Genomic DNA, 144,179 nt, shown 5'->3' on the forward strand with positions numbered 1-144,179 from the left:
ATCCATCACAACAGAGAAGGCGTTCTGAAGTGAACTCTCCGCCTCCTTGCAACCATTTTACATCTTACTTCAAAAATGATTTTCTGGATGATGATACCACACTGGGACATGAAAGAAAACCTAGATCTAGAAGGTGTTGAGCTGCTTCACAACAAACAGTTTTTTGTTTATTAGACTAATTTTTGATGGTAGGTTACCTTTAAGTTTAGGCCAAACAGGTCAATTTGAAATCATAAACTATACCGACCTGTAGTTGGTTTAGGGGCCAAAATTGACCTTACAGGTTCTCTTTAAAGCGGTTTTCCCACCAGTGTAAGTTAAGCCCTATCAACGGAATAGGGCCTAACTTGCTGATCAGTGGGGGTCTCATCGCCCATATAACGGTAAGTTAGGCAGTTAACAGGTTAACTGCCGCAATCGGTGCCAGCACCAACCGCGGCAGTGACAGGCGGGTGTTGTCTGTTTTATACAGCCGTTACCCGCTGTGTATGGGGAGAGCTCTGCTCGTGAGCTCTCTCCATACACCCCATATGGCGCGAGGACGATATTGTTCGTCCTCGGTCGGTAAGGTGTTAAAAGATGATGCTTTCAGTCATATTTTGATACTGACTTCGCTACTTGGAACTGTAGGAAGAGGGAGAATGAGTATACAGGGCCAAATTATCTTTAGTGGACCTCCTGCTGGCCCCACGATTATCTGTGTACAGAGGAACACTGGAAAGAAGCTAAAATGATGAAAATTTGCCATCTTTCTACTGTGTTGCTGTCCTCAGGAGGCAAATATGAAGTTGTTGAACAGGGAGTTACTGCTTTAATTTTTGGTTGGCACCTCGCAACAAATAACGGGTGTTTTGGGTTCAGTTTGGGCACTTGGCCGCTAAAAGGTTCGCCATCACTGCTATAGGCCATATTGAATATACCAGAACATCCCCTTTAAGATGCCTGTGATCGGTAACGGGCCGCCGGTGTTTGGCAAAACCCCGAAGCGATCGAGCTGAGGCAAACGCAGACAAAACGGCACGTGTGCCACCACCCTAAAATGGCGTCCGCTTGGTCCAAAATGGCATCTGTAGAGGAACATATCTCTCACAGTAGCAATGAAAACTTCATCTCACCCCCCCCAAAAAAAATACACCCTAAACAGCTCCATACACCGAAGTATAAACTGTTATTTGCCTCAGATTAGCAAAATTAAGATTATATTTGTACAAAAGATTAGAATTTTTTAAATTACCGGTATTACAGAATAAAACCTATATAAACAGGCACAGTGAAAGCCATAAAAACAGAGCCAAAAAGAAAATGATACAAATGTGTTTTTTCAGCAATTTTCCTGCATTTGGAATTTTTTGTCCAGATTCCCAGTATACTGCATGACATATAAAGGAAATCTACCATGGGGAATCTGAGTGTTTCCCCATCTGGGCAGCAGCTGCATCCCGTTTGTTGCTAATTCGGGGTTGCAGCTGCTGCAGAAATAAAGTTTAATTAATCAATATGTTAATTAATATTTAAGACTACCATGGGGCGTGGAGTAGTCTGAGACAGCTCCAAAGGGCGAAGGCTACCCCACGCACCCTGTAGCCACTACTGACGCGCCTTTTTTTGGCATCCAGACCATTTCTGGCATTATTGGAGTTGTGCGCAAGCGCAGCAGCTTGCTGCCGGTGTGGCGTCTGCTGCTGGGGAGCTCTGCGCGTGTGCAGTAGGTCTCATTCGTCTTCCCACAACTGCAGCACGAATGGGGAATTACTCAGAAAGTAGATTCCCTATAAAGCGGTTGCCTCCTTTTACCAAATAATTGATATTTTTTGGGTGATGAAAAGTTAGACTGTTACCCAATATACGTTTTGTAGCAGTTCCCCACGTTTTCTATATCTCTGCTTACTTCCAGTGAATAAAAATCTGTCCTTGGTCACGTGACGGACACACAGCCGCACAAGCCGCTAGTATCACCGAGAGTAATCAGCACCTGCGCGTCCGTCACATCACCATGGACAGGTTTCTATCCACTGGAAGTAAACAATGAAGCTTTCTATAGAGTGACAGCAAGCAGAGATCTAAAAAAGTATATTGGAAAATTGGGTAACTTTTCTATGGTTGGCACATTTATTTTGGGATGCCTTAGAGACCTCAAAGAGGAGCGCATATACTATTGCTTATGGATGAAAGGACAGCTAGACAGACAGATAGTGGACAGAGGTACGCACAGATACGAGATAGATCAGACACAGACAGGCAGACGCTGGACGCCGCTAGACATGAAAGAGTTACATGACGTCATCCACTCCTTCCCTCACTGGTGTGACAGTTCCACTACGGTGCCCGATAGAGGCCATACTGAGTGAATTCGACTATTGTGCGCGTTCGCGCGCGCCCAGTAGTAAGACGCTGTGCGCGCGCAGGAGCGCTGCTTGGTAACGTCAGCGCTGCCAGCGTGGAGACACAGGGAAGGGAAGGCGGAAGTGCTGACAGGGAAAATACTGCTCCGAGGAGGAAGACACAGGCACCGGCCGTGAGGAGAAGCCAGCATGCAGAGCCACGGAGCCTTCCCTCAGGTCGGTGTGTGCAGGGGGCTGGGGTTGTGTACATAGAATACAGGTGTATAGGGCGAAACACGGATCTCAGCAGGTCATAGGTCAGTTTTATAATGTGATGGAAGAGTAGTCGTAGTCGTGTGGTCATGTGATGTATCTGCCGGCTCACATCAGTCTTTGCTTAGTCAGTTGTGTCTCCATCTACTCCCAGTCACTGCCTTAGCCGACTACACTGACTACAGGCTTCCATCAGCAGCAGCCTGGACTCTGTAGATGATCACTTTGTGTAGTTTCCCTCCCTATTTGACAATATTTGGATATATTTTTCATACATTTTACAGCTTGTATTTCCAACCAGCTTTCAGTATTTGCGGTTTATGACCTGAGTCTGCAGATATTACTGTGCATGTTGTGTATTCCCTGCGCCATTCTATAAGGCAGTGCATGCAATGTATAGTGTTCACTGCATGATCGCGCTAAAATCCACGCATAAATCTGTAAGGAGGAGTGAATAGCAAATAAATGGCCACAAATGCACATGTATGTATGTACACATATATAGCCAAAATCTGCAGCTGGGGCAATTCATTCTCCAAATTTGATCGTAGGGTGAAATTGGCTACAAATCTACTGCAAAACACAATTACATCTCTGAGAACGTGACATTTAGGTTTGTATATCACTCAGAGCTTCGGCTCTGTTCACATTGCCGTTGTGCCCTTCCATGCAGTGTATATTTAGTGTGCAGGATAAGGTCAAGGCAAAGCTTCAACTCTACAGTCGGCCTTGATAGTACAGACATTCCAACACCTTAAAAGTAAAATTCTGGGCATACACAGACTCTCTTATCAGAGGGTTTTGTGTGCCAGCAGAAAAGTACAATTAATCGCCAAAATATCCTTAAGGGCAGTATCATGGACTGACCACACTGCCGGGACTCTGTGCAACAAAGTGATATATCGTGCAGTGATATTCCTCATTGTTTTCATAATTATAGCTCGGCGCTGCTGTTCTGCAGGGAAGCAGGGACTCCTTGTATCATATCACAATGATGTAAGGAATCCAGGACACTCTAGTCAGGTGGTGGCGGACCTATGACTCGGGTGCCAGAGATGGGCACCCATTCCATCATCCCATCATGCCAGGACAGTTTGCCAGACAAGGCCTCCTCCTGCAGTCCACGGAAGCCCAGGTTAAGTGCTATTTTAAAGTGATACATTCTTGGCTGCCTGGGACTACAGGAGGAGGGAGAAGGTGTGGACAGGGCTGGATTACTACTGGAGGTCCTGCTACAGGATTTCTGATTCTTCGTATTCAGGAGAACCTAGATGGAAGCTACAATGATAATCTGAATCTTTCCACCATCGTTCTACTGTATTGGTGTCCTCAAGACGCTGATACGATTGCAAGCTGTGACAGGACAGAGCAGGACGGCTTAAATTACCATGTTGGCACTTTACCATAAATAAGAGGGTTTTGGTTGTAGTTTGGGCACTTGGTTTCTAAAAGGTTTTTCAACGCTTTTCTAGTCGATCCGTGACACAGGACGTTACACAGTCTGAACTTGACAGCCTGACCACGACTAGAGTGCAGCTGCCCTCGCGGTTAGTCCACATGTGATTGCCTGAAAGATGCTGCCGCACATAAAGAACAAAATCTGGTGGTTTTTATGTTTATCTGATGGAATCACGTTATGTCTATGCTGCTTCTATGTTTTCTATGTGTCCAGGGGTGCACCCATACTACCCCCACCTTCATTTTTATCAGTGGTCGGATCCCTAGTTTAACGCCATAGTCTAGCGGTGTGGCATCACTTTACAAGATGAGGATTCTCCCTTTAATGCCAGTGAATGTGTTACCCTTCTCTGCTGCAAATTATTGGTTAAACCAGAAGGGCCTGTCTAATTTACCTGCTTCTTGTTGGGTTGGAAACTCCCAAGCTATTGATTGCAATCTTGAAGAATGCTAAACATTTTAGCAATCCCCATTCACCTCTATTGTTAGCATTGTTGGAGAAGGCCGCCTTCTTCTGCACTTTTATAAAGAGCTGTGACGTTATACGTAATAACAGGAACTGCATTATGATCTGATTAATGGAACAGATTCGGATAAGATTGTGATGGACTCAATGAAACAAAACTAGGATTCCCATTGAGAGCTGGGGTAAATAGACGGGATGGATGGCAAACACAGGTGGGTAGAGGCAGGGCAGTAGTGGCTACTGGGGGTAAGGAGTAGCCTCTGCCCTTTGGAGCTGTCTCAGACTACTCCAGGCACCTGGTAGCCTTAGAAATATTGTATGAACTTGACTCCGGGTATTTTTCAGTGCAAAAAACATTTGTTGCGTCCTGCACTAATTGTTGCAGTAAAAAAAAAAAAAAAAAAAAGACAGCCTGACAGAAACCTTATCAGACCCCAAAAATGCACTAAAAGCCTTTCATAGCGATGATGAAGTTACTATGGTGACTAGCAGGACAAAATAGGAAGAAATAAAGATCTGACTGATTTGCTTTAGTTTTATCTTTCTGTGGTGCCCCAACATAGGTGGCCTCAATAGTGACCTGTAAGCAGACCGTGCACCACTGATGAGGCCAGTGAACTGAGCACCAACTGTTGATTGTAATGGTCACACTCAAATTTTATCCCCATCCCAAATGGACTTTTGCAAGCACAAGCAGAATGCACAAAGTGGCTGAATCGCTTTAGAGGAAATCTACTATCAAAATCAAGCATGAAAAACCAAGGGCACTTAACTCATAGATCCAGGAACTGTGACCGTGGTAATCGTCTTATATTTGTTATATGCTAATGATCCAGAAGGGTTCCGGGGGACGTTACCAAAGCCCCTCCGTGTTGCAGATTCACAGGCTGTTGCGCTGTGTAGGAGCTCTTCCTCCTCCCACTGTCTGCTGAAACTTCCCTGTAGTGCGTTTACAGTGGGAGGGGGAATGCTGAGGGAATAGGTGGGAGTGGAAGACACTGGCTCTGGTAACAGCCCAGGAGCCCTTCAGGCTCATTAGCATAATTTTAAAAGTTGAATTTAGAAGGAAGGAAGGCCTTGGATAACAAATATAAGGCGATAACTACAGTCACATTGATCTATGAGGAAGCGTTTCTATTTTTCTTGTTTTTTTTTTATCCCACCTGATCTGATTTGATATCATTTCAAGCAAAAGAAGAGTAGACCCTTTTACAGAGGGTACACACCAGCATGTAAGTGTTTACAATCATTCATCCTGGTGGTAGATTTTTACTTTCATGATGGCATTTTTAAAAAAAAAATTTAGATTAAAGGGGTCGTCTCCTCTAAGAAAGTATGTCCCTGTCCACATGCATGGGCTGCCCCGTTTATCTCAATGGAGCTGACAGAGATAGCCCAGCTCAACCGGCTGCCCCAGTCATCTCAGGGTGCATCGGACTCCTGTTCCCGTGATCCGTGTGAGTCCCATCACTTAGCCCCCCACAGAGCAGCAAGTAAGGCCCTATCCTGTGTAGCCTCGTGGTGGGGGGGAGAGTAAAGGGGAGTGGAAAAAGCATTAAAATGATAAAGCAAAACAGTATTTGCCTGGTTAATCTCCTGATTCGGCAGAATGAGTGGCTGCATGATGGGTCAGTTGCTGCTACAACATGTCATGGTTGGCAACTTGTAAGCAAAGACTGGCAGAGGGTCACTCCTTGTGCTGGATCCGGGTGGATGGAACAAGTATTGTGTTTGTTATTTGTTCCAAGACATGAGACAAACCCTCTATGATGTCTTTCAGCCTGATATCTCCTAGATCCCCTGTGATCTCCTTCAGCTACTTCCTTCATGGTCTTCCTTATGAAATACTTCCTTATTGCATAGGTTGGGACACATCGTGACACAAGGCAGTGCTGAAAGCGAGGTTACTCTTTAATCTTGTAAGATTATTCTGCTGAGATGATATTTTATAGCTTCACTACACACATAGCAAGAACATTCATTACTGGATAATTGCATTTAATGAATAGAAAGTATCAGCAACACAGAAATAGAGAAGGGGTGTGTGTATGTATGTGAATACAGGCTGTCCCTAAAGAGAACCCGTCATGCAAAATAACCCCCCTAAACTAAATATATTTTCATAACCTGCCATTAGAGAGCATTGCATCTATCCCTTTATTGTCCCTCTACATGCCTGTAACCCTAAGCAATGAGGTCCTAAAGCTGTATGCAAATGACCTGTGAAATGTCCAATGAAGCATTGGCATATTCAAGCTGTCCACTCTATTCATGTGTGTGTATATAGGAGAGATACAGCAGCTCCAGGCAGCCATGTTACAGCAGAACATGTCAGGTACTTGTGTAGCTGATGTCTGTGTCTCTCACCTGTATATTAGGAGGATGCAGCATGTCAGCAGATGCAGTACACACACTAGCCATGCTTTACTATACATTACACACAGACATGAGCAGGGGGAGGAGAGGGGAGGGGTAACAGGGGTGACATCACTGCCTCTGACCATGTGACCAGCCTCATTTACATGATAATAAATAGATGATTTTACAATGAATAATGTATGAAATAACTAGATAAAGGCTGTGATGGATCCATGTGAGCTGCTCCAACAGGTAGAGGTGACAGGACTAGTGACACAGACCTGATGACAGGTGTCCTTTAAGAACTCCCGACTTACATACGACCCCTAGTTAAAAACGGATCTCTGGATATTGGTAATTTATTGTACTTTAGTCCTAGGCTACAATAAACAGCTATAACAGTTATCAAATGTGTCTGTAATGAAGCTTTAGTGTTAATCCTGGTTCTTATGACAACCCAACATTTTTAAAATCCAATTGTCACAGAGACCAAAAAAATTTTGGCTGGGATTACAATTATAAAATATACAGTTCCAACTTAAATACAAATTCAACTTAAACATTGGTTTTATGCAGGTTTGGAAATCCTAACACCAAATGAATTCAGTATTTGGTGTGAACACTATTTGCCTTCAAATAATATAAACTATCTCTGCAGGCAGGATGTTCCAAACTTCTTGGAGAACTGATCACAGATCTTCTGTGGATTTAGGCTTGTTCAAATACTTACTCCTTATATGTCTTCCCCGATACACTCCATGATATTTAGGCCATGGCTTTGTGAGGACCATATCCTCAATTACAGGATTTCAGTTTTTTCTGTATGCTGAAATAATGGCGGAATGTATCATGGCTTGTACCTCAGTTTCTGGTCAGTAATTGCAACTTTTCTCAGTGCCAGCGTATGATAAATTTGCCCAATAGCTTTGGGCCAGTTAACATCTCCGTTTTTTAGCATCAGTTATTGTGGGCCAAAAGCAGGTGTGAATAAAGACATAATAGAAAGATTTGTACCTGTGCTGCGTGTATCACCACTTCCAATTTTATCTCAAAATAAGGACCAATTCACACTGGTCCATGAATATGCATGCATGATATATTAAGTTGATTCAAGAAGCTCCATGTGAAATGGCCCTAAGGGTGCTGTAAGACATTGTAGCGCTTTGACTCTTTAGAAACGGAATCAAAGCGCGTGGGGCGTGCCACATGCCGATCATACATGCATTTGTATGGAATCCACATTTGCCACATTTGTGGCTTCAAAAACTGCATCAGAAAAACTGAATGTGGGAATGTAACTTTAGGCCACATTCACACGGCCGTTGGAGGGGCGTATATACAGCCAGCGTATATACGTCCCCCATAGGCTGGCAATTGGCGAAAGGCGTCGGAGTGCTATTTTGAAACGGCTGAAGAGTAGATTTGCCTAATTACATTGTAGTCAACGTTGCGTTAACACTACAACTTGCACCACTGACACCTCACACTGATAATGGATTACAGAATGTTTTCTTATTTTCCTTTAAGCTTTACTCCCCCATTGATCGGCTGGTTCAGGCAAGGTGTGGGTTAAGCCTTACAAAGCGCTACGTGTGGCGCCGGCCTTAGGGTGATGCCACACATGGCGTTTTGAAACCGTTTTTTGTTTGTTTTTAAGCAATCCCTTAAAAAACACATCAGTTTTTTAAAAACGCATGCGTTTTTTCAAAATGCATGTGTTTTTTGAAAACACATCCAATTTTGTCCATTTTTTATTGCGCAAATTTGGAAAACCTGTTAAAAACGGATGCATTTTCAAAAAATACATGCGTTTTTAAAAAACAGCTGCGTTTTTTAACGGATTGCTTAAAAAACTGACCAAAAACGGTTTCAAAACGCCATGTGTGGCATCACCCTTAGCGTTAAACTTGGCGCCAGTCACCTGATATGAAGTCTGTGTCGGTAACTTTTATGAACGTTACAGGATAGCAAATCCACTCAATGTCTTCCTATGTGTGACATATGCCACCGTATGCCCTTGCATACGACAACACAATGTGCATTTGAACTGGCACAACTTTATTACATATACTTCTGTGAAGTTTATTTATACTGCTGTACCATCTTTACTTCTCTATACACAAACCTTGGAGATGCAAATTTATAGGTCCAGCTGTGCCCAGCAATTCATCTCGCGTACCAGTGATGCCATCCCTGACGGACAGAACGCCACATTGTTAGCCATTGTCCATAACGTAAGTAGGGCATACAGGCGTCCCAGTTGACATTACATAGCATCTCTGCCCAGGCGCTCAGTTGTACAGGCTGATATCCAGTCAACGCATTATGTACGTATAGGACCATAAAGAACAGCTAATGCCTTTCTTCTGTCGTCCCTCCCAGACCATTTTTGCTCCGTGTGTCGCGGTTTCCATAATCTGCCTTCCCATGAATTATTCATGTTTTGCCTCATCTGTATGTAGGTCACTGGATTTTTGCTTTATTAAATACCTATGCAGCAGCATAGTGTGGACGTATTAAACGTGGTGTATAAGATGTAGCAGAGCTGAATGTGTATATTGCAATCCCTAGCCATGTGTAGAGTGGCAACAGGTACGGCTCTGCTACATCAGTCTACTTTTCTATTCTACAACATTGTGGGGCACATTTACTAAAAACAGTGCAAACTGCAGTATGTGCAGAGTGCACCAGATTCATGAATTGTGGCGCATGCTCTTCATGAATCTGGTGCTCCCTGCACTGCCCCAACAGAGTGCACCAACTTTTTTTTTTTTGGTGCACCTTTAACATGGGGCGTGTGACACACTACTTTACATGTTAAATCTGGTGCATGGACCGACTGAGCACTGGAACAACTATTTCAGTGACTAAATTTGTGTCGGGTGAAAAATGGTGCCGCCGCTACACAGAACAGTCATGTGTGCCACCTATGTGCTGCTGGCACATAAAAGAATGTGCAAAGTCTGATAGAAAACTAGCGCAGGGGCTTTAGTAAATGTGCCCCAATGGGTGTGCTTGGAATAGTTTTATACCTCTCCCCTCCAGGGATGATCTGAGAGCCATATCGGCTTATGGCACCTTGTTCTTTCATATTTTTCCCCTCTACATCTACAAGTATGTGTCATCAGGTCACAGTTAGGAAATAAACTTCTTTTTCCTTATTGTACGTGATGGATGTTACCAATGTGAGAACCAGAATATTATGTTACTCATTGTGATATAAAACTGAGACAACCGGCGCTCAGGATTTCACTAGTTGAGTCTTTTAAAGGGGACCTGTCACCTGAGTTTACCGCATTAAACTACTAGCCTCCAAAGCCATGTGAAAATAAACAGAGAAGAGTCATATTTTGCATGAGATGACTCGAGTTTAGTCTGCGGGAAGGGGGGGGGGTGTCATTTTAAATGTCCCTTTCTTGGTTCTATAGAACCTGGAAACGTGTTTTTAGAGTCATATGAAAGAAGAGAAACTCCTCTTGACCGCATCAGGCTTGTGGTTCAGTGATCTACAGAACCGGAGATGCAAGTAGTCAAAGACGTAGGGGGAAATTTATCAGAAGTGTAGCTCAGTTTTCACTTTCCCACAGTTGTTCATAAAATGAAAGCTTAGCTCCGACTGGTTTCCATGGGCAGATCCCACCTTTTTTTAACTGCCTCTATCTCCAGTTCCAGTTGATCCGCATTGTTGAGAAAAATTTAGGGCAATTTTTAATATTTTTTCCACTGACAAGGGATTAATGAAAAAAAGCTAGTGTGAAAACAGCCATTGAAAACAACGGCTTAGTATCAGTCACATACTGGGGGACATATTTCTCCGTAAAGTCTTATTCTATTTGTATAACAGTCATATGAAACAATAGGAGTGAGGGCCCTGCTTGCAAGAGCTGCAACAGTCTGAGGGTGAAGGGATGATACAAGAGGTATAAGAGCTTGTATAATGGTCCAGGCAAAGGAATGGAATCTGGATAACAGACAGGGGGAGTACACACAATTAGTTAATAAAGAGTTAGAGTTGCATGCAGTTAGCAAGTGTGATAGGTCTACCTAAATGGGTTTTATGAGGGTGTTTAAAGCTTTAGCGGTTGGTTAGAAGTCTGGTAGACCGGGGTAGGGCATTCCAGAGAATTGTTGCAGCTCTGGAGAATTTCTGGAGATGTGAGTGAGAGGTTCGAATTAAAGAATAGAATAATCTAAAATCACTGGCGGGTTGGAGAGGACGGGTTAGGCTATAGAGTGAGACAAGAGAGGAGAGGTAGGGAGATGCAGCATTATGCAGAGCTTTGTGGATGAGGGTGAATAATTTAAACTGTATTTGGAAGGTGACGGGCATCTGTGTAGTGTTTGGTCTGAAAGGCGAGCCTGGCTGCTGTGTTAAGAATAGATTGGAGAGGAGAGAGTTTAGTGAGTGGAAGATTAGTAGGGAGTTACAGTAGTTTTGATGAGAGTGGATCAGAGTTAGTCTATATTGACACTGCCATACGGCCATACAGCACACGTGTGGCACCGTACTGCTCCGTGCCCCGTGAAAAGATGGGACATGTCCTAACTTTTCTTGGCATACGGTCCTGTGCACCATATTCCTCTATGGAGAGGGGCGGGGGTGAGCAGCGTCTCCTCCTGTCCCCTGGCACTGCAGTGTTACGGTACTGAGGGCAACGGCAGTGTGAATACGCCCTTATTATTAGCGTTTTCGAGGTTTCAATTGTAAGAAATGGTCTGATTTTAGAAATGTTTTTAAGGTGCATCAGGCAAGCGGAGTAAGAGATTAAATATACAATGATGCCTCAGGGTTATAATGACGTCACAGACAGAAATGGAGTGGTCAGGGTTGGGTCGGTTAGTAGATGGTGGAAAGACAAGAAGTTCCATTCTGGAAGGATTACGTTTTGGGAAGAGAGAGCACATGATGTTAGAGACAGCAGAGAGACAGTTGCTGATGTTCCGCAGTAAGGTGGGAGTGAATTTACTGATTTGCTGATAGTCCCAAAACAACCCATTTTAAAGGAAGAACCTGCTCTTGTGTATTGAGGGAGTGTAGGTTTATTAGTTACCGAATTATTGAGCAGACAGAACATGAGAGTAGTGTGTAATTTATGGAATTTTTTTTCCATAAAACAATGTTTTTATCCCAACGTTGTTTGGATTATTTTTGATAGTGAAAAGTTATGTAAAGTTATGGGCAGCATCCAGATTACATTTACTGTGCAGATCCCAATGGCAGCTTTATAAATAAAGCTTTCTAGCGCTAGTCACGCTTCATTCACGGGTTCTGACAGCAGCGCCGAGCAGAGTGTGGGAGCGTCGGCTTATTATGTCAGCCGCTTCCACATCGTGTCAACAGTCTGTGCAATGGAGATGTCTGCCTGTACAAAATATATGGACAGATCTCTCCATCATATTACAGTAGAGGTGTTAGATTTACACTATTGACAGGTTACCTAAAAATGTCTTGATTTTAGGTTTCTGTTCTAATGCTGTCACTATTGGCATACAAGTTCTTGGGGCTACCTGAAGACAAACATGGTTTTGGGCCTTGTGCTATCCATGAGCCAGCACCTATCCCATGTACCTTATTGGGCTCTGACTTCCGAGCCTCAAATTATAGAGCCGGTCCTATTCCTTCCAGTGGTTGCGGCTCACTGGTCCTTTTCTGCCATTGGTGCTTGACCAGAGCTTGCAACCGAATGCGGATCCGATTTGTGGACTGATTTAGCACCCACAATTGGGCCAGGAGTTCCAGCTATAATACAGGGTCAAAAAATGCATTCTTGTAAGGGTGAAATATGCTCAGAAAATCTGCAGCACCCTTACTGCAGATCAATTTCCATTGAAAATTTGCCTCTGAACTGTTCGCCTAAAAGGGGTTTTGTGGTTGGAAATTTCGGGCCACTGTTTTTTCATATATATATATATATGAATTACAGACCCATTTCATTCCATGTGTGACTCCCGCTCCATCTGTTCCTTCTCCACAAGTAATGGTGTCAGCCAATCGTTGACCTGAATGGTCATATGACCTTTCATGTTCTTCCACATGTCCGTGATTGACCACAGTGGTTAAAGAGTTTCTAAAAGAGAGGAAAATAGGGGGAAACTGTTGAAATAGAGCACCTGAGGTCTATTCCAGATTTTTTTTTTTTTTTTTACACCCAAATAATATTTCCAGTTAACCCAGAAAACCCCTTTAAAGAAAATCTACCATCATGATAAACCAGGGAATTTTACTCATAGATCCAGTCTCTGTGACTGTGGTAATCTTCTGATATTTGTTATCCATGGCCTCCTTCCTTCAAAAATCTACTTTTTAAATTATACTTATAAGCATGAAGGGATCCCCCTCCATGCTGCGGATTCACAGGCTGTTACACTGTGCTGGAGCAATTCCCCCTCCCACCGTGTACTGAAACTTCCTGTGCTGCAGTGAGATGACATCACGCAGAGGAAGGGGGAAGGTTAGACAATGTAACAATCTGTGAATCTGCAGCACGGAGGGGCTTGGGTAGATCCCTTCGGGCTCATTAGCATAATTTTGATAAAAGTTGATTGTAGCAGGAAGGAGGCAATGGATAACAGATATAAGAAGATTACCACAGTCGTGTCTGGGTCTATGAGTAATGTCCCTGGTTTATCCTACTGGATTTTGATGGTAGATTTTCCTTTAAGAACAGTAATGTGAATTGACTCCATGTTATTCTGTCTCTCCTCCTCCTTGCTTTACACTACAGCTTTGCTTATTCTCCATTGAGTGCACGGAGAGATTAATATTTTTCAAAGCCAAATGATTCTAATCTGAGAGAACTTTTCTGGCAGTGAAGACACCTTTACTTTTAACCCCAGACCAGTGATTCCGGTTCCTCTGGATGTGCAGGGGGCAGAGTACAACACGATTACAAGGTGAACGTCCCTTCCTTCTGCTCACACCATCAAAGGACAATGATGAAGGTGTCACAATACACCCAGTATATGAATCAGCATAGTAGTCGGTATTCATGTGTGTTTGGACATTACTAGGAAGTATCGTGAAATCCGATGTAGTGCACATATGGAATACATCCTAGATCCTGTGTTTACTGAAGGCGTTTGGCTGTGGTTAGGTGTTACGTGTGACCTCATAAGGATGTTACTTCCTTGTCCAGAGCCATGTGATTGACTTTGTACTGTGCCAAAAGCAAGGCCAAATCTACACAAGCTTATTTGTCTCACTTAAAGGGACTAACGCCGCATATGGGAGAGGCTGGACACCTCTACTACTTTATGTGGAGATGTTTATACTGCTGACGGACTTGAGAGGGGCATCATGACAAGCCCTAGGTTTCATTAACATTTGCCAATGTATAACCTGGCATCTTGGAAATGTTTTATTTCCCTCTTTTGTTACTTGATTTTTAATATTTAGTTTAATTTATTCATTTATTTTTGTTGCTTTTTTTTGCCACATGGAAACCATCACGGCTATAATAGGCTAATGAATAGCATTTTAGGGAAGCAGGGGTAGAGGTCAATGTCAAGGGCAAACGGAACAAGAACAATTACCAACCTGCAACACATTTCTGAAGTCATAGTCGCTTGTGCTCTTGGTAGCCAGTCACTTTCTAATTTTTCACATTCAAAACAGACATGAAGGGAACAAGTGAAACCTATGGACGTTTCTTGAAAGCCAAGAGACTTCTTAATGTGCAGTTAGTCCTGCATCGATAACTCCTCTAGGAAATTTGGGCCCCTTTAAAAAATGATGATGCACATTAAAGGGGTGGGTCTTAATTGGGAAAGGGGTGTGGCATGGACCAACACAATGCTGTATATCTGGCACATTTTAGCAATGTCTAGTGTTAGATGATGCTGTTTATAGGACAGGATTACTATTGTGTGCAGTGTTATTGCCATTCTAGGTCAATTGCAGCAACCAGAGACATCCCAGGTTACTTCATAAACACTACAGACAATTGATTGTGTATATAATATTGATGGTTTGTGCACGGTTATAGACTCGTCCATGTAAAACGAGAGCTCAGGTTTTACACAGAATTGGATTATCGGGAAACCAGTGAGCAGAGCAGAAGAGCCGGCCAGGTGATCGCCTAGTGGATGTGGCTTCTCATCCTGTATATCTAGTCTCTTTGTCCTGTTGTTTTGTAAAAGGAATATTTTTAGATGAACCTTAGTCACTCGTGAGTCATTGTTCCTGTTAAAACAAAATAATGATAATGAGAGAATCTCAAGTATCAACTTATTAATGGACCGAAAAACATCTTCCCTCCCAAGGCTTCTTTCAACTGCTTTATTAAAGAACAACATGTAGTACACAGTTACATAACATATAAGCCAAGAATCATGTAGCGGATAGTCGGCAGTATGTAGCGTATCTGGTATAAAGGTACGTGTGCAGTCCAGACCTTACATATTATAGGTACACTCATAATTATTATAATGTTATACGTGTAGAAGACATAATTTTTGGTTATAGAGAGCCCTCCATACGTATTTTATGGACAGTTGTCTCCTAATCATATTATCCCATTTCACAGCCTCGGAGATCTCATGCATAGTTCCTTTCTTTACAGCCAATCGCAGAGCGGGTCCATATTGGCATTATCCCGCTAGTCGGGCTTCTGATAGTGTTTCTCTGTACCTTTGGGGAGAATAATATGTCATATTTGCACCAGATGCCCCATATTCTGTTAAATTTGTCATGGCACTTGTACATGTGCTTATACATTACTGCTTCATATGGGAGCATCTAATTGGTCTGCGTCCTCCACATTGTCAGTGTGGGCAAGTTAGGGGCATACTACCTTAGTGCTATACGTTTCCTTTCCAGTAATAAAGCTTCCCTCAAAAATATGCGTTGGTAATGGGACCAGTCTTTCTCCGGCATTTTCCCGAGGAGACATACCTCTGGTGCGCATGGGACAGATAATGAAAGAGGCCTGGTGAGGAAATTTGCAATACACCCCTATTGGAGCACATGACCAAATCATGTGCATAAAGCTGGCTTCCAGGGTGGTGCACCTAGGACAGTCGGTGGAACATACGCTACACATTTTCTGCATGCTTACCGGGGTGAGGTATGCTTGATGGGAAATCTACAACTTTGTCACGCGATTTTTGGCGGAACGGGAAGCTGCGATGCGAGAAGACATAAGGCAGATGGTGCTCAGCTTTGGGTAGACCATCTGGCATCACCCAATGATATAAGTATAGTTGGGCAGCTATGTAACATAGAAAGAAATCTGGTAGTGCTATGGGTCTCTGTAGGGTCTGCAAGCTCAGTTTCGATTTAGTGTTTTTCGGTACTGCTGCAGTATGTATAAGCAATTCGGTAAAATGATAATTTTCACCAGGTTTGTATAACCAACAATCTCTATGGCTTCAAGGAGGGAAGAGGTGAGGTTAGAGAGAAATAGAATCATATCATCAGTGTATAGGCCGATTATGTCTCCTTCGCCTTCGTTGGCAATCCCTGTGTATTCAGCATCTGCCCTCATCCTTGTAGCGAGGGCTTCTATAGCAAGTGCTAACAAAATGGGTGATAGGGGGCATCCCAGATCTTCCTCTGTATAAGGGAAATTCTTGGGAAAGTGCGCCATTTATCAGTTTTTTTTTATCTTCGGGGATCTGTATAAAGTAGAAATACATTTGCAAAAGTTGGGACCAAAGTTATACCATTTCAAGCATTCCATTAAAAAGGGCCACGCTACCGAATCGAATGCTTTGGCTGAGTCTCCTAAGGCTTCTTGCACATGAACGATCCCCCAATCACAAAGATGGCCAGGAATAGGACCTACTCTGTCTTTTGTGAGATAGTCGCTGACAACACCCAGCACACAGCCCTAAAACATGTTCATGTGCAGGATTTTGTATGCATATCTGCCCCACACACCTGTGCTGAGCAGGTACCGGAGGGATGAATTGCAGCTTCTTGGCCCATTGCGAAACCTGCATGGCCTAGCTGGTCATACACCATAGATAGCTGTCAGCCAGATGCTCGTCCTACCCCTCTATACTTGTACATGCTCTGCCTTGCAAATTCCATTAAAGCCCCGGTGGACTATTCTACACTGGCTCCTGCCTGGTGCACAGTCACTGGGCAGGAACGCCCTGCAGCAACCTAATCCACCGCCAGTCATGACCCTCCATGCCCGTTTGCCACACAGATGGTATGGAGGGGGAAATATTGTAATTGCTGGTGGTTGGCCAGTAATTGTGATTATTTCAGGACTTGAACACTTGTGTAAATCAGCACCTATGACTTTTATGTTTGTGTCTCATCTTCCACAATGGGAAAGATGGGACTCCATGGATCCATACATCTCTATGAGTCATGACCTCTTCGCTGTGGTCTATTTTTCATGGAGTCAGGAGAATCTTCCTCACAATATATTTAACATTTCCATTGAAAATTGGAGTTCAGCCATCCACAAGAAATATGTGTGCAAGGTTATTATAATTACTCCGTCCCAGTTATCACTGCTCTTCTCATTTAGGGCACGGGGGTCTTTTGAGGGGGGTGAGTTTGCAGGGAAAGAGTGTGACTTACTGAACATATTGGTGCATTTTCTGGTGTAAACTAAGGTGGCATCTTGTATTAATCCTCCTGCATCAGACATTCTGGTAAATATGGAGCATCTTATACTATGTAGTGTAACTTCTGGAAACACTATGTAACTTCTGGAATGGACTTGCAAAAAAAATTATATATATATATGTATATCAAAAATTTTTGCAAGTCCATTTTAGTTTATTATTATAAATGTGATGCGTTATTCTGTGGATTATTTTGGAAGTGTTTGACAATAGTCTCATAAATTACTGGTGACTCCCATATGTAAATAGCCGAATCGCTGTAATATATGCAGATGTGTTTTGGGCCGTTGCATAACTCCAGGTGTCTCATTAAATAATTATCAAGTCAAATCTACCTGGTTACTATGGGCCATATTCAATTTTTGTCTCAAGTTTTTTTTATTGCCTCTGGAAGATCCCAAGAGCCAATAGTATGTGTAACAGGAAGATACTGGCACCAAATCATACTATGTATTGATATCACTAAGGCAAACTGGTTCCCAAAGTCTTTACTCCATCCTGTGGATAAAAGACTTTCCAGACCTTATAGATCAGTGATGGCGAACCTATGGCACACGTGCCAGAGAGGGCACGCAGAGCCCTCTCTGCTGGCACGCGTACCATCTCCCCTGTCTCATCAATGATACCTACCCCTGCCAGGTCCCAGCACTCTGTTGACCGCTCGACCCCGGCTCCAGCTGCCTGCTCGTTCGCGCTTGTCCCCGCCCTGCTGCCTGCAGAGTCGCGGGGTCCCGATGCCTGCTTGTCCCCGCCCTGCTGCCTGCAGAGTCGCGGGGTCCCGATGCCTGCTTGTCCCCGCCCTGCTGCCTGCAGAGTCGCGGGGTCCTGATGCCTGCGGGGTCCCGGTGCCCGCTGCCTGCGGGGTCCCGGTGCCCGCTGCCTGCGGGGTCCCGGTGCCCGCTGCCTGCGGGGTCCCGGTGCCCGCTGCCTGCGGGGTCCCGGTGCCCGCTGCCTGCGGGGTCCCGGTGCCCGCTGCCTGCGGGGTCCCGGTGCCCGATGCCTGCGGGGTCCCGGTGCCCGATGCCTGCGAGGTCCCGGTGCCCCATGCCTCCTGCCTGCTCCTGTGCTCCGACGTCACTCCATCCTCGCCTGCAGAGTCGCGGGGTCCCGATGCCTGCGGGGTCCCGGTGCCCGATGCCTGCGGGGTCCCGGTGCCTGACGTTTCCGCGGCTGCTGCGCTTAGTAAGGCCCTCTATGTGTGTCTGTCTGTCCTGATGCCTGCGGGGTCCCGGTGCCTGACGTTTCCGCGGCTGCTGCACTTAGTAAGGCCCTCTATGTGTGTCTGTCTATGCTGGTGTGAGTGTATTGGAGTGTGTGCTGTGTGAGTGTAGTGGTGTGGAGTGTGTGCTGTGTGAGAGTAGTGGAGTGGAGTGTGTGCTATGTGAGTGTAGTGTAGTGGAGTGTGTGGAGTGTGTGCTGTGTGAGTGTAGTGGAGTGTGTGCTGTGTGAGTGTAGTGGAGTGTGTGCTGTGTGAGTGTAGTGGAGTGTGTGCTGTGTGAGTGTAGTGGAGTGTGTGCTGTGTGAGTGTAGTGGAGTGTGTGCTGTGTGAGTGTAGTGGAGTGTGTGCTGTGTGAGTGTAGTGGAGTGTGTGCTGTGTGAGTGTAGTGGAGTGTGTGCTGTGTGAGTGTAGTGGAGTGTGTGCTGTGTGAGTGTAGTGGAGTGTGTGCTGTGTGAGTGTAGTGGAGTGTGTGCTGTGTGAGTGTAGTGGAGTGTGTGCTGTGTGAGTGTAGTGGAGTGTGTGCTGTGTGAGTGTAGTGGAGTGTGTGCTGTGTGAGTGTAGTGGAGTGTGTGCTGTGTGAGTGTAGTGGAGTGTGTGCTGTGTGAGTGTAGTGGAGTGTGTGCTGTGTGAGTGTGCTGTGTGAGTGTGGGTGGGAGTGTGGGTGGGAGTGTGGGTGGGAGTGTGGGTGGGAGTGTGGGTGGGAGTGTGGGTGGGAGTGTGGGTGGGAGTGTGGGTGGGAGTGTGGGTGGGAGTGTGGGTGGGAGTGTGGGTGGGAGTGTGGGTGGGAGTGTGGGTGGGAGTGTGGGTGGGAGTGTGGGTGGGAGTGTGGGTGGGAGTGTGGGTGGGAGTGTGGGTGGGAGTGTGGGTGGGAGTGTGGGTGGGAGTGTGGGTGGGAGTGTGGGTGCAGCGGAGCGTGCGGGAGGGTGAGCGCAGCGGAGCGTGCGGGAGGGTGAGCGCAGCGGAGCGTGCGGGAGGGTGAGCGCAGCGGAGCGTGCGGGAGGGTGAGCGCAGCGGAGCGTGCGGGAGGGTGAGCGCAGCGGAGCGTGCGGGAGGGTGAGCGCAGCGGAGCGTGCGGGAGGGTGAGCGCAGCGGAGCGTGCGGGAGGGTGAGCGCAGCGGAGCGTGCGGGAGGGTGAGCGCAGCGGAGCGTGCGGGAGGGTGAGCGCAGCGGAGCGTGAGCGGAGCGGAGTGGAGTGTGTGCGCAGTGTGAGCGTAGTGTGCGCGGCGTATTACCAAAATTTTCATACTCCTCCTCGGGTAAAAATACTCCTCAAAAATGGTGAGAGGAGTATTTTTACCCTTCTGGAAAAATGTTAGTACGACCTCTGATAATGGTCTTTATGCTATTTATGTGGTTGTAATGGTGGCCTCATGATGTCAAAGTGTTATTTGTCTCTTGTATAGTGGTATTGTGGCGCTATTGGACTAAACTGCTGTGTTGGCACCTTGTAATAGAAACGTCGCCTTTGGTTTGCAGTTTGGGCACTCGGTCTCTTAAAGGTTCGCCATCACTGTTATAGATAGTCGACCAGGTGCAAAATTGTCCTACTTATCTCTTTTAAAGAAATTGCAGTTTTTATACAAGTGACGTCTTCATTTTTTATGTTGGTGATTGTGTAAACAAATGTACCGGGTAGTGCTGGAGCGGGTACAAAACTGGTGCTCAGCTCCTCTTACTACCTGCAAATAAGATACTATGTACAATTTGCTCGGCTTCTCCTGCTCTATAACATGCTGCCTGCAGATCGGACCCTGTGTACAATCTGCTCAGCTCCTCCTGCTCTATTACATGCTGCCCGCAGATAGGACACTATGTACAATCTGATCAGCTCCTCCTGCTCTATAATATGCTGCCCGCAGATAGGACACTACAGGCGGTCCCCTACTTAAGAACACTCGACTTACATACGACCCCTAGTTACAAACGGACCTCTGGATATTGGTAATTTCTTGTACTTTAGTCCTAGGCTACAATAAACAGCTGTAACAGTTATCACAGGTGTCTGTAATGAAGCTTTAGTGTTAATCCTGGTTCTTATGACAACCCAACATTTTTAAAATCCAATTGTCACAGAGACCAAAAAAGTTCTGGCTTGGATTACAATGATAAAATATACAGTTCCGACTTACATACAAATTCAACTTAAGAACCAACCTACAGACCCTATCTTGTATGTAACCCGGGGACTGCCTGTATGTACAATCTGCTTAACTCCTGCTCTATGGCATTCTGCCCGCAGATAGGACACTATGTACAATCTGCTCAGCATCTACTATACAATAACAATCTTGTCAGCTCCTCCTTTAATGAATCTGATTTTGTTATTTTCAATTCTTACTATATTAATAATTGTATTAATTAATAATTTTTCTTATTTTATCATTGGTGACGGTCTTATTGCAAATCTTACCAATGGTGTCTTATTGCTATTCTCATTGTAGATGGTGGACCCAACCTTGGCAGAAATGGGGAAGAATCTTAATGAAGCAATGAAAATGCTGGAAGATGGACAGAAGTGGGTAAAACTTTTAGTTTTTAGGCCACTTTCAAGGAGCCAATACATTGTAGAACTGATCTGCGATAAATACACGTGGATCCCTGAGAGTGGCTAGAAATTTGCATGTGGCTACCATGACTTGGACACACTTTAAAAATGTCATTGAGCTGAATGATGCTGATTCTTTAGGGTTTCTTTAGAAAATCGGAGATAATTGATCTGTAAGAATCAGTGGCGGGTGGGGACATGCCACCAAATAGTCGTAATGAATTTTCAATGTATCTGTAAGTTCCAGGAGGAATAATTCAAATGACACAAGTCAAGGATGTTAGAAAAGATTTTCCAGCATTGATCAATCCTAGAGAATGCAAGTATTTACTAACACACAAACGTTTTCTAGGTTCTATCAAAGGGTCATCTTTTTTGCAGTGATTTTGAAGATGTATGTTTCTATGCATATTGTATGGGCTTCATGTGCTGATTCTTGTGCCCTGTGTACAGATGGCACTTTGCAAAGCCACACAAGTTCTTCTTAAGACTTCTGGGTCACCAAGGTCAAATGAGGGACCACAAATCTGCAAACACTCTCGACCGTTTTTAGAGACGGAAAAGGAGATGTGCTGTAAGCTCTAAAAATATCACAATCTTTATTAGTAGTTAAAAGCATCTTAGAAACACAAAATATGTGTACATTACAAAACCAACCCCCAGCATGTTGCCTCCAGACTGCCATATTCTCATAATCTTACCATTGGGCAGTCATCTCGCAGTCCAGATTGGTAAAATACTGCTAAACAAATGTATTGTGCCTCTACCAGAATGACATAAATCCCTCTACCTGTTCCACAGGTTTCTCTTACTAACAGGATAATCACATTTCTGGTGCAGTAATTTAGGTCAGCTCTGATATTTGGAAAGCAAAAAGAACAAGCGTTTTTGGGTAAGGCTCAGTTCACACCTCAGTTCGGACCTCTTTTGTTTTATTCCGTCACTAAAACGGACGTCTGGCAGATCTGTTAAAAAGTCCTTTGATTTCAATGGACTTTTAATGGCTTCTGCAAGCTGCCATGTTAATTTTTCCATCTTGGGTAACAGACACCAACAGAAACCATAAAAATGATATTGGGATGGATGGAGCCTTTAACACATCCCTTAGACTTCTGCTTTGGTGACCGATAATAATGGAGATCTGAACAAAGGTGTGAACTGGACCTCCTGAAAACTTGCCCATTTCCAGTTTCCCCGATGTGTCTAATACTTTTATTATGTCACAAACAGGTCAGCAGAAGATGAAAGGGAAACCAAGAAATACACAAGGAAAGACATACCCGGACCACTTCAGGGAAGGTGGGTAGTGATTGCTAGCAGTGATGTCTGTATTACAGATATTGAAATCCTAAAAACTAGTGTTTGTTATGAGTGTTTCCTCTCTGTACCCATAGTCACTCCACTTTCCCTTTCTTTCCTGTTATATCTCACATCTGTTTCCTCCCTTTCCATCTAACATTAACTCCTTGTTGTCTCTTATAGATTTGCTCACATTTGAAAGATTTCTGTGCAGAAAAAATAAAAATGACAATTACAAGTCTGTTCGAGGTCTGTCACAAACCACATTGTGACTTATGGTTAAGACCTACAAATATGATAGTTATATTGATATAAGGTGGTAAAAAGGCATTAAAATAATGTGTTTGCAATTATGCGCAGGCTTGTGATGACGCAGCCGGACACATCAAGAGGCTTTGTGCAGTGTAAAATAAATGCAGACGGCAAATTTTCACATATGAAAATCCGCCAGCTGCAGCAAATGTGCAGGCGCGGAGACTGTAAAGCCCCACTTTCCGATGACCGTGCCCCCCTCTTCACTCCACCCTGGCGTGAAGGTGGCGGATTGGGGAATGCTGCTTCATTGCAGTACTATATAATAGGTACTGTATTTGGTAATCTTTTTCTATTTTTAAAGATATTTATTTCCTACTAGCAGACATTTTATTGGTTTATTGCAGCAGAAGAAAAGTAGGCAAGGACGCTCGTATACAATCATTTACTGTCACTAATCATTTTCCATCATCTAGGCTGCTGCTTTGAATGTGTGCGTAAAAATTGTACCTTGCTGAAATATCTAATGAACAGGTTCAGGTAACCTGTTGCTTTAAGCTGCTGTGTAATCTGTTCTCCTGTGGCCATTCAGACCCAGAGGACATACTTATGAAATGTAAAACCAGCTACTAAATGTTTACTTGCAAAAAGTCATTTAAAAAAAGCTTATTTTAATTGGCAGCTGTAGGCAAGTCTGGTGTTAAACTTGTGACATCCTTTACTATAGGATTTCATAAAATAATGAGCTTGGAGGTTCTTAAATGGAATTTCCAAAAAGACAAAAAAAATCTTAAATAAACTCAGAATGTCAGAATAACACATTTATTCATGGGTATAATTCTATCTTGTCTCTATTAGGCTATATTCACACTGCCGTTGCCCGCCCGTACCGTAGCGGGCAACGGCAGTGTACGGGGAGAGGAGGAGGAGGTGAGCGCAGCTCACCCCCGCCCCTCTCCATAGCAACCTATGGCGCACGGCGCCCTATTACGGGAAAAGATAGGACAGGTCCTATCTTTTTCCCGGGTACGGAACAGTACGGTGCCGCACGTGTGCGGCACCGTACCGCTCCCGTAGGGTGCCGTGCACCCATAGGAGTGTATGGGGGACGTATATCGGCCGTATATACGTCCCCCATACGTTCGTGTGAATATAGCCTTAGTACTACAGATGTACGTTTTGGTTGGCATTGGATACGACCGTAAACTCAGTCCTATGGTCAGGCAGGCCTTCCTGTCAGGTCAGATTCCTCTCAGGTTAAAGGAAACCTACCACTTGTAGTGGCAGGTTTCCGATGGCAATACCGAGCACCAGCTCAGGGTGAGCTGGTGCTGGAGCTTATTTTAGTTAGTGTTTTAAACCGCGGTATCGCAGTTTAAAACACTTTTTAAACTTTATAGCCGGCGCAGGCAGGTACGTGCTCGGCGCTTACCATGCGCGCGGCTCTCATTCACTTCCTATGTAGCCGCGTGCACGGTAAGCGCCGAGCGCGTACCTGCCTGCGCCGGCTATAAAGTTTAAAAAGTGTTTTATACCGCGGTTTAAAACACTAACTAAAATAAGCTCCGGCACCAGCTCACCCTGAGCTGGTGCTCGGTATTGCCATCGGAAACCTGCCACTTCAAGTGGTAGGTTTCCTTTAAGGCAGATCTCCTGAACTGCAGGAGCAGTAAGGAAGGGGAGGAAGCTCTACCTTTCTAGCAGAATGTAGAGTAGACAAGATAAGTGATTTGTCCCCCAATCTATTACTGTAATGGGGGGTCCCCCATCCCCAATGCTGCACTTTAAAGGGGTTGGAATTATGGAAACAGCTGGACTGCATGTACTTCCATAATGGTTAGGCAAGTAAATTACTGATGGGACATCTGGTGCAGCTGTAGTTCCCATAATCCCAGCTACTACTGACTGACAATTATTATTTATGGCTGTGAAGGGAATACCCATCTGTACGTGGCAAAGAAAAACAAATTTCAGACTTTTTTTGATCCGTTCCTCCTGTAGGATTTATACATTGGAAAAATTTAAGGGGCTCTGTCTGCAGTGCTCACTGACAGAGGTGGGTATTGTTCCTGGACATCTGATTGATCACACATTGGTATTTGTAATCAACATTGATATCTGTTGTTAGAGCAGCAGGTCTCTTAAAAGTGAATTTTATATCTGAAGTTCTGTGCAGTCTTTTAGCCTGAAGAGCTTTCTGCTCTGTGCATTGTTCTGCTACACTGTCCTTTTATTTCTGCTATGAGTCAAAGCTTCTGGCTGAATACTACAGCAGTCCCTCATAGCAGAGGGGCGGGGCTATGGAGCAGCACAATGCACAGAAACTGCTCTTCAGACTAAAAGATTTCACAGAGCTGCAGACCTAAATTAAAAATGGACTTTTTACGGTCCTGCTTCTATTAAGACATTCACAAAGCTATGGTCACACAGATCCAGGGCCAATAACGATCTACCAGCTTTATATTGTCAAAACTGCGGACAGATTCCCTTAAACACCACCTTGTCACCTTGTCATGAGGATACGTGAAGTAGATATTAAAGAACTGTGAAAGTTATAAAACACAGCTGCTCTATCTTATTGTGTTCCTGACAACAAAGACCTGGAGGAAACAAAAGCCGGGTCATAGGAGATGGATCACTGGTTCTCCATGGTTTCAGATATTAGAAGTCTGGATCAGAAAGACATGTATTTTCCTATGGGACCTGCCCTGTGTTATGTGTACAGAAAGTGCTGGCGGGTTGTATATCAGGTGAAAGCTGTGACTTAACCAATGCAGGTTCCTCTTGGTGTAATATTGACTTTGATGTGTAGGTGTTTGATGCAGCATAAGGCCAATCATCTGTCCACTGGATGAGGTGCTACTGTACATCTATTACACTGGTTCACAGCTATGAAACCTAAAATACCTAAAAAAAAAAAGTGATATGTTGATTAATTTATTTTTAAAGGAAAACCAAATATGTTAAATGCACAAAAAAATAAACTAAAAAAAAAAATTCCTTTAATTTCCTGTATATTCCGCTCTTATTGAAAGGAAATCTATCATCGGTCGAACCTACATAAACCAGGGAAACGTACTCCTAGATCCAGGCACTGTGGTAATCTTCTTATATTTTTTTATCCATGGCCTCCTAACTTTTAAAATCAACTTTTGAAGTTATGCTAGTGTGGGGTGTTATCAAAGCCCATCTGTGCTCTGTCTTCACAGGCTGTTACACTGTGCAGGAGCACTCCAACCCACCACTGTGTGAGATTACATCAGACCGAGGGAAGGGGCAACAACCTGTGAATCTGCATCACATAGGGACTCTGATAACACCCCCAGAGCCCTTCAGACTCATTAGCATATTTATAAAAATAGAATTTAGAAGGAATTGGGCCACAGATAACAGATATAAGATTACCACAGTCACGTTGCCTGGATCTATCAGTAGTGATGGATTTTGATGGGAAATTTCCATGAAGTTTAGACTTTGTCAAATGATCCCTCCTTTAACGCATCCCTCCCTACATCTCAACTTTACTGTTCCTTGTTTGACTACAAGGCAGCAGAGACCCTCCTGCAGTGCTAAAAAATGTTGACAGGCTCCGCCCTATGCTAAGCCCCACCCCTCAGCCAACCAGCAAGTACAGCTTGAACACTTTCGGAGGAGATTAGTAGTTATTAGGTTGTATTTCTAAAATTTATCTTCTCATGCAGTACAAGATGTGTGCAATCGTATCATTCTGTGTGTTGTTAGAAGTCACAAGACTGTGAATAATGCACTTATATTCCAGGATTGTACCTGGACTTTGTGAACTGAAAGGCACTGCTATCTGAGATCACTTCACTGAACCCAACACAGCGCCCCCTCTCTGCTATGAGCTGTGGTAGGCTTTTTATTAGATATTACGTACAGCAGAGGGGAATTGCTATGCAGCAGTGTAATGCAGAGATCAAAGAGCACAGCAGTGTGAGGACACTTCTCCAGTGCCCCCAGTCAAACTACAAATCTGGAATACAAATTTATTTTCCAAATCCTGCTGCTTCTAACAACACACTCAAAGCTATGGTTACACAGATCTCCAGGGCTAATACCTAACACTGTCTGCAGCTTTATATGGTCTAAACTGCTAGTAGACTGCCTCTTAAATATCTGAAATTGTATGTGGAAAAAATGTTTACACTATGTTTTGTTTCATGAGCTACAAGCATCGGTCTGCTACGTGGCCCCTCATCAGTGTCTTCATTTATAATTGATTTCAGTGGTCAGAACATGGTGAGCATCCTCCAGCTGGTGCAGACCCTTATGAATGAGGATGAAGAGGAGGAGTCTCAGGCTTTTCGGTAAGCGGCATTAGATAAATGGTTTGGATTTAGCGGGGGTCACCCTGATATTGAAATTATTTGGTGGCCATTCAGAAAATGTTTTTGCCCATGTAATACATGGAAGGACTGGATACATCGGAGCAGGAGACGCCTGTGACATGGAATTTCTTTGTGCGTATGTTAGTTCTTACGTAAGTTACTTGATTAAAAAAATAATAATAATAATAATAATAATACCTTATATACTCGAGTATAAGCCTAGTTTTTCAGCACAAAAAATGTGCTGAAAAACCTGAACTCGGCTTATACTCGAGTCAAAAAAATAAATAAATCAAAACTCGCCTTTCTGGCAGCACCCGTAGATCTTCTGTGCGATCCATCCGGTATTGTTGTGCTGCACGACGGGGAAGAGGGGGGGCTATATACACTGGGGCAGGGGCTGGCTGGCTATATACACTGTGGCAAGGGCTGGCTGGCTACATACTGGAGAGGCTGTGACCAATGCATTTCCCACCCTCGGCTTATACTTGAGTCAATAGGTTTTCCCAGTTTTTTTGTGGTAAAATTAGGGGCCTCGGCTTATACTCGGGTCGGCTTATACTCGAGTATATACGGTAATTAAATTTCACATTCCAACTTTTAATAAAATGTTTTAGCAAACTTTCTGATGCCATTTGAAACCACCTTCTAGTTTGAGACTACCCATACATGGCCACATCTTCCCAATTATCAGATGGGAGCTTATATGTTAACAATGTCACTATAATGGGAGGAGCACAAGGGTCTTGGGCTGCGTCCAGAGAATATTTGTATGTTATTGGACTCCATCCTTATGGAGGTGTCTATTTGTGTACGTTTCTCTATTCCAAAATGGAAAATGTAAGGCTTTGGTTTTAATTGCCTTAATAAAAAAGTTCACATTTAAAAAAAAAAAAATACTAATAAAAAGATGTCACTATGCGTTCCTATCGTTTGTGTAATCTTACAGGTTGGACTTGATGGACCTGCATCTTTTTCCAACCATAGGCTATATTCACACTAATGTCAGCGCCGGGAGAAGAGGAGAGGTTGAGAATCTTTCTCTCGGCTACAGAACGGTACCGTACAGCTCCCGTATGGCGCTGTGCGCCCATTGCCGTCTATGGGGGACGTATATACAACGTATATACGTCAGCCATGTATGCGGCCCCCATACGGCAGTGTGAATGTAGCCTTATACAGTATATTATGATGAATGACACATGAGGAAATATCCACTAAGCGAGAGCTCACTGTCTTGTCAGTTCTCCCCAGCAGAGGATAGTTTTCCCTAAGAAGCTAAAGCACCAATCCGAAATTGGGAGGAATAGCTATTGGTTATTTAAAGAGCTTGTGCCACATAGACATTTAGGAGATTAATCAGTGTTTTGGGTAAATAAGGAGGTCTAAAGCCTGTTGATGTAACCGCCCTGACAGGGGAGGGCATGGCTTGTATCATACTCTTCCGCAGAAGCATCGGTGTATGATAAATCCTCCCCTTATACTCTATCCACAGGGCAGGGGGTAAGTGATTGCCTGTAGTCTCGGATGCTAACCCCATACCATATTGAATGCTGGTGAACAGGCTGCTCCTGCGCTATATTCATTTCTGTGTAACTTCTGGGGCATGTGCTCAGTTATGTATGACGCTGCTGAAGGCACTTTTTACCCTCCATCCTCCTGATCAGTTGGGGGCCCAGTGGTTGAGGCCCAAGCAATCGGACACTCAAAGCTATTAAAGATATTTGGAAAGTATGGAGAGAGCTAAGGAGGCAGACATGGCCCAATGTAATATCTCATCCAAGTCTATGAAGCATCAAGACAAGCAGCTACAGGATATGCGGAATAATAGTAGAGCATTTATATTGAGGAGAGTCTAAAGCCACTTGTTACCCCCTTGCATTTTGCACAAGTTTTGAATAATCACCCCAAATACTGACACGTGATCTGCACAGAAGTCCCATATTCCTCATTATAAGATGGATGACCTGTGGAATAGGGCACATCCGTTCCTTCCTGTTGTGTAGACTTGTCGTCTGCTCTTCTGGATCCAGAGGGGGGTGAGGATCTGTCATAAGAGCCGCTGTGCCATGCTGCCACCTCCTTCATTCGGCATGGGAATGCTTTGTAATCCTATCCATTATTAGATTTATGTGTCAGATGTACAGAGCTTATACGCCACTCCAGCCCTCACGGGATTGTAATAGGTCAAGTAGTAATGATATATTTGCTGGAGCTCAGAAATGTCAATCACCAGTGACTCTCCGACCTCTTATCTGCTGTATTATTACTGTATCTGCCTGGGATAAGGGGAGCGTCAGCCGGGCCTCTGACTCGCTTTATGTCCCTGATTTTTCTTATAATCCGGATGTTATATTTGTTGTTTCTTTCTTTTTTAGTAGAATTCAGAATGTGGGAGAACAAGGACACATGGCACTGCTGGGACACAGTCTGGCAGCTTACATCTCCGTGCTGGACAAAGACAGACTCCGAAAACTGACCACAAGAATCCTTTCTGACACTACTCTGTGGCTCTGTAGGCTTTTCAGGTACTTGCTCATTCTGTACATACAGTGATGCTGCACTCCTATTTATATACCTCATTTCATATTCCACGCCAATCCATATGGACCCCTTTTGCTTTAGGGGTTGTCCCACAAAGCAAGCTACAGTATAGGGCCTAACTTGCTGGTCTCGGTGATGGGACCCGCATGAGATGACCGGAGCAGCTGTTTGCGCATGCACAGGTCATGCACGACTGGCTGTCATGTTGGGGTGCAACGTGGTCCGTGGGGGTCCCATCAATGAGACCACCACCCCTCAGCAAGTCTGACCCTATCCTTTGGATAGGGCCTAAATTGCTTGGAGGGAAACCCCCTTTAAGTGTTTTTGATGTGTGGTTCTAATGATCAAACCGCAGGATTGGTATCATTGAGGAACCCAGGCCCCGATCCTGCACCAACCTTTTAACAAGGGATTTAACCATGATTTGGAGTCCTAATGTAATGGCCCCATACATTTTATTTATTTTTATTTTGTTTTCAACTCCGATTTATAAAGAAATGGCAAAAGAAATTCCCATTACAGAACAGAATGCCTCCCTTCCTGTATCTTGACAAGTATCATCCTTAATGTTATATGCAAAAGAAAGACCATCAAAAAAGAGAACCAATGAATAACATGTGATGTACATGGTTCAGAGAACATTATCCGTGTGAGGGTTCAATGGAAGTCATACGGAAAGACAAATTATTAGAAAATTTATAAGACCATCTCACTATATGCATATTCTCTCGCCTTCATCCATTCCTGCAATTGATATATAGAAAGATATATGGAAAGGTAGAAAGTAACATAGACCATAAACGTAATTGACTATGGACCTCCAAGAAAGGGGGAAAGTGGAAAATAGGGTAGCGGGGGGAGGGGGATTAGGGAACTGACAGGCTCTGCTTCGACCCACCTTCTTGCGCTCCTTGAAGCCGTCATTCCAAGGGAAGGGCGGTTATCCCATATAGGTTATCATCCTCGATTGCCAGGCAATCCAAATTTTGTTAAATTTGTAGACCGTACAGGCCAATAAGTGTTGTTTTTACAATCCAACTTACTACACACACCAGGGTATAGTTACACAGCTCTCCAGGGCCTATAAATGGCACTGTCTGCAGTTTATTATAGTCAAAACTGTTGACGAATTCCCTTTAAATTCTAAATGGAGGCACCTGGCATCACATAAACACCTACAGTGTTGTAATAAAAACATTCATACATGTATTTGATATCGCATGCATGGCCTCATCTACTGTATGAGTTTACATTTCATGAGTCAGCGAGTGTTATACTCCTGTAAGAAAATCATCCAAATAACACCCTCAGGCCTTGTGTGTGCATAGGAGTGAAGAAGCAAAGCTTGTTATGTGCTTGGTAAATGATATCTTCATTTATGAAGCTTTTACCAGGCTGCAGACTCCCTGGGTCCCATTTAAGTGAATATGAAAACTAGTACTGACTATGTATGTGTGTGTGTATATATACATATATATATATGTATGTATGTATGTGAAGAGGTTGATGCTTTAGGCATGCACATGTATCGGAGACTGAATAACCTTCACATCTACGGCAGACTCTCATACTAAGGAATAATTAGGTAATATGACCACATAGAGGTGCCTTGGTTACCTAGAAATTGTCATATAATTATATTGGCTCATCATCTTAAAGGAATATTGCTGGAAGGATGTATTGAAGTTTATATGGTTTTACAGGTATGAAAATGGTTCTGCCTACTATCACGAGGATGATCGCGAGGGCCTGCTGAAGGTGTGCAGACTGGTCATCCACTCGCGCTATGAGGACTACACCACAGAGGGGTTCAATGTCCTCTATAAGAAGCAGCCGGTGATTTATATGAGTGCCGCCTCCAGACCGGAGCTGGGACAGTATCTCTGTAACCAGGTGTGTATGTAGCGTGCTCCTCCTTATCCGTAGATCTGGATTGCCGGCCTCCATCACTAGTCCAGGGGCTCTGCCGAACTTCCATCTTGTTACATCATTACACTAAACATTATACAAGAAAGTAGAAAAGAATTTACTGTACAATTCAGTGTAACAAATTTTCCTTTGATGAGGTAAAGACATAAAGACAACTTTGTCGTAGACTTTGGTCGCTAAAGAAATAAAGACCTTGTGGCTATTGTGAATGTCATCTTATTTAAGTGTATAAAAAAAAAAAAAAAGATGGTGTTTTTTTTATTTTTTATATTGTTATTTACATGTATGTTGGCTTGTGTTTCTTTCAGCTGGGACTTCCGCTGTCATGCTTGTGTCGGGTGCCTTGTAACACAATGTTTGGATCTCAGCATCAAATGGTAACTTCTAGTTAATGATCTGTTCATTTAATGTCAAGTGGGCGGGGTCTAAACTGGCAAACTTGCTTGTGATAAGACATTGATCCATAGAAACATGTGGCCATTAACAATCATGTTGGTAGCCATATGTATATATTTTGCGCACATGGTTGTGGTCTTAAAAGGACTGTACATTAATATACACAATCCAGGGGATAGCATACAGGGCAGCTGTCCCAAAAGTCACACTGATCACTCAATCCCTTAGGGAATACGTTTAGGGTATGCGAAGACCCTATCAGAATTTTCTTTTTATCCTATAGAATGTCTCACATCTCCATTAAGGTACTGGAGTAAATGTAGGAGGGTTAAAGCTTTTAACAAACAAGAAAACCGAATAACAATGGCAACAGCAAAACCTTGTACACTGCACCGATCTAATGGGATCTAAAATACAACTTATTTCATTGTGGTATACAAGATGCAGGTCTGTACGGTTCATCCCATTTCTGAACTATTCGTGGATTTTGCAGATCCCTATAATGTGTCAGGAATGTGTCCTGTGACCTTACAGGGCTGGTTATGCTCTTCTGTACAGACCTGCAACCCAAGATCTTGAACAGCTGGCCAAACATGATGAGCAGAATGAATGGTTCTCCTATTGCTTGACCTTAGCTGGGATCAAGCTGCGGAATCTGGTTCTGCTTATCTATGTTGAGTCTCCGTTTACTTAAAATCCACAGCCTACATTTGGCATGATAACCCAGGGATACTTACTGATAGATCCAGGCAGCGTGACTGTTATCATTTTGTTATATTTGTTATCCATGGCCTCCTTACTTCTACAATCAACTTTTAAAATTATGCTAATGAACCTCAGGGGTGTTACTGGAGCCCCACCTGGCTAGTACATTGTCTTACCTCCCCCCCCCCCTCCTGCTCCCTCTGTCTTCTGTTAACTTACACATTGGAAGGGGGGAGAGTGTGTTTTCAGTGTGAAGCTACAGCATGGAGGGGCTCCGCAGCCCTTCAAGCTCATTAGCATAATTTAAAAAGTTGATTTTTAAAAGGAAACGTTTTATAGTTTGGTTGCTTTGGTTGAAAGTGCGAAATTATTTCATTTATGTCAATTCTTATCTGTCTGGGTTTTTTTTTTTTTTTTTTTTTTTTTAGGATGTGGCATCTTTGGACCGTATTTTGAAAGAGGACATTAAGTTGGGAAAGTCACCTCTGCTATTGGTGGCAAATGCTGGTATGTTAAAGACCTCTCACCAGTGAACAAAATGGCTGTCATAAATAAAGCTGGTCATTCATACAAATTTTGGATCAGTTCACAGTTCTTGGTTATTTCATCTAGTATTTTGAGCCAAAACCAGTCTCTGTTTTGTCCATTAACTGGTGCAAAAAAAGGGAGATGTTAACTGGCCCTAATTCTGCATTGTTATGGTGAAACTGTGAATGGCTCTTCAGTCAATTGTGAAAAATGGTGCAGAATTAGAAAAACATGGTTACTTCATTCCAGAAACAGTGCTACGCCTGTCCATAGGTCATGTGTGGGACTGCACCCTAGTTCCACTAAAGTGAATGAGGCCTGTACACCACACACAGCCTATGGCAGGAGTACTGCTGGTTTCTGGTAAGAAAGGGCAGTGATAGTTTTCTTATTCTGGCAGTGAATCCATTATTTCACCTTTAAATTAATAAAATACTTCACTACACTTTATTTTCAATCCTTTGCATTTGTAGGTACCCCTGCTGCGGGACACACGGACAAACTAGCAAGACTAAAGGAGTTGTGTGATGAAAATAATATGTGGCTGCATGTAGAGGGGTAGGTGTATATTTATTTCGTTTTTATCCAGTGGGATTGTCAAAGAAAACCTAAGAGATCGATAAAATGTTATTTTTTCATTTAAAAAAAAATGTTCAAACTGCTTCGACCTTGGTTAAAGGTCCTCCTTACATGCCCCATATGGAATAGAGCAAGGGAGTGCATGCACTTGTACCTTACAGGGGTTTTCCCACAAAGCAGGCCCTAGGGTAGGGCCTAAATTGCTCAGCGGTGGGGGCCTTAGTGATGAGACCCCCACAGATCATGAGAATGGTTGTCGGAGGTACCACCATCGGACCCATTGTCGCTCCCCAAGATGAGCAGAGCAGGCAACAACACATGTCAGTTCTGCTCCATTCATCTCTATGGAGCTGACAGAGATTGCTGGTGGGGTGCTTGGCAATCTCCGTCAGCGCCATAGAGGTGAATAGAGCAGAACAGACATGTGCGGCCGCCTGCTCGCTCATCTCGGGGAGCAACAAGGGGTCTGCGAGAGGGTCATTGGACCACCATTCTCGTGATCTGCGGGGGTCTCATCATTGAGACCCCCACCGATCAGCAATGTGGATAATATTTCTGAAAAAAAGATTTTGGCTCCTAAGAAGTCTTATTTTAGAGGAATATTCAGGTGGATTGGGGATAACTTGCTGTCACCAGCAATATGATATGCAAAACAACAACACATTTTGATGAGAATTTGTTATACGCGTGGTACAAAATTGTTATCAATGTCCATAAATTGCTATGGAGAGGTTATAGATGTGTTGTCATGAGATTAGTGGAGGACAACGGCTCCAAGCTTCTGGCCAGCAGGGGGGGGGGGGGCTGCATGAACTTGTGACTGGTGTATGCAGCTCTCTATGGACTTCGAGAAATTGTGTGAATTCTTATTAAAGTCTATGGAGCAGTGACCCCTTTTCCGCAGTTTTAAGATGGAATAGCAAAAGGTTCCTTACAAAAACAAAATCACTTGCTGCAAAATCCATGAAATATTTACTAAGAAAATCTTACAGTCTGGCTAGAAGAAAGCCATCAATATTTAATAACCCTATTTTCTTCTCTTTGCAGAGTAAATTTGGCAATGTTGGCTTTAGGTCATGTCAGCTCTTCAGTGCTGGTAAGTTCTTCTATAGCCTAAAGGGAACCTTTCAGTTAAACTGACCCACACTAACTAATTCATCTTCGACAATTGTTATTATACAACAGCACAACCATCTCTATGTACCCTATTTCTAAGTACATACTAGTGTGTTTTTGTATGTCTTTTTTTTATAATGAAATAAATTGAAGATTTTAGAATATACTTTTTTTGCTGGTACCAATGGATCAATTTTTCCTTTCCACAATCATCTGTATATATTGCTCCTTCCCATCCCTATGTTGTTCCTCTATTAAGGAACTGAGTGATCCCGTTCGTCTGAGACACTATGCAGTTGGGGGACACGCCTTATTGACACGGGATGTAGTAACACAGTTTATGTACACGTTTCCCTGAGCAATAATGGAACCAACACTGAATAGTTAAATAAAATATCACCTTAAAGGGGTTCATTCATAATTTGGGCCTCAAGATGATCAGGTCATAGCAATACATTTTAGCAGCCCATGTAGGAGTAATGTAATTTTGCAGGGTAACTAGTCAGCTGATGTAAGAAGAGGATGAGTCTGACAAAATGACTGGATGTTATTATTTTAATTATTGTAATTTATGAAAAGTTTCAATATAATTTACACAATGATTTTAACATTCTCTTCCCCTTTTTTATGCACCAGGCTGCAACAAAGTGCGACAGTATGACCTTGACCCTAGGACCATGGTTGGGCCTTCCAGCCGTCCCTGCTGTTACACTGTACCGTCATGAAGACCCCGCCTTGGTAAGATCATTATGGAATATGCACATACATAGAATATAACACATTATTTTACTTTTTCATATATTACCTACTTTGTCTTTCTGTTGTGCCTTTAGACGATTATGTGCAGAGATCACTACAATGTAACTTATTATATTAGAGCTATAGATGTAATGTTTTGTTTCTGGTTTTGGATTGTATTATAGTTGCTGTTTTTAATCATTGCTTTGTCTTGTGGTCTATTTTTAGTCTCTTGCTGCCGGGCTCACAACAAGCCAGCCAGTGGAGAAGCTGCGGGCTCTGCCTCTTTGGCTTTCTCTGCAGTATCTTGGCCACAATGGGATTGTTGAGCGGATAAAACATGCATCTCAGCTGGTACGTACGTTGTCACTTCTCACGTGCTTAAAGGGGTTTTGCCAGCTTAGAAAGCTATCTTCTATCCAAAGTATAGGGGACTACAAAGTGATTGGTGTGTGACCACCAGTGATTTGGGAACGGCAGTCCCTTTCTGGTGGTCTTATCTCCGGCTCTCTCTTTGACAGTGTGTGGGAGCGCCAGAGATGGCCAAGAGATTTTATCTGCAATCTCCAACTGTTCCCACAGAATTTAATGGAGCAGCAGGAAAAGCATGGCAGAGGTTGGGCATTGCGGAGCACATCACTTGGCTATCTCCAGCACGCCCATTCACCGTCATTGAGAGTGCCAGAGATAGCAGACAATTTCCAACACTCCCACTCCATTCAACAGATTGCTTCCATTCTCATGATCACTTGTGGATAAGGGATCATTTCCTTAGTACGACCTTTAAGACAGTTGTTTTTTTTTTGTTTTTTTGTTTTTTTTTAGTAGAAGGCCCCAAACGCTTGTCTCAAAAATAATGTAGCTAGAAATGCAAATAGATGCTAATGAACAGAAGCGCAAAACATGTAGAAGACATTACAGTGAGAAATCTGATCCAACTCCTTCCTTGTTCCATGTTGTATTATTGTGAAACGTTATCTTATCAGTTCTCCAGAGTCTAAATTCTCTGTATGGTTTCTTGCGCAGTGAAGAATAGAAAACGTATACTTTTATGAAACAAATACAGGAAGGGAGGGGGCATTGATGTTCCTTGCCTTTGTTATATAATACAGGTTATTGTTATTCACGATCCTAGGGACTCGCTGGCAGTAGGGACGGACTGAGCCTATCTTTGCCTTCATACAGGAGGTGGTATTTAGGTGTATATAAATAGATGCCAGTCCCAAGGTGCCCCTGCAGTGTGGATTGAGTAGCTGGCACTACATATAACTTTTCAGAGTGTTTACCTTACCTTTTCAGACACTGACTTAAAAATTGTATTTCAATTTCGGAAAAAGAGATCTACACATGTCCCATAAATGTAGGTTTCCTCCAATATCAGATCACTGCAGTCTGACTGTAGCCACTGTTATGTATCCCTCCATTCCAATAGTAGTGACTGTGCTTGATATAGCAGCTCAGTCCTGTTTGCTTTATTAACACTAGGCACTAGTAATATCCGGCACGGCCACTATTAACAGTACAGCGCAATGCACACAGGTGCTTATAGTGGGTCCTCGGGCCAATCTGATACACATGTCCTATCCTAAGATTTGGCCATCAGTCTTGGATAAGTCCATTGCAATCCTTGGATCAGAACATAGATTTTCACTTGGCTTCCGTTCACGTGAATAGGTTATAACACGTGCTGTTATAACACATGGACTTACCGGGTCCTGCAAAGCTCCAGCTGCTTATGTCATTCCTATACATGATGATCTCTGATGTTAATCAATCAATCCAGTCGTTTCATCAAATAACAGAAGATGGGAATGTGAAGGTCTTACTTGTCATTGAGGGCCAGTGCCATGAAGTTGTACATCACATGGACGCGGAGATAAAAGCCAGTTCTGTCGTATCAGTTCTGAAGGACGGTGCATGGTTCCGTGCCGCAAGGTCCATCTCATTGTCCTACTTTATTTCTGAGGAAGGTAGATTCAAGGACCGTGAGTCGTTTCTATGGCAACATTTTTGGATGGAAGTGTAAGGTATAGAGCCCCCATGTACTATATGACTTATCATAACCCTTTCAAGTCATGAACAAAGTGTAGTTGGGTCTGTGTTGTCCATTTTATTGGATTTTCCATAACAATAATTACAATACAATTAACAAAACTGTGTATATAATGTTTCCAATGCATTTTAAGAGGCAGAGCATAAAGATGGTGCATGGAAAGGGGGGGGGGGATAGATTTTCTATGTCCATTATTTCTACTACAGGCGGTTCCCTACTTAAGGACACCCGACTTACAGACGACCCATAATTAAATATGGACCCCTCTGCCCACTGTGACCTCTGGTGAAGCTCTCTGGGTGTTACTATAGTCCCAGGCTGCAATGCTCAGCTATAAGGTGTCTGTAATGAGGCTTTATTGATAATCATTGGTCCAATTACAGTAATAAATTTTGAAACTTAAATTGTCACTGGGCAAAAACATTTTTTGTCTGGATATACCATTATAAAATATACAGTTTCGCCCTTCATACAAATTCAACTTAAGAAAAAACCTATGGAACCTATCTTGTATGTAACCCGGGGACTGCCTGTAAAGTGTTTGGTGCTCCAGGCCAGGAAGGGGAGTCTAGTTGAGTTGTTTGTTAGCAGTTTTTGGACTCCTCACCAATTTTTAGCTATAAAGTAATACTGAATGTTGATATAATATTGAGCATTTGACTGGTTTTGTTACTAATCTCAGCCTAAATACAGTAAAATACGACCTGCGTTGGTGGCATATGTGCACTCGTACTTGCTCATATGCACATTTGTTTCTTTTGCAGAGTCAAAGGCTGCTGGAAAATCTAAAGGATTTACCTTCCATCAAAACCTCGGTACAGTATGGGGTGTTGTGTCTGTGTTTTGTTACCAAATCTTCGCATACTCCTGACTCATCTAATATAGTACATGAGCTCTTCTACATATATATTTGTGTGCCTATATGTTAATATTTATGTTCCTATTCATATTAGGTTGAACATGATGGAAACTCTCCAGTAGTTGTATTCAAATTCTTCTATGAAGGTTCCGGATCAGGTTTGTAACCCGTGTATTGTCTATTGAAGCACTGCAATGGCATGTTATGGTTATACCATACACATCATCTTCACAACCAATTGCTAGGATTGGGGGCCGTGCTTGCTGAGCACTGATACTTGATGCACGCCTCTGTACATCTATTACTCACCATCAATGTGGGAAGGTTCACCTGTAATGTACCCATCTTTGCTAGATGTGTTTGCTTTTCCTATATTTATGAGGATGTGTTGTCTTTGTAACCAAAGATTTTTTTTTTTGCTTTATAGATTCCACAGTAAACCTGAGCACTATAGAAAGAGAGAGCGATGCAATGAATCAGTGGGTAAGATGCATTTTTTGCGCTACTGATGGGGGTGGAGAACGGCATCTATACCATGTAGGACAGCATGGCGGCTTAGTGGTTAGCATTACAGCCTTGCAGCGCTGGGGACCTGGGTTCAAGATGTCTGCAAAGAGTTTGTATGTTCTCTCCGTGTTTGCGTGGGTTTCCTCTGGGTCCTCAGGTTTCCTCCCACACTCCCAAAATAGACTAGTAAGTTGGTTAGATTATGGGCCCCACTGGGGACAGGGACTGATTTGGCAAGATTTGTGTTGCGCTGCGTAATATGTGTGCGCTACATAAATAAAGGAATTATTATTATTATGCCCAGCATTGTGTACGTGACACAAAATTTTCTCTTTAGCTCGGAGAACAGCTGGCGGCTCTCATCCCATCTTGTGGTGTGGACATAGTGGAACTGGAGGACGAAGGTCTTTGTGTGCGCTTTAACCCAATGATGACCTCCGCAGGTACGTGGATGTTTCAAGTTTTTTTTTTCCCAGGACCATATGTTAGTATCGGTGTGAATATGATGTGAACAAATTCTATGCAAGCATTAAGAAATATAGAGATTTTCAATATGGAGACTACATAACTGCTCTGGACTATATTCACAGCGTATCCCCAAAGTTACTGATATTGAGTCCTGCTCGATATAACATCAGTTATCCATCCAATCCTAATATCAATCTACAAATCTCTTCTATTATTACAGTCTGCATCCAGTCTTGCTGTGATGTAGTATAGTCGGTATATCCACAACATTGCTCATCAACCTTCCCGGAACAATTTAACCTTCTCTAGATGTTCTTCAAACATTTGCACACAAGGAAGCTGGCAGATGAACAAAGCATGGGTCACTGTGACTTACTGAACGCTAACAATACTGATGGATATGTACAGCTGAGGCAACACAGGTGCAACTCTGTGACACGGCCGGAAATGCCAGCGCCTGCAGTATATTACACTGGTTACAGGGATAGTCTAACACCCTATGTGTTTACTAGTCCTAGGTACAGCAACCCAAGACATCGATCAGCTGGTGGAATGTGTGAAGGTGAAGATCCCCATTATCCAAAACACTCTGCAGCTTAAAGAAGAGTTCCGACTGGAGGTGGAAAGAGTAGCTGGTCTGTCGTATGTTGTAGATTACAGCTGGGCAGGACTTGGTGTGCTAAGGTATTGATTATTTTTACCTTTTTGGCCTGTTTCCCCTCCCTCGTGATTATTTTGACAGGTGGGCGATACCGTTCCTTTTCTCCACAGGGTGCGGACCTACACAGTCTAGTATCAACGTCACTGACTGGACAGTGTCTGGTTGTAGGTACGCACCCCCACTAGTGTGTCTACATGTCAATTTAGCAATATATTATTGTAAGGAGAGATGATTGAGGAAGGCCACAGCATAGTCGTATGATAAAGATATCCACAAACGTTACATTGAAAGGCAGGAATATGTGCTATACAAAGCCTCTGTAATAATAAGTTTGAGAGATGTGTATAGGTTACAGGAAGAGGGGTATAAAACGTTCATTTATTCACCCTATACCGCACACAAGTTTTGTATGGACAGGACTGCTGACAGATTCCCTTTAATAAGAGAAGGGAATCTGTCAGCAGTTTATACATTGTAAACCTGCGGACAGATATTTTCACTGGAGATCTGTTTAACCATAACTGTGTGTGAAAATGCATTAATATTCCAAGATTGCAGCTGAACTTGGAGAGCTCACAGCAGTACCAGCCTTCTGGCTATATATTACTGCAGAAGCGCTGTGCTTTGAGACCTCACACACCTCAAGTCCACATACAACTGGGGACTATGCATGTTTCACAGTCCTGTTGCTACTAACAACACACAAAGGTATGGTTACACAGATCTCCAAGGCCTATGTCTAACGCTGACTGTAGCTTTGTATGGCCAAAACTGCTAGTAGACTCCCATGGATCCCTCAGCAGCACATACCCTGCTCGTTGATATTCTCCACTCAAAAATGAGAACATTGTCAAACTAAGGATTATAGCGCTGGGCAGCACAATAGACGGGTACCCCTTGCTGGATTACTGTTTTCCTCTTTCCTGGTTAGTACATAATTTTCACCTCTTTGTTTCCCCCCTCCAGGTATGAACATATAAGCGAGGAAGTGGATCTCGGCAAACGAGAAGCAGAACTTGAAAAGATTAATGCGCTGCTGCTGAAGAAGCTAAATGAATTGGAGTCGGATCTCTGCTTCTCTTCCGGTATTGATTATATGTCTTTTGTGTAGAAACTAGTGTGTTTGTTTTCCCAAAATAGCATGCCATTAATTTTCCCCATTACATTAACCCAGTATTTCCCAGCTAGAGCCACTAAAAGACTGTAATAAATCATTAAACGATTTCCTGTCTTTGCAGATGGTTTGAACATGTCATTGGTACATAGGTGGGGGTTGTGAGCTGGCTATTCTTGCACTAAACCATTGTTACTTCAGAAATGTATCTGTCATAGCCGTCATTAGTCTGGTATAGCTAGAAGCCATGATGATAGAGCTATTGGCTCTTTCGGCTGAAAGCTATTCCTCCACCCATCCCCTTGCACACGCACACTCAGCCCAACTGACCCTGCACATGGGTGTGTGCAGTAAACTGTAGGTGGACACCTCATTCTACCACCAAACAAAAGGAGCATGTGAAAATCAACATGCCTGATCCTTCCGATCCCCAACATCTGTGGGTGAGAACTATGAATCTGACCAGCACCTTCAGATATAGCCAAGGTTGTTTACCTTCTTAGATCTCATGTGGGCGAATATACATCCAGGTGCAGCAGAGGGGAGGGGTGAGCACTCCTCACCCCTCAACCTCTACATAGAAAGCCAAGCGGTTATGGTGCGGTGAGACAATGGGGCAAATTTACTTACCCGGTCCATTCGCGTTCCAGCGGCGGCTTCTCCGCTCTGGATTCGGGTCCGGCCGGGATTTAATAAGGTAGTTCTTCCGCCGCCCACCAGGTGGCGCTGCTGCGCTGAAAGTAAACTCATCGCGCCGGAATGCACCGAGCTGGACCAGGTGAAGGTAAGCGGTCCTTATGCGACACATTTTCGGTTTTTAAATGCGGCGGTTTTTCCGAATACGTCGGGTTTTCGTTCGGCCACGCCCCCCGATTTCCGTCGCGCGCATGCCAGCGCCGATGCGCCACAATCCGATCGCGTGCGCCAAAATCCCGGGGCAATTTAAGTACAAGCGGCGCAAAACGGAAATATTCGGGTAACACGTCGGGAAAACGCGAATCGGGCCCTTAATAAATGACCCCCAATGTGTTGTCACTGTGACACTGCATTGTGACCGGGTGCAGTAGACTTCTATTGGGGGGGCCTGGATTGGATCACAGGCCCCCCATAAGTTTGTGTGACTGAGGCCTTACTGTCCTCAACAAAGGACATCTGTAGTCTGAGATAGATGAGTTATAAAGCATCTGCTGCCAGATAAGTACACAGGAATATACTAGTTTTTATTTTATACGTTGCCTAACAAGTCGTGGCTGGAGCAGTACTGTCCATATAAAGAAAACCATATAGACTCCCATTATACTAATGTGTCCTATTGGTTACAGGTCCAGAGTTTGGAGCTGAAAAACACTGTATTTATATCGGAGTCGCAACAGAAGACTTGGATGTCTCCGAACTGGTGGAAACCATTGCAGTCATGGGCCGAGAGATTGAAGAAAACTCAAGGGTATAAACACAGAATGAAATATTTGTCCAGTTTACCCATAACATAGTATTATAGCAGATAGTGGAGATATGACAAGCGATGTAACGACTGCTTGACCCTCCTTTCCAAGAACCAGGTTGGGAATGACAGTGTCTCATGTATAATAATTTATTTATATTGGGACCTTTAGTAGGATGTTGGATATTGCTTATTTCTGTGATAACCATGTGCATATCAGGTTTTTGGCTCATCTTCAAGTGTGAACTTTAGGGTGCATTGCCACGTTCAGTTTTTTAGATGCCGTATTTGAAGCCACAAACAGGTGTGGATCCTGGTTTGGGCATCAAAAACTGCATCTGAACATGTGAACGAACCCATGCAGTCACACACAAGTTTTTCAGATGGAGTTTTTGATGCCCAAACCAGGAATGGAGTAAAAGTAGGAGCAACATCTTTCAATTATTTGTCTCAACCCATTATCACCCGCAACGGTTTTAGGCTCCAAAAACTGCATCTGAAAAACTGAAGGTGTTGTTGCAACCCCAGGTTCAGCATCCTCCGTTCAGCTGTTCTACCTAACACGGACATGTTGCTTGATGGGCTGAAGATCAGCCCATCAGGCAGCTTTATGCCACTAGCAACTAAGCATGGCTGTGTGTGTCCACTAGGTGCCCACGTGGCCAATTGCAGACATGACTAGTTGCTTGGGATGCCTGGGTAGGTGGAGCTGCCGAATGGAGGATTGAAATTGTAAAGTGTTATTTTTTGCATCGCCGCTAGAGATGAGGGACCCAATCTTTACGTGGACAACCCCTTAAATGTCTTAAAGTTATAATAGTTATAAAAGGCCCTGATCAGAGGAGATCCAGCAATGAGCATTCCTACCAAAGTAAGTTTACATAGGTCGATCTTGATATTAACCCTTCTGCAGATTCCTTCCTGGGATCTGTTTGTAGCTTATCTCTATGGATAGAGAGCAGAACTATTTTGGATACATGATCTGATAAATACTCTGTATTCATTCACATAAATTGGATTTCTCTGTGCAGCTCCTTGAGAATATGACTGAAGTAGTCAGGAAAGGTATTCTGGAGGCCGAGGAGCAGCTGCAGAAGGCCAATGAGGAGCGGCTTTTAGAGGAGGTAAGATGAAGCTCATTGTATTGAAGGGCCTCTGGTACTACAATGTATTTTCTCAAATGGCTCACACCAATGACCTTTTGCTGGACGCTTTGTTGTGTGCAGGGAGTCTTACGGCAGATCCCTCTAGTTGGATCAGTTCTTAACTGGCTTTCTCCTGTTCAAGCGACACCAAAGGGAAGAACATTCAACTTAACAGCAGGTAAGATCATGATGGTTTTTACTAGCTTTGTCTTTGTGGTCCTCTCCAATTTCTAGAGCACCTGTCACTAAAGTAAGTGGCTCCTAGCGCTACCCCATTTTTAGCAGTGATAAACTGCTAGCTTTATCGGAACCCTCAGATAACGCTAGCAGATATTGCTGCGCAGTGCAACAGGAACGCCTGACCACGCTCAAAGCGGTCCGGCGTATTCATGAGGGGCGGCCTATGGAGTGGGAGGGGTGGTCCGGGGAAGAAGCAGTGCCTATTGTACTGCGTGGCACTGTCTGCTAGCTTCATTGGAGGGTTCCGATAAAGATAGCAGTTTATCACTGATAAAAATGGGGTAGAGCTAGGAGCTGCTGACTTTGGTAAGTAGCTCCTTGTGCCTTTTTATGGGTGACAGCTCCTCTTTAACCCCTTCCTGACGCACGCCATACTAGTACGGCGCGCGCCGGGTCCCGGTGCATGGAGAGGGCTCGTGGGCCGAGCCCTCTCCATAGCCGGTAAGTCTTTGCTGCATATTGCAGCAAAGGCTTACCGGTAACACCCGCGATCGCTGCTAGAACCGATGGCGGGCGGCTTCAAAAAGATGGCGCCATGTTGTCGCGGATCATCGCTCCCCGATGACGTCACGGGGAGCAGTGATCTGTTGCCATGGTAGCCTCGGGTGTTCCGAATACCCGAGGCTACTTCGTTTTAACCCATGCATTACAATGTGCTAATTGCACATTGTAATGAATGGGGAGTAAGATCCACATATACTGCCATACAGTAGTATGGCAGTATATGATAGGATGAATCAGAGTACCTAGGGTTAGAGTACCCTAGGGAGTCTGAAAAATAGTAAAAGTAAAAATAAAAAAAAGTTTAAAAAAAAGAAATTATAATAAAAAAAACCTAAAAATTCAAATCACCCCCCTTTCCCTAGAACTGATATAAAAATAAACAGTAAAAATTATAAACACATTAGGTATCGCCGCATCCGAAAATGCCAGATCTATCGAAATATAATAACGGTTTTTCACTGCGTTTAACCCCGTAACGGAAAATAGCGTCCAAAGCCGAAAATGGCATTTTTTTGCCATTTTGAAAAATATAAAAAAATTTATAAAAAGTGATCAAAAGGTCACACAGTCCCAAAAATTATAGCAATGGAAACTCCATCAAAATTCGCAAAAAATGACACTACCCACAGCTCCGTACACCAAAGTATGAAAAAGTTATTGGCCCCAGAAGATGGCAAAATAAAAAAAAAATTTGTACAGGAGGTTTTATTTTTTTTAAATGTATGAAAACATTATAAAACCTATACAAATTCGGTATCCCTGTAATCGTACTGACCCAAAGAATAAAGTAGACCTGTCATTTTGGAGGCAGAGTGAAAGCTGTAAAATCCAAGCCCAGAAGCAAACGTCACAAATGTGTTTTTTCACCATATTCACTGCATTTGGATTTTTTTTTCCCGCTTCCCAGTGCACGCCATGGAATATTAAATTCCGTCACTATGAAGTGCAATTTGTTACGCAGAAAATAAGCCATAACAGAGCTCTTTATGTGGAAAAATAAAAAAGTTATAGATTTTTGAAGTTGATGAGTGAAAAATGGAAGTGAAAAAACTAAAAAAGGCCAAGTCGTTAAGGGGTTATGGCAGTGGATTTTGATCATGTATGTAAAGTGAACCTAGAACACTGGAACTGTAGAAAATTCTAAAGCAGGAGGAGCTATCTACAGGCTGCTTGTTATAGAGCAGGAGAGACTGACCAAATTATTAGTAAATTTATTTTAGTTTTATTTATCTTTTTATATCTCTGTCCATTCTTCATCCTATAGTTAGACATTTTACCATCACTAACCTCCTCCATGATTTTTAATGTGACTGGTTCCTTTACATGTGTTATTTTCTGTAGTATTGTGTCACTATTTATGTGTATAACGCCTCTCACTGATAGAAGCAGAGAAGTGACACTTTATAGCAGTGATGGCGAACCTTTTTGAGACCGAGTGCTCAAACTACAAACAAACCCACTTATAAAAATAGAAAGTGCCAAAGTGGCAATTTAAGCATTAACATGTTACTACCTGTTTTGTCACGGTTTTTAATTTAATTGGCTTCCTAAAGGACACCAATGCAGTTGAAATAAAGAGGATAAATTCAGATTATCCTTCCAGGGTACCTTGTAGAGAAAGAATTGCGGTGCCCATAGCAGGAGTTCCAATAATAACATAGCCTTGTCTGCACCTCCTTGCTCCTCCTGTAGTCCTGGGCAGCTAACTATGTGTAGCTTTAAAATAGCCCTGATCACAGCAAATCCTGGGTGGCCAGGGACTGCAGGAGGAGGCTTTGAGTCCTGTCTGGAAACTCTGTGCAGGGGTGATGGCCTGGGTGCCCACAGAGATTGCTCCGAGTGCCACCTCTGGCACCCGTGCCATAGGTTCGCCACCACTGCCTTATGGTTTATAGACAATACTGCTTATATTATGGTGTAACTGAATAAGACACACATGGCAAATGATAGTGACCAAACTCCTGGTCTCTGATTCCACAAACATGTAAGTGTGATCATGTGATGTGCCACAAGATACTAAAAGTAGTCTCCCATCCTGTCTATATGATGATAGTATAGATATTTGTCTTTTCCTCTGGAAGGAACTTTATTTCAAATATAACCCGTTGGTTTTCTTTCTCTCTAGGATCATTAGAATCAACGGAAACCACGTATGTGTCTAAGGCGCAAGTTACCGGGACAAGTCCTCCCCCGACTCCTACCCTGGGACATGCAAAGAGGCACCCAGGTACCACGCCGTGATGTTTCTTCCCTAATGTAGTGTCCTGGTATTAAACAAGAGTATGCGGTTATAAAGAAACAACATCTTAAAAGGAAGTCCTCAAAGGGAACCTGTCAGCAGAGATTAACCTTACTAGCTACAATCCGTATGATGTGAAGCAGAATAACACCTTCCAGATCATGTCTCTTTCATGGCCCAGTGTGATGGCATCGTCATTAAGAAAATCTGCTTTGAAATGTGATATAAATTGGTTATATAAAGTCACAGAGACTTTAGTACTGAAGTCCAGCTCTCCCCACTTCAGAACACCCCCCTTTACTATTATTGATGCCCTTACATCCTAGGACATTACTGATTGTCTCTTCTGAAGTCTGATGAATGATGTCAGTCCCTATAGAGAGGGTGCTCTGAGGTGGGAGAACTCTCTGCTTCTGTGATTTTTATACATACGAATTACATCTCCCTTCAGAGATGGTTTTCTGGATGATACCTCCAGACATGAAAGAAACATGACCTGGAAGGGGTAAAGCTGCTTTGAAAAATACAGGTAGTGGTTTATTAGATCAATTTCTACTGACAGGTTCCGTTTAACGGCTCGTGCTGGTTTAGGTTTCTCAAACCCCTCTCTAGAATAGAGCCATCGCACAAAACCCCTGCAAATAATTGGTGGGGCATGTAATACAAGAGTAGGAACCATGCTCCAATGTTGTTAAAGTGCAAAGGACATGTCAAGTGCTTAAAGAGAACCTGTCAGGGCGATTTGGGACTCTATAATGACCTGTGAGATGGTTTAGAGTCCCAAATAGCAGTCCCTCTGTGCCTGCTATCAAAAACAACCTTTATAGTTACCTGGAAATGCGTCTGATGAGGCACGTCAGACCCATGTCTGCAGCTTCCTGCACCTTAATTCAATGAAGCCGGAGTAGTCCACCACAGCTTCATGGCACAAGCGTCATGCGCACGGTGTGACTGCGCAGATGCGAGGTGAGTATAAAGACCGAGTGGACACTAAGGGACTTGCTAAGGGCGATTTGAGCCCCGTATTAGGGTACATTATTGTATTACCTTGGCGTGAGATGGTTTCCTTATGCACAGTCATATTATACAAAGTGCAGTCTACCGATATGTGATAGTATATGACGGGACATTCACGACTGCTGGAGTATAACTTAGATGCCGTTTGTTCTTGTGGCTTCAGGTCAAAGGTTGTTCAAAAGACTGTCCAGAAATTCTGACGCCATGAGTGAGACCAGCTCAATAAGTCACCTGGAAGAAGTGGAGAATCTGGAGGCAGCTCCTACTCCAGAACCACAGCCGTCCATCCCCACCGATTTGTCTACCCCATCTGTGGAGTCTCACAGCGAGGAATCCCATGAGGCCGAGGCGCTGGACACCAATACAGTGGAGTCTGAGAGTCTGAGATAAAGGCGAGCGGTCAGCACTCGGCCCCACGTGAACTTTTTCTAGATCTAACTGACTTCAAATGTGAACAGTGCCATGCAATCCTACAGTAGCGATACTGTACTAAATTATTAACCTGTCTGCACAAAATAATTCAATTAAAACAAAAGCTTTTTTTTTTTCTCAGTAGGGGGAGGTCATCGTCATAAACTACTATTTTTACCAATGGTAACTTGAGTTTACTGCACTTCTTGTAATTTCGAGAGTTCGATTTTATAATCAAGCCTTTTATTTTCTAATGATTTTTAGTTTTGTGGTGTTTTTTTGTTTTTAATGTTTTGTTTCTTTAATGAAACCCTCTAAACGTAGGTAGAAGAAACTCCTCTTCCCCGTAGATGTTTACACGACGACTCGTTCTGGGCTCTGCACATTGCCTTCTCAGGCCTGCTATTTGCACAGTCAGTGTATTGTGAATGAATGATTCAGCTGTAAAGACGGTTCTTTGAGTTTTTCCGGCTCTTTTTAAAACGTAAATTTACCTTACATAATGAAAAGGGGAAAAAAGGACCATGAAGTTACCATGTCCGTGTATCTCACCGGATGATGAGTGCAGGCTTTTAGATGACACGGCAGCTTGTTTCCCTCAGTCTGGGATTTGGAACATCCGGATTGTTGCCCTGCGCCCCGGGACGCTGTCCCTCCCACTATAAAGCCTCTTTCCTATTGCTGTGTCACAGGAGAGACTCTTGGTGATAGTTTTGTTTCTTGGCACAATCCTGTAGAGTGCGACTTTATGCAGGTTTAATGCCTAACACCCCAATGTATAACTCATAGGTATTTATCTGCATGTTCGCTGACTACTTAATTTCAGCGCAGAGAGGAAAATGAAATCCTACCTATACCCGCCCTTTATCTGCAGAAATAACGTGTCAGCCATAGGAGAATCCTGGTGTGTGACAGAGGGCACCTACACGGCAGATTCTTGGCTCCTCCTTCTGTGCCCACCCAGCTATACGGGACACGCAGGAGAGGAGTAGAGGTGAGCACTGCGCACCCCTCTCCATAGAGATACACGGTGCACAGCCATGCGCACATGGAAAGATGGAACATGTTGTCTTTTCCCCGTGTACAGCCGCTGGGAGCTTATTACCGTACATACATGCTGTTGTATATACGTCCCCATGACTGTCGTATGAATGTAGCCTTAGGATGGATTGACATGGTCCAGCACTACTGCTGGGGACTGAATTCCTTCAATTGCATATACGAGGAAAAAAAACTCTGTGCGTATTATTAATACGAGATGCACAGAGTACAGAGAGATCAGTCTGTGACAACACACATGATCACCGACCATGTGTATCCAGCCATAGGGCTGTGTATAGCCCCTGTATACGGGATAATCCCACTGTACACAGTGTACTGAACAGGGTTCCCTGCATTATATAGAATCTAATATATTCCCTCGGCCGGCAGATGGAACATCCCTGCATTATATTTCTGCTGTGTGTGCGGCTCTTAAGCTTGTGCTACCATACATAAGGTCTACACAGGTTAGTCTAAGGCTACCTGCACATGAAAGTGTAAAATTGGGGTCTGCAAATAATGGACCTGTGTGTGATCTCCGCTACTCCTATGTATTAAAGTCTAGTTATTATATGTACAGTGCCCAGTGATAAATGAACTCTTCCCCCTCCATAGCCTTGCTTGGTTTCCCTATGATTTGTTATCCTAGTTGATCTGCCATTATTTATGAAGAAAGTGCACTATAACAAGGCCTAAGACTAGGATTGCAGCCCATAGGTCCCCGTTCAGACTGTACACACGGCATGCCAGTATATTGTAATGCACTGCAATACAGCTGAATACACATACAATGTAATGTAGAGAGCTGAGCACCCGTCACACATATGCAGGACATCACACATATGCATCGGGCTGTAGCTCGTGATGGGGTATTATACATCGGTGATATTTTCTTTCATTTCTTATATTCACATATTTGCACTTCTACCTAAACTGTAAGTGGATTGTTCTTGAATACATTGCTAGGACTCTAGAGGTGACAAGATATCACTATGGACTATGAAGGAGAAATTCGGACCCCTCCGCCTGTCCTGACTCTATCGCTCCAATGCAGCCGATAGTATCAATGCTTCTATGGTAAAAGACAGGACTTTGGTAACTTATAAGGGTCCCAGATGGAGCTTTCCTGAAACAGCGCCACCCTTTTCTGAATGACTATGTGTGGTATTGCAGCTTGGGCTCAGTGAGCTGCTGCAGAATCCTCTCACAAGTAAAACCAGCATTGTATAGGGCACTTTGTGTTTCCCAGTGATATTACAATAAATATCATTTCTACCCTTATAATGGATTTTTGGGCACTGCTTTTACCCAATTTCATCTTCCTGTACCGCCCATCACTACCCACTATTACACATTGATTGACTTCTTGGGTAGAAATGAGGAGTATAAAGAAGGAAATGGTAGTAATAGACGCGACCCCATCCCCAATGTATGTGTATACACAGAACAGGGGCCCTTCACAATACTGGTGTTACTTGTGGGGTGATTTAACCCTTCAATACCTGAGCTCCTGGCTACATTCCCCCTGACATAATGCAGATGTGTGACTCTCGTTGGTTCCTGTAGGTTAGGTTTGTATCGGGAGGCCATGCTGAGCGCATCCTCCATACAGTCAAGTCTTCCTTCTACTTTTACTGTTCTCTGGTGCAATGAAGTCTACAATAAATTTTCCTTCTGGGACATGGGGAGGGGTAAAATTTCAGTCTGTAAAATAAAAATAAAAAAATACTAATTTTTACTGTTTTTATAAATATGAGATTGTGGATTATGGTTTACTTATGTTTGTTGGATTACAGCTGTGTATGCTTAATGTTATAATAAAGTCCAGATTATATCTGTGGGATATCACAGAGAACTACTCCATGGAGCGGCTCCTTTCATATTTCTTGGCTCATCACCTGGATCAGCTCCACACCAAGAAAGATGCTAGTTGCTTTTGCTTTTTACTTTGTAGGAAAAGTCACAGTGGGGCACATTTACTAAAACCAGTAAACCACTATGTGCAGTTTGCCTGTGTAGTGTGCAGGGGGCGCCAGATTCATAAAATGTGGCACAAGTTCTTTGTAAATCTAGTGCCCCTGCACTGCTCCGACGGAGTGCAGTTTTTTTCGGGTGCACCTTTAAGTAGCACATGTGACACATTTCCGAGGGACTTTGCATGCTACATGTGGCGCCTGGTCTGGCTGATCAACAACTCTCATTTCAGTGCAGAATTTTGTGTATCAAAGCACAAAGACTATTAATTGTGTCAGGGGAGCAGTCATTAAGTTACATCTTCTACAGAATAGTCCTTAGTTGATGAGATACCCCATTGTGGTACATGTAAGACGCTATCGAAAGTTGGCTCCTGCTCTATAACATGTGGCTTGCAGATCAGACACTATGTACAATCTGTTCAGCACCTCCTGCTATATAACATGCTGCCTTCAGATGGGACACTATGTACAATCTGCTCCACTCCTCCAGAGGGAACTGTACAAGAAGCAGCTCTATAATATTGCATATTTGCAATGCAGCTGTAATGGGCTCCCTGGTGACACATTCCCTTTAAAGGGAACCTGTCAGCAGTTTATAGCCAATATCATGTTGCTTTAAAAAATCAGCATGGCACAAATTAGTTCTGTAAAGGTAGGGAAAAGTCAAGCTTTCCCTTTCTAAAAACATCCTTGCTGCTGTGATTGACATCCCTCTGATTAAGGATGTCACTACACCGGTTCTTATGAAGCAGGGGGGGGGGGGGTTGCTTGACTTCGGTACGGAGCTTTCTGCCTCCAGGTCTTTATGTGGCTAATTTGCATATAACTTACATATAACATAACCTGGGAAGTTTTCATCTGCATAATATGCTTCATGAGTTTCTGATGACAGGTTCCCTTTAATGTATAGATACATATCCGGAATCCTTTTAAATTTCTCTTTTTACATCCCAAGTGAATAAAAGGTTAACATAACACATAAAGCAGCTTTACAACTGGACAATAAATAATTTTTGCACAAAATAGAGCAGTTGTATAACAAATGGAGCATCACCCCGTCATGTATTCAGGATTTCCTTAATAACAGATGGTCCCAGATCACGGCCTGTTGGCAGGACAGTATTTAAGAAATTACACAGTGTCCCAAATTCTCAGCAACAATCCATCCCAAACAACCCAATGCTATGACTACGGGCGCTTATATAGTCCTCTGCCCAAAATGCCCCAGGTTATGTATGGTGCTGCCATGTGTTCTTTTTAAACGGAATAATAAGGATGAAGTTTAAAAAAAAAAAAAAAACACGTCAGATGGATGTAAGAGATTTTAAAGAAAATCTACCATCAAAATCCATCATGATAAACCAGTGACACTTATTCATAGGTCCAGACACCGTGATTGTAGTAATTTTCTTATATCTGTTATCCTCCTTCCTTCTAGAAGCAACTTTTAAAATTATGTTAATGAGCACAAAGGCCACGTTACCAGAGCCCCTCCATGCTGCAGCTTCACAGGCTGTTACACTGTGCAGGAGCACTTCTTATGCCTGATGTAATTTCTCTGCAGCAGAGAAATTTGCAGCATACAGCTTGAGGGGGAAGTGCTCCTGCACAGTGTAACAGCCTGTAAAGCTGCAGCACAGATGGGCTCGGTTAACGGCTCCCACAGCCTGTCAGGCTCATTTGCACAATTTTAAAAGTTGGATTTGGAAAGAAGAAGCCATGCATAACAAATATTAAAATATTTTGATGGTACAAGGCTGATGACTTCTTTTTTGGTTGGACATACAAGATAAGGAGCGACATTAAGACACAGGAGGAGATCTTGGAAACTTTTTACACAATCCTAAATTGACTTAAACTGTAAAACGAAATAGGAAATACAGTTACCAAGCTGTTTTGGTCATTGTTTTTTTCTTACAACGGATATTGCATAAACATAAAGTACCATGGTCCAAGTCTTTAAGGAGGGGCATGTTTAAACAGATGAAGTATAGGGTGGTCCAAGTTTACCGGAACAGAGCCACTTGCAAAATGATGTGAGCTGCAATACCACAGGCAGCCATAGATAACAGTGGCAGTATTTCCTTTGCAAAAAATATACACTTTTTTTTTTTAACCTATTATCAGTTTATGATCATTTCCCATTGGCCATCAGATTTTTTCTTATAGGAGCGGGGTTTCCCGTTCGGAAATACAGATACTTGAGGAAGTGGATTGTCCTTCAGATACCGTAGTGAAGATTTCATGTGTTGGACGAAATGTGGAGGTTCTGCCTGAGGAGAAGTGGAAAAACACTGCAGAAAAAGAAGGAAAAAAGGAGCAGTGAGCAGAGGATGAGTTGTTCAGGTAGCGCTCTACACGGTTGTAGCTAATAAATGGAGCAGTAAATGGGGTGAATTCCCAATCCTTAGATTAAACCCATAACGGGGTCTTAGAAGGATGACACAGAATCTACTCACCTCAAGGATCTGCTTGTCCTCCTGATTCAGCCAAAAATCAATGTTTGGGAAAGGAAGCCAGGAATAAGGCCCAATGCTTAACTGCTCCGCTTCAGCATCATAAATATTCACCATCTAAGACCAAGACAAATGTCATCTCTCCGCTACAGCAAGATGGCGGCTCCACACAACAACAAACTCTTTCTAGGCATTCAAATTTATTGAATTTATGGTTTATCAGAAAATGTAGTGTAAAATGCTGTAATGTTTCATTACACTGCAAACATCTACTAATCTATAGAACTTGGAATACCCCTTAAATGTCAATTTTTGAGGGTATTTTATCAGAAGTGCCTGAGGTAAAACTGTTCTGGTTGCCAACCAGTCAGAGCTCAGCTTTCATTTTCCCACAACAGTTTATAAAATGAAAGCTGGGCTCTGATTGGTTGCCATGAACAATTAGAACAATTTTACCTCAGAAACTTAAGATAAATCTCCCCCTATATGTGTAATAAATGAATCTAGAAGTAAAGATCTTTATTTGTCCTGCTGTGCTTCAGCTGTGCCCGAATAGTTGATCAGATGGTGGGCTGGGTGGGACCCCTGCCCATCAAATTTTGTTGTCCTATTAAGGATAGGCCTTCATCATAAAATCTGAGACAACCCCCATTTTGTTGGTAATATAATTAACAAAACAATTGATATGATTCCAAGTCATCTTACACGTCCTCCTGTCAGAATGTATGCAGAGCGCAAATCCTCGTCCGGCTGACGGTCCGCAAATGTAGCGTTGAAAATTTCTCCCGTTTTAACATTTACAGCTGTATAAAAAAATTTACTATGATGAGTTATAGCAGGAATCTGACCGGATTTATTAAAATAAGAGGTTTAAAAAAAAAAAAACTGAATTTTGGAACCAATTTATTTTCTAGACTTCTGGGTCTCTGGAAGTGGCTACCTCCCTTCTCCCAATCACAACACATGTACACACAACCAAGCTAAGGAGACTGGGGCACATTTACTAAGGTTCCATCGGACGTATTTCCGGGTTTTCCAAATTTTTGTGTTTTGTCCTGAATTGCCCTGGGTTTTTGGCGCACGCGATCGGATTGTGGCGCATCGGCTCCAGCTTTCATGCGACACAAATCGGGGGTCGTAGTCGTCGGACCACCTGACTGATTCGGACAAACCGCGGAATTTAAAAATGAAATTGTGTCGCAAGATCAGCACTCACATACACTGGGAAGAAGAAGGTGAACTCCGGCGGACCTCAGCGGGGAAGCGGCACATTCAAGAAATCGGGTGCAATCTTAGTGAATCGCGGCAGCTCCGAATCCTCGTCGACATTCCGGATCGGCAGCATCAACGGGACGGGTAAGTAAATGTGCCCCAATATGTATGGAGGGGATCAGAAGGAATGGACTTCAGCCAAAGTGTATGGCAACTAAAAAGACCTGATTCTACCCCAATAAACATCTACCCACCCACAGCCTGGGTATGAAATATCCTTTCTGGAATTCCCTCTTACCAGTTCACCTCCAACGTCATTTGAAAATTAGCAGAGAAGAGTCATATTTGCCTGAGATGAATCAAGTTTAAAGGATACAGGGGGAGTATCACTTCAGTGCCACAAGCCTGACACCATCTAAAAATTTAGATTCTTATCTTCAATACGACACCAGAAGAATGTTCCAGCTACTGTAGAAGATAAAGGGATTTGAAGTCACAGTCCTCCTTTAGCCTCTAAACTCAAACAAATAGGACTCTTCTCTGCTCATTTTACATGACTTTGGAGGAGCGTTTTAAAGAAGTGAGAAATTAGGGAATTCTAAAATATTATATTTCTTACCTTACTTGGTAGTTTAATGGGATAAAATCTGGTGACAGAGGCTCTTTAATAAAGGGTTCAGAAAAACATCTGATCCTAAAGTCCAATATCAACTTTTACAACAAAACACATTACATAGTTTGATGTTTGTGGGCAATACTGTGCCGGCCCTATCCATCAAAAATTCTAAAACTTAATATACGAGTTTTTAATTTATTAAAAACTTAATATCGTATAGCCCATGGGTGGGACAAGGACACCATCACTACAATGTGTGAATGTATGGATATATAGGTGTCACTATGTCTTGGTATATTGTGTTTGCCTGTAAAACTTATGCCGTACTATGCAAGAAATGTCTTTTTATAAACTATATCAAAAGAAAACATACCTATTCCATAAATTATTGGAAGGTGAATTCCATTTTCCTTTCTGTCATTTATATCTGTAATAAACAGAAATTCCATTAGATCATCTGAAAACTAAAAAGTACATACATCCATGTGTATAAAAACCAGCAGGTATCCAAATGTATTACAAATTGCAACTAGAACTATAATTGTCTTATCTGCAAAAGCAGGAGGAGCTGAGCAAAGTGTCCTGTCTGCAGGCAGCATGTTATAGAGTAGGAAGAGCTGAGCCGAGTGTAAAATTTCTTCCTGCTCTATATCACTTTATCTGCATCTTCTATCTGGTCAGTTCACCCTGCTCTATAACATGCTGATTGCAGATGGGACACTATGCACAATCTGCTCAGCTTATCTTGCTCTATAGCATGTTGCCTGCAGATAGGACACTTTGTACAATCTGCTCAAAACCTCCTGCTCTTTAACATGCTGCCTGCAGATATGATGCTCTAGAGCATTGATGGCGAACCTTTAAGAGCCTGAGTGCCCAAACTTTAAACAAAAGCCACTTATTTATAGCAAAGTGCCAGCACAGCAATTTAAGCAGTAATGTATTTCTCCTTGTTCTTTGGCGACTTTCAATCGTTCAGCCTCCTAAGAACACCAACGCAGGTGAAAGGAGGGGGGCAAATTCGACTATCATTGTAGGAACATTCTGCAGAAACTTTCTTTGAGTCCATTCTGGTGAACTTCATTCTGGGGTGATGGCCTGGGTTCCCAGCAGAGAGGGCTCCGAGTGCCACCTCTGGCACCCGTGCCATAGGTTCGCCACCACTGCTCTATACAATCCGCTCAGCATCTTCTGCTCTATAACATGCTGCATACAGATATGTATGTGCAATCTGCTCAGCTCCTCTATAATATACTGCATGTGGATAAGACACTAGGCATATTCTGCTCAGCTTATCCTGCTCTATAACATGCTGTCTGCACATAGGATGCCATGTACAATTGGTGGCAAATTACTATGACCGACGGTATAAATGGCAGTCTTAAAAATCCAGCACGCTGGCACCCGCATCTACTAAGACTCTAGATGCTTAGCGTGCCTCAGCCAATACAAAACTGGTGGAGAAGGCATTATAATCTCCCCCAATGTGTTTTGCTCCTCCTGCTTTATAACATGCTCCCTGCAGAAATGAACACCTCTTACAACCTGCTCAACGTTATGATGCTTTATTCACTTTTGGGGTTGCTGGAGATGGTACACTGGTGTATCATTCACAGGGAGGATTATTGGGATTTTTGGTATCCCAAAATTCTCCCATATCCACATAGATCTTTAGTGAACCATGAATAGGGAAACCCTGCATACAAATGTGAATTCAGACTAATATTTAGAAAGGGTTTTTCTACACCCCCTAAGTAACAGTGTAAAGGGACTTACCTGTGACACAGAATGTAACTAGATGGACGTCCTCTGCTTGTTTATGGAATACTTCTACAAAACAGGTTTTTTGGTATTTTGTTAGAAATTAGCCAATTACAACTTAGTTACATACTAAAATTTACTATCATGAAAATGAAGGTTTTTATGTTTCCATGTAAAGAGCTGTGCGAGGGCTTGTTTTCTGCGTAACAAATTGCACTTCATAGTGACTGTATTTAATATTCCAGGCCCTGTAGTGGGAAGCAGAAAAAAAATTCCAAATGCAGTCAAATTAGTAAAAAAAAAATATGCATTTGCGCCATTTTCTTGTGGGCTTGGTTGTTACGACTTTCGCCGTGTTCCCCAAAATGACAGGTCTATTTTACTCTTTCGGTGCGATAACGGGGACTACCACATTTGTATAGGTTTTATAATGTTTTTAGACATATACAAAAATGAAAACCTGCTGTACAAAAAAAAAAAATTCTTCATTTTGCCATTTTCTGGCCCTAATAACTTTTTCACACTTCAGGTTACGGAGCCGCATGTGATGTTTTCAATGCTACCATTTTAGTGACTTATGATCACTTTTTATAAAAAAAAATTGAATAAATGTATTTGTTGCCAAATGGCAAAAAAGTGGCATTTTTCAACTTTGTGCGCTATTTTCCGTTATGGGGTTAAACACTAAAATAACCATTATTATATTGTAATAGATCAGACATTTTGGGATGTGGTGACACCCAACATGTTTAGGATTTTTATTGTATATTTATATTTCAGTTCTAGGGAAAGGAAGGTGCTTTGAATCTTTAGGATTTTTTAAAATGTATTCTTTTTTTAACTTTAAAAAAAAAACAGAGTATTGCTCCTTATTGATGTCATAGGTAACAATGATCAAAGCCAAGATGGTGATGCCCACGCTAGGACCGATCCTGGGGTGTTACCGGTCGGCATTTGCTGCAATATGCAGCAAACACTCACAATGTATGGAAAGGGCTCAGCCCGTGAGCCCTCGCCAAACACCCATAGCCGACGGATGAAGTATAGATACCCCACACGTTGTTAAGGGGTTAAAAGGAGTATCGCAGTTTTGACCATGATAGGCTGCAGGCAGTGTTATGTAGGAGTCATGGAGATCTGTGCAATCATACCTTGCTGTGTGTAGTTGAGGCAGCAGGATTGTGAAAATGCAGTTATATTCCAGGATTGTAGCTGGATTTGTCGCACTCTGCAGCTTTGGTGTATAGATCCTCCTCTCTGTTATAGGTTTCTTCTGTTTGAATCCTACCACAGTAACTGAGGAGGGAGAAGCTGTGTTGTGTTCAGTGAATAGATCCAACACACCAGTGCACCACAGTGCTTGGACTCCAGTTACACTCCCGTTCACAGTCCTGCTTCTACTAACAACCAAAAAGTTTTGGTTACACAAATCTCCTGGACCAAAACCTAACATGTGGATTCATGTGGTCAAAACTGCAGACAGATTCCTTCTGAAGGGGTTGTACTATGAAGAATATAGATTATAATTATTAAACTGCTGAATATGAAACGCTGCTGTTTCTATGACTAGCCTGCACAGATGTGCTTCCCTTTCTCCCCCAACGCATATGCAGAGAGCACACCAGTGGCCTCCTCTCTGGGTTTGAGTGAGGAGATGTGGATCAAGTGATGATGATGGTGAGATACTGTTACAGCAAAAAGTCCTGCGCCACCTCTTCTCTGACAAGCAGAAAAGAAACTGCAGCTTTAAAGGGAACCTGTCGCCAGGAAGTCCAAGGAAACTAGTTCAAAAGCGGTTGTAGATGTGAGTCAACCCAGGCACTGAGTCGTTCGTTGAGGGACCCAATGCCTGAGATGATTGGGCGGAGAGGAGGGGGGAAAACGTGCACTTTTTAGACATAAAACTAACAGCGTCGGTGGAGCACAAAAATGTCAGCACAACCATGTTCTCCAAACCATTAGCGGGTAACTCTATTCTGTCAGCATCCAGCTGTCATCCCTCACATACCATCCATGCAATTCCATACGGTGAATTTTTGCGAGCCAAACGCATATGCTCAAATGATGAAGAGTTTTGTAGACAATCAGATATGGTTACAGCCAAATTAACCAAAAGAGGATACTCCAAATCCATGTTAGAATGTGCTAGAGAAAGAGCTAAAACAGTGGACAGGAGTAATCTACTCAAAAGAAAAAAAATACACCACCACCGAAAAACACCACTGACAATGTGCCTACTTTCAGTACCCCTTACAGCTTGACGAGAAAATTAATTCGATAAAAACATTTATTAATTGTGACACAAAATATGTGGTTTACAATATTCTATGTACATGCTGTCAGGTCACACATATAGGCTGTACAATACAGAAATTGAAAACGAGAATTGCCCAACATCTCACCAGCATTAAAAATGGTGATTCGAATGCTTCAGGAGCTGCCAGACACAACAAAGATCCTTCTTGCTTTCGCTTTTTTGGCGTTGAACGAGTTAATCGTCCAGCCAGAGGAGGTAATTGGAGAAAAGTCCTCCTGAGAAGAGAGGCTTTCTGGATACTAGCGTTCAACACTAGGTATCCAAATGGAATGAACTCCAAAAACCATCTATCATACATATATTCATTTCTCTCTGCGTACCATGTAACTGTGTGCTTTACCTAACAATTACTATTTATGAAGTCGGACTAATGAAACATTTGCTGATATTATAGACCGGATGTAACGATGTCGGTAATGAATTACTCAGGTGTGTAATGGTGCTAGAAGTGTTGTTTTTTAGTATGTTTTCCTTAGACCATGATTAAGGCTTTGTTTTAAGCTGAAACGCGTAGGTCGTATACCTGCACCTTGTTAGCACGTGCCGAGTGCAACTTTTTTTAATGGATACCCAATAAACCATTAGAATTTTATCTTTATACGTGCTCCGGCTTTTTTTTTTTAACTAGTTTCCTTGGACTTTATCGTTTTGCCAGACGTCGTAGAAACAACATTTTGAGCGGATCCACCCCAGAGACAAGCCAAAAGGGTATGTGAAAAACCTTTTCTCTCACCGTCGCCAGGAATGTCATTTTGGTGACAGGTTCCAATAGCCTAAGCTATGCTGATTTTAAAAATGCCTTTGTCATGTTTCTGAATCGATTCAGTAGTTTATATAAGTTTAATTCACATTACCTGGCTCCCTGCCAGCAGCGTGTGGCGGGTCCCAGGGGAGGGGCAGCTGCAGCCTGTGTGCGCCTGTGTCAGTCTTCTTTCCTCCCCACTTCCTGTCATGTGCATTAACCCCTTCCCACCGCAGCCCTTTTTCGATTTTGCGTTTTTATTTTTCACTCCCCACATTCAAAAATCTGTAACTTTTTTATTTTTCCATGTACAGAGCTGTGTGAGGGCTTATTTTCTGCGTAACACATTACACTTCAAAATGGTGGTATTGAATATTCCATGCCGTGTACCGGGAAAAAAATTCCAAATGCAGTGAAATTGGTAAAAAAAAACGCATTTGTGCCGTATTCTTGTGGGCTTGGATTTTACGGATTTCACTGTGCACCCCAAATGACATGTCTACTTTATTCTTTGGGTCGGTACGATTACGGGGATACCAAATTTGTATAGGTTTTATAATGTTTTCATACATTTAAAAAAAATAAAACCTCCTGTACAAAATTTTTTTGGGGGATTTTGCCATCTTCTGGCGCTAATAACTTTTTCATACTTTGGTGTACAGAGCTGTGGGTGGTGCCGTTTTTTGAGGATTTTGATGACGTTTACAATGTTATCATTTTTAGGACTGTGCGACCTTTTGATCACTTTTTATAGAATTGAAAAAAAATTTTAAATGGCAAAAAAGTGCCATTTTCGACTTTGGGCGCGATTTTCCGTTACGGAGTTAAACGCAGTGAAAAACCGTTATCATATTTTGATAGATCGGGCATTTTCGGACGCGGCAATACATAATGTGTTTATGATTTTTACTGTTTATTTATATTTATATCAATTCTAGGGAAAGGGGGGGGCGATTTGAATTTTTAGGTTTTTTTATTATAATTTTTTTATTTTAACTTTTTTTTATTTTTACGATTTTTCAGACTCCCTAGGGTACTTTAACCCTAGGGTGTCTGTACGATCCTACCATATACTGCCATACTACAGTATGGCAGTATATGGGGATTTTACTACTCATACATTACAATGTGCTGACAGCACATTGTAATGAATGGGCTAACCCAAAGTAGCTTCGGGTCTTCGTGAGACCCGAAGCTACCATGGCGACGGATCGCCGCTCCCCGATGACTTCACAGGGAGCGACGATCCACGGAAAGATGGCGGCGCCGATCGCGGGTGTTACTGGTAAGCCTTTGCTGCAATATGCAGCAAAGACTTACCGGCTATGGAGAGGGCTCGGCCCGTGAGCCCTCTCCATGCACCGGGACCCGACATGTGACGTACTATTACGTCACATGTCGGTAAGGGGTTAAGTACAGAAATGAGAATGCTGATAAAAGAATTTTTAAAATCAGCATAGCAGAGGCTATCGGAACCTTTCACCAGCTACAAATCCTGTTCGCTTTAAGAGCAGCCGCTCACCATACCAGGCGTCCTGCATACCTGCAAGAAAAAATTCAGCCTAGCAGTAAGCAGGAGTAACATTCGGTTGTGCCAGCTAAGCTGCACTATGTATGGGCTCTATAAAGGCAACACTCTTCTCACACTGTTTTTGGAATATTTAAAAATTATTGGCCCAGCAGCACCGGGCAATAGTGGTCAGGTAACTTTATCTGATTTAATATGCAATAAACCAATTTTTGGACTTATCATGGTATCATACCATTATGATAGTACCCCTGATCATTATGGTACACACAGATATTGGGGATTTCAATGGCTCACATATTCTGGTACCAGAGATTAGCCCGCATTTTATCACAACTAGTGCAGTCTATATTCTATATTCTGTGCAGTGCAACTATGGTGTATGCAGGGGGCGCCATCAAAAGTGGCGCCGGGTCGTCATTAATCTTGTGCACTTTGTCTCGTCGGACTCAGTGCATCCGTGACATAAAACTGGCGCAGACACTTTAATAATACATGTGCAAGAAGTTTAAGTTTTTCCAATGCAAAGTCAGACAGAAAACTGTCTCTGCGGTAATATTAGCAGTGATCATGGATATGCAGGAATAGCGCCATTATACATTACTTACAATGAGGCAACTTACTGAGAAGCTGACGTGACAGTTTCATGGACAACTGGCGTTGATCATTGAAGCCCCCGACAATGTGCAGTTCTAGTCTGTTATGTACAAGAATAAAAGCTCATTTTACCATTTCACATCTACATTGCATGGATAACGCCAAATATAATGGGGCACATTTACTAAGGGTCCGCGCACCGCATTTCTGTTGGGTTTCCCGACTATTTCCGCATTTAACAAGGGTTTCTGGCGCACGCAATCGTATTTTGGTGCAATCGAGCCGACTTTCATGCGACAAAAATCTTGGAGCGTGGTCGTCGGACAACCCGACTGATTCGGACTGAGCGCGGGATTTAAAATTCTAATTGTGTCGCAAGACAATGCACTTATATACACCGGGAAGAAAGAGGTGAACTCCGGCGGACCTGAGCGGGGAAGCCACACATGCAGGATATCGGGCACATGATCTTAGTGAATCCTCGTCGGACAACGCACCTCGGGGATCGCGAAAGGAACAGGTAAGTAAATGTGCCCCAATGTGTACGAGGGTAAAGAGCAGCCGATGCCGACCTTTGCTCCACAGCTCAAGAAAAACTACCACCTCCATGTTCCTAATAACCCACCTTCCTTCTGTGGTCTTTGTTAGTGATTTGACAGCCTGGATGATGGCTTCAGCTTCAGTTTCGGAATCGGACCCATCACAATGTGCCAGGCATGTGGCCCCACTTCCTGAAATGTAGAATATAGAGGCATCTTATAATGCATTAACATGGTGGAGGTCACTTTCCAAAATCCATTTTTATCCTTCTGGCAGATGGATAGCAGCATAGGTACAGCACAGCAAGATGCTGCCAACCTTCACCAGCAATGGGTGCTCTGCTTGTTGACACCCACGTCACCCCTGGAGGTAGGGGAATGGCTTCTTATGGTAAAGCAGTTTTGATCATACAAAGCTACAGACCAAAAAGTGTTAGGCATTGCCCCTGGAGATCTGTGTAACCATTCCTTTGTGTGTGTTGTTAGTGGCAGCAGGACTATGAGAAATGCATTTATATTCCAGATTTGGAGCTGGATTTGGAGCACTGCGGTGTGAGATCTCTTCTGTTCTGCTGAACAGCAGCTTCTGTTGGAATACTACAGCAGTTAGGGGCTGGATAGCAGTACAGTGAAGAGATCTCACACACCAGTGAGCCAAATCCAGCTACAATCCTGGAATATACCTGCATTTTCACAGTCCTGCTGCTACTAACACAAGACACACAAAGGTATGGTTACACAAATATCCAGAACCGATACCTATTAATATCTGCAGCTTTGTATGGTCAGTACTGATGGTAAAACCACATAAACTTACGGTAATCTACAGTGTACAACACTTCCTAAATTACTGTACAGATGCTACCTGCTCCATACCTGTGTGTCGGAGAACAATGATGTGACAAGTAGTTGCATCTTCTGAGCCCAAAATCGAAACTGAACCTACATGAAGGAGAAAATGTGCATTAAATCCTGTAAAATGACAGTATTAGCTGATGGAGAAGATGTATCCCTTCTGGGCCAAACTCTGACTTTTGGATAAACTGGGCCTTTCGATTGTGTAAATGGAGCAACATCCAGGCACAAGTACTGGGCCACAATCAATGTCTATGGGTATCCAATTGGTGATAGTGAGCTACTCCATATACAACTCTGACCTCATTACCTGGACATTACCTAGGAAGGAATTGAAAGAACAACAGGGGGTTACACTACAAGTAATGTACTTCAATATAATAGCATTGTTTTTCTTTACATTAAAGCCTCATAAATAAGATAAAGTCTACTCTCCGTACATTGAAAGTGTAGGCATATAATATTCATTATAGCCCAGGCATAAATCCTAGGACATAAGGACACCAGTTCTATGTTTATCCGTGAGCTTTCAGCCTTCTCTATAAGTAGTCCGGCTATCCCTGATGTGTGGCTTCCCTCTCTAGAAGCTACGGACTCTGGAAGGATATTTAGGAATATTTAATACTTAATATTAATAGTTTTAATATGTGATATAAAAGTAAATAAATGGCAGCATACTGCCTGCATCCACCACTAGAGGGAGCATGCTGCTTATTTTGGAGGTCAAAGAATATCAGTATACAGAAAGCTCTCACACTCCCTCTAGAAGCGACTGCCAGCACATCAGCTTTTTAATTCTATACCAAAAAATGTACACTCACCGGCCACTTTATTAGGTACACCTGTCCAACTGCTCGTTAACACTTAATTTCTAATCAGCCAATCACATGGCGGCAACTCAGTGCATTTAGGCATGTAGACATGGTCAAGACAATCTCCTGCAGTTCAAACCGAGCACCAGTATGGGGAAGAAAGGTGATTTGAGTGCCTTTGAACGTGGCATGGTTGTTGGTGCCAAAAGGGCTGGTCTGAGTATTTCAGAAACTGCTGATCTACTGGGATTTTCACGCACAACCATCTCTAGGGTTTACAGAGAATGGTTCGAAAAAGAAAAAACATCCAGTGAGCAGCAGTTCTGTGGGCGGAAATGCCTTGTTGATGCCAGAGGTCAGAGGAGAATGGGCAGACTGGTTCGAGCTGATAGAAAGGCAACAGTGACTCAAATCGCCACCCGTTACAACCAAGGTAGGCAGAAGAGCATCTCTGAACGCACAGTACGTTGAAATTTGAGGCAGGTGGGCTACAGCAGCAGAAGACCACACCGGGTGCCACTCCTTTCAGCTAAGAACAGGAAACTGAGGCTACAATTTGCACAAGCTCATCGAAATTGAACAGTAGAAGATTGGAAAAACGTTGCCTGGTCTGATGAGTCTCGATTTCTGCTGCGACATTCGGATGGTAGGGTCAGAATTTGGCGTCAACAACATGAAAGCATGGATCCATCCTGCCTTGTATCAACGGTTCAGGCTGGTGGTGGTGGTGTCATGGTGTGGGGAATATTTTCTTGGCACTCTTTGGGCCCCTTGGTACCAATTGAGCATCGTTGCAACGCCACAGCCTACCTGAGTATTGTTGCTGACCATGTCCATCCCTTCATGACCACAATGTACCCAACATCTGATGGCTACTTTCAGCAGGATAATGCGCCATGTCATAAAGCTGGAATCATCTCAGACTGGTTTCTTGAACATGACAATGAGTTCACTGTACTCAAATGGCCTCCACAGTCACCAGATCTCAATCCAATAGAGCATCTTTGGGATGTGGTGGAACGGGAGATTCGCATCATGGATGTGCAGCCAACAAATCTGCGGCAACTGTGTGATGCCATCATGTCAATATGGACCAAAATCTCTGAGGAATGCTTCCAGCACCTTGTTGAATATATGCCACGAAGAATTGAGGCAGTTCTGAAGGCAAAAGGGAGTCCAACCCGTTACTAGCATGGTGTACCTAATAAAGTGGCCGGTGAGTGTATATGAATAATAAAAATGCACTTCAGGTTCAATGGTAGATATTCACTTTAAAGTCAGTGTAGATTGCGTCTAAAGTGGTGTATTGGGTACAATTTACATATTCAGATTTTATGCATTTTTTGAAATCAGAATTCAATTTTGATTAAGAGAAGTCACATCTGTGTTCCCCAAATGATTTGGTTTTGACCTGAAAAAAAGAATGCTTGTGAAAACCTAAATATGTTAATGCAACATAGAAAGTTACAAGTTCTTGTGCAGTTATCACCCAACCTCTTGAAGTGATCTAGTACCTACCTTCAGCAGCCAGAGAGCTGATATATGCAGCTATTACTGATGGTGGGAGAAGAAGGCAGGGAAGTGGTGGCATATATGAATGGAGAGTACCATATATGACCAGCAGGTGGCAGACTTGTGCACAGTTCAAGGCAGCTGTTGTCTGTAAGTACGGTTCATATAGAAGGCGCACTGGACTATAAGGCGCACCTTTGATTTTTTGAGAAAATCAAAAGGATTTTTTGTACACCTTATAGTCCGAAAAATACGGTAAGCAAATGTCTGGCACAGGCTGCTTCCCCAGCGCGCCCACACCCATGACACTTACCTAACGCCACTGCGGAGGTGACACAAGTGTATATGGATTATTTCCATTACGAGGCAGTCATACCACTGCACAGAGATGTCACCACCGTGCCCTTGTCTCCGGCTAGGAATGACATCTCACATGCGTCCGCACCCAGACAATAAACCGTGTCAGCTATGCAGCCAGTATCGGCTGCACAACAAGAATAGCGGGGATTAGGGTTACAGCTTATAACATCCGGCTACAAGTAACTTTAGCTCCATGGAGTAATGTAGACTCAGGGGCTCCATAAGAGCCATGCCAGGCCGTCTACATACTATTATCCGCAAAAATAAAATATATCACATACTAAGATAAGGATCCTCTGTAGGTTAGGACAGGAAAAATGTAAAATGTGGAATGAATCCTGCTGTCTGCGGGGTATGGAATTGTGTACATTCATCTTCAACATAAACTACTTACAAATGTCACTTTTTTTTCCTATACTCATCCCAAGTTACAGCCGGATTCATAATATTATACATTTTAGTCCTTCGTTAGGTCTTCAGTTACTGCGAGCCAAAATTAGGAGTGGTGGATCGCACAGAATAGATGCAAGTCTTTGTTCTGTGTGTTGACCTCTCCTGCTTTGGGCTCACAATAACTGATGCAAATAACTGCAGACGTAACAGAGATGTGAACTAGGACTTACAGAGATGAAATCTCCAGCTGATCCTACATTAGACTTCTATGGGATGTTGGTAGTTTTGGATGGACCAGTACAACTACTGTCACAAATGTGCTTTTATTTCCATGCTCTTGTGGCCAGGTCTGGTACTGCAGCTCAGCACATCTAAATGAATAAGCCTTAGTACCAGATACACAGGCACCAGAAGAAGTCCCTGTCACCGATTATAATAATTCTTTATATATATAGCGCACACAGATTATGCAGCGCTGCACAAAGCTTGTCAAATCAGTCCCTGTCCCCAAGGGGCTCACAATCTAATCAACCTAACATTATGTTTTGGAGTGTGGGAGGAAAACGGAGGACCCGGAGGAAACCCACACAAACACAGAGAGAACATACAAACTCTTTGCAGATGTTGACCTGGGTGGGATTTGAAACCAGGACCCCAGCGCTGCGAGGCAGAAGTGCTACCCTTATTCAATCACTGAATGGCAGGTGTGCAATCTGCGATTTTGATGGAAACTGGAATGGAGACCCAAGGAACACCTCTACAATCAAAGGGATCTTCATTGGTGTCCATTGTTTTAATTATATTGGACTTCTGGTACAAGAGCAGAACATCAGAAGGCCCACCACAGCCCAAATCTACTGCCATTGCAGTGAACTAAATACTGCTGCCCCTTATTCGCTGACCAGTGGTTGTCCTAGACTTTCAGGCCGTGTTCACATGCTCCTTCTTTAGCAGCCCATGTGTCATTGGTGTGTGAGGTCCTCTCACGCAGCTTTGACAGAAGTAAAGGGATAGGACCTGCTCTATAACATGTGGCTCAGGTAGTCGGGGGGGGGGGGGGACGTGGAAACCACAGCTGTGTGTATGAGCCCATAGAAATACATGCGGCTGTGTGCTAACCATTGAAACAATGGCTACGACACAACCCAAACTATGTAAGTGTGAAGGCAAAGAGAAGATGGAGCGTCCAGCAGATGCTTTCTTCCCAAGTACAGGAACCCCTCCCTATTTTAGGCTCTGTTCACACATTGCATTTGTTAATGCACTGTAAACGCAATTCAATTTAATTTACACTGTGTAAACTTTGGGGAAGATTTATCAATCTGGCTACGCCAGAATTCCGATGTTACAGAATTTTCAGAATTTACACACCTGTCCGAAAAGGGGCCTAGTCCAGGCGCCAGAAAATTCAGTCTGTGCACCAGAACATTCTGACAAACTAGAACAAAAGAAGCAGTGTAAGGATGTGTTCACACATTCGGTTTTTCAGTTGTAGTTTTCAGAGACAAAAGCAGGTGTGGATCATAATGGGTGAGAACAGATCATTAAAAGGTTCTACTTTTCCTCCTCTTTTTCACGCCATTCCTTACTTGGATATTAGAAAACTGCATCTGAAAAACTGAATTGAACACCCCCTAAAGTGTTCTGGATACACCATCCAGCAGGATGAATCTGGCGCACAATAAGATTGTGGAGTCTGACTCTGAACTGGTCTATTCACTGAGACTTTATTAAATCTCTGCCTAGGTTTACAGAAAAGTGATGTTAACACATTTGTTGACAGAATGTAAACACAATGTGTGCATGCGGCCTTATGCCATCCCTTTTCCTAGGCTACAATAAAAGGAATATAAGGATTGAACAGAGATAAAATATAGATCACCAGTACACAGGGCCGGCGTCAGCGCTGGGGTATACCTGGGCAAGTGCCGGGGGCCCACATAAGGCTGTACATAAGGAATCCATGGGAGTGAGGGCAGCTGTATCTAATGAATCCATAAGGGGTGAGGGGGCTGTATGTAAAAGAACTATGAGGGGGCTGTTTGGTATAATAAACTAGAGAATATTTTAGGGAACAGGAGACTGTTTTAGTTTCTCAATTTTTAATGCTGCCACGTGAGTTCACTGCAAAGGGGCCCAGTGAGGCTCTGTCGCCCAGGGGCCTACTGAAACCTGGAGCCGACCCTGCCAGTACATATACTATATATACATACTATCAGTTGGTGTGGTTGCAGCAAGTTCCCGTTGTTGCACATACAGAAATCCATTTGCTCCGACAATCTGCGGGGGCTTGCTTTTTAAGATTCGGGCTCGCTCCTAGCAGTAGCACATGAGAAAGAAGGAGAGAATCAGAATAAACAAAATAAACACAACAATAACATGAAAACTTTACTTGATTCATTACATCCACAACCACAGGGAGTAGATCGGTAACATCGTGCTAGAGGCTCTGCCATTTCATATGGGGCACATCACAACCCGATTTAAAGTTGACCCACAGGTCAAAATAAAAAAAGATAAAATAGGGTTTGAATGTCTGGGTTTTTAAAATTCTCATCTTTTGCTTATTTGGTTTTTCCAATTCACCAGCAATTTCAACAACAAAACTGCCCTGTGCATATTCACCCTCATAATCCTACATGACCTGTCTGCAGATTATGGATTACAGTCTATAGCAGATTAGAACATTATAATACCATAAATACCATTGAGTGCATACACTGACATTAACCCGTACCCGGCCACTAGTAATGGCGCCCGTACCCGGCCACTAGTAATGGCGCCCGTACCCGGCCACTAGTAATGGCGCCCGTACCCGGCCACTAGTAATGGCGCCCGTACCCGGCCACTAGTAATGGCGCCCGTACCCGGCCACTAGTAATGGCGCCCGTACCCGGCCACTAGTAATGGCGCCCGTACCCGGCCACTAGTAATGGCGCCCGTACCCGGCCACTAGTAATGGCACCCGTTCCCGGCCACTAGTAATGGCACCCGTACCCGGCCACTAGAAATGGCATCCGCTGCTAATTATTCACCCCTCTCGCATGGGAATAATTAACAGCCTGGAGCACCCGACATCCCATCTCCGTGCTCCGGCCTGCTTTATAGAAGTCTTTTATTCATGCGATTTCAGTCCAGGAAATACAAACAACATACGTTCTGTATTGTATGTATCTAATAACAATATCCTCGCTACAGCTCAATATCTGCTGCAGATTTTTTTGCCTCTTGGGCATATCCCTTTGATATTAGGAGTTTTGCAGCCATGCTTTGTGCCACTGTAGAGTCACCCTAGTATCCCAAGTCGCCAACACTTTAATTGGAAAAGTAAACCAATGCATTACTAGGGAGCAATTAAAACGCAATTATGAGCCGAGCCCTACTCTTGTTATCAGCCGCCTCAGACAACGTCCCTGCTCATTCACACGGTGCGGTTTCTCACCTCCAGCTCGGGACACGTCTGCAGTATCCGGGCGGCGGGCAGGCTGACATCGAGCCTCCGGCTGTCAATGAGCAGCGGCATGACTGCAAAACTCCCAGCCACTGCTGCCAAACTTCCTCTACAAGGTCCCTGTCATCCAAGGCAGCCGCGCTGTGCAGCATGGGAGTTGTAGTCCCATAGTGGGAGGGAACGAGTGGAGAGTACTGTAGGCGGGACTACAATTCCCGGCATTCCCTGACGAACACTGACAGTATGCGGCTCTGCAGTCAGGCACGGAAATTGTCAAACCGGAGAAAATTTGGGTGTAGCGGGAAGTGATGAGCCATAGCATAGTGTACAATTCTCCATTCACTCCAGTATTACATTATATGGAGCATGTTAGTTCACATACACAGCTGTAAACCGGCCACAGATCCTCACAATTACCATGTGCTCCTCTCTGGCCACAAACAATGGATCCGTGGTCCGTTATTCGTGGTCCGTGTGTCATCAGAGTGTAATCTGTTGTCATACTTTTTTTATATAAACTGTTTTATTGAAGTAGAGTTCATGTTTGGCTCAAACGCGCCTGCTCCGCCCACTGCCATTGACACCCGCAATTGGGCATTAACTCTTTAAGTAGTTGCCAGTAAAATTGCAGTAGGTAAGGCGGAAGAAAGAATTTGGTGCTACGGATGGGTGCGCTTGTAACCAGGAATAAATTACCAAAGCATGGTTTGGTATAAGACTGATTCGTATTTATTATAAATAATTTGAAATGTTTTCCCGAAACGCGTTACCGATGAACCAAAACATTTTTCATTATTTATAATAAATACGAATCAGTCTTAGGCTACATTCACACTAACGTATGGAGGACGTATATACGTCCTCCATACACGTCAATGGGCGCACGGCAACCTACGGGAGGGGAACGGTGCGGCACCGTATCGCTCTGTACCCGGAAAAAGATAGGACCTGTCCTATCTTTTGCCGTAATACGGCGCCGTGCCCCATTACTTCCTATGGAGAGGGGCGGGGGTGAGCTGCGCTCACCTCCTCCTCTCCCCGTGCACTGCCGTTGCCCGGTACGGTACGGGCGGGCAACGGCAGTGTGAATGTAGCCTTATACCAAACCGTGCTTTGGTAATTTTTTGTTTTCTCTTTCTTTTTCAGTAAAATTGCAGTGACAGGAAGGTCCGGATTATCATTGGAGCTGTTGGAGCGCCAGGCCCCACAATTTAAATTGTTTCCAGGGGCCCCCCAGGCAGAGGCTCCAGCACCGCCAATGATAATCCATGTTTATCACTAGCTGGGCAGAGGATTGGGTTTCTTCCACTCTGGGTCAAGGCCTAGTCCACTAGTCCAGACCCTCTGTGTACCAGGAAAGTGGCTCCTCCAGTAGAGGGAACTGAGGTCAAGGGATTGAGAGGACAGGAAGGTGACAAGAGCAGGAAATGTCCTGAGTATCTTCCCTGCCCTGTGCTCCCTCCTACTGCTTCTTTGTTATTCTGGGGTGGGAGATATGATGTCCCTGACATCCCTGATGTACCTGTATCTGTGCACAATAGTGTGTGTGAGTGTGTGTGAGTAATGCGCATGTATGTATATAGAGCAGTGTTCCCCAACCACCGGTCAGTGGCCCAAGTCCAGACCGCCGAACGGACGTTCTCTGTAAAAACAAAAAAAACCCTCACCTCCCCCGTTCCCCTGCGGCAGCCTTCTATTCCTTTACTTCATTTCCATGTTAATGTCCTGCTTTATTGTTGGCGCACGTGAGGATGTCATCACATTGGGGGTCATTTACTAAGGGCCCGATTAGCGTTTTCCGGACGTGTTACCCGAATATTTCCGATTTGCAACGATTTTCCCTGTATTGCCCCGGGATTTTGGCGCAGGTGATCGGATTTTGGCGCATCGGCGCTGGCATGCAGGCGACGCAAATCGGGGGCGTGGCCGACGGATTCGGAAAAACCGCCGCATTTGCAAAACAAAAAGCGTCGCAGAGCTTGCACTTGCCTTCACCAGGAATAGGCCGGTGTACTTGAGTGCATTTCAACGGACTTCAGCACAGCAGCGCCACCTGGTGGACGTCGGAGGAACTACCTTAGTGAATCCCGGCTGGACCCGAATCCACCGCAGAGAACGCGCCGCTGGATCGTGAATGGACCGGGTAAGTAAATCTGCCCCATTGTGTCTCCTGACAACACTAATTCGGAAGAGAAGTGAAGAAAGAGAAGACTGCTGCAGGGGAACGAGGAAGTTGAGTATTGGAAGCAGAGGGTGGGAGCAGCTAAAAGGATAGGGGGCATGCTGCTGGAAAGGGGACACACAGGGAGTTATGGTGGGGCATGCAAACATACATTTTTGGCTATGAAACCATGACACCAGACTGCATCCCCCCAGCCACTCCCCCCCCCCCCCCCCCCCCACCGGTCCCTAGATAAAATTTTAGCTTACAGCCGGTCCCGGGGTAAAAAAAAGGTTGGGGACGACTGATGTACAGCATATGTCAGTAATGTGTGTGTGTGTATATATGTATGTAGAACATGTGTCAGTAATGTGTGTGTATATATGTAGAACATGTGTCAGTAATGTGTGTGTATGTATGTATGTAGAACATGTGTCAGTAATGTGTGCGTATATATGTAGAACATGTGTCAGTAATGTGTGTGTATATATGTAGAACATGTGTCAGTAATGTGTGTGTATATATGTATGTAGAACATGTGTCAGTAATGTGTGTGTATATATGTATGTAGAACATGTGTCAGTAATGTGTGTGTATATATGTATGTAGAACATGTGTCAGTAATGTGTGTGTATATATGTATGTAGAACATGTGTCAGTAATGTGTGTGTATATATGTATGTAGAACATGTGTCAGTAATGTGTGTGTATATATGTAGAACATGTGTCAGTAATGTGTGTGTATATATGTATATAGAACATGTGTCAGTAATGTGTGTGTAGACTAAGCTCTGGCGACAGATATATCCTTTGCTGAGCCTCAATGGGTTAATGAATTGTTTTGTTTTCAAACTCTTGGCTTGTTGTGGAAACTACTTTTACTGTATATAAATTGGCAACCAATCACAGAGCAGCTTGCATTTTAAGAGAGAACTTTCAGGAATGAAAACTGTGCTGTGATTGGTTGCTATGGGTAACCAGGACAGTTCTGGCATATGTTATGTTACCCTGTGGATGTGTGTACACGTGATAACTGTGCAGTACATAAGGGGCAACCACTGGGGCAGATACATCCATAGGGGCAGTTACTGGACTATTTTCCCTTATGACTCCGTGAGATATGATGTGTATAGATCTTGGATTGACCTGCCCAAGAAACCCCCAAGGAAAATTAATTACACCAAAGAAAACCCAATAAATAGACAAAACACAAACAATTGGGAACTAAATAACCAAATATTTATTTATAATCCCAATCCCATGGCAGACCCCCGACTCACGAAGAGTCACCCTTCAGCACTCAGGAGAGGAAAAACCCCCTGTGGAGGAAACCTCTAGGGAAGCCATGGCTGAAGGATCGCCCTTCCTCTGGGCTTAGAGGGTCACTGCCAATACATATCTGTCACCCAAGTATTTGGGTGTCCAGGGATCCTGAGGTCCAGTAATCCATCCGTCCAGGTCTCCACATGTCCCGATGTCCATAAGTCCACGGTTCTTCACGCCTCGACGTCTCAGCACCCACTGCCTGCTCCTACTGAATAGCACCTGTATTTAGCTGCTTGATGTGTCTCCTGATTGGCCACTTCAATAGGTGGGGCTATGTGATCTTGCTTCTGATTAGTCAGTTTCAGGGGTCTGTTTGGCATAAGTGGAATTATGAGCATCTATGACACTGAGGCCATCCATTATGGGGTCACACACAGGATTCTGAAGGATTAACCCTTGAATGGCTGACAATATGACTACAGGGTGAATTTTTTTACTTTTAATGAATGTCTAATACATTTTTTCAACTATATTACAATTATCAAGATATACATTTATATAGGAAGAGTACATATCTTTTTCGTGGGTAGGAATTCCCCCCACTACAATAATACACCCTAATGTTTCTTGTTCCAGCATTTACACAGTACATTTTATTATCTTTTCCCATTAATCCAAGAACATCCCCCTCCCCCACCACAAAAAAAAGCACTAAGTAAATTTTTCCCTTCTCCCACCCCCCACCCAAGCCCCCTACCTATCTCTCCATTGGGTCCATATAGTGTCTAGCTTATTACCTTGACAATATATTCATTTTATTTTCCCATTCTATTACCGTGGGGGGCAGTGCTGCCTTCCAGCCTTCCAAGTGTACATAATTATTCTACAAGCAATCATTAAGCCCTTCATAGCAAACACCACATTAATATGGCTCCCAATAATTCCAGCTCTTACATCCAGTGGTGTAACTAGGAAAGGCAGGGCCCCATAGCGGATTTCTGAATGGGGCCCCACTTCCCCCTTAAAAAATATACTTACAGTATATACACACCATGTATACACACATACTGTGCATCATATACATACAGCATATACACATCACATATACAAACACATTTAGAGCACATACAAATGAAAAATACATACATATAGCATATTCACACCAAATACCACAGTTGTCGGGGCCCCCTGACACTGTGGGCTCCATAGCAGCTGCTATCGCTGCTACCCCTGTAGTTATGCCCCTGCTTATACCTAAAATACACTGCTTCTCCTTAAACAGTATACCTACCAGAAAAAACAACCGTATTTTGTTGATCACATCCACCCAATATCTAAACAACTCAGGACACCTCCTTACCATGTGGATCAAATCTGCGTGCAACAAAACACATCTTCTGCATTTTTCTTCCTGTGTTTTGGTGAAAGCATTTAATTTCTTTGGGGTCTTGATCTTAATACCTCTGTCCATTCTCCCTCTGAGAGGCTGTTCCTTCCACTTGTTATAACTATGGGACACAGGTTTATTCTTTTTTTTTTTTTTAGTATATGATATATTTTGGACATGCAACCCTTCATCATTTGGCCATTCCCCTTGTTCTCCATTATTCGATAAATCTTGTGATCCCCTTCAAACTCAGCATTTTCCAAAAGTGCGCTTCACTTCAATTGTACATAACAGTACCAGTCTACTGAGCCCAGTCCAAACTCTTCCCGTATTTTACCAAAGGGCTTAATTCTACCTTCATCCAAAATCTGAAAAACATAGTAGATCCCTTTGTCCCTCCACCTTTTAGAGTTCTGCATTGGGCCAGCAGACCATTCCCCCTTTCCCCATAATGGTGTATATTTAGTCCTCCCAGTGACTTTTAACACTTTTTTAAACTTATCCCATATCCATTGCATTAGTGCCAAAATTGAACCATTTTTTTCCACACATCAAACTTTCTAATATTCGTGCTTCCAATAAGCCCCTGTTATAATTTACCGCTTACCTAGCCTCTTCTTTCAACATATAGTGAATAAACCTTAATTCACAATCCATAACATTTAGTAACGGACTTGCCAAAAAATATTTTCTAAAGTCAGGTAGTGCAAGGCCCCCTTCATTTACAGACCCAAATAATGTGCTTAGTTTTATTTGTGGTATCTTTCCATTCCAAACAAATTCTCGGATCAGGGAATCCAGAATATTAAATGTCTTCCTATCTATTAGTACAGGGGAATTTTACAGTACAAATATTACCTGTGGTACAATTATCACTTTTAAAGGGAACCTACCACCACAAATGTACTTATAAAGGTAGATCGGGTGGTAGGTGGATCAATAGGACGTGAGGATAGCCCTTTTGAGGGTTAATCCTCACGTCCCCGTACTTTTTTAATAACACATATACTCGTAATATGTAAATTTTGTTAAGAGGCTACCAGGGCGTGGAGTAGCCGGAGCTGAGGTTACACGGCGTGGCTACTCCAAGCCCCAGTAGCCTCTTTGTTCCTCCTACCCGAAATCTTCAACGCAGCTCCTCGTAACTGCGCGCCCTCGTCCAACGAGGAGCTGTGCGCCGAAGATTTCGGGGAGAAGGGCTATCCTTAAAAGGGCTATCCTCACATCCTATTGATCCACCGACCACCCGATCTATCGTGGTGGTAGGTTCCCTTTAACATTGTCACCCTTACAGCCATGGACAGATTCAGCCTTCTCTGCACATCTAGACTACAGGGGGAATTAAAGTGTCCTTGTCTCTTGTACTGGTAGTGACTGCATGAAAAGCCCTAATATCTACATATTTATAAGTGATGGTCTCACAGCTCTTTTTATTTTATTCATGGGAGCATATAATAATTCAAAGTTTTGAGGAAAAAATACAGTATGATATATTTGAATGTTAAATATTAGTCAGTTTTCTGTCCTCAAGTAAGATTGGTGGTTGTTTCTGGACAATATTTTTCATTTCCTGGTATTGGTTAATGTAAGTTTTTTTGCTTTTATTTTGTAGTTTCTTTTTCTTGATTAACATCCCTTCTCTATCCTTATTGTCTACAATATTCTGTCTCTACTTTGTCTCACTCCTCTTTTGTTATCCTCCTCATTGGAGCAATAACCTTTAGCCCTAGTGAATTCTCCCACAGGAATAGACATCAATTTGAGCATACAATATAGTTTTGCCCGCAGTTTTTTCTACTGTGAGTTGTAGATTTGATGGTATTGCCAGTCTCTGTATGGTGGGTCAAATACATAGGCCATCAAAATATATTGGGCAGGGATGTCATCTGAACAAATGGCCTGTTCCTCCCCTGCGCCATAACTAAATTTGCAATGGATGGTGAGAATGTGGCCCCCACTCCTGTCAAGTGGAGGTAATATATACCATCAAATGCAAAAATATTATGTTTAAGCTCTTGGCGCTCAGCATCAAGATATCAAGATATGAGCCGAACTGGCATCAGGACACACGGGGTGCCGGCTATAACTAATAGCGAGTGTTTAACCCGTTAAATGCCGTGGTCAGCGCGACCGCGGCATCTAACATGCCTTTGGGGGGTCTTTCTTCCACAATCGCCCATAAGCCCCATAATATATAAAGAGACATATAAAGCTAAAAAAAAGTCTAAATCATAACACAAACCCCACATACACTCACCAGCCACTTTATTAGGTACACCATGCTAGTAACGGGTTGGACCCCCTTTTGCCTTCAGAACTGATTTTGAATTCCGAAAATGGCACATTTTTCAACAAATTCATCATTATTTTTTGTAAATAAATGCAAAATTCATCAGCCAAAATTTACTATCATTTACTTCTTCTTCCATATCAGGCGAGTCGGGCGGTTTACCGAGCGTGTTTGTTTTATCTATAAGGCCTTTTTAATCTTTACTCTTGTGAGTATTTCCATTAAAACTATTTTTACGATCAAAAAAGTACTGCACCATTGTTTGTTTCCTTTCTCTTCCCAAATCGAATAGTAATTAGAAGAAGGAACGAAGAAAGTGGAACGAGTAGTGGAGGAACAAGTTCCCGGGTGGGAACAATTAGGAGTAGCACTGAAGCTACGAGCTACCTTGAGAATCCCCAGGAGGGACGCCGTGCCGAGCTACCTTACCCTGTATGAGGATTTTTCATGCCCTAGGCATGCAACGCTGAGGACATTGGGTATGGACTAAGGATTGTCCTCGTGAGTACCAAAAATCTCTGGTTGGAAAGGTACTGCACCTTTTTTCCTAAATGTGGAGTGGATGAACGTAGAGGCGGAGGATTAATCAATTTTGTACTAACATTTACTGGTTATTTTTTTGGATCTTTTTAACCTGTATCCTCCTTGCGCCGTTTTTTTCCATTCTTTTTTTCGAGTAAGGGTAAACTGAATATCGTTCTTCTATTTGTTATAAACAAATACCAGGCAACTTCTTTGCTAAATTATTTAGGTCCACTGTATTTATTCCTATGGTATCCCAGAGTCTCCGGTGCCACCTCATGTGGAATGGAGGTATACAGGAATACATCACACGGGAGCCAAGACCCTGTCCAAATGAAGTTCTCCAAACCTCTAAGGACATCACCCCGTGTGCATTTTACCAATGGTTGGGGTTGAAAGTTTATCCATTCCCCAAGTCCCTTTTTCAGGGAATTAATCCATGACACTATGGGGCAGATTTATCAAGTGTCTGAAAGTCAGAATATTTCCAGTTGCCCATGGCAACCAATCACAGCTCAGCTTTCATTTTATCAGTGCTCATGAATATTTTAAAGGGAAGCTGTGATTGGTTGCCATGGGCAACTAGAAATATTCTGACTTTCAGACACTTGATAAATCTGCCCCTATAGGTCTAATTGGCGGAGGGGATATACCCTTATGGACCTTGGGTAAAGCATGAAATATAGACATCACTGAGGGGTCAATTGTAAGAAACTCTTTCTGTTTAGTTGGTAAAACATTTAGCATTACTCCATTGGTTAGGAACCTGTCAAGATCCCTAAAAAAAAAAAAAATTGTAGTGGGGTTGTCCCGAATGCATCTATAGGTGGCACCATCACTTATTAGTTCTGCTATTACCCTTATCTGCCATTCTGACAACACAACTTTTATAATTTTTGAGTTCCTCCAATGCTAGGTTGTTTTTTTTCGACTTTTTTTCAGTTATTCACAGATTTCTGCTTTTGATGGTGACGTTTCTTGAAATCTGTCCATTACCTCTGTTCTAGACTGCATGGGATAAAAATTAGAGTTGGTAGTGTTAAACCTTGTTTTTTTGGAAATTTTTCATTACGGTTACATTCACACGAACGTATGCCTGCTGGGCTGTATCTGGGCGGGCATAAGTTCACCGCGATGGAGAGGAGTGGTGACCCCTCCCCTCTCCATAGCGACGCGCAGCACCGCAACAAGGGGAAAAATATGGCCCATCTTTTCCCCCGTGTACGGAGCGGTATGTGTGCTGCACCATATCGCTCCGTGCGGCCATTGCCTACCTATGGGAGACATATGTACGGCCGCACATACGTCCCCCTACGGTCGTGTGAATGTAGCCCAAGACAAATCCTGTAATGTTAGCAATACTCTTTGCTTCTCAAAATGTAAACCTGTGAATAAATTAACTGCTTCTAATGGTACTGGGTTTTTATTAGAGGCCCTCTCAGGTTCTAGGAAATGTCTTTTGGCTGTAAGTTCTATGATAAATGTATTAATATCTACATAGTATTTACAGAGGAGTTACACTGGTAGGGGGAGATGAGGGAGGACAACATGATGGGTAGATGAGATGACAGGGGCCACAATATGAGAGGGGACAATATGATGGGGAAATGGGGGGCAACGGTAGGATGGAAAGGGGCAAATTATACTGTGCACGGATAGAGTAAATATTGGGACAAAATGCAGGAAATTTGGGAAATAAATTTTCTTTTATCCCTCTTTTGCCTCCACAAATGTTGGGAGATATGATATCAGTATGGGGGGCTTAAAAGGGGTCCTTTGCACCCACATATTAGTACAATGGCATGTATTGTTTCCATTTTTCAACATCCACATTACGACCTGAAAACTTACTCACAGTTGACAGTTTGTTACAATCGTATCCTCTCTAGAGAATCCCTTGCAAGCCAAATACCTCAGCATCACAACCCCCCCCCCCTATTTTTAATAAATAAAAAGAGCTCATAAAACTATTTAATGATGATTTTTAAGCTTTTTAGTGCTCCGAGATCTCGGGACATGACTTTGGACTGTAGCACATGAGAGCGTACAGCATCATCGGGCAAACTCTTTGAGCTTCTCCCCAGGAGGGGTCATGGGTCCCCTCCTACCTGTCCAGAACCTTGGAGAAGTCATAGCCTCTCAATGGGGAGTCGTAGGGCCAGGGTTCTGGCTTCATTGGATCCGGGTGAATCCCTGGATCACATTGATATCAACCTTACCTATTTGCTATGGTCCTATCCAGAGATATTTAGATCTTTAGATGCTAGAGCCTTGGGAATTGGGCCACTGTGATCCATGGACACTAAAAATTCCAAAAATGTAGTTGCCCTTGGGCTGAGATGGACCATAATGCCCCTAAGCCACGTATTGGTTTAAAAGTTTTTATGACTCTTTTGGTCACCTTTACTTACCCGCCCTGCGCGATCCCGGAAAGTGCATTGTCCAACGAAAATGTATTGTGCAGCGAATCACTAAGATCATGCGTCTGATATCCTGTATGTGTCGCTTCCCCGCTCAGGTCCGCCGGAGTTCACCTTCTTCTTCCTGGTGCATGTAAGCGCTTGATCTTGCAACACAATTTGAAAGTTAAATCCTGCGCTCAGTCCGATCGTTTGCTGGCCCACCCCCCGATTTCTGTCGCATGAAAGCCAGCACAGCTGTGCCAAAATACGATCACACAATCCCAGAAAACATCGAAAATCCAACAAAAGTGTGATCCGCGACCCTTAGTAAATAAGCCCCTTTGTCTCCTTTTTGAAAATAGAGGGAAAATCAGCTCAAGTCTTTGGAGACAATGGGGCTACAGAGATCTTTTGAGGCCCGGCCACCTGCCGCGTTAGGCAACACTCTTCTTCATTAGGCTAATTACACTGAGGCTCGGGGGGAAGTGGGGGATTTAAAAAATATATAGCCCCCCTCCCCCTGGCGATATTTATCAAAATGACCAACACAACCCCTTTAGGGTATATTCGTGTGTGTGTGTGTATATAGACAAATTGAGACACAATTAAAAGAACAAGCCTGAATGTTGCAAAGTTGCAGCAGAGTTTGTAGCAAATGGTCCCAAGATTTGTCAGGATTAACATTCCGTGATCCTGCACCCATTGTATCCTTAGTATCTATGTGTTACATGACAGTGTGTAGTGTCCTGCTGTAGCTCATACTCTTCAAGGTTCATAATGCCTTAGTGTCACAATATTTCAGTATTCTTTCAACGTTATCTGTTCTTTTTTAGATCTCTGCTTGCTGGAATTCCGTATCAACCCTTATTTTTTGCTTCCAGTGATAAAAAACAGGTCACATGAAGAAAATTTAGTGCAGAATGTGGCACATGTTAGTACTAAGACCCATCAACAGGTGACTGTAAGTGTATCACAAACTTTTAATTAGTGCAAATTACATCTCACCCAGTTCTTTCAGTAAAACAATTAACCAAAATCTCAAACGTATAAAACATGACAGTGACTGAACTGCAGGGAATCAGACATATAGATAAACAACCAGAGACAAAAACAACGAGAAAGAACACAGCACAGCATAGCTTCTACACCCGGCTCCACTCACTTGGGCTGGGGTTCAAGAACCATGATAGACGCCCCATATTACCAAAAGTCATATGATTAAAACTTACCGGTATGTTATAAAAAAAGCATTTTATCTTCTTTTATTTCATCCTCTAATGGGTGCATAGCCATGAAAAATGGCATAACCCTAGGAACTCTCATGATGGCAGGAGACGATCCTCTGGGACCACCATGATCCTAATAAAGTGCAGCGGGGATGATCTAGCAGATTTCTCTCCCCTGCACAGCTGCAGCTCTGTGACTTGCAGTGAATGGAGTCTGCTACAATTCCCCTTACACAACCTGGGTGGTATGGTGCTACTGTATACATTCAACATAGGGACACATCGCATAAACAGCGCTGAAGAATTCATTTTCACGAGTGGTGGACGTCCCAAGCGCTGCCCCATCATGGAGTTATAAGACGACATATATATATATTTCATGTGGTGACTATAGCTAGATCCTATGGATGTAAAATTATCGGGTGTCCACCCATCACCCAACTTAGTAATGGTTATACCAGGCAGGAATTGAACAGTATAACCTAGAGGTGACTATCATTATATTGTCGTAGTGTAAGAAATCTATCACGTACACTACAATCTAGGTGCAGCTTTGATCATCAAGCAGGGGCCTAAGGGGCTACGACCACCAATTAGCAAGGACATTATTATACGGGTGTCGTTGCAGAGTTGAACTGTGTGTAAGAACATAAACATACACACTCTAGCATCTTAGGAATCACGAAGATGATCTTCATAATACCATAACTTAGTTGTCTCTGGAAGACTGGAAAGTATCACATGGGTTACATATGAAACTAATCGGATAAATTCATACCCAACATTAATGCACATTGCAGTTAACCCATCGGAGGAATCAACGGCACAATTAACAGCACTGAGAGCCATCTCCCAGTTACGGCTGCCCACAAATAACCCGTGCCAGCTTTGTCAGCTACCACGCACAGCTCGTGACACCTCCGGGCACTAGCGCGGTAGTGACGCGCCTGATGAGGAATCTTCTGGATGCAGGTGCTTGAAGAGTTCAGAAGGGCCGCTGGAGGAACTTGTATGGGGGTGACCCCACACTGCTTGCTGGGCTCTTCTGGTAATACTCATAGGAACCTGGAGTCACTCCTATCAGGGCTCCATTCTGGGGGGTTTCTCCTTTGAGGAAATCATCTTCATCATCTGGGGTGGCACCAGGCTTGTATTAAAAAAAAAAAAAAATAATAATGTTATATGTCAATATATGCAATGATAACCACAGCCATCACAAATGGATAGTCCATAGTTCAATACTAAACGTTTGAACTTTTTTTTCTTTTAATATTAACCCTAACAAGGCTTGTTATCTGCGGGACAAATTGTACTATTTAGTGGCGCTATTCAATATTCCATGCAATATACTGGAAAGCTGGGAAAAAATTCCAAGTGCAGTGAAATTGACAAAAAACCCTTACATTTGCAGAGCTTTCTCGTGGGCTTTGTTTTTACAGGTTTTATTCTGTGCTCCAAATGACACTTCCTATTTTTTCTTTGGGTCAATACGATCACAGGGATACCAAATCCCTGTGATATAGGTTTTATTTGTTTCAGTAGATTTAAAAAAAATGTAATCTTTTGTACAATTTTTTTTTGTAAATATTTTTTCAAATAACTTTTTCATACTTTGGTGTATGAACCTATGTAAGCCGAGACCCCTAATTTTACCACCAAAAACTGGGAAAAACTACTGACTCGAGTATAAGCCGAGGGTGGGAAATGCATTGGTCAAACCCCCCCAGTAGTATACAGCCTGCCAGCCCCCAGTAGTATACAGCCTGCCAGCCCCCAGAAGAATACAGTAGCCCCTAGTAGTATACAGCAAGCCCCTAGTAGTATACAGCAAGCCCCTAGTAGTATACAGCAAGCCCCCAGTAGTATACAGCACAGCCCCCAGTAGTATACAGCCAGCCCCCAGTAGTATACAGCCAGCCCCCAGTAGTATACAGCCAGCCCCCAGTAGTATACAGCCAGCCCCCAGTAGTATACAGCCAGCCCCCAGTAGTATACAGCCAGCCCCCAGTAGTATACAGCCAGCCCCTAGTAGTATACAGCCAGCCCCTAGTAGTATACAGCCAGCCCCTAGTAGTATACAGCCAGCCCCTAGTAGTATACAGCCAGCCCCTAGTAGTATACAGCCAGCCCCCAGTAGTATACAGCCAGCCCCCAGTAGTATACAGCCAGCCCCCAGTAGTATACAGCCAGCCCCCAGTAGTATACAGCCAGCCCCCAGTAGTATACAGCCAGCCCCCAGTAGTATACAGCCAGCCCCCAGTAGTATACAGCCAGCCCCTAGTAGTATACAGCCAGCCCCTAGTAGTATACAGCCAGCCCCTAGTAGTATACAGCCAGCCCCTAGTAGTATACAGCCAGCCCCTAGTAGTATACAGCCAGCCCCTAGTAGTATACAGCCAGCCCCCAGTAGTATACAGCCAGCCCCCAGTAGTATACAGCCAGCCCCCAGTAGTATACAGCCAGCCCCCAGTAGTATACAGCCAGCCCCCAGTAGTATACAGCCAGCCCCTAGTAGTATACAGCCAGCCCCTAGTAGTATACAGCCAGCCCCTAGTAGTATACAGCCAGCCCCTAGTAGTATACAGCCAGCCCCTAGTAGTATACAGCCAGCCCCTAGTAGTATACAGCCAGCCCCTAGTAGTATACAGCCAGCCCCTAGTAGTATACAGCAAGCCCCTAGTAGTATACAGCAAGCCCCTAGTAGTATACATCAGCCACCAGTAGTATACAGCAAGCCCCTAGTACTATACAGCCTGCCCCTAGTACTATACAGCCTGCCCCTAGTACTATACAGCCTGCCCCTAGTACTATACAGCCTGCCCCTAGTACTATACAGCCTGCCCCTAGTACTATACAGCCTGCCCCTAGTACTATACAGCCTGCCCCTAGTACTATACAGCCTGCCCCTAGTACTATACAGCCTGCCCCTAGTACTATACAGCAAGCCCCTAGTACTATACAGCAAGCCCCTAGTACTATACATCAGCCACCAGTAGTATACAGCAAGCCCCTAGTACTATACAGTCTGCCCCTAGTAGTATACAGCCTGCCCCCACGGCCCTTAAAAAAATAAACTTAAATACTCACCCTCCGATGTCAGCGCGGCTCCCCGATGTCGGTGCGACTTACCGATGTCCCCGATGTCAGCGCGTCCCGTCTTCTTTCTTCTCCGCGGCTCCTCTTCTCTCTTCCGGCATGGGCGCGGCCATGTTTTCTTCTAGCAGGCGCATACTATGACGCGGCCGCTGCTGACGTCATAGTATGCGCGGCCACGAAGAAAACATGGACGCGTCCATGACAGAAGAGAGAAGAGGAGCCGCGGAGAAGAAAGAAGACAGGACGCGCTGACATCGGTAAGCCGTGCCGACATCGGGGAGCCGCGCTGACATCGGAGGGTGAGTATTTAAGTTTATTTTTTTAAGTGGGTAATTTTTTTTTGGTAATAGACTCGTGTATAAGCCGAGGTGACGTTTTTCAGCACTTTTTTTGTGCTGAAAAACTCGGCTTATACACGAGTATATACAGATTATCAATTTGGGACCCAAAAATAGCAATTTGGACATTTGGGTGCCATTTTCCGTTACAATGCTCACAGCCGGGAATGATCTTTCTTATATTTTGATACCACAAGTATTTTCAGATGGGGCGATACCAAACATGTTTATGATGTCTACATTTTTTTACAGTGGGGGTATATAATTTTTGCATTCTTTTTCCATTCATTTTTTTTTTTGGTCGCTCATACTATATACTGCAATACTACTGTATTGGCGATCGGCCATCCAAGATGGCAGCACCCACAAGGAGCTATGTTACTTTACAGGTTAACTGCCACGATCGGTGCCAGCACAGGTGGTAACAGGTGGGTGTCAGTTGTATTATACAGCTGACACCTGCTGTGTATTGAGAGAGCTCGGCCCATGATCTCCCTCCATACAACCCCCCTCCCCTCCCCGGCACATCTATCAACAGCATCAAGGATTGTAAACACACTAACATGCTGATGTATGCCCCCTCTTGCTGGATCCACTAAGCTTCCGATGCCCTTGTTTTTAAGAAAAAAAGGCTTTATGGATTATGGAAATGAAGTTCATCTGTTTTTTTTTTTTTTAAACTAGGGCATAAGAAGCTAAACGAAGAGTGGATCCTGCCAGAGGGGGCACATGTCATATGTCCGTGTGCTTGGTTTACAACCCTTCATCCTGGTGGTAGAAGTCCTTATATATACAAGGCCTATTCTATAAAAGCTACCGCACTTATGTGACTAGTAAACAACTGCTAATCTCTTTGCCCCCCGCCACCTCCCACATTCCCACAACAAAACTGTTCATTCAGTTAATTTTCCTGAGTAATTACAGGCAAACCATATACCTTGATTGGCTTTTGCGGTTTCATTTCCTCAGCATTAGACTCTTCCCACTGCTGATATAAAGGGTCTATAAGAATCTTACATCTGTAATAGAAAAAAAGTAAGTTGAAAATGCTAGAAAAAAAGCAAGGCAAGTACAGAAGCATTTTTATAAAGTTGGTGAGAGGGAGGGGGGATTTAACATGCCCTGTGCACTAGTTTTCTGTTAACATTTTCCCCCTTTGCCACCTCCATGCAGTGCAGACATAGAATTCATTAGTATATCCGTCACATTGGGAGCTGAACGAGGGAATATTAAGATTGGCGCTTAATGCAAGAGCCTTAACACATTCCCCCCCACTGACAATGCACCAATGGGAAACATCACCAGAAAACTTGGGTTCAAATTGGGGCCCAGAAAAGAACAGCCAAGAAAAACAAAATTAAATGACCATATGCCCTGATTTATTTACAGTGGTCCTGGAGGCCTCATATGCTGTATGGCTGCATTTATAAAGTGGTATTCTGGGCACGCCATATAGCTGGTGCGCTCATTGTGTGTCTGGCTGTGGTGCCACACTGCTAAATTAAAAAACAGAGCAAGAGATGGACAGCTCTGGCAGGAAGCCTTGGAAGCAACAGTTCAAGAGGGTCAAGGGATCAAGGAGAGTTTGTTGTAAGTATTAAAAGACATCTACCACCAGGATGAAGGACTGTATGCAAATGAGCTTGAGGGGCTCCATACTCCATTAACACTTATGGAGCCTGGAGCCCCTTAGGCTCATTTGCATACAGTCCTTCATCCTTGTGGAAGATGCCCTTTAAGGAGCTGGATAACCTCTCCAAATAGGTCACCAATGTCGCTAATGTTGAAAACCTATCATTAGGATAGGTCATCAATATCAGATAAGTAGGGCTGCCCCAATCTAATATGCATGACCTGTCCTAGGGATAGATTATTATCACTCATCCTGAAAACCTCTAAGTATATAGTAATACAAAATATAACTTCTCTATGATGTCTTAACATGAAGGCCTCAAAACCAAAGCATATAATACCAACCTTTTCAAAAGGCAAGGATCAAAAGGAAAGAAGCTGTCCAGAGGGTTAGTGAATGTTTGAGGAGCTTCTCCGCCAGTGCTGCTTCTGACAACGGGGATCATCTGCCGATTATTGCGTTCAATGATGGTGTAACAAAACACCAACTGATATTTCCTAAGAAACACAGACATTTCATGTGGTCAGATGTCACAGAGTTAAAGTAAAACTCCAATTAATAAACAAATAGGTTTACAATACATCAATGAGTCCAATATTTATTATTCTATAGAACTCGCAGAGCAGATTCTGCTTCAACACAGTATTACAGACCGGCCCCTGGTCAATGTGGGCTGGTTATAGCTATTCAATAAATCAGGGTTACACTATGATAGCCTCCTATTTCCACTAGTGAAGACAATGTACTAGTTATGAGGTGAGATCGCTCACACCAACAGAACTACTAAGGAGCCCTTATAGTAGGCCCTGGTTGGCCAAGACAAATGATCCGTCCTATGACTCTTAGACGTATGACACATGTAATGCATGACATGTGCGGAGCATGCTCAGTATTTGCTCGATTCTCAACTATGACTTAAAGGGATTGTACCAAGTTAGCAAGTTATTCACACTATAGAGAATAACAAGTAGATGGGTGAGGAGCCGAATGCTGAGCTGAGAACAGGACCCCCAGCAATCTGGATTAATACTATGGGACTGGTGGAAATTTCAGTGCACAGCGCTCTGATATCTCCAGCTCTGCTATTCACTGCCTATGTGAGTGCTGGAGATACACAAATTGCTGAGCAAAGCACTTGGCTATCGACTACCCAAGCCCTACATAGTAGCTAGTATATTTCTATAATAAACTAAGAAGTTTACACTTACCGGGTGATTGCAGCAAAGAAGTTAACTACTGATGGAAGACAAAGCTTCAAAGGATTAAGTTGACACATTACAATTCTTTCAAAATTCAGACCCTGCAAGTAGGCCAGACCTAAAAAAATAGAAAAAAAAAACAACACTGTATTGAACATGTAGATTACTAATTGATTTAAAGGGCACATCTACCACCAGGATGAAAGACTGTATGCAAATCAGCCTAAGGGGCTCCATTAACACCTATGGAGCCTAAAGCCCCTCAGGTTCATTTGCATACAGTCCTTCATCCTGGATGCCCTTTAATTATGGAAACAAAGGTTATAATCCTAGACATTTGCCTGTTTGTAAAGCCATGGAGACGTTTCCACCAGATATTGATGACATTGGCTCAATGATCAGTGTTACACAGTCTGAAGAGAAAGCTTTTGGGGTTCCAAATATTTCAATTAACCCCTTCGTGACCAGGCTTTAAAAGTTTTTAACGACAGGACCATTTTTAACAAATTTCATTCTTAACTGGTTTAAGGGCCTTAACTTTCTTTTTTTGTGCAATACCATTAAATAGTTTGTTGCATTTTTTGGTGACACATAGGGATAGTTAAAATTAAAAAAAGATTTAAGAGACATTTTTCCATTTTTAGTTTTAAAGATACCAAAACTAGAGAGAATTTGTTTTCATTGTAATGTGCAGTATATTTTTTTCCAGTTTTTAAAATAACTAAAAACAACCATTGTAAATGAATTCCTTGGTGTGTGATGGTCATTTTGATATACAGTATAATATATATAGGCTGAGGCAAACAGAGAGTCTATGGCAATGTTTTTTACAGTGTAGTGGGGTCTGTTTTTTTATTTTATTGGGGAATGTTAATGTGTATTTTTAAGTAATGTATTAGTATGTAATGTGTGTATTTTAACTTTATATGTCCCCCATGAGGTCACCAAAAAACCCCTGGGGGAAATTTCCCCAGTTATAGGGGGAAATTACCCCCCGTGAGGCAGATGTTGGATCACAGCTGGACTGGGTCTAATCAGACCCAGTAGTTTTTATTAACCCCTACAGACCATCTGTAGACCATCCTCCTTTATGCATCGCACTACTTCAGCGCGATGCTGTGAGGATCAGAGAAGGAAGATGAGGTAATCTCCCTGCACCCTAGGGTCTCCGGCTGTTGCAAAGTCCTGGTCCTGTTCCCAGGCAGGAACAGGAGAAAACTGCAGCAACATCAAAAGGTATCGCTGTAGACTCGAGACCGGTGCCCGCTGACGTCTAAAGTCAGTGGGCGATTGGGATCGAGTTAAACAACTAGATAGAGATGCAGATAATGACAATCTGAACTGCATGTGTGAATAGTGCCCTTTACACAGTCTATTGAAACACAGCGCCTCACAAAGTTTCAGGTTTTACATAAATTATTTATAATAACCAGACACAAACCTTTGCGCATGCTGCCGTCTAAGAGCTGCTTATGGCGGAAAATCAAGGTATAGAAAACAGCCTGGCAAGCAGCATAGAAAGGTCCATGGAAGGTCAAGTCACAGAAAGCCCGGCTCCCAGCATCCTGATTATCTATGTAGCCATGGATCCAGTTCACAAGGAGATCAAGACAAGCCTTCACTGTCCTGTAAAACAAAAAATCATATTGTAAATATAGATCCGATGTTGTAGTCTCCACTATCAGGATTCACCCAGGCTCAAATAGTATTTTACAAAGAACAGAGTAAAATACACAAATGCATGTGAGCCCTCTTCAAACATCCTTAACGGCCCTGTTAAAGGGTTAATCGGATTTTTCCATTCAAGATAATAATGAGCAATCTCCAGGACATGCTGTTACCTATGAATACATGTCCAGCCAAAGATACATTCTCTACCCATGGGATATTGGGCACAAGTCTTACAAGTCATGAGATGTGTGTGTATACAGGAAGGGTTTAGTAAGCAAAGACATGCCACACCTCTCTGGAGGCAAAATCAAAAGCCTCAAAATAGATTTCCATACAAATACTAAAGTTCCTTACCGTTACATTATGTAAACCAGGAAATAAACTTATGACAAATGGACCATTCTACACAATTTCCTGAAATATGTTTATTACTTCCTAATGGATTATAAGATACTTACACCAAAGGAATGAACTTGGCTCGGGCAAGGAGGCTTCCAATGTAACTCGCTGCAGTCTGTCGGATAATTGGAGGGTTGTTGGGATTCTGCAATTTCTTCCATAGATGTTCCAAGAAAGCTTCTGCAAGTCCCTGCATTCAATATTATATATTAATAGTAGTGCATACATACTAGATATCCCTGCAACAAGATTCCCATATTGTGTATGCCCCCTGGAACAGACTATTAGGCTCACAAAGCCATATGCTAAATCTATTTAAGTATATATCAGCTGAGTGTGTATTAGGAAGGATAGGATACGCACCAGTTTGAAGCTGCAGATGTAAAACATGGTAAACTGCACATGACAGCAAGCGTGGGTGGGTAAAATCAGCTTGTCAAATACAACTATAAGATCTTTGTATAAATCCTTCGCTTTATTAAGGTCAAAACCCCCTGCAAGATAAAAATGTGATTACAACATAAATTATTCATTACTATAGAATATACTATAATTATCAGTTTTCTTACAATAGAGAACTTAGCTGTGAAACAGCAGTGATCCTGATAACGGAAGATACATTGACGTCAATGAAGAACAAGGTAAACCTTCTGTTTTTAGTTTCTGTTATGACAGAAAGCCCCACACAGGTGTGAACTGAGCCTTACACAAATGGGACCACGCTCAACAACAACGAACCTGCTGTGATTTTTCGGTCTTCCTGAATAGTCTTAAAAGCTATTTAGGTAAAGGTCTCAAGTATGACAGCACATGGGTTGGAACAGACTTTTCATCTCCTAACCAGTTTGTGCTGTGAGGTACTATGCAGCATGTAAATTTAACAGCATTTCTACTAAACAGTCCTATAAGTTAGATGGAAGAAGCCACACTGACCTCTACAGAAAAGTTTATAAATGCCTCATAGAGAACCTCATAGCCATTACTTAATACTATACAGTGGTGGGGGCAAAACTATGATACACGTGCAAGTGCCCTCTCTGTGGGCACGTGGGCCGTTTCCTCAGCACATTGTTTAACCAGATAAGACTTATTATAAGACAAATTCTCATTTGTGATTCCCCCTTTAAGAACAAACAAAATGATTCCCATATTGTGTTACTTGTCCTTTTATTTCCAAAGTTATGGCATTTTCTGTTCTGAAAGTGTCTGACAAAAATCTCTCACCTGTCTACCTGTATCTGCCCTCAAGCATTAGTTTGCCCACAAAACCCATGATATCTTGTGGTCTCAAAGTAATTTAGCAGCAAATCCCCAGTTTCCTGCACTACCAGGAAACCCAAGACATGCCACAAGGACCGGCGCAAGCACTAGGCATACCTGGGCAAGTGTCAGGGCCCGGATCTGCTGGAGGGGCCCACATAAGGAATTCATAGGGGTTAGGCCGGACTTTATATAAAATTACCATGAGGATGCTGTTTGGGATGATAAATTAGGGAATATTTTAGGGAACAGGAGACTGTTATAGTTTCTGAATTTTTGATGCCGCCATGTGAGTTTACTGTAAGAGGCTCTGTCGCCCAGGGGCCTTATGAAACCTGGAGCAGACGCTGCATGCCACACTATTTTAAAGCCACACATTGTGGGACACAAGGAGGAGAACATGGTAGAAATATCATGAAAGCTCCTGCTACAGAACCTGCAATTCTTCCTGTTCTGGGGCGCAATAAGGCAGTTACAACAATAAGCTAAATTTTTGCTTCTTCCTCCTCAGAACACTGAAGGCGTTAAAAACTGTGCCAGAGCAGGAAGCAATAAGTTACTTGTAATTTTCGCAATATATATATGGATCTTGGTTGCGGTTTTGGCTGTCGGATCACCATCACTGCCATACAGAAGTAAATCATACTTTGTTTAATACTTTAATTTTCTGCGATTATACAAGTAACATGATCTTGGACCATCATCTTCATCAGTTATACTCTGCCAATACGCACCATTGTTAAAGCAGATGTCTTTGAAGTAAGCGAAGATGACAGACATACACAAGTCCAAGCGTTCAGCAGCAGGGAGAGCCATTGTTTCATTTAAAGTATTTGGAACAACCTGTGGAGGGTCTTCATCTTCATCCTGCAAAATGAACATCTTTATAGGGAATGTGTCGATATGTGTCGAATAATCAGGAGTTGTTAAAACTGGATAACAAATTCTATCACTTTTTCCTATTCCAACCAATTTTTTTTCCAGATTTGATCTTCCATCTCCTGCCCATGATTATGGGGGCTATCTTGCTGCCTGATCTCTAATAACAGATGCTAGTGATATACTTTAAAACAGAGGCTGAATTAGGCCTCTGCAAACAACGTGAAAATAGGGACATGTAATGGTCCCAAATGGGTATAAATCAATACGCCAGCATGTACCGCAAAAAAAAATACTCCTTGCATAGGTACGTACACCAAAGTGTGAAAAAGTCATTGGCCTCAGGAGTTAGGCAAAATGGCAAATTTTTATTTTTTGGACAAAAGATTTTAATTTTTGCTAAAAACCTATTGAAACCTATATGATTTTGGAATCCCTGTAACTGTATCAACCCAAAAAATAAAAAAGGAAGTGTCATTTGGAACACAAAATGAAAGCTGTAAAAACCAAGCCCACAAGAAAACATCACAAATGTGTTCTTTTTAATCAATTTCACTGCACTCGGAAATTTTTTTCCAGCTTTCCAGTACATGGAATGGAATATTAAATGGTGCAATTTGGTACAATTTGTCCTGCAGATCGCAACCCCCAACACATCTATGTAAATGTAAGAATAAACCATTTATCGCTTTTGGAATAACGGGAGTAAAAAACAAATGTGAAAACGAAAAAAGGCTGAGTCCTGTAAGGCAATGGTCCCCAACCTTTTTTGCCCAGGGACCAGCAGCGAGCATATATTTTTTCTAGGGATCGGTGGACAAATGTTAACAGTTATGTAATTAGGCAGATGACCTCGCCTCAGCTGTTGTAATGCGTTTCAAAATGCAATGAAAGCACAACCAAAACGCACGATGTGACCACGCCCTTACTCGGAGACGAAGCATTAAACCGGTTGTCTGAGATTTGAAAAACATGGCAGCTTATTTTTTTCTGTAAAATGCATCACACCTGACCTTAGTTCGTGCCAGTAATGTAACTCAGTTGTAGACATATGATAAGGTAGGATGACAGCTGAACAACCTGTTGGACTTTTGACCTTCTGCAGAGAAGATGTGTATGTGGCCAAGAAGATTAGATTATTAGCAAATTCTGTAAAAACTGCCACAATCTCCTGCAGGAATCTATGTGTATAGAAAGCTTAAGGTGTGAAAGGAATCTTGAGTCTATTACCATGTTAAATAGAGTTTCTTCTGCAGCATTCTCCTTATCGGCAGTCCACGCAGCTTCTTCTGCATCTTCTATGTCATGGCGAGATGCACTCACCTGAAATAAGAAAGAAAACACAATCACTAAACTGTAAATGATAATAAAATAAGGAGGGGTCAGACCTCACACAACATCCCGTTACTACAGTCATCCGTTGGAGCAGGATTTGTGGACGTAACAGACCAAATAACACAAGATTTATTCTGTGCAATGCAAACACACCAATCATTTTGTGCACAGTTATTATTTTCAAAGTTAATATTTTTTTTTTACTAAATCTCTCTTCCTATTGTAAACAAACTAGGCTTACTCACAAAACTTTTAATCAAGATGGGCCATAGTGTAGAGCTCCTGTGCTGTATGACATCAGTAAGGACACTTAATATATTTTGTACCCACAGACGACCCCCCTTTGCTCCTTTAACCCCCTTAAAAGGAATATGGGAGGGCAATTTGGGACACTAAACCAACAACAGGTCTCTATGGAAATGTGGTAATAGTGTCTCAAATCCCCTTAATTATCTTTTTATAAATATTTTTGTGCTTTCTTATGTTTCCATCAGCATTGCTAATTAAGTTCTAGTTTCTTTAGTATGAGTTGATGATATGTTTTTGGTCACCATTGTGGGTTATATGTAATTTAATGATTAACATTAAATTACTTTTTGTGGAAATTACATTTCCCAAGTCCCTTGCGCTGTAATATTGTGTCACTGACCAAGGACATCACTGGAACTTCATTTTGCAGGTCGTACAATTATGGCAATACAAAATGGGGGAGATTCATAAAGGCTTCTCCGCCAGTTCCTGCCATTCTCTGACTCGCACGCCACAATGGGTGTGTTTGGACGGGCCGTGAACGCCCGGCCTGTGACATGTAATATAGTCTACACTGGAAAACCAGCAGAGACCATAGCAGAATACCCTGCCAGGTCTGATCGGGTCTAAAGGATGGAATAGGCGCAGTTCACAACCGTATTCACTAAGAGGCCAGAGCCTCTTAGTATATAAGGGCTAACGAACGTCAGCAGAGGGAATTCCAAGACTGATGTTCTAAACAATAATCTTAATGGATATATAAAAGGACAGGCATCCGTGATAAAAGAACAAAAAAATGTGTCAATCTAAATTAGTCATATTCATGATTTTTTTATTACCAGAACAGTACAGAATGGGAAACCAAAAGATTTGTTTTTAGAAAATAAATATATATATACAGGCGGTCCCCTACTTAAGAACACTCGACTTACATACGACCCATAGTTACAAACGGACCTCTGGATATTGGTAATTTATTGTACTTTAGTCCTAGGCTACAATGATCAGATGTAACAGTTATTACAGGTGTCTGTAATGAAGCTTTAGTGTTAATGCTGATTCTTATGACAACCCATGTTGTCGTGAAGAATAATTACTACAAGATCAATAAATTTAAATACTTACATCAACTTTAAGCAACTTTTCGATTATGAGTTCCAAGACTTCCAGTCTGAGCATTGGGAAGTACACAGTGACCCGTAAAATGTTATGGATGTAACATTCCTTTAAAAGAGGGGGGAAAAAATTAAATACATAAAATCCGCAACATTTGGATGAGCTTAACACTCTTTTACGCAATAGGTGACAAGTAGTAGCTCCCTAATGTGTGCCTATAAATGGTGGAAATTAACGGATATATAATGGATACATTCTGCTATTTGAATTATGAAAGACTACAAGCTTTATATGGCCCAACTAATAAACACATTTCAAACCATATGCTGCTCCAGTTCCATGGACCGAACACTGTGCAGTGGTTGGGAATCCTTGCATCCTACAGAAATATGATACAATGACTTCCTATCTGCCAGCCAAACTGCAGCACCAATACCGTAACATTTCTTACACTGTCTATGCTGTCGATCGGGAGTCCATGCATCATATTTCTGTACGATGTGTGTATCCTATAGTATTAGACCAACATATGGCTCTGTTTCCACAGGCTGCACATGTTTAAGTTTAATAAAGAGGCACTTGGACTCTCAGGATAGAATTACACGCTTCAGAATGAAAGCAGAAAATTGTGTTACCTAAAAATGTAAGCAGATCCATTACAAGAGTCTAAAAACTTGGCTACACTCAAAACATTTTTTACCACAATAATGGTAAAATTAAGGCTTAGGACACATGTTAAGGTTTTTGAAATACAATTGAAGCCAAACCTAACAATGGAAAGCAAGAATTGTGTCCTTTATAAAAGAGTTTCAGTCCAAATACCTGCCTGACCCTATCTCCTGTATCTACCAAGGATGGAAAGTTAAATATCATCCAATAAAAGAGTTTAGCTTGGAAATCTCACCATGACTCTTGATGATTTTTTGATATAGGGAAATCTTTCCACAAGAATTGGCATAAGAAAACGTGGAGTTCTGTATGGAATATAAAAAAAAAATACATATGCAGATTATAGACGGTTATGCCTATTTATAAGCATATTTAAGAAATCATCAAATATCTCCTGCTCTTGGTAGGATCCAGAACTTGAGCTAGACAAAGCAGCTCCCAAGGCTTAAAATTCCCATATTCCAACCAAGGGTGATGCCCCACATCGCGTTTTGAACCTGTTTTTGGTCCATTTTTAAGCAGTCCGTTAAAAAACGCATGCATTAAAGAACCCATGTGTTTTTGGAAAACCCATCCGTTTTTGACAGTTTTACCAATCATCTTAATTTAAAACTTGTCAAAAACGAATGCTTTTTCAAAAAACGCATGGGTTCTTTAACGGACTGCTTAAAAACAGACCAAAAACCGGTTCATCACCCTAAGAGGGTTGGTGATGATCGGGAAGAAAAATATAAAGGATATAGGGAACTATGGGGGAGCTGATACTTTGAATGCGATTATATAAAGATAGTATTTAAATCAGAAAAACTTTTTCAACGCTAAAATAGAATCAAGGTAATTTTATTGCTAAAAACAACAATTAAAGGTATCCTAAAATAGAATTGGATAAACCCTTATTGTTTATAGTTTATTCCGTGATATCTGATGTGCCAAAGGAGGGAAGGATACAACTTTTGTTTTTACAGCCCAGGCCTGCTATACAGGCTTCGTAAAGCCCGGACAACCCATTTAATAAAATGTCAGGATTGTGTTCTAGGTGAAAACAGAACAAGAGATATCCACTATTAATGTCACAGTCCGGAATTGATATCTGTATTTAAAAATCAATTTTTTTTCCTGTAAATTTAACAGAGGATATCTCTGGCCCCCTTTCACTTAGAAACACAATCCTGGCGCCAAGCCCAGCCAAAGGAGCGACACAGCTTCATTATCATAATTGTATAATTGTTTTATCAGCAAAACCACTCAGCACAGGGATTAAACAAGATATGTGCCTGCATCAGTGTAGCTACAGCATTCTCAAGGTATGTTTGGTTCATAATGCATCAAATCAAATGGTAGATTTTCTTTAATGATAGTTTAGCTCAATGCCACAAATGGCCACTAAAATATGTGCAGAGCCGTCTGCTTTTGGCTCTATACACGATGCAGCTATTAGCTGATTGGTACACAGTCCGCAGGTCAGATTCCCACCAATATAGGCTATGTAATGAGATACAGTTGAGGCATCTGACATTGGTATAGCTCTGACTTCCAAGAAAGCATGAGGACATTGCAGTGCCGTACGAAAGTATCATCACATGTACAGCCTGCACCAGTCTGTACTGTATACACGATATCTGCTTGATGTCACTCAAAGGCTCTGCTTCCAAAGAATAGAAACCTGTCTTGCTCAAGACATATCATAAAAGGTGCAGACCTACTTGTCTATCACATCAGCAGGACACATTTTGCTCTGGGTGAAGTGAAGAATACTTTTAAATTTATAGTAGAAATAAAATTATAAAACTTTTCATTACATTATTAATACTGTAAACCTAATTTGATGAAGCTCTCCTACCAAGGGCGTAATTTGAAAGGATGCAAAGAGTGTGGTCGCAACTAGGCCCAAGAGGCCTGGAGGGCCCATAAGTCATTTTCCCAGATACCAGAAGACTAGAAATATCATACATTATAGTTGGGGGGCATAGACCAGTGAGACAGATTTCAAACACAAAGGTGACACAACAAGGAAGGATAACTTATAATAAAGAAAATACTTACGAAGGAACAAATTGCGCTATCAACTGCAGTGCCCTGTGGCAGGTGTTAAATCTCGGAACAATATCTGTGGAGGAAAAGAGAAATCTTTCAGTGTGTGCCATCATAGATGACCCATGCTATGGATTATAAAAGACTATTCTTTGCTGCAACCGATCAACCACAAAGTAAACCACTCGCTCATTACCAATAACCCATCCTACTGGCCAATACAATCAGCCCTAATAAAAAGGAGTAAAATGGCACTCACCCTCGTCTTCATCTTCAGAGTCTGAGATCTGTAAATCACCTTCAGTTATAACCACACGAGCTGAAAGAAAGAATGTCATTTAAAAAAAGGCCCAGCTACAAGTCGTATGGACAGACAATATTACTACCACAGATAAAAAAAACAAGAATGTTTGGGTTGTCCAGAACTAGAAGATCTAAGTTCTCTAAGAATTGACCATTTTCCAAAAAATGAGAAAGTCTAGGGTACTGGTGGCGGACTAATGGCACAGATGACAGAGCCCTGACTGTAGGCACACAGGCAGTCATTCCAGTATTTGCCAGACAGGTTGAGTGACACAGAAGACCTCCTCCTGCAGTCATGGGTAGCCCAGGGATGTGCATTTTTTTTAAAGGAACACTTCATGGGACACCAAGAGCAAGGAAGTGTGAAAAGGGTTGGATTATCATTGGAGCCTGCCCCTCAATTCTTCTTGTACAATGAAAATCAGAAATTCAACAGTATTGGGCTGAATTCACACAAAAGTATGGGGGACATATATATGGCCACAAGCTTGCAGCTGTACATACGTCCCCCAAAGACAGCAGTATGCGTACAGACTGATATGGTGCTGCATACGTGTGGCACCGTACCAGTCCGTACATGGGGAAAAGATAGAACATGTTCTATGTTTCCCCGTGTGCACGGCCGTACGCCATGCATCTCTATGGAGAGAGGAGCGTTTACCCCTCCTCCTCTCCAGTGTGCTGGACGTACCCAGAGGGGCATATGTTACTGTGAATTCTCCCTTAGTGTCGTTGAGACACCAATATGATTGGAAGCTGTGGCAGAGCAGGTGTCAATAGGTCCCCGTTTAAAGGAAACCTACCACCAATCTACCTATTAAGGTAGATCCGGTGGCAGGTTCCTCTAATGTAAATTTTAATTTGTACGATATTCAAATTTTCTAAAGAGGCTACTGGGGCGTGAAGTAGCTGGAGCTGAGGCTTCACGACGCGTCTACTCCACGCCCCAGTAGCCTCTTTTGCTCTGCCTATCTTGACATCTTCAGCGCGCAGCTCCTGGTAGCTGCACACACTCATCTGAGAAGCTAGGTTCTGTGCATGCGCAGAAGTTCCGGCTCCAGAGCAGAGACCGTGCAGAAACCAGCTTCTCAGCCGAGTGAAGATATCAGGGTAGGCGGAATATATGAGGCTACTGGGGCGTGGAGTTGCCACACCCCAGTAGACTCCGCTCTGGCTACTCCACGCCCCAGTAGCCTCTTTCGAAAATTTGAATATTGTGCAAATTAAAATTTACAAAAGTTATGGGCTACCAATAAATTAGCTCTAAAAAGGGCTATACAACTGTACATTAGAGGAACCTGCCACCGGATCTACCTTAATAGGTAGATCCGTGGTGGTAGGTTTTCTTTAAATTGCTGTGTTGGTGATTATCTAAAAAGAAGGCTGTAGTTTGGGCACTCGACCACTAAAAGTTTCACCATCACTAGTCTAGGGAAAACCACTGTGTGTTGACCAACTATCAATACACTTATTCCCATATGTTCACAGCCAGCAGGTAGGAGCTTCGATTTATAAAGAGGTCCTTCAACACAACACATTTTTTTTACCTGGTACAAAGTGGGAGACAATCATGTTCAAACAAGGTCGCAAGTAGACAGTCTGGGCTGACATGAGGTTACCCAAAAATGCCAAATATTCTTCCACAACTTCTCTGCTTCTGCTCAGCCAGGGTAGTTTCTAAAGAAAATGAATAAGGAGTAGAATAATTTCTAGCACGTCTAAACATTCAGGTTCCTTGCAGTTTACATGTACCAAAAAATTTGCTGAAAAACTCAAACCCAGGCTTAAACTCGAGTCAAGAAAAAGAATGAAGTTAAAACTCACCTCTCTGCCGTGCTCCCTAGTGGTCTGCTTTTCTTCCGTCAGAAGCGGCAGGTCCGTGCACGCCAGCCGTGCACGCACGGACCTGCTGCTGCTGTCAGAATAAGAGAAGACCTGTGGGAGGCGCTGGAAAGGCGAGTTTTGACTTTAAGGGCTAGCTATATACAGGAGCAGGAGGAAAGCTATATACGGCACATGAGCTGGCTATGTATGGCGGCAGGTGCTGGCTATATACTGGGTGCTAGCTGGCTATTTACTGGGGGGGTGGGGCTGGTCGGCTATATACTAGGAGATTGTTGCTTGAGGGAATGGCCTGGCCATATACTAGGTGGCATGGGCCGGCTGGTTGTATACTAAGGGACTTGGGCTGGTCGGCTGTATGCTGGCACCTATGCATTTCCCACCCTAGGCTTACACTAGAGTTATTAGATTTCCCAAGTTTTTAGTGGTAAAATATATTGGTTTATAATCGAGTTGGCTTATACTTGAGTATATATGGTATATTGTTTATTGCCGGGTGACTTATTTTTCACATAAAATCTCAGCACAGTTACACACCCATAAGACCAAACCTACCACATCACCAACTTACCAGCACAATGTTCACTAGCTGTTCATAATCAATTGTCAGGTAAGTAACTGAAATCCTTAATTCACGCAGCCAGTTTATAATCTGTCCATCCTGTGGATGACCAAAGACAAAAGGAAATAAACGTCAGAAAACTAATGTCACATTTATGAACATCCAAAATGTGATACAACAACTATAGTAGACGTTACCTTTATCTCTGGATCCGTCAACTGATGCTTCAAAAGTTCTAAGTCTTCTTTGTTACCCTAACACGGATAAGAGTGCACAACTTAGTAGTAAAGCTCATAAATCATTGAAACATTCATCGTAAATATGGCCATGGTAGTGATCAAATGATCCACATAAACAGGACCGATCCGATAAATAGGTGCTTCTGGGATGACGCATCGCTTCCAGTCAACCATGGCCAGTGGCACATAACTATGGACTGTGCCCTGTCTGGACTGAGCACAGTGCAGAAAAAGGGACTCCATGAATCATAATGATATGTGATGCATGGATTCCTGCTTCCCTGAGGCTGCGCCATCTGGATTCAGATGAAAAGCAGGGACTCCATGCATCTCTACTTTCAACAAGATGCTCCAGTCCTGCCCCCTGTACTGTGATTCACGGCTGATGGCCTATTTGTTATAACTAGCCAGAACCCCCCAGGTCTCTTAACACGAAGGGCTGGCAATGGCTACTAACGCTAGACATTGGTAATGACACATTCTACGCACCTGGGAGTACTTTGACAGAACTTCAGTCACTGTTCCACCAAATCGAACAGTTTTCTTTGGTGGAGAGTTCAGAAAATCGCTGCTTTCAGCCATCATGGTGTCTCTTTGTAAGATTTATAGAACCTGCAGAGGATGAAGGTACATTTAGTAATGTTATTTTCATTGTATTAAACGCTACTGACAAGCCTCTACAATGTCATTTTTGCATCCGCCTGCAAGGAAGCCGTCCCCATCTATGTCCCTATATAACATGATTGCCCCACAATGACAAGAATTACCAAAATAGAGTTGATGCAGAAATCCACTTCATATCCACTATGATCTACAGATATTCACCTTGGACGTCATCACATGAAATACATTGCATCTGGTGCTTTATTTTTTTTCTGTGGTCTTCCAACAGATGCACTACAAAAAAATCTGCAGCATTCTGTATGCACATAGCCAGAGGCCGGTTGGACGTATAGCATATTATGTGCAGAAAATGTTCAACATAATACAGTGACTGTACAGTATGGAATTTATCAAAATCTCAAACTTTGTGCTAAAAAAATCTGCAGTGTAAATGGCTTTTTGCTGTGGATTTATGATTTTACCCTTTCCAGCCTATACCCTTTTTCATTTCCATTTTTTCCTCCCTTTCTTGAAAAATCCATAACTTTTTTATTTTTCGGTGTACGGAGCTTTATAAGGATTTGTTTTCTGTGTAATAAATTGTACTTCCTATCGGCAGAAATTAATTTTCCATGCCTTGTACGGAGAAGCTGGAAAAAAAAATCCATTTGGAGTGAGCGTGACAAAAAAATACTTTTGCGCCGTTTTCTTGTGGACCGTATTTTTACAGTTTCACTGTGGGCTCCAAATGACACCCCCCCTTTTTTTGGGTTGATGCCATTACGGGGATACAAAATTTATGTACGTTTTAAAAAAATTAAAAACTTTTAAGAAATAAAAATTCTTCATTTTGCCATATTCTGTCGTGGATAACTCCATAAAACTTTGGTGTATGCCACTTTTTAAGGTGTCATTTTTTGCAGGACGTGATGACGTTTACCGTGATACCATTTCTGGGACTGTATGATCTTTTGATTTACATTTTTAAGTTGCAAAATGACCAAAAAGTGGTGTCTCGGGACATACAGGTGCTATTTTCCTTTACAGGTTCACCATTGGGAATAACCTTTTTTTATATAACTATAGATGGTGGCGATACCTCACAAGTTTATGATTTTTATTGTTACAGGCGGTCCCCTACTTAAGAACACTCGACTTACATACGACCCCTAGTTACAGACGGACCTCTGGATATTGGTAATTTATTGTACTTTAGTCCTAGGCTACAATGATCAGCTGTAACAGTTATCACTGGTGTCTGTAATGAAGCTTTAGTCTTAATATTGATTCTTATGACAACCCAAAATTTTTAAAATCCAGTTGTCACAGAGACCAAAAAAGTTCTGTCTGGGATTACAATGATAAAATATACAGTTCCGACTTACATACAAACTCAACTTAAGAACAAACCTACAGATCCTATCTTGTATGTAACCCGGGGACTGCCTGTAATTTACTTACTATTTATTCAACCCTCTAGGGCAGTAATGGCAAACCTTTTAGAGACCGAGTGCCCAAACTACAACAAAGACCCGCGTATTTATCGCAAAGTGCCAACATAGAAGTTTAATTTGTGATTTATACTCCCTTCTCTGTCACAGTTTTCATTGATACCAGCACTGAGGACACCAATAAAGCAGAAAATAGTCCCAGGTACAGCTGTCACTTTAAAATAGCTCTGTGCACAGCAAGTCCTGGGCTGTCTGGGACTGCAGGAAGATACCTGGAGTCATCTCTGGTGATGGCCTGAGTGCCCACAGAAAGGGCTCTGAGTGCCACCTCTGGCACCAGTATATCAGTTTGGGGCGTTTTTGCACAAAATTACAAATCTTGGGGTGTTATAAAGAGCCATGGCTGTCATGGCAAAAGGTCCTCGCTCTCCAATTACGTCACGGGTAGTGACGATCACAGCAAGATCGAGGTGACCACTCACCTCCAGCTGTTATATGCTGCTGGAAACTTTTTGGCGTGTCAATAATACCCACAATTGGCTCGTCCATGCAGAAATAAGTTGTGTCCATGTTTAGTGTAGGGGATTAGTGTACTGTATTAGCCATAGAAAGCAAAAGAGTGAACAAATCAGGCAATACCTTTTTGATAGTGAGCTTTAGAGAATACTAGTTCTCTTCACCAGACAAGTCTAGTGTAGGGGACAGATGTTAAAGATCCGCAACTGCAGACGCAGCAGCCAATCGCTTCAATGGGAGCACAACCTGCAGTTATTACACACAGGGAATTCTCTTTGTGCTTTGTATTATTCTATCAAATACTTTATTAGGTCTAGACTGTCATAGCATAACAGAAAGTTGGTTTAGGAAGTGTGATCACTGCTTTGGGGTGTAAATGGGTGACACAGGGAACCCCCTTTCTGTGCACACCTCAGTCCATGTTTGACCATTGTGTACAATGGGTTTAACATCTAGGATGGGAGCTTTTCCGATCCAGGTTGTTATTGTGGGTGCTGAACAATGATAAGACAGCTGAGCACCTGCAGACAACTTATTACACACGGTTATGTCAAGTGGTAAATCAGCAGAGGAATACAGTAGCAGTGTAACGCGTAGGATTTACATATACGCATTGTGGCAACGCCTCCTCGATCCGCAGCAAATGACATGTCCTGAAATAATCTTCTTCTGTAGAGAGGTGGACAATTAGAAGAAGTACATAAAAACCTGATCGAGTGGTCATAAAGGGGTTAAAAAGAAGAGCCATCTGTTGTGATCCAAATTCGTCTATGATCCAAAACGTAAATGTTGGCAGCTCCTAAAAAAACAGTCCACCCTATAGAGTGTATAGTTGCAGGGTGATATATGTGCGGTAATCGGTGGGGGCATGATTCCTCAGCCGCTCCTATATTTATTGGACACCAGTGTAAGGTGACACCAAATGATTCCAGAAACTGAGGACAGACCCCCATATTTCGGAATTATGGGTGGGAGGTCCCAGGAATAACCATTTATGGAATTCCCTATGAACAGTCACCACTGTCTAGGAGGGAGAGAAAACCCCTTTAACTGCGTATTATACTTCGCCTTTAACACTATAACCTGGCGCTAATTAACCCCTTCCTGGCTGCGCTGAGCCGGACAATAATCAGAGAGGCACGTGACAGTCCCGTTCGGAAGTAGTGATGTAGAGGGGTGGCCGCGAACCTACCTGAAGCAGCCGGAGGTAGCCCAGAGCCGGGACAACGTGCTTCACTTGCCACACGCAGGAGGAAAAGCCAGACAGGAAGTACGTCATCCCGAACAGGAAGTGGGGCGCCGCGGATAGCGGGGGAGGCGGCCATATTGAGAGTACAGCTCTAACTCCTCGTGTGAGAGAAGTCACATAGGGGAAGCTTGTTTTACCGAAAGAAAGTTCCTGGCCGATATGATACAGTCGTTATATATTAATGTAGACGCTTTGGCTTGTGTAGCTGCTCCAATACATTGTTATGACCGTCACCTAACCTAAGGGATCATTTCATTTGGAAAGTCGCTTTTAGATACTGTCCTATCTGCAGGCAGCATGTTATAGAGCAGGAGGAGCTGATCTGATTGTATATACTATAGTGTCCTATCTGCAGGCAGCATGTTATAGAGCAGGAGGTGCTGATCTGATTGTATATGGAGTCCTATCTGTAGGCAGCATGTTATAGAGCAGGAAGTGCTGATTTGATTGTATATGGAGTCCTATCTGCAGGCAGCATGTTATAGAGCAGGAGGTGCTGATTTGATTGTATATGGAGTCCTATCTGCAGGCAGCATGTTATAGAGCAGGAGGTGCTGATCTGATTGTATATAGAGTCCTATCTGCAGACAGCATGTTATAGAGCAGGAGGAATGTCCTTGCTGCAGTCCTGTCCCTGTCAGAATTCTGGTGTGATTTCCACTTAAAAATAAAGAGCGCCATATTTTTGGACAGTTTAATGGTTTGTCTGGAAAAAAGCCGTGGTCTTGAGAAAAGAGGGTGTGTCATAGCGCAGGCGCACAATAATGTAGTTGGTGTGCCAGAATATTCAGCTGTGCACCACAAAATTCTGGCATGAACTAGACCAACTAATACCTGGTCTAAAGTCCAACAGCACAGTCTTAGGCTATATTCACACAACCGTATGGGGGAACGTATATTTGGCAGCATGTTATAGAACAGAAGGAACTCAGCAGATCTTATATGGACTCCGATTTGTAGACAGTATGTGCAAGAAGAGTGTTCATATTGCATTATTAAAAACACACCTTGAACCTCTTCATTATTTTGACATGACAAAACCATTTATACTTTATTGCAGGGGTGTCAAACTAATTTTCAATGGGGCCCACATGAGCCTTGAGCAGGGGTGTGCACCACCCATGAGGGGACATCACCTGCCGGATGATGGGGGCAGCATCTTGGGTCTTGTTTTAAATCATACATCCGATATGAATGGAGTATACAATGTAACATATTTTATTGGTTTGATACTAATTGACTTTTTACAGAGAAAAATAATAACAATCACAGATAGAACATCTAAAATCTTCTATGAACCTATTATTCATGAAGATCCTAACCCTATACAGTCATTGTTCTCAGGAGTCCTTTCCGTCTCACAGATTCAGCGATGATGGGTAGCCACACAAGCCCAGTTACCAAGAATATTAATCCAATTGAAAGGAAAACCGGTCCCAAAGCGTATGGCACATCTACGTATTTGGTGAAGTAGAAAGTGGTATAAAGGATTCCTATGAGGAAAACTATTCCCCCAAAGACAAGTAGAGTGATGGGTTTGTGGTAATACGACCATTTACTCTTTTCGGTAACATCAGGCCCCATATATGTTCCACGTGGTATGAATCTTAGGCCCTCAGTTTTCTCCTCTGTCGCAAGCTGTTCTGATAAAGCAGGACTAGTAGCCTGGGCCATGCTGCCAAAGGGAGAGAGAAATGGGCAGAATGATGAATACACAACATAGTAATACAATCTCTAATCAACTGTATTTTGCCACTTCAGTACATGTTGTGTTCTTTCTATGGAACCTACTTCAACTATAGAACACCATCAATTTTTGAGCATAGCAGAATTTTTTTTATATCATCTTCACCTGCTTAGCGCTTCATAAATTAAGGCACCGTAAAAATACAATCAGACAGCGGTATCTGTGTCTATACATTCACATAGTTTTAACAACCCCCTTGGGGAGGATATGACATTTCCTTTCTAAAATTCCCTCTTTTATGTGAAATCCATTAACCTGGAAATCTTGCTCAAAGCCATGTAAAAATGAGCAGAGAATAGTCAGATTTTACCTGACATGAGTTAAGTTTAAAGGGAACCTGTCACCAGGGACCTCATTTTCACTAAAGACAGGCTACAGAAGCCAATTACAACTGCAGTGTGTTATAACTTACCTTTCACCCTGACAGAATCCTCTGTGTAGTCCCAGGGGTTGGGCTTTGGTTTGGATTCATTTAAAAAAAAACATGTGACTCAGCTCAGACTGCTCAGCTCTTGGCCCCCATATTTGTGCTTCCTCTCCCACTGATGGGAGGTGGAGAATGAGAGCTGAGGAGTCTGCAGCACAGACAAGTCACATGTTGTTTTTTGAAATGCATCCAAACCAAAGCCCCACTCCTAGGACTACACAGGATTCTGTCAGGATTCAAGGTAAGTTATAACACACAATTATATTATAATGCAAATGCTTAGAGAAGGCAGAAATGCAGTTTTGCACTGCAGCTGTAATGGACTTTTGCAACCTGTCTTTAGTTAAAAAGAAGATCACAGTTGACAGGTTCCCTTTAAAGGGCTACAGGGAGAGTGTCACTTCAGAAGCTTTGGTTCTACGGCACCTGGTAACATGCTTTGGAGCCATATTAAAGATAAGAATCACATCTTTCAGATCTTTTCAGGCTTTTGGATCTATGATCTACCGAAGCTGAGATTTAGACAGTTGAATACATGTGAATTTCAGACAAAAATCAAATTCTGGCATTTTTTAATCTGTCTGTGACTCCGGTTCACAATAAAAATATGAGGTTCTTATCTTGAAAGGAAATCTACTATCAAAATCCAGCATGAAAAATTAGGGATACTTACTCACAGATGCGGGCATTGTGACTGTTGTAATCTTTTTATATTTGTTATTCATGGCCTCCTTCCTTCTAAAATAAACTTGTAAAATTATGCTAATGAGTCAGAAGGGCTTCTGAGGGTGTTTACAGAGCTTCTCTATGATTCACAGGTTCACAGGCTGTTACACTGTGCAGGAACTCTATAACTTTTATCAAAGCTAGACAACCCCTTTAAGTGTCTCCGATTTAACATGCTTGATTTTGATGGTAGATTTCCTTCAATTTGACACCAAATGCATATTTATAGGTACTATAGGACCATAGTCCGTAGTGACACTACCCCCTGGTGCCTCTAAACTTGACTCATCTGAGGCAAAATATGACTCTTCTCTGCTCATTTTGACATTAGTATGCGGGAGATTTCACATTAAGAGGGAATTCTAGAGAGGACATTTCGTATCCTATGCAAGGATGTTGGTGGTGTTATTCAGGATAATCTAGTGATAGATATTGTAGAAATAGGAGGCATCCGAATGGTTGCCAAAAATAACTGAATCTAGAAGCAACAGAAAATTATTGTGTTAGATCTGGAATTGTTGATATTGAGCACAACTGGCCAATACTGTGTATTTTTCAGTTTCTATTAGCTAGTACTAGTGGATTGTAGATAGATGTGTACACATCTGTGTTTTTTGGAGCTATTAGCAAAAATTCTGCTACTTCTGTGTGACTTTTTAAGTAAATTGTCACATATCTACTACAGACATTAAGAACTCATATGCCATAGTTATCAAGCTCTCTAAGCCAATGCAAAAGATCTGAGCTGCAAAAGACGTCTAAAGTACCTTTAAGACAATCTAAAATAAAAATTGGGGTAAGATCCACCCTTATGTTAAATTTGCCTGTTTGTTGATGAGACCGATATACTAATGCAAGTCCTGAGCAAGAACCAGAAATCATGAAGAAAAATTCAATTGATGGGGGGAAGGGATTTTTTTTTGGGGGGGGGGGGGGGCATTTGTCAAAATTCTTTTATTTTTTTTGCCACTCGTGAGTTTTCCTGTGTTGTCCCTGCCTTATCTTAGGAATCCAGATGTTGATGTCTGAAAAAGATAAATTAAAAGCCCTAAAAAAAGTGCAAATTTCGAAAGTATAGATAAATGACTCCCAATGTACATATCCCATATGCTGTACAAATGCCATTTGTTTTATGTCTGTGAATAGAACAAAAGATACAAATGACAATAGATATGTGAAGCTATGGAACATACAGATAAAACATGTCTGGGGCAACTTAAGCGTGAAAGATAGGTCATACATAGCTATAACATTGATAGATACTTTATGATATAGATAAATAAATGGAAAGAATTCAGTAAAGAAAAGAGAAAGACAGCAATCGGAGTCCTATTAGATGGTTGTGGAACGTGACTTCTCTCCGTGTTTGCGTGGGTTTCCTCTGGGTCCTCTAGTTTCCTCCCACACTCCAAAACATACTGGTAGGTTGATTAGATTGTGAGCCCCATTGGGGACAGGGACCAATTTGGCAAGCTCTGTGCAGCGTTACGTAATCTGTGTGCACCATATAAAGAAAGGAATTATTATTAAGTCGGGGCTCACAGCTGGAGGTTCAGGTGCTCAAACCCAAATCAAGTACATTCAATGTACAGCACATACAGATTTCTGGAATTTAACTCCATGGGTGCTGTGGCTTCCTCCATTGTATAGAAATAATTGACTTTCAGAATATTTTGTTTTGTGGAAGTGGAAAAATGTGGCCCCTACTTTGCAACACAGATCAAAACTTCTTATTAAAACATTTTACTAAAGTCAAACAGAATTCTGCTTAACAATACAAATGTATCAGTGCTCTGTAGATGATGTATGTTCCTATACGTTACCTTATCTGTAATACAGCACAGATACTTCCCGCAGCATTCCTTGTTTCTCCTAGGGAGTGGATCCTGGTGCTCTGGACGGCTTACACAATGATAATATATTTGTATATTTTCCAGACCTGCACCCGGTCTGCCGTGTAGGAGGGTCCTGCTGGAGGATGAGCTCCCTGTCACCTGCCTCTAGTAATTCAACACCTTTCCCCAATGCAGAGGCTTATACAAATGTGTATTGTCATACATCATGGACTAGGTCTTGTGTACACTGACACAATGGGAAGAAAATAACACATGGATTATTATTGTGTGACATTTGCCTGTGTTTTGCTCATTATGATATGATCTTAGTACAGATTTATGAAGAATGATATCATAGATAACATACTCATAACACCACATCCAGTTGCCTGATTTTTGTACTAATTCGGATTTTGGCACACACACACACACACATATATATATTACAGTGTCACATTGATGCTAGTAGCGGCAACATAGACTGTACCTGTACAAGAACTTGTGCTGTTGTTAGGCTGCAAACAACGGATCAGTGATCTATTTTTTGCTAACCTTATGTTCGTATTTTGGTCTCTAAGGGCTTGTTATGGCTAGCGTGCTGCATGGAGGATTTTATGATATGTGAACTATAATCTTGGAAATTGTAAGTAGAATAAAGTGGTCAATTTTTATTATACAATCTAAGCTATGCACCTTTATTATTTCTTAGTTGAAGTTTTTTATAGTTGAAGGGGTTGGCCACTCTTTAACATAAGTTGCCCATGTGCCTTTGCTGCCTTGTGGATAATCCTTGAATGTTCATCAAGGGACTAAGCCTTTCTGCTACTTAATTTTGTGTCTTTGTGATTCTTTGTTTGCATGTTTGAGCTCTGATGAATAGGAGGAGCTGCAGCAGGAGATGATCAACTCATGCTTCTCCATACCCCTTCCCTCTGCCCATCTCTGTCAGTGAAGTCGGACAGTCATAAGGAAGGCCTAGAGTAGTGAGAGAGGAAGCTTTTTATATATGCAGATGGCAGCATGGTGAGAACAGAGAAAGGCTGAAGCTCTTAAAGTTAGCAAAGGTACATTTGCATGTTTAATGGAAGACATTTATTGAAAAGTGGCCAATCCCCTTAAAGAACACACTGATGGTTGATGATCTAATAGAGTGTGGAAGATTAAGGGGGACTATCGTCTGGCATAGATGTCTGAATGGTGTTTTATTTTTTCGTTTTGAAATTACAGACGACTTATACATTGAATCAGAATTTTAACGAAGATTCCAAGATTCAACTGGACTTTTTATGGTGATCCAGTTTCTCATTACACAGTTACAATAGCGGTTTACATTTACTGTTATCTGGTGCAGAGCCACAGTGTGAGGATTACACCTTATTTTCCACTGTTATCATGATGTAATCGGTTACTGAGCTGTATGTTCACAAAAACAGCCAACGTGTCATCCATTTTTGAGGTTTTGAAAAGTAATTAATAAAAAACAGAATGTTGTGTTACTAGCTGTCCCCAACCTCTGTAGGGGATCACATGATTGTTTTATATAGCAACCGATCTTCAGTACCAACACCTGTATGTCACCCACGTGGTGTCTGTATTTTACACATTCCTATAGACTTCAATGGGAAGGCGCGGACAGGAATAAGAGCTGTTCTGTGTTTTCTACAGTTTCCACACACATCCATGTACATGGGTCCATTGAAATTAATGTGTTATTGTGCCATCTGTAAAATAATTTACTTTTCAATAGCTTTGTGGAGATCATTTTTATTCCAGGATTATCCAAGGGCATTAAGGGGAGTGTTTTCATAAACATTAATTATACAGTCACATAAATGTGTTATAGAATTAATTTCTGGTGTCATTCATTTTGTATTTCACTAAAACTATGCATGGTTATCAGACAGCAAAATCACATTTTATCTGCAACCAGCATATTATAGAGCAATGGTAGTTAAGCAGATTGTTTGCAATGTCTAATCTGCAGGCAGCATGTTATAGAGCAGGAGAAGCTGAGCAGATTGTACTTAATGTTTTAGAGCAGAAGGAGGTGTACATATTGTAGTGTCCTATCTGCAGAAAGCATGTTATAGAGCAGGAGCTGTATAGAGCAGATAAAACATGCACATTTAACAATGTGTATCAGGTTCCACCAGTCTATAGCTTAAAAAAAAAAAAACAAAACACTTGTCTTTTGCTGTGCCAGATTTATCCCTGTGATGATAAATTCAGGTACCCGTCTTTTTTTTTTTTTTTACCAAGTCTAAACTGTATGTCTTCCATTTAGAGGCCATACCCCCTTAGTCAGACTACTTGGAAAAGTGTCAAAAGACCTTTATAATTAACACACAAGTAATTTTTTTTAGTGCAAATCAGCCAGAATTGTGGCACAAGTGTCCCAATATATTTCTCCATAGTGTCCTAGCATGTGATAGGACAGTGTCCCATCTGCTGGCGTGTTATAGAGCACCGGTAGCTGAGGTGGTTATACATAGTGTTCTGTATTAAGAGATACGGAGCAGATTGATAAATAATTTTGTGGTAAATGATGCAAGTTTTTTTTATGCCGTACATACAATATTAGGGCTATCATTTCCCTTTATTAGGCTTTTTATTAAACAATTTTGTCACAAAGGAGGCCGAATGCAATGACGCACTATAGTTATAACCTATGATATTATATTCTATATCTAAAAAAAAAAAAAAAAAAAATATGAAGATAAGTTGTTATATGATATCAATAAGACCTTTTATACCCACAAATAAGCACATTAGATAGTGGGAGATACAGCAGCTGCCTCTATGTATTTGTCTACAATGAATATAAAGAACAGCTGAGTAAATAAGCAGCTTTTCAGCTGGATCACAGCAGCTATAGATTTCAGTACAGAATCAAGGTACCATTGTATTTTCATTCTCTTGCATCACAGAAAGCTCAGGCCTGTTTCTATCTTTCAAGAGATCATTTGTCATGGGGCGTCTTTTTGCACAAACTTTGCATGCCACAATGTGTGTATTGCAAATTCAACAGGAATCAGCCAGCTAGAGTACAGGATGACCATACAAGATGTGATCTGTGTCAGGTCTGTAAAAATTACAAGAAAAACCCAAAATGTCCAAAAAGTGCCCTCTGTGGCCACACTGAGCACCAATGTGAATATGTAGCAATTATAACAGGTTTTGATTGTGTAAAGCTGCAGAAAGTGTAAGGTATTGGCCCTGGAGATGTGTAACAATACATTTGTGTAATTAGCAGCAGGACTGTGAGAATGCATTTATATTCCAGGATTGTAGCTGGACGTGGAGCAATCTCCTCACACTACTATGTTCTTTGATTCCAGCATTCAAACTCAGGAGCGTAACTAGGAGAGACAGGGCCCCCAAAGCAGACCTCTGAATGGAGACCATTTTCCCCTTAAAAATATACAAATTTGTACACTCACACAGCATATACACAAATACAGTGTAAACACACAGTAAATGCACACCATATTTACATACAGCAAATACACATATATACAGTATATACGCACCACACATATCCGGCATATACAACCTCAATACTGCAGATACTGCCCCCCCCCCCCCCGACACTATGAGCCCCATAGCAGTTGCTATGCCTGTAGTTACGCCCCTGTTCAGACTGCTATATCCAAGAGAGATACAGTAGTGTCAAAGTCCAGATACAATTGTAAAATATAAAAATTTTTTAGCAGTTCTGTTGCAACCAACACACACAGAGGTAAGACGACACATATTTCCAGGCCTATATATAACACTGTATGAAGCTCTACATGGTCTAAACGTATAGTTGATTTTACCCTTTCCTGTCCACCAATCAGAGTTTGACCACTGGTATAAGCAGTTTAATTAAGAGCTGCATAATGTAAAACACTTTTTTATTCAATTTTCTCTTTGTGCTAGTGTGATGTTACAAGTTCCTTTAATGGCTTTCTATAGTGATGAAGTTACAGCAGTTTGATGTCACAGCTACAATTGTATATCACCAAGTAAACAGCATTTCCAGGCCCTTACATTAGCAAATAAGAAAAATTGATAGTTCCTCTGATCTTTAATCAATAATTCATTTTACGAACAGAAGCATTTGCAACACTTTCAATTTGGCTTGACAAATACACAAAGGCTATCTGCGCACACAGCAGTGAAATCGCTTGCTCTGTTGTATATTGTGGAGCGATTTTGCCACATCAAGGGGCAAAAGTTAATTTCTTCAATTGGATTTGAATATAAACTGATTAGGGTCACTAAGTTACAAGTCCCATAAGGGGATCTGTAGGTTGTTTAGAGTCTTGAATTGCCCTGGCAGCTTCCATTTCAATAGGACAGCATATTCTTCAAGACCTAGGACTCAAAGGTCCAATGATTCACTGAAAATGCCTATTTACATGGACGACTGAATTAAAAACCATAAATGACCATCATATGTGACTAGAAAGAACCTGCTGAAATCCTTGTTGAGTATTTCAGGATCATACTAATGATGGCACTGCAATTATGCCAGGGGCATTCAGGGCAGCAGTAGGCAGTGGCTTTCAAAAAGCCCCTCCCCAGATACTGGCAAGCGCGGCAATCGCTGCTGACTTTGCCTGCGGCATAAGAACAGTTACCACCTCTGAACCCCAATTACCTGAAGAAGATCCTAAAATGAGGGTTCTTATTAGTTCTGAACACCAACAAGCCCCTGGACCGTACACAGAGACGGGTTTTTGGAAACTGCTATTAGAAATAAGAATTAGGAAAATCCTATTTAATCATTTAACAGATAAAACGGTATAGATAGAAAATACTTAAACCTTTAGACACAACGCTCATTAAAGAAAGATCTGGAAATGTTTAATGTGGATGAACCCAGTCATTTTGAGATATCTAGTATTATGCAGACTTTGGCGGATTCAATTTCTTTCTAGGCCTCAGTTTTGGGGTCTGAGGGGCTTTTCTGGCTGATTTTGTGAGTTTCGCTGCAGGTTTGTTTGAGGGTTTTTTGGGAGTCTTTTCTACAGTGCGGCGCTTGGCTGGAGGCTCCTGCTTCTCAGGGTCTGTGACATTTTCTTCTGTAGGCTGCTCGCTCTTGTCCTCGGTTGGAATCTTTTTAGGGACACTGTGCTTGGGGGTTGTTGCTGGCTCTTGAGATGCTTTGCCATTTTCTTCCAGGGGAAGCTCTTCTATGGGCATACTTGGGGTCTTTTCAAGAGTGTTGAACTTGGGTGCAGCAACCTGCTCTTTTTCCTCCAGTGGCAGCTCCTCTGTGGACTTCTTTGGGGTCTTATTACGGGTGCTCCGCTTGGGTGTAGCTGTCTGCTCTTTAGACCCTTTGTTACTTCCTTCCAGTGTCAGCTCCTCTGTAGACTTCTTTGGGGTCTTTTTATGGGCGCTCCGCTTGGGTGTAGCAGTCTGCTCTTTAGACCCTTTGTTACCATCCTCCAGTGGCAGCTCCTCTGTAGACTCCTCTGGGACCTTTTGAAGGATGATGCGCCTGGGTGTAGTTGTCGGCTCTATTGATCCTTTGTTACTTTCTTCTAGTGGCAGCTCCTCTGTAGACTTCTCTGCGGCCTTTTGAAGGATGATGCATCTGGGTGTAGCTGACGGCTCTTTTGATCCTTTGTTACTTTCCTCCAGTGTCAGCTCCTCTGTAGACTTCTTTGGGGTCTTTTTATGGGCGCTCCGCTTGGGTGTAGCAGTCTGCTCTTTAGACCCTTTGTTACCATCCTCCAGTGGCAGCTCCTCTGTAGACTCCTCTGGGACCTTTTGAAGGATGATGCGCCTGGGTGTAGTTGTCGGCTCTATTGATCCTTTGTTACTTTCTTCTAGTGGCAGCTCCTCTGTAGACTTCTCTGCGGCCTTTTGAAGGATGATGCATCTGGGTGTAGCTGACGGCTCTTTTGATCCTTTGTTACTTTCCTCCAGTGTCAGCTCCTCTGTAGACTTCTTTGGGGTCTTTTTATGGGCGCTCCGCTTGGGTGTAGCAGTCTGCTCTTTAGACCCTTTGTTACCATCCTCCAGTGGCAGCTCCTCTGTAGACTCCTCTGGGACCTTTTGAAGGATGATGCGCCTGGGTGTAGTTGTCGGCCCTATTGATCCTTTGTTACTTTCTTCTAGTGGCAGCTCCTCTGTAGACTTCTCTGCGGCCTTTTGAAGGATGATGCGTCTGGGTGTAGCTGACGGCTCTTTTGATCCTTTGTTACTTTCCTCCAGTGGCAGCTCCTCTGCAGACTTCTTTGGGGTCTTCTTAAGGGCACTTCGCTTGGGTATAGCTGGCTGCTCTTCAGACCCTTTGTTACTTCCCTCCAGTGGCAGCTCCTCTGTGGACTTCTTTGGGGTCTTCTTAAGGGCGCCTCGTTTGGGTGTAGCTGCCTGTTTTTTAGACCCTTTGTTACTTCCCTCCAGTGGCAGCTCCTCTGTGGATTTCTTTGGGGTCTTCTTAAGGGCGCCTCGTTTGGGTGTAGCTGCCTGATTTTTAGACCCTTTGTTACTTCCCTCCAGTGGCAGCTCCTTTGTAGACTTCTTTGGGGTCTTTTTGAGGAAGCTGTGTTTAGGTGTTCTTGCTTGCTCTTTAGATTCCTTGCCATTTTCTTGAGGTGGGAGTTCTTCGGTAGCATTGCTTGGGGTCTTGATCACCTCTTTACTTTCTATCTTACGCTTCTTAGGTGTAGATTCTTTATCAGATGACAATTGTACATTCTCCACAGGCCCTTTCCCTTTTTTCTTCTTTTTTGATTCCTATAAAAGATGCCATACATATAATGAGTAAATGTAAGGTTTCCTGTAGAACCTTGAAGCCGTCCAATCAATAGTGTATACCATAAATTGAGCAAGCTTCTTTAAAGTGCAACTAAACTTTTGACAAAATTGCATAAATGAATAGTGCAGATCAATAATAAACAAACGTTGTTATATACAGGCGGTCCCCTACTTAAGAACACCTGACTTACAGACGACCCCTAGTTACAAACCGACCTCTGGATGTTGGTAACACTGTACTTTAGCCATAGGCTACAATGAACAGCTGTCTGCAATTAAGCTTTATTGTTCATCCTGGTTCTTATAACAATCCAACATTTTTAAAATCCAATTGTCACAAAGACCAAAAAAATTCTGTCTGTGTTACAATTATCAAATATACAGTTCCGACTTACATACAAACTCAACTTAAGAACAAACCTACAGAATCTTGTACATAACCCCATAACACATCCCTGTACTAAAAAAAATGTTCTTGTGCCTTTTCCCCTTCCCTTCCAATTCAAGCATTTAGTGTAAATCAGCTTTCTGTCCTGTATCCACTGACCGCTCAAAAGAAAGAAGCCTGATACTATTCCAAATAACTCTTTAGAGATAGTCCCTGTATTAAGGGAAATATTGAAAGAATTAAGCCTTAGCTTCCTTATCTGTGTGAAGTGAATAGACATCAATGCTTTCAGGTATTCTGTTCACTACAGGAGAAAGCAGCAGAAAAAAGCCACAGAGAACTGCTTTACTAAAAGTAAATTACGAAGTTTACTTTTCTCAAAAACCAATTTTATCAAAGTAACGTTAAAAGGGGCACATTGACAAAATTGAGCACTTGCCTTTTTTTTGCTCTTCTTTGCACTACTGGGCTCCTCGATAGGAACCAGTTCAGGGATCTCCTCCTCTTCATCTGGTTTATTTATTTCTTTCTGAGTAGTGGTTCCATCTTCCTCAGCACCTGCTTTTCTCTTTTTGGCAGATTTCTCTTTCTTCACTGGATTCTATAATTGAGAAAAAAAAATTAATTTTGGTCATAGAAAACAACAAAAACCACCTATAACCTTCAGCAGCCACATCCTTACATTATCCCATGTAGAGTGAGGAAATAAAATAAAACATTTTCTCTTTATCCCCTTAAAAACTGAGTTCTTTTCCACTTTTTCTTGTACAGAGCTTTGTGAGGGCTTATTTTTTGAGTAACAAATTTTACTTCTCAGTCACGTTATTTATTATTCCATGCTGTGTACTGGGAAGCTGGAAAAAAATTTTCTAAATTTGGCGAAATTGGCCAAGAAAATGCATTTGCGTCACTTTTTTACGCCTGGGCTCAGTTTTTACGTCTTTCACTGCGTGCTCCAAATAACAGCTCTCCTTTATGCTTTAATATCACGATACTAAATTCATTTAGAGTTTATTGCATTTTAATACATTCTCAAAAATTAAACGAAAAAAAAATTTGTTTCGCCATCTAATGCTGATAACTTTTTCATACGGTGTACGGAGCCGTGTGAGGTGTCAATTTTTGCGAAATGAGCACTGACCATGTTTTCGTTGCTACCATCTTGAGGACTGTGCAACATTTTGATTGCATTTTTGTGTGATGTAAAATGGTGTAAAAGTGGAGTTTTGGACATTTGTGCGCTATTTTCCGTTATGGGGGTTCACCACCGCCAGTAACCGTTTTTATATTTTAACTTTTCAAAAATTGTAAAAACTTTTTTTTTTTTTTTTTTACACCCTCTAGGGTTTATTAACCCTAGATAGTCTGATTGTTCCTACCAAATACTGCAATACTGCTGTATTGCAGTATATGGCATTTTTGCACAGTATTCATTAAAATGAGCCACTAGTTCATTGTAACGAATCTGCAAAACCCCTCTTTATACACCCCCCGCACCTCTGCGCTGTACATGTACGGCGTGGAGAGTGAAGGGGTTAAAGAGGTTTTTCAAGTGAAAAACAACAGAAAACTGGGACATATTTATTATTGCTGTACACACACCAGAAAAATGCAATAAATATGGGTACTAATGATAACTCATAACCCAGTAATGTTGATTGGATGTACCCCCGTATTGGGCAAAATAAGGACTGAGCAGGCTACTGTATTTCATAGTCCCTTATCCCTCTGCACTCAAAAATTATTAAATAGTTGTCTGGTATTGCAGCTCACATCTAAAAGAGATAAATGGAACGGAGTTGCAATACCACGCACGACCTATGAGTTGCAAGAAAGCAGTTAGACAACCCCTTTAAAGGAAATCTACCTTCAAAATTAAGCATGAGAAACAAGGCATGCTTACCCATAGATCCAGGCAGTGTGACTGTGGTAATCTTCTTATATTTGTTATCCATGGCCTCCTTCCTTCTAAATACAACTTTTTAATATAATGCTATTAAGCCTGAAAGGCTCTCGGGGGTGTAACCAGAGCCCCTCTGGGCTGCAGCTTCACGGGCTGTATCACTGTCTCTCCCTCCCCTCACTCAGTAGGAGGGGGAAGTGGACCTTACACACTGTACCCGCCTGTGAAGCTGCAGCACAAGGGGGCTCTGGTAGCGCCCCACGGAGCCCCTCAGGCTCATTGACAATTTTAAAAGTTCATTTTAGAAGGAAGGAGACCATAGATAAATTATATAAAGAAGATTACCACAGTCACGGTGCCTGGATTTATGAGTAACCGTCCCTGGTTTATCATACTTCATTTAACTCACCAGTGACAACACATACTAATCATGTGTTTGGTTTCTTTGTATTTATAACAAATATAGAAATTCTATATGTGTATGGAGAGGGGGGGGATGTCTGGGCAATGGACAATCTATCCAATAAGCACATATAGATAAGGTTTATGGAGAGGATTAGAAATATTTGATTCTGAACTGTGACTTACCTCACTTTTACCCAGTTTGTTAAGATTGTCAAAGGAGGAGTTGTAGATTGGCAGGGCCACGGATGATTGTGTTTTAAGGTGAAGAATTTTGACATTACACCAGTTCTGAAAAGAAAGAAATCTGTTACTGTCTGGCGAAGAAATCCATATAATCTATGGACATGACAGCAAAAGGAAAACTTATACAACTAAACATTTGTTAACCTCCATAATGTGCCCACTTCTACATGAAGTATAGTGATCACTTGCTATTTGGGAATTCATTACCGGGACGAAAAACAACCATATTTCCCATATTGGCCAATTATCAAGCTGCAGATTTCTTTTGATATTCCTTCTACAGTATTTCACCTGATCTTGGCACCATAAATAAACCCCATCTATACCATATCCATTAGTTTAAATATCACTGAACCAAGTTATTCATAGAATAGGGGATAAGCTGATCAGTGAGAGTGCCATTGCTGGGTCACCCAACATGACCCCCAATCTCTCTAATGGGTGGAGCTAAAAGGTCGAGAATGCACCCAACCACTTCTCTCGATCATATTGGATTGTCGGAGATTGCTGGGCACAACACTTGGCTGACTCCGGCTCTCAAATTCATCGTCAACACAAGTGGTAGAGATTGCTGAGCGCTGTGTTTGGAAACTTATATGGATGTTTTTAGTGAAGACACAACCCCCATTCTCCAAATTGTTGTTGGCTCTCTCTGATCGGTGGGGGTCCCAGCAAGTGGACCCTTAACGATCAACTTGTTATGCCCTATGCTGTGTATAAGGGAAAACGTTATAACTTGTTACAGCCCCTTTAACTGGTCTCTACACCAGTCCATAAACAGAAAATTAAAAATGGCCGACACGCTCGGGCACTTTTCTGCATGTCACACCTACCATTGGCAATTTCGTAGTTAGGACCTTAGTAACTGCAAGTACATTTTCAACAATCTCTTCTACCTTCATCCCTGTGTGACCAACAAGTATTGAACTGCAAAAAAAGGAAAAAAAAAATCAGTGAATGCATAAATCAGTCTCTTCATGTGACCCAAGACAGACTTCCGGCCAATACTTACTAGCAGCATCCTTTGTTGGTGATGTGAAGCACCGATGCCTGGATGAAGCGGTTCAATTCAAATTTGAGGGACTTTCTTTCTAGATTGACAGAGTGTGCCTCTCTGTGTATAGGAGAAGGTACAGAAATACTGCATGGTCAATATTCACCTTTATATGCCTCATAGTGCAGAGAGAACAACATGGCAGGGACTTGGAACATGGAAGGAAAAGTCACAAGACAAAACTTTATCATATATATTTACAATGGGGTCTGAAATGGACACCGGAGGAGTTGGCGTGTCTGTGTATCCCGTCCTGGTGGCAGTGAAAGGTGACAGAACATTTATTGCTGACTCTTCCTTGGCCTTAGTCCTGATATATCATTCATGCAAGTGAGTGGTACTCATCCTGCTGAGGGCAATCTATACATATTATACAAATTCACTAACTCTTTTTTTAGATCGCAAACGCAAAGGTTTGTGCCTACACGTCCCTGGTGCCCAACAGACCCCATCATATGTCTATAAATAACTTACATAAGTATAACAGTCTATTTCATCTTATAATCTAATATAATAATCTTATAATACATTATAGCATAAATAATCATTTGTCCTTTACATCAATAATAAGAATCTCAACTCACTTCTTGCTTTTATAGAAGTGTTTTCCCATCTGGGAGGGAAGGAGTCTGCGGATTCGGGCATCAGCGAGGAACACGCCGAAACTGCGCAGCAACCTGCGCTTTGCTTCAAATGGTTTGTATTCCCTTTTCATTTTCCTTAGTGGGATAATCTGTCAACGCACATTAGAATTGATATTTATGTTAATATGGTCATGTAATATCTGCGCCAGTAAGACACAAAGCTGGTGGTGGCACAACTCCTACAGATCTGATATGGATTTTGGTGAAAACACCCCCTGAATAGTTTGTTAAAGGGGTTGTACCATCTGACCAGTGAAGATTTAACTCCTGGGAGCCCCGATCACAAGAACCACATGAATAATGGATGGAGCAGCAGGTTGAGCACAGGTTCTATTAAGCCATTCAATAAAATGGATGCACAAGTCCCAGGGTCCCTCACCGATCAGCTTGTTATCCTCTATCCTGTGGATAGAGGGTAACTAGCAAAGCTGGTACATCCCCTTTAAATCTGTGCTCAGTTTGTAGCAGTAGCACCACTTACTGTCAGTAAGACAATACACCACAACACAAGTTCATCCATTTACCTCGCTTATCTGCGTGACTCCATGATTGCTGAGCAATTTCTTATAAAAATTTATCGTCTGTTCTGTTGACATATTTGGTTCATCTCTTGTGAAGAGGCAAACTTCCTGTGTTCTTGGTCTGATTGAATGGGGGACAGGACTGCCGACGAAGAGAAAAATTATACACTGAATGTACGGCACAGAGGTCAAAGTTCAGTACATTTAAAAAAAATATATATATATAAAAAAAACTTTGGACCTTCATCAAAAACACATTTTAATTTGGAATGATTTCATTACTCTTGCATAATATTGTTCTTACAGCATTTCCCCCATGAATGGAACACCATATCCACAAAATAAGGGGTAGAATATGATTGCTTGGGTCTGGACGAAGCAACGGCTGCTTTAAAGAGGACCTGTCACCCTTAAAAACGGCACTATGAGCAGCCTACAAAAGTAAGCAGCTCCTAGTGCTACAACAGTCCCAGCAGTGTTACACTGCTAAGGTTATTGGAAACCTCCAATAATGCTAGCAGACACTGCCGCGATAAACACTAGGAACGTAATATACATACCAATATAAGTGCTAAACCAATTTCTCATTGTTTTCTTGATCACCAGTCCCTGGTCATGTGATGTCACACAGGTGCACAGTGTAATCAGAGATTTGTGTAAATGAGCCGTGCACCTGTGTGACAACACATCACCAGGGATATAAGGACCCGTGCACCTATGTGACATGTGACCATGGGCCCGTTTTTGTTCACAGGAAGTAAAAACAAACAATGAAGCTTTCTGAATGACAGCAAGCAGAGATCTAGAAAAAAAAGTATATTGGAAAATTGTGCAACTTTTCTTTACAGAAACAATACCAATTATTTACTGAAAGTGGACAACCCCTTTAACTTGCAAAGCCAAAAAACATCTATGCCAAGGAGAATTTCCAGACACAAAGATATACCAGACAGAACAATGCAAAGTTGGATTAATATCACTACTTATTTCTAATCCAGTTATCCTACATATAAATGTGGATCCCCGGTCACATAACAGCTGGGTAGATTTGACTTTATTTTGGAGACTTACCTCATGATTTCTCCTAGTAATTCACTGAAAATTCACTTTTACCAAATTAAAAAAATAGGGCATGGCATGAAAACTAGTCATATGAGCTTACATTCTAATGACTTCAGCTTTATCCGGAATTCTCCATACAGTAACAATTAACGATATTCGCTCGTGTTCATTCAAGAGCAAGGAGTCGCCCCTCTTCTTGGTGTTATGGTAAGCATATAAGGCCTGGATTGCCTTCGTAACCTGAAAGTAGCAAGAAAAAAAATGAAATTAGAGTTCTGGGTCAGAAGGAATAAATATGAAAGAGCCAAGTCAGAGCTACCGGGAACTGCATCAAAAGTCCGTACAGACGGGTAGCAGCATTATTCTTAGAAAAAATATCTTATGATAGAACATTACAATTACATTTTCTGGAGCTTACAGTCACCAATCAGTAGAAGGTCCAGACGCCTCTGCTGAATCTCCATTTTTCTGCTTATTTGATCATAACGTATACGTTGTTATATATATATATATTCATTTATCATGCTTGTTGCATGCATGCTGAGTTGTTGGTGGGCTGCAGCCTAACAGGCTCACCCCCATTGTGTTATTTGTTTGTTTGGATTGGGTTTTGAAACACAGCACAACAGCAGAGGAGATTTGCCTAATAACATTGCTTTTAACCCCTTGGCGCTCTGCGTAGTACCATTATGGCACAGGCTCCTGCAATTCATGCTCAGGGCCGACCAAACCACCCTTTGCATTGTGTGTAACCATGTCGCGTGACATGGTGATATCGCGATAGGACTCTGGAAACGGAGGCAGGAGAACCTCCTATTCACATCACCCAGCTAATTGGATCGGTCCCACCCGCTGATCGCTGTGATTGGCCAGTCAAGTCTGACTGGCCAATTGCAGCGGTTTTAGCTCCTACCTCCTCCCTTCAGCGGCACCATTCTGGTTTGGTATCACTGGAGAGAGGAGCCGAGTGTTACTATTACACCAAAATCACCATCTGTTCCTTCCTGCATCCTGTATATTCCCTGTGTGATCACCTTCGTTTTTTCCCATCTTCTATCTGTCCCTTCTAAACCCAAACACACTTTTCAGTGTGCTGCGTAGCGTTGTTCTGCACTGGACGCACTTTTCAGTGCACAGTATCTTTAGTGGCAGGGCGTCTTCGGGCAAGCTAGGCGCATATGTAATGCTCTGTTGTTTGGTGCACATAGGGTTTTTGGTGCGTGCCGGTAGTGCGGCTTGCCTGTGTAGTTGAGTGCACATTATCTCATTTTTCTGGTTTACGTTATCTATTTTTTCTTGTGCGCATTCTTATTTTTCTGTGTACAATGTCTCAGAAGACGTACATCGTGGCTTCTGACACAGAGTCAGCTTGTGGGGGTGATGTCCCCTTCTACCTCTCCTCATCTTCCAGTGTCCTGCAAGAACTCCTGAGAAGGCTTGGGACTTCTAGGGGAGAAGTGTCTGGGGCTTCCATTGACCCCACATGGGTAGCCCCAGATAATTATACCCCTCAGGTTCCAGACATTTTGGGCCAACCTGGAATTAGAGAACCTGGGCTCAGAGCTGTGGACTTTTTAAAGTTTTTTGATGAGGAGCTGTTTTATTTAATTGTATTCCAGACAAATCTCTACGCTGCTCAGCATATGCCCCAAACCCCTCTTCATTTTATGCACAACCCCACAGGTGGACCCCTGTCACTGCAGCAGAGAAGGAGAAGTATTGAGGCATAATACTTCTTATGAAGCTTGTAAAGAAGTCATCAGGGAGTACTGGAGCACAGACATACTGTACCACACCCCAATGTTCCCCATGGCGATGAGCAGGATGCGCTTTAAAGCCATCCATAACTTTTTGCATTATACCTACAAGCTCAGGGTATATGAAGGACAGGACTCCAGTATAGTGCCCCCAGAATGCCCCCTCCCCCGGTGTTACAGGGAAGAAAGTGTGAGATTTGGTGCGCCCTCTGCTGGACCAGGGCTACCACCTATACCAGGACAATTTCTACACCAGCACTACTCTGTTCAAGTGCCTCACTTCCAGAAATACTGCGGCATGCGGCACTGTGCGGAGAAATCAGAGAGGTCTCCCGAAGTCACTGCTTCGGCAAAAAATTAGACGGCATGAGAGAGAAGGGCACTATGTAGCGACTATGCAAGGACAAGAGTGAGGTCCTTCTATTAACCACAATACATGGGCACACCACCACCCGTCCCAGTACAAGGTACCAGTACAGAAACCCCCAAGCCAGCCGTACACATCATGCAATGGGCTCTATATGATGCTTATGTGCTACATCGCAGTGCAGGCCAGAGGGGAACTTTCCTGGAGGTGGTTATTAAAGAGAACCTACCACCACGAATCTACCTATAAAGGTAGATCGGGTGGTAGATGGATGTAAGGGACGTGAGGAGAGCTCTTTTTAGAGCTAATCCTCACGTCCCCGCTAACTTTTGGGAAACTTTATTAACCTAATATGTAAATTTAGTTATGCGGCTACTGGGGCGTGGAGTAGCCGGCACGAGGCTACACAGCGCGGCTACTCCACGCCCCGGTAGCCACATTACTCCTCCTACCCTGTTGTGCCCTCGTCCGATATGATGGCGTTCTGCGCATGCGCAGAACGCCGGCTGAGCAGTCCCAGCTCCGAGGCCGGAGCTACTGCGCATGCGCAGTAGCCGGCTTGTCAGATGAGGGCGCGCCCTCGTCTGACAAGCCGGCTACTGCACACAACAGGGTAGGAGGAGTAATGTGGCTACCGGGGCGTGGAGTAGCCGCGCTGTGTAGCCTCGTGCCGGCTACTCCACGCCCCAGTAGCCGCATAACTAAATTTACATATTAGGTTAATAAAGTTTCCCAAAAGTTAGCGGGGACGTGAGGATTAGCTCTAAAAAGAGCTCTCCTCACGTCCCTTACATCCACCTACCACCCGATCTACCTTTATAGGTAGATTCGTGGTGGTAGGTTCCCTTTAAGTGTTTTCTTTCGAAAGACCAGGAAGGGGGAGTGCCAGCACTTCTGGAAGCGAGGCCACATCACGCATTGTACCAGGGCAGCACTTTCCAGGAGAAGTTCCCCAAACTGCCAAGAATAGAAGGACACAGAAGAGGTTCAGGGTGTGCTCCAAAAAAGGCATTAGGAAGGCCACCATTCATCACTGTGAGACATGCCCAGAAAAACCAGGACTACGTATGAAAGATTGCTTCCGAATTTATCATACATCCCTGGACCTTCTCTTCTAGGCCCAGTCTGTAGATTATTGCCGCATGCGGGGCATTGCTGTACCCGGGAGAACACGCATCATGATTTTTAGGGTGTTTGTCTCCCATGGCAGGAGCTGGGCACAATATGACAAAATGGATATTTTTTTACTATGCACTATCCACAATGCACTTTATTTGGGTACACCTGTGGGGTTAAAATGCTAACTATACCCCTGGATTAATTTATTGAGGGGTGTAGTTTCCAAAACAGGCTCTTGTACAAGTTTCTACAAGAGAAATTTGGCATGACGTTTTTTTTTCCATAAAAGTAGAACATTTGAAAATTATTGACTTTTCAACCCCAAAAAAGTAACTGATTATACTACTAACATATACGGCAATGTCTCATGAGAAAAAAAAAAATCAAAAATCACAGGGAAGTGTTGTAAAGTTATTACCACAGGAAGAGACACTGGACAAGTTTTTTAAAAAAGGACTTAGTTTTAACGTACAAAGAGGCTACATCATGAAGGGGTTAATATTTGCATTATCAAAACGCATGCATTACCAGATATATTAACATTGTGTTTTGTAAATGCAAATTTTAATATAATTAGACAAATCTCTCCTCAGCAGTTTTACTGTGTTTCAAAATGCAATGTGAACACAGCCCTAAGCTTTTCTTTTTATGGTTTTTAACCTTAATTGGTTTTGGTGTTCAATAGCCTATTAGTACTCTACATCTTTGTGTTTAATCACGGTGTGTGTCTCACAGATTATACTTTTATTTCCCTTCCTTGTAAGTCCGGACTTCTACGTCTGTCTCTTGCTAAAAGAAATTTGTTGTTTTGCTGTTCCTGGAGGGCCAGGGTCACAGTGGCGTAACTAGAAGCTGATGGGCCCCAGTGCAAAGTCTGTGCCAGGCCCCCGAATATTATGTATGGTTTATAATAATAGTCTTCTCTCATGAGAATGTGACACCATAAGGGCCCCCTAAACCTCTTGGGCCCTGGTGCCACTGCAACCTCTGCACCCCCTCAAGTTACGCCCCTGGCCAGGGACATAGGTGCAAAGGGCCACAGTATCCAGGAAGCTGTGACTGGCATTTATTATGGTGCTGGGCATTAACCATATACTCAGAGTGGTATAATTGGGAAAGTGGTGGTATTTGGGGATCCCATGGTGGAAGTGCGATCCCTCTTATAGGGTGATGATGGTGATCCCTTGTCTATGTCGCCCTTACACCTCAGTTACAAGTAGATGTAATACGATGCAGCTGTTGCGGTCACATTATTAATGATAAGTCTATATGGAGCTGATGCGGTCCTGCGATCACATGTCTCACCTGGCTGCTGTCCACTCTGTGCCGCACGGTATCAGCCATCTTCCTCCGCACACGTGTGAGCAGGAGCGAGGGGCGCGCATGCGCATAGCTCTATCAACAAGTGAAACTTTATTAGTTCGCTTGTGGGGAAGTGACACTGAAGCGGCGGAAGGCCAAGTGACGAAACCGGAAGTGAGAGAGGATGAGTACACTAGTGTCCTGGCTGCCAGCGTTTACTTCCTGTCATGTCCAAACTATGAGCTGCCAACATCGGGCTACTACACACACCCTTTCCCTGCCGCACGTGGTTGTTTTAGACTGGATTCACACTGCTTTTTATTGTATATCTCAACGGGTGTCTCCAGTTTATTCGTTCTGATGCCCTGTGCATTTCAGATCAGTATGGAGTAACCAAAGTCACTTGTCATCCAGCTGAGAGTATTAGACCTCTACCAGCGTGATATTGTAGTCCCATGGAGAGGAGATCAGCAAAATAATATGAAAGTCTTTTAAAAACAAGTTGTACAAGTAATGCTAGTCCACGTGGGATTGAATATTAAAGAAAGTTAGGCCCTATCCACAATTTGCTGATCAGTGCGGGGTCTCCGTGATGACTCCCCCACAGATCACGAGGGATCCAATGGGGTCCTTGATAGTGATGGGTCGATCGCACAAAGAGCCGGCTCATTCGAGTGAACGAATTGAGCAGGCTCACCACGCCCCCTTTAACATGATAGATTTGGGTTAAAGGTGGAGTGGTGTGGGGCGACTGACTGGCCTGAGGTTCCCTATTATATATTTAATAGGGAGCCGTACGACATAGGCAACTGTGACCCAGTCAGACCCCCCTTGTTATTTGTGTGATATAATCATTGAGACCCCACAGATCAGCAAGTTAGGCCCTATCCAGTGGACACCATAGACTAAATACCTCTGCTGGAAGAAGCGGGGGCTGCTCATCCCAGATGACTGCATTAAGAAAGGGGTCGTTTGAAATTATCATTGTATTTTCTAGTCCTTGAAACATTTTTTTTTCTTAACTTCTGGAACTGCAGAATTCTAAATAAGACTTTATAAAAAAAATATATATATATGCTAATGAGCCAGAGGCGCTCTGGCCTTCTTGGCTCCGCTGTCTAATTTTGGCCTGGTCGCAACTGATGAGATAGAGACAGCTGGTGACATCACTGGGGTCTCTGGATCATCAGAGGAGAACAGGATAAAATTCAGAGAGGGGGTGGGTGCATATATAATTAGACAGCATAGCCAAGAGCCACTCCGGTGATGTAGGCTGCAGCGCCTCTGGCTCATTAACATATTTGTCTTATTTAATCGTCTGCCGCTGTTCCAGAAGTGAAGACAAAAAGGTTCATTGGACTAGAAACGCAAATGACCAAGCAAGTTAGGGCAGTCTACCACCAGAAATTCTGATCGTAGATGTTCTTTAAAGGGGTAGTTATGGCATATCTGTGAGTGTGTTATAACTAGCTGGGACAGGTCCTATCAATGTGACCTTCACCAACTTAAAAAATAAAATAAAGGCCCGTGCTCAGCAACATCATAGTACTGAATGGAGCAGCAGGACGCCAGCTTCACCTACCACTTAGGTGAGTAGGACCCTCATTCACATGAGTTGCAGGGGGCATTCTTAAGAGCAGTAGGGGGTCCCAGCAGACAGACCCCCCCCCCCCCCCATTGATCAGATTGTTATCCCATATACTGTGGATAGGGGATAATAATCAAAGCATGTACAACCTATTTAATAGCAGAGAATGCCCCCTGGCTATTTCCTTTCAGTGAGATGTTGGGTCCAGACTGTATAGGGTGTGAAAGTAAAATGATGAATATACATGAAACATTAAGGCTGAACGATAACATATAGTATACTCTGCCAGCCTGTAAACATTAACCCCTTAACGCTGAAGCCACTTTTCACCTTCCTGACACGGCCCATTTTTTAAAATCTGACATGTGTCTATTTAAGTGGTTATAACTTTGGAACGCTTTACCATATCCAGTTTATTTTGAGATTGTTTTTTCGTGACACATTGTACTTCATGCTGGTTGAGAAATTTAATCAATATATTTAGTATTTATTTATGAAAAATTTTGAAAAAAAAATGTTTCCCAAATTCAAAATTTTCTACTTTTTGGAAAGTTGGTCATATCACTAAAATAACTTGATAACTAACATTTTCCATATGTCTGCTTTAACTTGGCATCATTTTTCAAACATCCTTTCCTTTATTTAGGATGCTAGGAGGCTTATAACTTTAGGTGCAATTTTTCAGATTTTCACGAAAAATATCAAAACCTACTTTTGGAGGGTCAATTTAGTTAGAAGTGACTTTATAAGGCCCACATGACAGAAATCCCCCACAAATGACACCATTTTAGAAACTACACCCCTCAAAATATTCAAAACAACCTTTGGGAATTTTGTTAACCCTTTGAGCGTTTCATGAGCGTGAAAGATAAATGAAAGTGAAATTAGAGAAATGTAATTTTATCTCACTATAGATTCATTGAACACTAAAATTTGCACCTTCACAATGGGTTAAAAAGGAAAATGCATTTTACAATGTTGAGGGCAATTCCTCTTGAGTATGCCAATACCCATTTGGTCACTGTACCCTGCTGTACGGGCACATGGGGGCACTTGGAATGGAAAGAGCGTTGTTTCGTTTTTGAAGGGCAAATATGGCTGAAAAAGTTTTCATGTGTCAGGATGCATTTGGAGAGCCATAATGGTACCAAAACAGAGGAAAGCCCCAACATGAGACACCATTTTGGAAAGTACACCTCTTGGAGAGTTTAGCAAGGTGTAATTTGTGTATTTTCCCCAACAGGTGTTTGATTCAATTAGGCCCCAAAAGGGAAAAAAGGTGAAAATTTTCTCAAAAAAGTCACTTTTACCCCAAATTTTTGTAAGCCACAAGGGGTAAAAGATGAAACAACCCCATAAATGTGTAAAACTATTTCTCCTAAGCACAGAACTGCACCACTTTTGCATATAAAGTGTTGTATGGGTGCACAGTAGGGCTCAGAAGGGAAAGAGGGGCTTTGGCCTTTTAGAAGCCAGATTTGACAATCATCCTTTACATGTGTCAGGATGCATTTAGAGAGCCCTAGTGGTACCAAAACAGAGGGGAACCCCAACAAGTGTCACCATTTTGGAAAGTGCACCCTTTGGAGAATTTAGCAAGGTGTAATATGTGTATTTCCCCCCACAGGTGTTTGCTTCAATTAGGTCCCTAAAAGGAAAAAGATGAACATTTTCCCAAAAAAGTCACTTTTACCCCAAATTTTTGTAAGCCACAACGGGTAAAAGATGAAACAACCCCATGAATGTGTAAAACTATTTCTCCTAAGCACAGAACTGCACCACTTTTGCATATAAAGTGTTGTATGGGTACGCAGTGAAGCTCAGAAGGGAAAGAGGGGCGTTGGCCTTTTAGAAGCCAAATTTGACAGACATCCTTTACATGTGTCAGGATGCATTTAGAGAGCCGTAGCGGTACCAAAACAGAGTGGAACCCCAACAAGTGTCACCATTTTGGAAAGCACACCCCTTAGAGAATTTAGCAAGGTGTAATATGTGTATTTGTCCGTAAAGGTGTTTGATTTAATTAGGACTTAAATAGATAAAAGGTGAACATTTTCTTATAAAGGTCATTTTACTCCTAATTTTTTATAGCCACAAGGGATAAAAATATGTAATAACCCCTCAAAATGTGTAAACCTATTTCTCTCAAGTGTAGAAGTACCCCACATGTGTATATAAAATGTTGTATGGGCGCACAGTAAAAGGAAAGGGGAATGTTTGCCTTTTAGAAGCCAAATTTGACAGAAATGTTTGACATGCATTTGGAGAACCCTAGTGGTATAAAACAGAGAAGAATCCGAAAAGTGACCCTAATCTTTGAATGCACACCCCTTAGAGAATTTTGCAATGTGTTATAAATGTATTTGCTCCTACAGGTGAATGATCCAATTAGGCCCGAATCATTAAAAAGGTGAAAATTTTCCTATAAATGTCACTTTACCCCTAATTTATGTAAGCCACAAGGGATAATATATTAAATAACCCCAAAAAAGGTGTAAAACTATTTCTCCCGAGTGTAGAAGTCCCCCACATGTGCATATAAAATACTTTATGGGTGCACAGTAGAGGAAAAGAGGGATGTTTGTCTTTTAGAGGCCAAATTTGTAAGAAATCCTTCACATGTGTCAGGATACATTTGGAGAGCCGTAGTGGTACCAAAACAGAGGAAAACCCGAAAGGTGACCCTAATTGTTGAATGTACACCCCTTGGGGAATTTAGCAAGGTGTAATATGTGGTGTAGTGTAATACACGTGGTGAAATGAGCATTTTGAACATATAGGTGGTTTCCAAATATGATGTGCAATGGAGTCCAAGATGGAAATTGCAATTATTTCTGGAAAGTTCAGTGCCCATTATGTGGTGCCCCTTATGAAATAATGGAGGGGTATAGGGAGCAACGTTACAATTATTCATTTTACCGAAATTAATTCACAACAGGTTGGGCGTGAATTGTGAATGTGTTGCGTATAAGGAGGTAGAATATACCAGGGGCACAACTAAACTTTTGTCACTCTGGAGTTGTCGCAGGTCTCTTAGTAGTATATAGTGTCCATCCTTAGTATATAGTGTCCATCCTTAGTATATAGTGTCCATCCTAAATCCTCTTTTGGAACAGACTCTTTATTGAGTCCTACCTTTAGAAGAAGCAGAATTCACCGGGAAAATGCTGTCCTGGCAAAACACAGGAACATCTAAACCAGAGGTACTGGGGCCCCGTCCTTCTTATCCCAATATTAGTTTCCTATATCTTCCTCTTGAAAAACGGAGAAATGATACGGCAGGACCTGCACATCGGAACAGCTCGTAAGAGTTGTACAGCATAATCTGTACAATGTGCACGGCCAGCGCTTTTGTACCATATCTTCGTTTTAGTAGGGAAATTATCGCCAAGTGTTGCTCTTATTCACCCTAGCGATGCCCATTGTGACGAATATTGCTGCCTTTGGCTGGACCAAATCGACCAGCCAATAGCGGCAAACATGGACAGAGGGGGGCAGCAAAACCCCTCTGGACCGCAAGGCAAAATTGGTGGCTGTCAGGAACAGCCGCCACCCTGCCCCGATCACCGTGTCTACAGACATGGTGATCGGTATTACTGACGTCATAAGTAAATTCGCTGCTATTGGCTCGTCTGAATTGATGAGCCAATAGCAGTGATAATAAACTGGGGGGGTGTGGGGGCGACATAACCCTTCTGGTCCATGGGGTAGGATGGATGGCTGTCAGGAATAGCCGCCATCTTGCCCCGATCACTGTGTCTGAAACGTGTGGGCAAGTCACTACCAGCCGCACCGTTCTATAACAATGCGCGTTGGGAATAGGCTATACAATCTTTATTTATTTTTTAAGCAATTTAGACAAATAAGGGCTTATTTTTTGCGAGATGAGATGCGCTGTTAAAAAAAACCTTTATTTTAGTGGGTTTTTAGCTTATTGAAGCAATTTTATTAACTTTTTACATGTGGAGGAAAATAAAATCATCAATTCTTGTTTTGGATTTTTAGCATTTTTTTTTGGGGGGGTGTTCACTGTAGCATAACAATAATATATTATTTTTATTCTACGGATCACTACGATTACGGTGATACCTCATTTATATACAGGCAGTCCCCGGGTTACGTACAAGATAGGGTCCGGAGGTTTATTCTTAAGTTGAATTTGTATGTAAGTCGAAACTGTATATTTTATAATTGTAGATCCAGAAAAAAAAATTTTTGGCCCCAGTGACAATTAGAGTTTAAACATTTTTTGCTGCAATGGGACCAAGGATTATCAATAAAGCTTCATTACAGACACCTTACACCTTATTATTGCAATCTAGGATTATAGTAAAGCATTCAGAAAGCTTCACCAAAGGTCAGAGGGGTCTGTCTGTAACTATGGGTCGTCTGTAAGTCGGGTGTCCTTAAGTAGGGGACCGCCTGTAGTTTTATTTATATTTGTCCAATTTTATTGAAGGAAAACTAGAATAGAAAAAATTGCATTTGTTTTATTATTGCCATTTTTATAGCGGCATAACTATTGGATTTTTTTTGTTTACGGAGCTGGTTGTAAGCTTATTTTTTCCGAGACAAGTTGCTCTTTTTATTGGTATCATTTTGGTGCTTGTAACTTTTTAGAACATTTTTTGTAAAGCAATTTGATAAAAAGTTTCAGTTTTTGGCAAGTTTTTTTTTTTACCACGTTCACCGAGCGGGTCCAATTATGATTAGGATTTATTGTACAGATTGTTACGGACGCAGCGATACCAAATAAGTGGGGTTTTTTGTGATTTAGTGTTTTTTATACTTTATTACTTGTGTAAAGGGAAATGTGGTGTTTGGGGGGACTTTCACTTTCTTTTATTATTATTGTAAAAAACCTTTATTTTTTTTTACTTTTTTTTTACAGTTACTGATATCTAAGCTTGAACAAGTGATCTTCTGATCACTTGTTCAAGCTTTTTTACAGGTTACACAGTGCAATACAGATGTATTGCACTGTGTAATGTAAGACACTGAGCATGCTGCGCATGCCCAGTGTCTTACAACCGGGTCCTGTCAGAAGATCTCGCAGCCCCGGCAGTCCCGGGGCTGCGATCGGAGCGCCGCAGGGGGGTCCGATTCAGCTTAAATAAACTTTAAATGCATCTAACACGCCGCGGTCCGTTCAGGAGCCGGCGCCAGAAGCTTGACGTAATAGTACTGCATTTTGCGGGAACACACCTCCCGCGATGCAGTATTATTACGTCAAATGTCGGGAAGGGGTTAAAGGACACCTGTCATCAGGTCTCTGCCACTAGTCCTGTCACTACTACCTGTTGGAGCAGCTCACAAGGATCCCATCCCAGCCTTTATCTAGTTATTTCATACATTATTCATTGTAAAATCTTCTATTTTTTATCATGTAAATGAGGCTGGTCACATGGTCAGAGGCAGTGATGTCACCGCTGTTACCCTCCCCTCTCCTCCCCCTGCTCATGTCTGTGTGTGATGTATAGTAATGTATAGTTAGTGTGTGTGCTGCATCTGCTGACATGCTGCATCCTCCTAATATACAGGTGAGAGACACAGACATCAGCTACACATGTATCTGACATGTTCTGCTGTAACATGGCTGCCTGGAGCTGCTGTATCTCTCCTAAACACACACACATGCACACACAGGCTGCAGGGGGTGTGGCCACCAGCACCAGGAAGCACATCATTATACAGGCTGTCAGTCATGCACTGGGGGTGTGGCTGTGCCTCCCACTCATGAATAAGGTGGACAGCTTGAATATGCTAATGATTCATTGGACATTTCACAGGTCATTTGCATACAGCTTTAGGACCTCATTGCTTAGGTTTACAGGCATCTAGAGGGACAATGAAGGGATAGAGGCAATGCTCTCTAATGGCAGTTTATGAAAATATATTTAGTTTAGGGGGTTATTTTGCATGACGGGTTCTCTTTAAGTGACTGCAGCAAGACAAAGACCAGCAGCCACGTGAGAGGAGCAGTGCTGGATCATAGACAAGATGCTTAAATATACGCAGAATAACAAAACAACATTCTCTAATCCACTACTATTAACAAAAATACAGCATTTCACAGATATACAGCAATTCTAAACTATCAGTCCTGATACATACAATATTGGTTGCCCTGGACCCGACTGTAAATCTTCTATGATAAGAGATGGCAGATTCTTCTCACTAATAGCTTCTCCTATTTGCACACTGCAGGGCTCTCTGCCTCCTGCATTACAAGACCTGCTCAGGCAGACACTTCCTACTGGCAAGCAGCAGTGTGAAGAGACGTAGTCCTGAATGCTGCAAACCGGAACTGAACTGACATGCTGACTTCCGTTCGGGTTTGCAGGGTTGGGGCCGTGCGGTCCGGGCAGCTTGCGTTGCGAGTGTGATGCAAGTTCATCGCATCATACTCGCGAGTGTAGAAGGGGCCTTACTCTACAAGCTACAGATAAGATCTTTATAGCAGGGGAAGGAGTTATAGCAGAGCTGACTGTTATAGCTTAAATGTAACAGAGCTGGAGTGCATCACTGGGGGGTCATTTAACTTTATTTTTCTTGCTTTTTTCCAACTTTTTTTTGGCACATTGCAATTTTTTGACTTTAAAATGTGCACCGAAGTCCACCGGACATTTATCATCACTAAGGCTACATTCAGACGGACGTATGGGGGGCGTATATACAGTTCCCCCATACAGTTCTATGCCCTCACAGTGCTGTACGGGAGCGGCACTGTACCCTGTAGAAAGATAGGACATGTCCTATCATTCTAAGGAATAAGGCATCGTGTGCTGTATATTCCTATGGAGAGGGGCTGGGGTGAGCTGCGCTCAATCCCCTGCTCCTCTCCGCAACGCCAATGTATTCCCACCGTACTACGGTATGGCGGCCATACATCGTGTGAATGTAGCCTAAAACACATTTATCTTCTATGCCAGCTCTTCTAAATTTCAAATAACATTTTCAGGATTTCCAAAATTTGTGACTTTTTGTTCAAAAAACTTCAGACTGAGCCATACTTAAAAGAGGACCTGTCACCAGATTTTGACGACCCCCCTGCTGATACAGGGTTACAATATCACCTTAAATTAGCTGCCAGTCGGGCCCTGTACCTTAGGCTACATGCACATCTGCCGGCGGGACCTTAGCACGGCGGGCACGCGGAAAGGAGGAGGAGTTGGTTAGTGCTGCTAACCCGTGCCCCTCTCCATAGGGCTGTATGGCGCTCAGCGCCGTATGTCGAGAGTAGGCCATGTCCTATCTTTGCCAGGGGACGGAGCCGCACTGTACCTCTCCCCTAGGGTGCCATGCGCCCATTGCCGTCTATGAGGGACGTATATATGTGTCCCATACAGGAAAGTTAATGTAGCCTAAATTAGATGTTTTTCTGATATTAAAATTAGCTTTTCTGACTCCTGACTCAGGCTGGCAGTGAGCCACACCCATTGTGACTGACCGCTCTGTCTCTTCAAATCACTGTCCTGCTCTTGTACTAAGGGACTGTCTGCTAATATTCAACTACAGACATATAAAGCTCTATGTACATACAGGAAATACTGTGTCAGTTCTTTTTACATGGTACCTTGTGTTACATTTATGACATGTGACCAGTGACACCAGCACAGGTCCTTTATCCTGAAAATATCAAACTGTACACCAAGTATATAATTACATGAAATCACAGCAGCCGTAATGGAGGATGGAAACGAGTAGAAGTCCACAGAGGCTGCTGAGACTTTATGTGGTCAGATACGTGCATGGGGTATAGTTTGCCATTGTTGAGAGGCTAAAGTCACTGCAGTCACATGACGTGACCAGTAATGAGGTATAAGGCATGGGGAGTATTGGATGGGAGGGGCTGGATGAGCAGGACACCCCCCCCCCCCCCCCTCTGATACCAGTTAATACAAGATAAAAGCTAATTTATGTGGATGTTGGGTGAAACAATTTTTAGCTAGACAAAAAAAAAAAAAAAAAACACTGTTAGAGCTCTATAGGAACCAGGTTCCCATAAGAAAAATTGGAAAACTTCAAGAATTGACTTAAGACCAAGATCTGGAAAAAAGTGAGAAAGATAAACAAGCAGATTGGAAAAAAAAGCCAAGCCTAAACAGATAAGATAAATGACCCCCATTGTGTTTACTTTCCATCTCATCTTTTTTTGTATGTCAGATACTTATGAATGTTCAGAAACTAAATGAAAATGAAGATAAACCCTGCACGCTGTCCAAGCACATTGTCAGCACAGAGAAATCATTGTCTGCTTAGAGAGTCCCCACCAACACTCTGGAATCTTACACTGACCATCACCAAGTTATAGGCACCAAGACTGAGCAAAATTTGAGAACTTTCTTTCATGGGCAATTATTTTCTGGCTACGCAAAGCCTGAAAAGTTGGGTATGACATGCCTTAAAAGAATGAGATGTCAAAAAAGCGCAAATAGATCCAAGTTGTACTTCTTATTCAATGAATCAATGGGGATGGCTCTGAAAACTTCCCTATTAATGCATTATTTTCAAATGTGTCTTTATTTTTCAATTTTAATACGAAAAGCAGAAGACAAAAGAATCGCCTATTAATGCAGTGATGACATTACAATTAAATCTGAATTAAAACCCCCGAGTCCACATCTTTGCTGACATAATAAAATTTATTTCCATTTCATGCAACGGCAGCTACAAGAGTAAATCATTTGAAACTGAAGGACATTAGCTTTCTCTGGTCGTACAATGTAGCCTCAATTGTGAAATGAATGGAAAATCCACAGATACAAAGAAACAAATAGGGTTAAACAATCTTCACCGTTTTTTCCCTTGTTCACCAGATTAGCAGCCGTAATGGTCGACTGGGAGCTGAGAACTCTTACATCTGAATACATTTCACTGCTACGTCAAAACATAATCAGAAGTAGAAAAACAAAAACGAACTCTTAGAAATGGGGGAAGTCAAATAAAGCAAAAGCATATATTACCATTTCCTTTACCTTTTGGCCCCTGGTAAGACGCTATTACACTATTGCTCTTCGTATCCTGAGGATTGCTGGAATATAGCAAATTTCTAATGTGTCACCTACTAAATCACCAGAGACAACTCTCAGTTCAAGACAAGCTGAACTCTTGATATGCAAAATTTAGAGGTGGCAGGACTATCTCATCTTCCCTATCCTGAAAGGTTTCATATGTGCAAACTTGTATGAGCTCAGCAGTGATATACTTTGCTCATCTCAGACACTTAAGCAGCAAGGAGAAAAAAAATTCAAGCCTTTATATTATACAAAGACCGAACTACAACTGAGAAATTTACCCTTCCCAGGTAGTAATTAAAACATAGCTCATTTAATGGGGAGGGGGAAAATGGAGCTACCTAGCTCTCTATAAAAATGGAAAAAACTGAATTTTAAATAGCCATTCACTCTTAGAATTTCAGAATTCCTACGGAATGATGCCCCGGAGAGACTTCCTCTTTAACACACACAGAACGACATTACGGTCAGATCGGCGACCATCAAGACTACTACAATGAAAGCGAATCATCAGGTTTGCTTAAATATTGCCTCCTTCAAATAAAAAGGGCCCTCTTAAAAATTGTAGAAGTCTTATCAATGGATAATGGTCAGTGACTTCAGGGCGAAAAAAAAAAACCCAAAATCCAAGCCGACATACTAATAAAATACTTGGAAGTTTAAAAAAAAGTTAATGCAGCGGTGTTACATTCAGGTAAAAATGAAAAAAAATTGAAAAGTAATTCAAATACTGAAAAAAGGTTTTAAACTGATATTTTATTAACATGGTAGTTTCTCTGTAACATGTGCTTACACGCTCCGAGCGGTCTGCTTAGAATTACGGTGTTTAGGTACTGGACATGACAGGGTAGCATTGCATGGATTTAAAATAAAAAAAAAAAATCTTAGGTTTTTCATTATCATAGGCAATTTTGTCCACATCATTTATGAAGCTATTGCCAAATCTTTCCAAAGGTTCGCAGAATTTGTAAGGGAATAAAATAAAATGTCGAGGGAGGGAACTCATCGGTGGCATAGCAGAGCTCTCAATATGAGAAAGCTGTCTATGTGGACCTGTGTTCTGCTTTGTTGTTTTAATTGTTTAAAAGGGGGGATGCAGTTTGTCAATGGACTGAAAATAAGAAGGCGATGTGAAGTAGGCTTCCGCAGAGTCAATATCCTCACAGTATTGTGCAGGGTCAAGTGGAAAGCTTAATCCTTTTCTGGAACTAGTTTCAAGACCTTTCCAATTGCAATGGTCTTACCTAGAAATCAAGTAAAACAAATAGGTTACAAAAACCTCCATGGCAAATCTCTATATGACGGGTCAGAGAGTATAAAACATGAAGTGGCCCATGCTAGTTGGTCGTAAACTGACTCATGCAATATGTTGGGCAGCCCCAGTATTTCTGCCAACGTGTCTGTATGCAGGTGGTGTAACCCACTCACTTTGTACAAGGCAGGATCGAAATACTATATACAGGCAGTCCCCGGGTTACGTACAAGATAGGGTCTGTAGGTTTGTTCTTAAGTTGAATTTGTATGCAAGTCGGAATTGTATATTTTATAATTGTAGCTCCAGACATTTTTTTTTTTTTTGCCCAAGTGACAATTGGAGTTAAAATTTTGATGTAATTGGACCAAGGATTATCAATAAAGCTTCATTACAGACACCTTACAGCTGATCATTGCAGTCTGGGACTATAGTAAAGCCTCCAGAGAGCTTCACCAGAGGTCACAGTGGGCAGAGGGGTCCGTCTGTAACTATGAGTCGTCTGTAAGTCGGGTGTCCTTAAGTAGGGGACCGCCTGTATACGGGCAACTTGCACATACCCCGTTTCCCCGAAAATAAGGCAGTGTCTTATATTAATTTTTGCTCCTAAACAGGCGCTAGGTCTTATTTTCAGGGGATGCCTTGTATTTCCATGAAAAATTATTCACATTTATTGTTGGACAAAAAAAAACTTCTCTAACATCCCTCTCTCCAAACTTATTTGGCTCCATTTCTATTGGAATCATTGGCGCCAATCTCTCTCATTTAGCAATAACACTTTCCTTAAATGATCCCTTTCCTGTCCGGGTAGCTGCTGGTATCACATTTGCAGCGCAAGAGTCGTAGATTTTATTTCATGATTTCTTCCCACATGTCACAACCTTCTGCAGCATCTAAAAGATTTACTAATACTAATGTACTACATGGGGAAGGGGGGGGGGGGGGCTCCTGCAATGGCTGCCACTAGGTCTTATTTTCAGGGGAGGCCTTATATTCCTAAGCTTGAACAAAAGTCTACTAGGTCTTATTTTTGGGGGATGTCCTATTTTAGGGGAAACAGGGCAAGTGTGGTGACCCAGGTGCCAAACAACAAATCAGAGGTCTATTTGCCCCTGTCCCATCAGTGTGAGGTCCTCTCAACTCTGTATGCATCTATATAAACAAAATTTCCCTTTTTAGGAGGGCTAAATCTAAAAAGCATGCTTTTATAGGCGCCACCAATGTTTTGAATGAAAATGTTAGAAATTTGTAGCCCTCACCTTCGTCTCGCAAGGTAAATCGGCCCATCTGAGGAAAATCTTTGAATGTTTCAAGGCAGATAGTTCCCGCTGTTCGTAAGCGGGCGATGCATACTTGATCTTGTTTGACAAAGCGGGGTCGAATCTTACTCTTTTCCCCTGATTTTTTGTCTACCAAGCAGATTAAGGCCTTAAGAGGAAACAAAACCAGACATTAATTTATCTGTGGCCCATGTTACAGGTCTTCAATGCAGAGGAGAATATGGTCACTTACGGTAATTTCAACTTCTTCAATACATGTATGAATATGCAGCACTGCATTGTAACCAGGACAAATGATGGATTTGTGTTCAATAATCACAATCTGAAGAGTAGAAGCAGCAGATTTAGTTTTGGACCAAAACAGACAATATTTATAAAAAAAATAATAAAAAGACTGTACTTGGGCATCAAATGTACGTCCAGAATGACAAAGGTTGTTTGGGTCGCAGAGAATGAAACCTGGAAGAATTTCCTCCTCCTCTATTCCTTTGAGCCTGATCTTCAGATTTTCACCAGGCGCTACAAGCTCCGTCTCTACTTCATCGGAGAGCAAGCCAAGAACTTCAACAGTGTGCTTTAACAGATAACAAAGTAATATTATTAAATCACATAGTAGAGATTATGCAGCATTCCATGTATTTAGACACAAATATTTAAACAGCTTCTAAAAACCTTTAATACTCCCGATTCAAGCTTAAAATTTATAGCACAGAAAACTTGATGTCAGAAATAGGGGTGCCTTGTTTGAGGGGGCCGCTGCAGGCTAACACATTCGGCTGTAGAGGAATTGGAGAGAGCTACAAGTATGCACTGCCCCCTACAGTGTTCTTTTATTAAAGTAAAGCCCCAGTTCACAAACTCCATTATTTGCATAAGCTATTGTGAGCCAAAACCAAGTGTGGTGGAGCACATCAATTTCACAGTTAGGCTACAACGTGTGTTCAACCACTCCAGTTATATCCTTCATTTATTGTAAGCCAAAACTAGAAAATCTAGAGGTCTTGCATAAACAACCAGAGAAAATGACAGTTCTGGTGTAGGACCCTTACACCAGTTATATTCAGTGTTTCAGTACTGTTGCCTAAAGTGAGTTTGTTCTGACAAAAACCACTCCATGCATGTGTGGAAATTACTGGACCAAAACCTGCTGAACTGAACATATCATATACATGCACTCTATATTGAATACACCAGGATCATGGTTTTTCTGAACAAAGTTGTTTTTTGGTAACATACTTAGACTTTTTGCAATTCTCTGACCAGTTTTGAGAAGGGCCTTGAAATGTGGAGGGTCCAGAAAGAGCCTAAACTGTGCTGTAATTTACCAACATCAGATGTACAAGACAACAGTAAATAAAATCAGGTGGTGGTGTCAGAAAAAGGGAAAAAGAAAAAAAAAGAAAAAAAACACTATAAAAAGTGTCTGCTATGCTCAACAAGATACACAAACTCTGATCCACCCAGTATGATGTATCAGTTACACTTTATCTTGGCTATGACCATAATAAACATCCTTAGTATATTCTGATAATTGATTTTCCTTTAAGTGAACTACATAATGAAAACATCCAACAAAGCCCCTAATGCAATAAATAGAAATTTTAGACTAGACTTATGTCTACGTTTATTTCACCTTGTTTGGCATCATTACAAGCTGCTGTCCTTTGCATATTGAGCCAGATTCTAGTTTTCCTAGAACTACCGTTCCCATGTCCTAGAAAAGGAAAAAAAAAAAAAAAGTTGTTTTGAAGACATTGATATCGCATATGACTTATTGAGCGCCGATTTCTGCTTAATTGTGAAAATAAGAATCTATGTAGTCAGTCATTAAGCTTTTTGTATACTTCTCATTGGGAAGAACAGCAAATATGGAAGATATATATATATATATTTATTAATGTCAAGTACAAACAGACTAGCTATGGCAGGTCACAATGGTAAAGACATTGTTATGATCACAAGTTACAGAAAGAAAATTTAGGGTTACCTTGTATTTATCCACAATCGGAAGTCGGACAGGTCCATCATATGATCTGTTGAAGTTTGGCAAGTTATCGAGATATGGAATAAACGGTAAACCACTGGAAAATACAAGAAAAGTAACGTGAATCATCACAAATGAAGACTGAGTAAAATTCTTTAAACCATAGATCCAGGTTAAATTGGCAGGATAGCTCCACATTTGGTGCGAGTGTCCTGCAGTTAAGGATTTGTGGAAGGCGGTTCTTGCGTTTCATGATGAATTGAGAGGAGCGATAGCCAGACTGTAAGGGGTTGGAGGAAGATGTCAATGTATTCGGGCTCATAAGAAAGTCAGATTAGGTCTTTTGAGGCACTATGTTATGGCAATGAGGCGTGCATTCCCAGACTATGGAAGTTGACTACAACCCCCTCTAGGGCAATGTGGTCTGCCGAATTGGCATATATCCTGAGGATGGAGCTGGCGGAGCTGGATGATTATTGTCCAGATGCTGGGTACCAATTTCACCTGTGATGGCTACTGTGGGTCTCCTTTATGGATTCCCTACAGTTTGCTCATTGGATAAGTGGCATTTGATGAGATGCTTTAGTATTTGGAGGTACATTCGGACACCATGCACTGTGGCTAATGTACTCTGAAAACAGGCTTTAGTTTTAAATACTTACGTGTACCATGGGCAAGTCTCCACTGGTTCCTTCAAGTTTGCGCCAGTCAGACCTGAACATGGCATAAAGTGAATATCCTTTTTAGGGTTGAAACCAACTTTCTTTAAGAAGGGTACAAGTTTCTCTTTACATTCTTCATATCTGAAACAAAAGAATATTCACTTATTTTGTAAGCAGAGGGGAAAAACTGGATAATACACCAAGTGAAGCTTATGCATATATGTGGATACTTGCACAAGGTGAAGACTTGTAGCTTCAAAAACTCCTCGATGAAAGCCTTTTCTCAAAAAAAGTTATGGGTTATTGCAGTGGTGGCAGAACTATGGCATGGTTGCCAGAGGTGGTACTCAGAGCCCTCTCTGTGGGCACCCAGGCCATCCCCAGAGTACTCCAGGTATCTTCCTGCAGTCCCAGGACTTGTTGTGCACAGAGCTATTTTAAAGTTAGTTATACCTGGGACTACTGGAGGAGTGGAAAGGTGTGGACAGGATTATCTGGATTATCATTGTAGCTCCTGCTCTGGCCCTGACAATTCTTCCTGTTTATGGGATCCTGGAGGGAAGATACAATGATCATCCAAATTTCCTTTTTTTTTTGCTTTATTGGTGTCATCAGGGTGCTGATATGAATGAAAGCCGTGACAGAGCAGGGAGTGTAAATCACTAATCAAATTTCTGTGTTGGCACTTTGCGATAAATAAGTGGGTCTTGGTTGTAGTTTGGGCACTTGGTCTCTAAAAAGGTTCGCCATCACTGGGTTATAGTAACAAACCTAAGTTGTAGGTTATAAATTTACCATCCTATTGGACGCCTAGACAAGCTATTCAACTCCTTTGGGATGGAGTGTTGCAAAGAAAGAGCATAAATAAAGCACACGTACGAAAGTCTCATTGTAGAGGCTTTCTAGAGTTGCTTAGTTTTACATACCTGTCAATGCTCCAGTTTACCGTTGGGTCATCCATTTTATTAATAAGAACTATTAAATGTTTTACTCCAGCTGTTTTTGCCAACATGGCATGCTCTCTCGTCTGTCCACCCTTCTCAAATCCGGTTTCAAATTCTCCTTTTCGTGCAGAGATCACCTAGAAGGTGGATAGAAATAAAATTATAAATTGACAGGTCTTATTTTGATTTTTTTAAATGTGATTCAATCTACTAAGCAACTTCTGCTATAAACCATTCTGCTTGCTGATGTACTTTTGATGTGACCGATTACCTTCAATGCCTACACCATAAAACCTGCTCAACTTGTAACAAATCTTACACTTGCAAAAATATATTTAAAAGTGATAAAGCGTAGGATTTAACATGATTTTATGGAATTTGGAGTAAATATATTGCACATGTAGATGCTAGTTGGATACAATGTTCTGAACCTTTACCATTTCTGCACCACAAGCTAAAGACACTGAACTGAGGGTTACAATTAGAGTAGTGCTTGCTAGACTTCAGTATCACCAGTATGTAATCCACACACCACTAGGATATTATGAGCAAAGCACATATCATTTCAAGCCACAGAAGTTTTGAGTTGAGTACAAATCACATACCAGCACAGCTAAATCTGCTTGTGAGGCTCCCCCAATCATATTGGGGACAAAGCTCTTGTGACCAGGGGCATCAAGGATAGTGAAGTGCTTCTTCTCAGTTTCAAAGTAGGCACGGCCAACTTCTACCGTTTTACCTTTGTCTCGCTCCTCCTGGTTGGTGTCTAAAGCCCATGAGAGGTACCTGAAAGTAACATGCAATAATAATGCAACT

At 42.4% G+C, this 144,179-nt stretch overlaps 5 protein-coding genes across 9 annotated transcripts in view; 1 reads left to right on the forward strand and 4 right to left on the reverse strand.

The window, feature by feature from the left end:
* The first annotated feature begins 2,364 nt into the window (after positions 1-2,364).
* Positions 2,365-51,222, forward strand: PDXDC1 (pyridoxal dependent decarboxylase domain containing 1). Of its 2 annotated transcripts, none has more exons than XM_072120668.1 (23): positions 2,365-2,558; positions 21,121-21,194; positions 22,455-22,523; positions 27,023-27,103; positions 29,506-29,652; positions 31,372-31,561; positions 31,906-31,974; positions 33,127-33,205; positions 33,700-33,784; positions 34,853-34,901; positions 35,558-35,659; positions 35,888-36,013; positions 38,477-38,527; positions 38,666-38,729; positions 38,999-39,054; positions 39,416-39,521; positions 40,059-40,230; positions 41,174-41,292; positions 42,644-42,765; positions 43,794-43,886; positions 43,989-44,085; positions 46,777-46,878; positions 48,071-51,222. In XM_072120668.1, exons 1-23 carry the CDS (start codon positions 2,532-2,534, stop codon positions 48,295-48,297), a joined length of 2,307 nt encoding a protein of 768 aa, XP_071976769.1. In that variant the 5' UTR covers positions 2,365-2,531; the 3' UTR covers positions 48,298-51,222. The 2 variants fall into 2 exon arrangements, with proteins under 2 accessions (XP_071976769.1, XP_071976768.1); XM_072120667.1 differs by having other exon boundaries at positions 2,366-2,558; positions 29,503-29,652.
* A 1,040-nt stretch (positions 51,223-52,262) lies between these two features.
* NTAN1 (N-terminal asparagine amidase) lies at positions 52,263-70,637 on the reverse strand. The gene is made up of 10 exons (XM_072120669.1): positions 70,478-70,637; positions 69,249-69,351; positions 63,980-64,045; positions 63,190-63,295; positions 62,591-62,664; positions 57,396-57,449; positions 55,993-56,046; positions 54,497-54,594; positions 53,795-53,908; positions 52,263-53,629 (listed from the first exon to the last, which is right to left on the reverse strand). The coding sequence occupies exons 1-10, from the start codon at positions 70,556-70,558 to the stop codon at positions 53,459-53,461; spliced, it is 921 nt and encodes a 306-aa protein (XP_071976770.1). The 5' UTR covers positions 70,559-70,637; the 3' UTR covers positions 52,263-53,458.
* Positions 70,638-81,474: 10,837 nt separating this feature from the next.
* Positions 81,475-104,464, reverse strand: RRN3 (RRN3 homolog, RNA polymerase I transcription factor). The gene is made up of 18 exons (XM_072120670.1): positions 104,324-104,464; positions 101,051-101,173; positions 100,520-100,576; positions 100,332-100,421; positions 99,466-99,595; positions 97,875-97,934; positions 97,628-97,691; positions 95,820-95,889; positions 94,925-95,023; positions 93,446-93,538; positions 92,071-92,203; positions 90,440-90,570; positions 90,136-90,266; positions 89,448-89,632; positions 88,016-88,124; positions 87,152-87,304; positions 86,112-86,193; positions 81,475-82,887 (listed from the first exon to the last, which is right to left on the reverse strand). Exons 2-18 carry the CDS (start codon positions 101,144-101,146, stop codon positions 82,726-82,728), a joined length of 1,845 nt encoding a protein of 614 aa, XP_071976771.1. The 5' UTR covers positions 101,147-101,173; positions 104,324-104,464; the 3' UTR covers positions 81,475-82,725.
* Positions 104,465-112,994: 8,530 nt separating this feature from the next.
* On the reverse strand, positions 112,995-126,790 carry RSL1D1 (ribosomal L1 domain containing 1). The gene is made up of 9 exons (XM_072120671.1): positions 126,640-126,790; positions 122,192-122,331; positions 121,033-121,171; positions 120,449-120,597; positions 119,823-119,924; positions 119,644-119,737; positions 118,751-118,855; positions 116,699-116,860; positions 112,995-115,850 (listed from the first exon to the last, which is right to left on the reverse strand). The coding sequence occupies exons 1-9, from the start codon at positions 126,676-126,678 to the stop codon at positions 114,006-114,008; spliced, it is 2,775 nt and encodes a 924-aa protein (XP_071976772.1). The 5' UTR covers positions 126,679-126,790; the 3' UTR covers positions 112,995-114,005.
* An 11,187-nt stretch (positions 126,791-137,977) lies between these two features.
* GSPT1 (G1 to S phase transition 1) overlaps positions 137,978-144,179 on the reverse strand; it is a 15,548-nt gene continuing 9,346 nt past the window's right edge. For all 4 annotated transcript variants that reach the window (XM_072120676.1, XM_072120675.1, XM_072120673.1 and 1 more), the window contains exons 7-15: positions 143,969-144,149; positions 143,346-143,500; positions 142,420-142,560; positions 141,761-141,854; positions 141,407-141,487; positions 140,174-140,347; positions 140,006-140,095; positions 139,753-139,921; positions 137,978-138,485 (exon numbers count right to left, since the gene is read on the reverse strand). In XM_072120676.1, the coding sequence (XP_071976777.1) occupies positions 138,433-138,485; positions 139,753-139,921; positions 140,006-140,095; positions 140,174-140,347; positions 141,407-141,487; positions 141,761-141,854; positions 142,420-142,560; positions 143,346-143,500; positions 143,969-144,149 (1,138 nt within the window). In that variant the 3' untranslated portion in view covers positions 137,978-138,432. The remainder of the gene's footprint in view (positions 138,486-139,752; positions 139,922-140,005; positions 140,096-140,173; positions 140,348-141,406; positions 141,488-141,760; positions 141,855-142,419; positions 142,561-143,345; positions 143,501-143,968; positions 144,150-144,179) is intronic.

Source organism: Engystomops pustulosus, chromosome 8, assembly GCF_040894005.1.
Source record: "Engystomops pustulosus chromosome 8, aEngPut4.maternal, whole genome shotgun sequence".
NCBI classification, from domain to species: Eukaryota; Metazoa; Chordata; class Amphibia; order Anura; family Leptodactylidae; genus Engystomops; species Engystomops pustulosus.

Coding starts and splice junctions, on each gene's coding strand:
- PDXDC1 (XM_072120667.1), top strand. CDS start 2,532: ATGCAGAGCCACGGAGCCTTCCCTCAG. Junction 29,653..31,371: donor TGGCTCTGTAGGCTTTTCAG/GTACTTGCTCAT, acceptor ATGGTTTTACAG/GTATGAAAATGGTTCTGCCT. Junction 40,231..41,173: donor GCAGGACTTGGTGTGCTAAG/GTATTGATTATT, acceptor TCCCCCCTCCAG/GTATGAACATATAAGCGAGG.
- NTAN1 (XM_072120669.1), bottom strand. CDS start 70,558: ATGCCGCTGCTCATTGACAGCCGGAGGCTCGATGTCAGCCTGCCCGCC. Junction 62,665..63,189: donor ACAAAGACCACAGAAGGAAG/GTGGGTTATTAG, acceptor TGTACATAACAG/ACTAGAACTGCACATTGTCG. Junction 53,630..53,794: donor AGGACAAGCAGATCCTTGAG/GTGAGTAGATTC, acceptor CTTTTTCTGCAG/TGTTTTTCCACTTCTCCTCA.
- RRN3 (XM_072120670.1), bottom strand. CDS start 101,146: ATGATGGCTGAAAGCAGCGATTTTCTGAACTCTCCACCAAAGAAAACT. Junction 97,935..99,465: donor TGTCTCCCACTTTGTACCAG/GTAAAAAAAATG, acceptor TCTTTCTTTCAG/CTCGTGTGGTTATAACTGAA. Junction 82,888..86,111: donor AACCGCAAAAGCCAATCAAG/GTATATGGTTTG, acceptor TTTTAATACAAG/CCTGGTGCCACCCCAGATGA.
- RSL1D1 (XM_072120671.1), bottom strand. CDS start 126,678: ATGGCTGATACCGTGCGGCACAGAGTGGACAGCAGCCAG. Junction 121,172..122,191: donor AAAGCTGAAGTCATTAGAAT/GTAAGCTCATAT, acceptor CTTCGTCGGCAG/TCCTGTCCCCCATTCAATCA. Junction 120,598..121,032: donor GAGTCACGCAGATAAGCGAG/GTAAATGGATGA, acceptor GTGCGTTGACAG/ATTATCCCACTAAGGAAAAT.